The sequence below is a fragment of the Cottoperca gobio genome, chromosome 17 (assembly GCF_900634415.1).
Source record: "Cottoperca gobio chromosome 17, fCotGob3.1, whole genome shotgun sequence".
Classification (NCBI taxonomy): Eukaryota; Metazoa; Chordata; class Actinopteri; order Perciformes; family Bovichtidae; genus Cottoperca; species Cottoperca gobio.
The window spans coordinates 4538415-4662518 of record NC_041371.1 but is presented as its reverse complement, the minus strand read 5'-3'; the positions used below and the strand labels follow the sequence as shown (position 1 = coordinate 4662518).

Genomic DNA, 124104 nt, shown 5'->3' with positions numbered 1-124104 from the left:
TGTCCTTAGACCCTTTGTCCTTAGACCCTCTGTCTTTAGACCCTTTGTCCTCAGACCCTCTGTCCTTAGACCCTCTGTCCTCAGACCCTCTGTCCTTAGACCCTTTGTTTTTCGACCCTCTGTCCTCAGACCCTCTGTCCTTAGACCCTCTGTCCTCAGACCCTCTGTCCTCAGACCCTCTGTCCTTAGACCCTCTGTCCTCAGACCCTCTGTCCTCAGACCCTCTGTCCTTAGACCCTCTGTCCTTAGACCCTCTGTCCTCAGACCCTCTGTCCTCAGACCCTTTGTGAGGAGGGATCCCTCTCCCAGGACGGACAGATTGTAATAGATGTCGTGTGTACAGGATAAACAACATAGTACAAACTCTTAAATGTGGCGAGGGTGTCTGCCTCCTGAACACAAACTGGAAGCTGGTTCCACTGGAGAGGAGCTTGATAGCTGAAGGCTCTGGCTCCCATTGTACAACAAACTACAGTACGAGGGCATACAGTCTGCCTTTCTAGGTATATTGGCAATAAGTGGGTTTCTGAGCAGTTTCCAGAACCGAAGTGCTCCCCATCCAATCGTCGAAAAAAGCAAAACTTAATATTCACAGCATGAATTGTTCTTTGAGGTTCCTCTTGGTGTCTTAATGTATTATTATGGAGGGATGTTTGACCATTTTCATCAATTCTCTGTGTGCAAATGTGGCACCAAACACCAAACATAAAAAGTGTTGAAACTTATGAGACATAATAGAGCACGGCAGTGGTCATCACATACTTCCATCATAATGTTGTAAACTCTTATACACTTTCAGAATTTATCTTAATTAATTAATTTATGATTAATCTTCAGGCTCCCAGCTTTCACATGATGTACACCACTTCCATGTTCACTTTGTATCCTCCCCTGAACATCTAAAGAAAGGAAGAGAACAAACCATGATTCTGTTCACCACTGTAATGTGCTTATTTAAAAGTATATTGTGTAATTAATACGATAAAAAGTGTGAATATGCTGGAAAACAGAAACAGCTATTCGTCATAACTTGAAAAAGAAAGAAGGGGGCCGTCAGGTTCAACGCAATGAAGGATTTGTTCTCTCATCAGTGAAGAATGAATGTGAAATGTGCACAGTGGAGACGTTTCAGTACAGTTCAGTACTATTGTCTATAAATATTGGACACCACGCTGTGAAGCGGCGCTCTGATTTCACTTTCAGAGCACTCGGGTCCATTTGCTTGATGAGAATGGTCATCGTTGGTCTGGTTCCCAGGCTTTAGTCCAGTGAGCTCAGTAAGAAGATGCCCGAGTGATGATGAAGCCTGAAACTCTCCTCCTGTGCTGACAGATGCACACAAAGAGCCCGGTGGAGGTTCCCAGCTGATGGAGACAAGTCGCTCTACACAGTCTGTCAGTGTGGAGGAGGTCCGGGGCTGAAGACAAAGAGTCGTCTGCTCACTACTTCCAAATGCATTTCACTAAAACCTTTAAAACTCCTGCAAAAAAACGCTTTTTGCAGGCGCACTCGTCTGTTTGAGTACCGTTTCTGTTGAAGTGTTTTAAATACTAAAAAAGCTTTTAGCTAAGGATGCACTTCAACCGTTGACCTGCAGACTTTTACGTATAACTTCATGTAATAATTGTCGAACTGTACTTGAGTGAATGAAATGTTAATGATTTGAACAAACGAGTAGGTGTTGAGTGTGTGAAATATGACACACACACACTATATCTTTTACTGATGTGTGTATATACCAACGGGAAACAAAGATGATCAAATTATCTTCAGTAATCCACAAATGATTTGACTTTAACGGTTTTTATTTGCAGTTTTTAATGAATCATGTAACATTTAGTAATAATCGAATAGGTACTTTCCAGAATAGGTAGTGTCTCGCTGGGGCTTGAATAAAGTGCAACTCAAGCAGCACTTTTACACAAGTGGAGCATTTCAGACTTCCACTGTGCAGAGGATGTACTCGCACATCAGATTGCCTCCAGCTACAGAAACAGAGGATAAGCTGCTGTCCCATGTTCCAAGAAGGCTTACCAGGATGAATCATCTCGACTCAATGTGACAGATGTGTCTCTCCTGCCACTGAAAAGAAGCATGAATTGAAATCTAATTACCACATGTCCCTTTTGCACGCTGTGTCATTTTGTTAATGTGTTTCATCTTAAAACACAAGCTTCATTTATCTTCATATTGTTGCTTTATTTTTCCCTTAAGTAGCTTTAAGGTCATTTTGTTGTGTCACTCACAGTAACAACAAACGTCTGATAACTGTCAGCGTCAGCACGTGCTGTTACCGTGCAGCAGTGCAGCACGTGTGCTTTATAACGTGCACTATGCTCAGTTCTGACTTCTGAGTGGATTATTATAGAAGAAACATTTGTTGTGACAAAAAAGACACAATTATATGTTTGCAATGTAATTTAAATAGTTATATTATATTATATTTTATTTATTCTATATCATTATTATATGTTGTGGTGTCTTGTAGGTCCATGTGTCCACTTCTACTCCACATTTCAGAGAGAAATAATCTATAATAATAACTATCTATCTGACAGATTCAGTTTAAAGAATATTAATATTAAGTAGTTAAAAGCTCTACCATGACATTATAATGCTGCTTACATAAAGGCATCAATAATGATATTGCAATAATATATATGGAATACTGTGGAGTCATTTTGACACACACACACACACACACACACACACACACACACACTCACACACACAGACACACACACACTCACACACACAGACACACACACACACACTCACACACACAGACACACACAGAGGTCATGTTGACACACACACACACACACACACACACACACACACACAGGGGCAATTTGACACACACACAGACTGGGGTCATTTTGACACACACACACTCACACACACAGACACACACACAGGGGCAATTTGACACACACACACACAGATTGGGGTCATTTTGACACACATACAGACACACTGGGGTCATGTTGACACACATACACACACACACATGGGGTCAATTTGACACACATACACACACACAGGGGCAATTTGACACACACACACAGACTTGGGTCAATTTTGACACACACACACAGACTTGGGTCATTTTGACACACACACACAGACACACACAGATTTTGAATGCAGGACTTTTACTTCATTCTGTATTATTACTTCTTCCACCGCCGTGTTAATGTCATTTTCTGTGAATTTCCTCATTTATAACTTTGTAACTTAAATCACAAACAGAATTATAGAAAACGGGAAAGAAAAGATTTAAGTTGAACCCGAGTCATCCTGGACAAGAAGTCCTTAAAACAAAGACGTGACAACTGAGCAATTCATCTGCCAAAGATCATGTGACCCAAAGCTACTAAAAGCACCTTGAGGAGCGTTTTGTCAGCGCAACAATGAACTTCACATTTCAGCATGAAATCTGTTTCAATAATAAAAATAGATCTTGTTTGTTGCCCTTGAACAGCGCTGCCTAAGAGGAGCTGTTCAAACAACAGGCTGAAAAACAATGGCTGATAAATGAATAAAACATAACTCCGTGCCGTGAACACAGAGTGGATTTCACTGTACGTTCTCCGGGAGTGAATATTATTCTATTTCGAGCTCTTGACAGCCCAGTGAGAGAACAAGTTCGATTTTTAGTGTAGGCTGATCACAATTTCCAGCAGCAGTAAAACAATGCTTTTGCTCTTGATTTATAATCAATGATGACACTCAATTTAAAGATAATCATCGCGTTGTCAGGAGAGGATTCTTCACGATCAGAATCTTCAGATTCCTTCATAAATCTATAGGTGAAAAACAACGGCCGTTTGATTTAAAGCATCTATAAACCATCATTTTATTATAGCAATGTATCAAGACAATGTGAAAACAATGTGACAAAGTGAACGGGGTCGATCGTAGTGACGTAAATCTTTACAGAGTTTCAGATCATTGCTTCGCTGTCAGAACTGAACTGTTTTGGTTTATTTTTACTGCTCTCCTAGCGTCGTTTTGGGTCGCAGCAGGCAGCCGCTTTCACTGAAAGAACTATAAACAAGAACATTGTACACTACCTGCTCAGCACCAAACATTAGACACAGTTCTTAACTAGCTGGTGAACATAGTGGAGCATATAGTAGCTAAAGAGTCAGAAAATTGGACTTGCATTCACCTGGTGGTCACAAACACGATATCTGAGCTTAGCTTAGCATAAAGACTGGAAGCAGAGGGGAAACCGCTAATCTGACTGTGTCTGAAAGCAAAGCACATTAAACATCTGCAAGCACCTCTAAATCTCACTAATTAGCAGTTTAAATCTTGTTTGTTTGATCCGTACTAAAACAAAACATTGTGATTTTACCCGGAGCTGTGACTTTATGGAGTCTCCATTGTTTGCCAACTTTACATTACAACAAGACTTACTTCATTAATGAGCTTTAGAGGCACTGGTAGGCGGGTTGTGTGACCTTTGGGAACAAGGGGAAACAAGCTAGCCTGGCGCTCTTCAGTCTTTATGCTAAGCTAAGCTAAGCTAAGCTAAGCTAAGCTAAGCTAAGCTAAGCAGCTGCTAGCTATGGTTTAATATTTGCCATACAGACATGAGAGTGGCATCTTTCTTCTTATCCAATTTACTGCAAAATAATTTCTTCCCAAAAGTAGAGCTGTATAACTGGTTCAGTACTGAGATTTTAGACATCAGTGCATGTGTGTGTGTGTGTGTGTGTGTGTGTGTGTGCGTGCGTGCGTGTGTGCAATAACTGCTCTGTCAACAGAAACTGTAGTAACTTGACGGGTGAAAAACTCCACAGTGACACAAAGTAAATTAGGAATTCAGTGGAAACAAACTTCCTCCAAACAAAAGTTTCAGCTCATGCCAGAGAGTTGAGCTGTACAATCAGACTTCCCCAGAGCTAGTGAGGGCAAACAAGTTCAACATGTCATGTGTATGTCTACGACTGGGTGAAAAGTTTAACACAAATCTCTTGTGGAGACGTTTTAAAAAGCGTTTTCATTTCCCACCAAACTTGTGAGTAATCTCTTGCATTCACACATAACACTGCGGCGGTTTAATTAAACATTTATTAAGCGATTGTCTGCTGTGCCTGTGGTTCAGCAGCATTTGGCTGCAGCCCCTGTGGACTGCACTAATCCTCAGTATTTTGTGCTGAGAGATAACAAGAGGGTGACAGGACTGAGAAGAGAGGGAGGAGAAATGGGTTGCGGCTTTCCTTGCAAACAAACAGGACTGAGGTGAAAGCTGTGATCCGTCCATCTGTCTCTCTTCTTCTGCTTCCCTCGCTCTAGTTGTTCTGCCTCTATCTCTCATTCACACCTTTCTTTTTCCTTCTCTCCCACCTTCTGTCTTCTCTTAATCTCTCTCTTCCTCACTAATGAAAGCCGGTGGGGTTTCCCACCAGCATGTTTGTCTCTGCCCAGACACCAGGGGGGCCACAGATTACCACCCCCCATCGCCTAAATAAATAAAAATAAATATAAAACTCACAGGACTGCCAGTTATTCTTTATATTGTTTGCAGTTCCATAATGCACTGAGAATATCACTCAATGAAACATGCATGTACCCCCCCTCCCCCACCCCCAGGAATCTGAACGACCCTCTGACTATTACACAATGACCACAAAGAGACACAAAAACAACCAAAATGTCTACGACAAGAAGCGAAACGATCACATAGATGCAAAACAACTACGATGTAATTAACCCACAAGAGATGCAGGCAGCAAGGGAGTCGTTCAAATCAGAGCCGCACCCCCCCCCCCCCCAACTACAACTACAACTTGATCATTAGTCTGACATTTGAAGTATTATTTATTACATGAAAGCTATTGTTTGAAACGGTTGAGGGAGGTCAAGTGAAATGTTTCTCATCAGGCTGTACATCGTTATCTTTAGTACATGGAAGAAAACATGTAGGAGAGAATTACCTCTAATTGAATGCATCAATCTTTACGCTCCATTATTACAATCTGCCCCTGCTATGAAACATAATGTCTCATACAGTATCTGTGGTGCCAGCATCGTTACTACAGCCTCACTATGGATGTGAAGTAGGATGTAAAATGCATGAGGAAATGTAAAAGTTTAACTAAGTAACTGACAGTTTCCATAGAGCTTTACTTTGTACATTTCACTGTATTGTCTTTATATAAGAGACATTGATTTCAGAGATTTAAACCTGTGATGCAATCACATCACAAACAACCCATCATCTGAATATTCAGGATCACACACACATGTGACGTTAGTGTGAGCATCATACAAGACTGCCATCTAGTGGCATCTACAGTTTGTAGAAAGATCCCTACATTCACGATTCAGGATATGTATTGTCATATGCAGTTAACAGAGTTATACTGTACAATGAAAAACTTATTTTGCAAATCTGCCGACAGCAGAAAGATAAAAAGATCAAATTAGAACTAAGTAAAAGAGATATACACAATATAAAAATAAATATGAGGTCAGAAGTATAGCACATGTCACAGTACAGTGTTAGTACTGTGACATATGAAATATTGCACAAAATAAAATAAGGCAGACAACAGACCTCTCTTCAGTAAGCTGCCTCAGCCCCACCTACACACACACACACACACACACACACACACACACACACACACACACACACACACACACACACACACACACACACACACACACACACACACACACACACACACGACTTCCCTGACAAGCTAGCAGCTAACAGCTAACGCTAACCGCTTGACGTAAAATCTATTTTTTTTATCAGACGTTTGATTTATATATATTTGCTTTAATTTAGTTTAAGTTCAGGTTTTTCTCCAAAAAGCAGACTTTTAAATATGTTCTGTAGAAGATAAATCACATCGTGACCTCAGTTACTAAAAGAAATACTAACGTCCGTCTAGTGACTATGAGCCAATCACGACAACACTTCTGGTCAAACAGCCAATCAAATTGCAGCGGGGCAACAGCCAATCAGCTTTGAGCATGCGTATTGTTGTTTTCCCGGCACCATGAGCACTTGGCATTGCCAGCTGGGAAGATAATTAAAACACCATTTAAAACTATTCAGCCACTGTTTGTTAATGATGAATAACAGTAAGGGTTTTAATATCACGCAATAAAACAGAAGTATATCATTTTAAAGAAATACTGGAAAACAGTTCAGACTAAGATTTGTTGGAGTGAAGGTGCCTCACTAACTAAATATGTGTGTAATACTAGGTATATACCCAAATAACTTGGTTTGTTCTAAACAGTTATCTTTAAATGAATCTTGTATTGTAATAGAGAATACTGACTTACAGAAGAAGGGCAAATTGTTGAGTCATTTTTGTTTTCGTTATTGGTTTTCTTCCTCTTGTGATGTTTTTATTTCATTTCTTTGTTAAATATGTGAAATGCATGTTTAAAAAAATGTTTATCCAATGTGTCCGTGATCCCAGTGAGTGATATCCAGTGGCAAATATTAACTGTTAGATAAATATCTCATTCTTCTTCACTAAATACCATTTCACAAATATACTGAGGCACGGCACAGTTGAGGGGGAAATACTACATTTATTGCCATCCAAAAGAACAAATAAGTTACATGAATATACACACATACAGTTGTGCAACAGTAAGCAGCTTTTTGGATTAGAGCTGCCCCCACAACACAAAGATGAGAACTAGTAGATCAACAAGTTGTTTGTTAAACGTTTTTTAATCATCTTTAAGTATCACAATTCCTGGATAACTGTGCTTTAAACCCGATAATCACATTATATGCTTTTGTTTGAGTAATGACTTTACAATGTCAATTCATTAATCATCAGTAATTAGTCACTTAAATTGGGGGCAAACTGAGAACTAATAGATGCAACAGGTGATTTATTTACCCTCTGTAACGGTCACTGAACAGTTATCTAACAACAGATAACATTTGCATTCAGTAAGACAAGAGTGCAGCAAAACAAAGATTAGGTATTTCTGAAAGGGAAAAAAGAGTTTTAACCAAATTAAGTAAGAAGTCGCTTGAGAATCATCAAAACTTAAGAAATATTTCATGTTTTTACAGTTTGGGGGCAAATCTAAACCCTCTGCTGCATAACAAAGCTGAGTAACATGGATTTAAATAGTGTCGCTGGGACGGTGGATAAGACGTCAAATATACTTGGCAAGAGACGAAGACGCTGCCGTGTGTTTTACCTCTGGGTGTCACAAACAAAACACTGCCCCTTCCTCGAATTCCTGCAAAAAAAAACATTTTCTGTTTGCACTGTAAACTTTGTTTGCAACACGTCATGTGCTGCATCTCCAGCTGTGAAGCCCGTCAGCACAGGGGTCGTACGACTGCTCGAGTGTAAACAGGACGAGCATAGTTTTGGCTTCACATGCTCTCACTTCTTCAAAGATATTGTATTTGAAACAGTAAGTGCATGAACATGTTGTGGTGTTAAACCAGTCAAGTGTCTCTTCTGTTGCACACATAATCTGTTTCAAATGCACAAATCTGTCAAAGAATATTCCCTTTATCATTCAGGTAATGCACGTGAGAAAGCAGAGCCAATCGGAGCCTTTGTCTCTGGCCAAGAATTAAGTACAGAAAAAAACTTCTTGACAAGCAAGTTTGTTAAAAGTCAAATGTTTTGCCCTCAAACAATCTGACATGGTGAGTAAGTCAAAAAGCTAAGGAATGTTTGTTAATGTTTGTTAATCTCTTTCCCAAACCGTTCTCTTGCAGTAAAACCAACAAAAGTGACTTGACAACACAAAGAGTCGCTGAGGGTGTGACGACAGACTCAGACTCTTTTTGTCCTTAGTGAGCGGAGACCGAAACCTGCATGTAAAATGTGTCTGTAGACACGGGTTCTCTCTCTGCTCCCGACATCCACCGTGGTATTTGGGGTGTTCAGCAGGGCAGCTGTGTGTGAGTGTGTGTGTGTGTGTGGTGGGATGATGGCGTCAGAGAGCTAGCTGAGGAGGTCAGGCTGCAGGTCGATCCTCTGCAGGACGTCCTCAGGCATGCACAGAACAGGATTCACGGGCTTGATCTGTTCGTCTCCGAGAAGGGAGAGACCTGCGATTCCAAACAGAGTGTGGAAAGGATCCACCTGCAGAGAAGACGAGAGCAATACACTTACAAATTAAAGGAAGATACAAAAACTTGCACGTCCTACCTACCTATTCAGCCAGGTGTTTAACTACATTTAGTTTATAGACATTATTTTTATTTTATTATATTTAAGTCGTATTGTTATTTTGATAATCACTTATTTTATTTCAGTATTATTTTTATTGTCTTCTCACACGTATTATTTTGGGCCCGTCAGTCATCTGTGCAGCACTCTGAACGGCACTAACCTGTATAAAATGTTCTCCTCCACTATCATCTGGAGTTGTAACGACACTCAGAACATCTGAGCACGGCTTTAAGCGATGCAAAAGAGGGTGAGATTCATAGAGTAGTCCATGAACGAGGAGTGTCTGTGGTTCGTTCACACGTCTGTAATAACAGCAGAGCAGTGTCTGTTCTCTAAACTGCTTCAATCATTTGAAGGAGTGAAGCGAAGATAACGTCGTCAGTGGCCTAATCTCATCTAAAAACCTTCCAGTACTGAAGAAGTTCTCCGTGTATCTACTGCAAGATAACGGTTATCTCGTACCTTTTCACTGAAGAAATATATATGAGACAGAGAGACAAAGGATGGGGTCACGGCGGTGCAGACGGGCTTAGAAAAGAAGAAACAGGAGACAGGGTTTTGGGGAAAGACGGATCTAATTCATTTCCCCCTTTCCGTTGCAGCCTGCAGGAGTTAGTTGTGCTCACCATGTCTCCCGGTCTGTCGGCAAAACCTCCGGTCTCCTCGTCTTGACAGGCGAGAATAAACGACTGCAGCTTGGCCTTGTCGATCCAGTGGATCCTACCAATGATTTTCAGCGACGCCAAAACCCACCAGGAGTAGCACACATCTGGAAGCTGAATGAGACAAAGAAAACCAGAGCTGGGTGAGAACTACAGGTTCATCTAATGAGTACAAGAGTCAATATATGTTATACTAACGTCTTGTGATCATGCAGTCAGATCAGTTCATCAAGACATGATGACGGTTAATAATGTTTCGTTTTATAGAAATATAAACGCACAATAATGCAACGGCAGTAATCGAGATGATTGATGTGAACCAACAGCTCGTCAAAATGAATTCCCAATAGTGAAGCAGTGCCGGAGCAGCAGATCTACTTCAGGAATCTCTCTGTCCTGATTTGTTAAAAGTTTAACGGCGACAAAGAGGCCGTTTGATTTCCCGGTACGGCGTCTGGAGAGCACAAACCTTCTCCGGTCGTCCATTGAGGCCTCCGGACGGCAGCTGCCTCTCGCAGAGCCACCAGCCCAGCAGGTCAGAGTTCACCTGGTGCAGCTGACCGGTGAGCGACAGGAAGCCAGAGCAGCAGTAAATCTGACACACAGCCGGGAAAAGACCAGAGATTATATGTGGGAAGGGTTTTAACACGTCCCTGCTTGAAGAGGGGTGTGAATGTAACACTGTGTCTGGGATGGACAATCTTCCCACAGGACCAGCCTGCAGCCTCACACGTGTGATGCGTGTGAGGCTGTCTGAATTCAAGTGCCTTGCTAAATTAATGCAATTTCACAATACATATCTTTTAAAGGGTTTTATTTTTCTCATTTGAGCCAGAAAGCTCCAGCAGCTCCTACATCCACCAAACCTTCCAGTTTCATTCCTCTCTATATTCTGAAGGCTTCTACAGAGGGGTTAGTTCATACATCTTCCATAGCCTGATTTATGGAGCATTTTATTACTAAAAACAGGGGAAATGTATTTTCTTATGGCTGCTGACAGTCATTTCTGATTTACGGAGCGATACAAAAAGATATCCATTATTCCCTGAGTAAGAAACTTTGACTTCAATATGTCAACTAAAAGAAACCTGGATTTATCCAATGTTCAGATTCCTGCAACATAATCTGAAATGTATGCAAGTGAGCACATATTTAATAATAATATTAATGCCACATTTGCATATTTAAAACAATAAAAAGATCTATTTTCCCCCCTCTATTCACCTGCAGTGTCTCCCGTTAAAAAGATTTGAAGGGTGAACCTCCCACAGCGACTGGACTCACCTGACCAGCATGAGACTCTGAACCAGGTCTGCAGCCAAAACCTCCGTCAAAGTTCATACAGGACAAGACAAACTCCACGGCTTTGTCAACATTTATGGCGTCCATCTTGCCCTTGGAAAGAGGAGAGGACATCTTCAGATTATAAAGTGTTACAGTGTTGATTAAACATTTTTTTAAACTGCCCATGATATACGTACCAGTAACGCAAGTGTAGCAACTGCACAGAAGGAAAATCTCGTGTCTATTTCTCCTGTAAAGTAACAACATTGTAGTATTTTAATATATTTAAAACGAAATGAATCAGAACCACTAAATTGTTACGTGATTATGACAACATTTGTTTAAGTACGTACGAGGGCTGCAAGTTATGATTATATTCATAATTGATTATTCTGCTAATTACTTTCTTCGATTGTTTCGTCTAAAATAGTGAAAAATGTCAGAGGTTTGTGCTGTCAGTCCAACCAAGATATTCAGTTTAATATGATATAAAGTAGAAAACAAATGGAAATTCCCATATTTGAGGCCATTTTTTTTATTAAAAATTACTTTAATGCTTAATTGATTATTAAATATTTGGTGTTTATTTTTTCATTTGAGGAGCAACGGTTTCTTGAAACAACCGTCAGAGTAAATCTCGTTCACCCCATTTGTCTCCTGCAAATGAGCCGTCGTCCTGCTGCAGCCCTTTGATGTATTCCACCACTTTGTCCACGTCCAGCGCATTCACGCTGTCGTACAAGCACAGGATCTGAACGCAGAAATAATACAGAAATCAAACCAACACATACATAAAGAAATCAAGCTCATTTACAAAACCTAAAAGCTACCAGACAAATTAAGAAGCTTTGCTGGGAGTTTAAAAGAAATACCACTTTAAATCATAAAGATCCTTCAGAAGATAAATATCTTAAAAACCAGATACTGAAGCAGAAAGTGAAATAAATAAATATAAATCAACTGGCACCATATATATTTTATAGTCCCGTGTGTCATGCATTCTTATAGAGGATGACATCTCATCAACCTTAAATCCCAGCAAAGTATCGTCTCTACAGTAACAACATTTCCAACCTCTCAGCATAAAAATTGCATGTTGACTGTCTTAGAAGTCACCTGGACGGCGCTGAGGGTGTAGAGCAGGTGGGGGTCGTGTCCGATGCTGGCGCTTATGCCTCCACACTCGTGCTGACAGTCTTTGATGAAGTCGATGATCTCCTGCCGGTTCATCCGGGGCAGCTGGCCCATCAGGTCCATCACAGTCAGCCCCCAGTAGATGCCGCTCATCCGTAGGTACTCGGACAGCGTGTACTCCTGGACAAACACAAACAGGGCAGGAACAGAGAGAAATGAGTGTTAAACACTGGAGTCTGGTGATAAAGCCTGACTCTCAGTCGCTGTTCCAGTTCAAAGCTGAAATGTTTAGTCTATTAATCGATTGGTAGATCAGCAGAAAAAGTATTGGCAACTATTTTGATAATCAATTAATCGTTTCACTCCTTTTACAAGCAGAAATGGTGAAACAAATCCAATATTCTTGCATTTCAAATAGCAAGAAAACGAATGGAGATGGTGTTTGAAATGCAGTTTGAATGGTAAAAATCTGTTTCACCGCTGTGGAGATGTCGATGTCCAAAGGGTAGAAAAGAATTGTGTGATTGCAAATGTGAAGGAGTTTGTTTCCAAGAGTAGTAGAAGATCAGATAGCTATAAGCTGTCAGTTGGTGATTTCAACATATTGACCTTGAAAAACTGCCTTTTACTCACATAGTCATCCTTTTTGGAGCCGTAGGCAGCGATGTAGTCTGCATGTTTGTCCAGCAGCAGTGAGCTAGGAGCGTCAGGCTTAATGATGACATCTTTCACTTGGGTACCCTGACATTAGAAACATCATCAAAACACTTAGAACATGCCACACATTCTCATTGACATTGTTTGAATGTGATAACACCTTCATGTCAAACCTGAAACTGAGTAAACTCATATTATGTGAGTAAATGAGTGAATATAAAAACAGGAAAGGAGCTGTTGACAGGTTGTAGTATCGACGAGCTACATGCTAACTCTGATGCTAGCTACTTTACTTTAGTTAGCTGATTTCATCAGGTTAGCGGTCAATGTGACGCTAAAATTGGACAGAATGGAGACAAGTGGACATGTCCATCCACTTCGGCTTGACTGTTATCTAAAACTAGGCTGACTAAATGTAAGATTTACAACATGACACCGGTTACCATTCTGAAAATGTTCGCATGATCAGGCTTCTTCTGCTTCTTCTTCTTCTTGAGTTTATTGACGGTTGTCAAACCAGTTAAGAGGCGCGTTACCGCCACCTAGTGGATCTGTGTGGAAACACGGATTATGCAGGGAGAAAAAACTAGATTATTTTAGTTAACTCTAATAAAACATTGGGCTGGGTTTGGTTGGATCATTTTAAATCTTATGCTTACTCTGGCTGGCGTCTCCAATGTTACCCACCCTAGATTTAACTAAATTACAACAACAACAATAATAATAATAATGTAAGCAATACATTTATAAAAGGTATTTGTGATGGGGACACATCCCTTGTGTTCAGTCTCCAAGGTCGAAAGTTCACCACGGTTCACCCTTGATTAAAACAAAAGATCAAAACAGGAGCATTTCACTTTTGTACTGAAGCCCTGCATTTTGATTTTGTTCTTTCCATTTCCGCTGGTTCAAGAAAGCTGGGAAGACAAAGCAGAGAGGACTGCTGGCTCTCTGTACATGGTGACAAAAACACAAAATACTCAATTAAAAACAAAAATAAACTGGAAGAGGAAGAGGAATATATAAATGTTTATGTGTTGGTTGTTTTGTATGGTCTGTACAAGTTTCTGCTTTTTCCTGTTCTGATTATTTTCGTTCAGCCTGTAAATGTGATATTAACTAATTTTCAAACCCCTTTTTAGAAACGTGTATGCTGTTGGAAGACAGTTTACAGATTTCAACCACAAGAGAATCTTTGTTGGATGTTCCCAATCAGGAGCTGCTGGTGTTAGAATATCTTTTTCTGTTGACTTTTAGGTCAACATTCTTACTGTTTGATAAATACACTGTGTTACAGTTGGCTTGTGGTAATTTGATTAAATATGCACCACTGAAAAAAAACATCAACACAAAAGATAGGGAGCCTCATTCATTGTTACCAACCTGGTCCACCAAATATATGGTGCATATTACCAAATAAATGTGTGTTAATATAAACAAATACTTTTAAATGACTTTAAAAAAAGTTTTGAATCTGTCTTTTAACTCCCACATAAAACAAATCTCAAGGACTGCCTTCTTTCATCTACGTAACATTGCAAAAATAACATCCTGTCTCAAAATGATGCAGAAAAACTAGTCCATGCATTTGTCCTCAGTCTCTCCCTGAGGTTTCTTCCATTGTTCCCCCTTTAATTATGGGGTTTCTTTTAGGAAGTTTTTCCTTGTGCGATGCGAGGGTGTAAGGACAGAGGGTGTAAGGACAGAGGGTGTAAGGACAGAGGGTGTAAGGACAGAGGGTCTGAGGACAGAGGGTGTAAGGACAGAGGGTGTAAGGACAGAGGGTCTAAGGACAGAGGGTCTGAGGACAGAGGGGTGTAAGGACAGAGGGTGTAAGGACAGAGGGTCTGAGGACAGAGGGTGTAAGGACAGAGGGTCTAAGGACAGAGGGTCTGAGGACAGAGGGTCTGAGGACAGAGGGTCTAAGGACAGAGGGTGTAAGGACAGAGGGTCTGAGGACAGAGGGTGTAAGGACAGAGGGTCTAAGGACAGAGGGTCTAAAGACAGAGGGTCTAGGACGAGGTGTAAGGACAGAGGTCTGAGGAGGGTGTAAGGACAGAGGGTCTGAGGACAGAGGGTGTAAGGACAGGTAGGAAGGGTGTAAGGACAGAGGGTCTGAGGACAGAGGGTGTAAGGACAGAGGGTTGTAAGGACAGAGGGTGTAAGGACAGAGGGTCTAAGGACAGAGGGTCTGAGGACAGAGGGTGTAAGGACAGAGGGTGTGTATCCTGTACAGTCTGTAAAGCTCACTGAGACAAATGTATAATTTGTGATATTGGGCTATACAAATACATTTGATTTGATTTGTTTGATTTAAAGTTTCATGAGGGTTAGGGTTAGTTGTGATTATCCTCGAGGTGAGGTCAAGTTTTAACAAATGATCTCACAATCAAAATGGGGATAATTGTCGGAATCTTCTAAAATGTGGTTTCCCCCATCTTGCGCCATCCTCGGGTCAAATGTTTTCTTTATGACCTGCAAAACTATTTGTATTTCCATCAGCCTCAGCTGCACTTTGTGTTCAGTGCTAATTAACACATGTTATAATGCTAACATGCTAACCTGAGATGGAGAGCACAGTAAGCTTTTTACCTGATGCACATCTGCACGCTAGCATTTAGTTTAAAGCGCTGCTGTGCAGAACCACGAGCGTGGTATTTAATATGTATTCCTTAAGTGTGCAGACGACACTGATTTGATCAAACAAAAGAGCGAATGACGCTGCCTCCCCGTGTAGGCAAAAGATGGCCTATGGAATAATAACTTGTGCAGCCTCCCGTCTCGTGCGCTCAACGATAACTGGACAGACTGCGTGATGGTGTCTTCATTAATCAGAAAGAATAGATACGTCTGGTCCTGCATGCATGTTTAAAATAATTACATTATTGGTTGCATTTCGGGAACATGAGATTATGTTAGATGAACTCAGAATAATTGTATTAATCCCACGGGGGAGTGGTAGAAACTAATCATTAGTGCTAACTGGCAACACACTGAAGTTCCTCGTGTAGTCTTTTACTCTTCCAGGTGTTTATAATCTTTATATATCTTTAATACTTTATATAGGTTGAGTTCGACGATGAGCTGGTCCGAGCACGTGAGGAGGGAATGGCCGTTTATTTCTATTATCGATGTCCACAAAAACCATGAGTTCTAGATTAAATGGAATTATACAGATTTAAAGTTTCATCTGAATATAATATAGTCAAAACGTGATAACTGTTAGTGACCACTGAACCACTGCGTCCTGTACATCCACACTTCTGCAGAGGTTCTATGATCAAGTGTAAATCTGATTATTATTTTGGATGTTGACAGAAACCCAGTTTCAGACAACATGCATTTTTACAGTTACAAGTATTATTAGACATATTCCTGTTTCTGAAACCCTCTGGTGAGAAACAGATTAAGATTAAATTGGTTCTGCCGTTCTGTGTCAGTCTGGGTAGGATGTCAGAAGCAGAAGGCATGCACTGGACATTTAGATAGAAAAATAATCTTCTTGATTTGACACGCTTTCACAGCTGTTCAAAAAGAACAAAATCAACACCATATTAAAGATTTAGCCACAAACGTTTGCTCTGTACTTATAAAGTCAACCATGTCCTAGTTTATTTACTGTAAGCTCTAATCTTCTTGGGGTCCATAAAAGGAAAATGCATAATAAAACATGCCGTCAACAGTCTGATACGTTTAATATCAGTACAAACAATATACATTATAATCTGAGCATTACATTCCTGGCTTCTTTCAAGGAGGAGTGGAGGGATGTCATTCACATCGTATACATTAGTTTGTGTGAGCAGTGATGCGTTTGTGCCTGGCTGCCAGTATGTACAACCCACAGAGGCTGGAGCCTGACAGGACAGTCATGTGATATTTCACCTGAATGCAGTGATTTGCAAGAAAAAACAAATATATATAAGGCAATAATTCTGGGCTGCATTTAGAAAAATACTATAGAAAGTTCTGATGTTCACATTAGAAAGGTTGACTGCAATGTGGGAAGTGAAGTGCCGTTAAGGCAAACAACATTTTGCAACTGTATCCTGATTGTAAAGAAGCAGATCTAACTCCAGGAACACACGTGTAGAATAGTTACAACATTAGTACATTTGAGCGAGGGCAAGTCAGCTGTGCAGAGTTCAGTTCTTGAATCTTCCCAGGTGTTCTCGGGCAATAATCATCCTTTGGATTTGAGCGGTGCCCTCGTAGATCTACAAAGAAAAACAGGTTTTGCCAATTACCTCCGTTAGCAGTGGTCAGGTGCACAACATGCAGAATCTTTCAAAACACACAGCCATTACATCATCACCCACCTGGTAGATCTTGGCGTCTCTCATCAGCTTCTCCACCGGGTAATCGCTGTTGAAGCCGTTGCCTCCAAATACCTGAACAGCGTCAGAGGCCACCTGGTTGGCGATGTCTCCAGCGAAGGCTTTGGCGATGGAGGCATAGTAAGTGTTTTTGCGGCCCTGGTCCACTTCCCAGGCAGGACCGCTGGTACGCCATCCTCGCCAACTCCACCTTCATCGCCATCTCAGCCAGGATGAAGGACACGGCCTGGTGCTGTGAAACAGGAAAACACAGGGGGGGCCGGTTGATCCTGGACTCAACTCTGAACTTTAAAGCCTGCGATGGAACATGTGGTTTTCTGCTGATGAAGATAATGCAGCAAACAAACCTCAGCAATAACTTTGCCAAAGGTCTTCCTCTCCAGTGCATATTTGGTAGCTTCTTCAAGGGCCCTCTGTGCCAGGCCGGTTGCTCCCGCTGCCACCTGCAAGTTAATTACATTAGTAAACATCAGTTACACGTCTGTGACCATTAAACATTACAAAGGCGTGAAATTGTTTGGTTGTAGCAATGATGCATTTATTATTATGTAAATATAAAGTAATGGGCACTTGCTATTAGTCTGTGGATAAGAAACACTTTTATATTTACAGATTTGACTGAATACCTGGAGCATTTATCAGTTTAAACTCATTTTCGCATGTCCACAAAAAGCCTAAGGTTGCATTTCCTGCTGCAAGAAGACACCGTTGACTAAAGTTCACTGTAACCAAGGTCCTGCTGCGACAAGGCCAGCTCATAAAATTAAAGTTAAAATAAAGAACTGCTGAACATTTTGCAGCTCTGACACGACCCATATACCCAGATCTTTGTACTCCTGATCCAGTTTGTAACACAAGAGACAGTTCTACATGGTGTTACCGATTTCAAATTCAGTTACAGTTAGAAGACTTACTGGTGGCCTCGTGTTGTCAAAGGCACCCATGGCAATTTTGAAGCCAGACCCCTCTGCGATCAGGACGTTCTCCTTCGGTATCCTCACGTCCTCAAATGTGATGCCTCTGGTATCAGAGCACCTCTGGCCCATGTTCAGCTCCTACAAGCACCAAAAATATTTTTCTGAAGTTTGGGATCATCCTGATGTTTCCCCATTATTTATAATCTCATTCTGTCCATTAATAATAATAATGATCCGCTGAAATCAAAGTCTCAGAGTGTTTTTCTATCCCAGCTGTTGGAGCACACATGTAACGTTGCACAATACAATTACATGTATTCCACATATAGATATGAAAAATTATTCAAAAACAATATTTGTTTCTTTAAGGAGCTCTAAGAGATGCACATTGAAGTTTGATCAGTCATAAAAATATTTAAAAATACAAGCTTACTCTTTCATAAACCATTTCCACCTTTGATACAATGTTTCTAACCAAGACAAATACTGATCATCTTATCTCATCATCCTCATCTTACCTTCCGTCCAATTTGAATTCCTGGAGTGTCAGCTTCCACAATGAAGCCAGTAAAAGCCTTGCCGGCAGAACATTTAGGATCTGCGTTAGTGCGGGCCAGGAGGAAGTACCTAGGAATAAGAGAGACGCATTAAAGGTCCAAAAACCTTCAGAGCAACAGATGTTTTTGTAAATCCTCTCGTCATGAAGGTTCAGATTTATTTGAACCAAACGGCACCATAAAGTGGAAACCGAGAATATATTCTTAGTGTACAATAAGAGCAATGGTACACACCAGTTAGCTTTCCCACCATTGGTGATCCACATCTTCTGCCCATTAACAACGTACTCGTCGCCCATCTTCACAGCTCGGGTCTTGATGCTGGCCACATCAGAGCCTGCCCCGGGCTCCGTCACACAGTACGCCTGCCGAGAACACACAACAGTACGTTAACGCCGTCAGATCTGATGCAAGATAGAGTTACCTTTTCTCATTTCTTTCGGCTGGTGTCCGCACAACTTAGTAAAGCAGTACTATGTGACAGTAATATGTCACGGCTTACGGTGCTCCCTTCACAAGAAGCCATTTGTTATAGGCGTTATAGGACAGACGGTGGAGGTGTTGCCTTTAAATGTGTGCACGATGAGTTTCATTTGCATCTCCAACCAAAGTTGCTGTATCTGTTGGATGTTTGCATGAATAAACAGAACAGAAACAGAAAATCCTCACATTTGAGAAACTGGATTGAGCAAATACTGAAATGATTATGTCATCAAGTAAAGAGTCGCCTTAAGCAAAAGTACATTTTCCACTGTGCAAACACATTCCCCCCACTTAAATACTTACACACATGAGTGGCTCCTCCATCATCCTTCCCAGGTATTTACTCTTCTGTGCCTCGCTGCCAGCTATAATAACAGGCATTTGCTGTGTGGGAGAAACAGATTGTTACAGATTATTATTGTTATTAAATCATGAAATATTGATTGTAGAAAATATCCATAATCTTCAGTGGAAACAGCTGATGAAGAACTACTTACTCCCAGAGAGTTTGCTTCGATAGCAGTCTGTACTCCAGTGCAGCCATAAGCCAACTCCTCTGTGATGAGGCAGTTATCAAAGATTGACAAGCCCATTCCACCTGAATACAAACAGGGACAAAGATCACAGGGTTTCTCAGTGTTTTGAAGCAGACTTTAATAAACCATCTCACCATCTGACATAATTAAACATTAACACACGTTAGCGGAGATGCCATGTCACAGCAAACTCATTATATATTTATTAATTGTGGCCATTGTCTACAAACTATATTGATGCGAGATGTGCCAGGATCTGTGTGTCCTCCCACAAAGGGGTCACCCAGGATGATGTTCTGCAAAAAGTTTAAGATATGTCAATAAAGCAAGAAAACAACATACCATATTTCTGTGGAATGTGGCCGTTCATCAAACCCAGCTCCCATGCTTTGGTGATGATGGGAAAAGGATACTGCAAAATGACAGAACATTTAAGAGTTAAGCAAACTTTGTTTCCCACTTTTTAAATCTGGGGGCTGAGACGAAAGCTATATACGGCACATTATAAGAGCTTATGACTTTTCAGGGGACATTAAGGCATTTGCACACAAAGTCACACAGATGCAGACAGACTCCCAAGTAAAGCTACATTTGATCTTGCATATACACGCTAATATGTTGTCTATACTCACTTCACCACTCCTGTCGTAGGCAGCTGCAACAGGGACGATCTCTTCACGGGCAAACCTCCTCGCCAGCTGTTGGAACTCTTTTTGCTGATCCGACAGCTCTGTGGGTCAAAGCAGCAAGAAGACCCATAATCAGCAACTTCAACACTATTGTCAAATCACAATAACTTGACTAATGCATAATGAATTATTTTACTAAACAAGTTGACACCAGCGGACCGTTTTAGCCGAGTTTGAAGCTCTGAGGCATCATATCTGTTTTGGACTATGTATATTTTAAAAAGTTATTCGTCGCTGTACTCATTCCTTCAGTCCATACTGGGTGTAAAGAAATCCCTTCCTAAAGCCATTTTAATGTAAATGATGGGAGATAAAGTCCTCTGTCCCTGTTCTGTGTGAAGATGAAGCCAATATGGTGCTTCAGGAGTCTTAAGTTAGTCAAATACCAACTTTATTTGACTAAGTTACAGACTGTTAGTACACAATTCCCTCAGGGAAAAGAACCGTGTTAAATAAATACAAATAAAGGATTTTACAGAAGACTACTCATCTCTGGAATAGCCTGCCAGAAGAGTGAAGGACATCACAATCTGTAAAATATCACCAAATTAATTAACATATTTTTGGCATTCTCCTAATCTTAATCCACTAAATACTGTATATATTTTTATCTACCCTCTTTTACTTGTTCCATGTTTATTGTATTGTTGTACCTTGTAATGCAACTTTGCATAAAAGGTGCCAGATATTACAACTTGTGAACATATGCTTTGAAATAATGTAAAGGTTTCTTCATCCTACTCACCAAATGAGAAGCCGAGGGATGCAGCGTTGGGAGTTGCAACGCTCGCTGCAGCACTGGAGCCCTGCAGCCGGATCCCAGACCGCACACTGGCTTTGAGAAACTGTGTGAGGAGGGGGACATAACATATGAAGTTAAACAGGACACCTCCATACCTTTTACTGTTTTAAGTAATAAGTCTGTAAAACAATAGTTGCTCCAGTTTGTGCCTTTCATTTACCATTACAGTCAAGTCCCAGAGCTTTCCCCTGAAACATATATACCCTATATTAAATCAATTGTTTAGTTCTGAAGTGAAGGCATTTTAAGACTCTTTAAAGACGCTTCTAACCATCTGGGTAAAAAAAAAAAAGTAAAAGATATTGTGAAGTAAATAAACTCCTGATTGTATTGTGTCACATTTAATGATTATCACATGTACCTCGTCCACCTCAATCAAAATGTATTATTGCACATGTATTTCTGCACAAATGAATAATGAGCACTGTATTAGTTATGAATGTGAAGCACTGTAGGTTCTCTTCAAAGAGTTTCAGGTCTACCTCCATCTCGTCACAACAAGACTGCCCACCAAGGGGCATAACCGTTTTCCAGTGCCAGATGCACCATTCAAAGAGATATGTATTGACTGTACAGACATGGGAGCCGAAAATGTGGTAAGAGGGTACAGATATGTTTTGGTAATGGTCGATCGTTTCACTAAGTGGATTGAAGCAATTCCCTGCAAAAAAAAGATGCCAATTCTGTAATCAAATGGTTAAAAAATGAACTCATACCAAGGTATGGAGTTCCACGTTGCATACGATCAGATAATGAGGACACACTTCACGAGCCATAAGCTTGAAGAAGTAGAAAAGTATTTTGGCATAACACACAAATTTGGGTCAGTATATCATCCGGCATCACAGGGTTTGGTAGAACGAGCTAATCAAACACTCAAAAGAAAACTTGCTAAAGCATGTTATGGTAACAAGTTAAAGTGGGTAGATGCCCTACCTTTGGCACTCATGTCAATGAGATCCTCACAAAGCAGTCAAACACATTTGTCTCCACATGAACTGTTAACCGGTAGACCAATACCTGGCCCTCCACGCGAAGGAGGGCACGGTCCTGTATTAGATCTATGGCAGATTGAGGCAGATGAATATGTCAAGGCTTTGGCTAAAATCATCGAAGTTTTGTCTACACAGGTGGAAGCAGCAGCAGAAAAACCTGACGAACTACCAGAGACTCCTGTTGGACCAGGTGATTGGGTAAGGGTCAAGGTCCATAAAAGAAAGTGGTCTGAACCTAGGTGGACTGGACCGTGGGAGGTGACAGAACGTACTTCACACGCGCTCCGGGTAAAAGGTAAAACAGGAGCTAATTGGCACCACCTCACACATTGTGTACCTGCACTGGCGCCTTCTCGCTGTTTAGCAGAAGTTAGACAAGATTTGAACCGGCTGGAACAAAACAGTACTGACTAATTGATTTGTGAATCTAGAATCAGCACCAGAGGATAAATTATCCTTAGATTAATCTAAGTTTCACTTGTCACAATTATTTGTTTGTCCGTCTAAGTGAGCAGATAAAACCAGTTAAAAATGCCACCAATAAAAGACAAAAAAGCGAAGGTAATAGTGTACCAGAAAATCTCTCTGTGGGGAGACCCTCGGATGATAGCTGGGTTAGCACTGCTCACAATTGTTATAGTGCTCCCCTTGACACTGAGCGTAGGAAGTAAGGAACCAAGCAATAGAGTAGCTAATCTTTGCCCAAATGAAGCTTACTACACACCAGACAATCTGACAACTAAACAAATCCAAGATGTGACTGAACGATTCCCTAATGAGACTGCACCCCCTAACACCATACTAACGCGACGAGTGAGACGCATGAGAAACAACGAAGCCGTAGATATTAAGGAAGGTGGGATTACCGTTACAGTAGAGAGAGACAAGATCACCTCGTTTGAATTTGATGTAAACACCATGATGTCTGCTAATGGCTTCAAATGGAACACACATTGCGATTCCAACAAAGCCAAGTATCTGTGTAGGCCTCCCTGTCATTATCCCGATGTGTTTGCACACTCAAACGGGGGATGGATTAATCTAGACCACCCCTTGGTTGAAAAATGGAGAATCATTAAACGAAGCCCATGTAAATGCAGTGAAAGTGAACCACCTAATCCTAATCCTGATCCAAGAACTCTGCCCGGTAATGGGCATCCGACAAATTGTAACCCTGTGGTCATCACAGTTTTCCACCCTGAACTCTCTGATTCTGGCCTGTACTATTTAGGGATATCAAAGAATCCCAAAGACCCACTGTTCATGTTTTGGTTGAAGGTAATAGAGCCAAGCTTAATCCCTCTTGAGAAAAAGACCCAGAAAACGTACACCGGACTAGCAAGGAAGAAAATGAGTGTGACTTATCTGAACATCACTAATCTTAAAGAAACAATGGCAGTGGAGACAGGATATCAGGACAGAAATGCATGGATGGATTGGGTGAGATACTCCGTTGAACAGAGTAGTCAAGCAAACTGTGTTGCATGCGCCGCTGCTAGACCTAGTTTAGCTACTATTCCATTTCCATTGAATCTGAGTAATGACCCAGCAGGTCTCCAGTGTATGTATGCTTTGTACACTCTTGTCAGTCCAGCAGGATGCACCTCTCTGGCCCTGTTGTATCCAGTGACCAGAATTGACTTCATTCCACCTCATTTTTCGGCCTATGAAGGCGATTATGAGTGTATCACCAAGACCAGTGGCGCAGGCACTCAGGTAGGGACATTTGAAATGGTGTAATTCCACTCTAAGGGTTTCCCACGGAGGGATGTTGTTTGGAGCAAAGATGTCTGTCATGGAATTTGCCAGAGCTGACGTATGGTGGTACTGTGGTACAAACACTTTGTATCCAGCCCTACCGCCAGACTGGGTAGGTACCTGTGCATTGGTACAGTTGGTAATGCCTTTCTACATCCTGCCAATCTCTGCTGAAGAACTTTCCGGTCTGTCTAGTGGGAATGAGCTCCTGAGTCGAGCTAAACGTTCTATTCCCAGTGGAAGTTTCAGCTCCTCAATTTACATGGACTCCATGGGAGTACCACGTGGTGTCCCTGACGAATTCAAAGCTAGAAATGAAATTGCAGTGGATTTTGAGTCCATTTTCGTTCGAGTGACTGTCAACAAAAATGTAGCTTGGATTAATTACCTTTATTACGACCAGCAGAGATTCGTAAACAACACCGTAGATGCTTTCACTGGAGTGCATGAGCAATTAGGGATGACTAGCCTGATGTCATATCAGAACAGAATTGCATTAGACATGTTGTTGGCTGAAAAAGGGGGTGTCTGCAAATTGTTTGGATCTATGTGTTGTACTTTCATCCCAAATAACACAGTCCCTGATGGATCCATTACCAGAGCCTTGGAAGGACTCAGCGCACTCAGCAAAGAGCTAGCCTCAAACAGTGGGGTAGAGAATTACTTCACAAGCTCCATGGAGCGTTGGTTTGGTCAGTATAAGATGATGGTGTTGAGCAGTTCTGTTGATCAGTACCGATAACTGATAGGTATACTAATCCTGTGTGGATGTTGCTGCATCCCATGCATCCGCACCCTAACCACTAAACTGATCACCACCGCCCTGACCAAAGAGAGAGCTGAAGCAGGTCAGTTTTTGATGCACGGAGAAGGCGAGTTCCTCTTAGATCATCTCACAGAGGAGGAACTACAAAGCCTGCAGGTAGATGCTTTCGTGTGAATAAATTCCACTAAATGATCACTCCTGCCATGCCTCAGCTACTGATTTTACTGTAGTTAGTCTCACACTGTAGGTACAGTCTAATACAGTTACCTCAGTCTTACATAGACATTGCAAGTTACCTATATTTACAGTCTTTTACTGATGTTCCAGGTATACTGAGATTTACTGTTTTTCTATTGTTTTTTATTGATGTCATAAGTGTACTGAAATTTACAGTCTTATACCAAAAGTGTTTTTATAAAAAGTGAAGCTAAAAGGGATTTTTATACTGGAATAAAAAGTAAAACTAAAGGTATTTTTTATTAAAGACAAAGCTATTACTAAAGGTATTTTTTATTAAAGACAAAGCCACATTACCGAAGGTATTTTTATTCTTATTTTTATAAGTCATTGTGCTCTAATTCAGGTACGTCTTTGATTGAAATAAAAACCAAACAACTAAGAATGTATTCTTTCATACCATATGCTGTATTCTTGCACCAATTGGTGCTTTATATTTACTGAATGATATACACCATAATGGTGTGTACGGAGGGAATTTGTGACGTAAATAAACTCCTGATTGTATTGTGTCACATTTAATGATTATCACATGTACTCGTCCACCTCAATCAAAATGTATTATTGCACATGTATTTCTGCACAAATGAATAATGAGCACTATATTAGTTATGAATGTGAAGCACTGTAGGTTCTCTTCAAAGAGTTTCAGGTCTACCTCCATCTCGTCACAACAAGACGGCCCACCAAGGGGCATCACATGGACCAATGAGGGACAACGACACCATAATATAGCAAAATGTTAATGTTTTTGTACCACTTTTACCAACAGACAGCTAACTGGCTCTTTATTGATTCGGACTGTGGACTTGGTGTGTGAAAGTGTCCTCGGCTGAGGGTATTTTTGAAATGCTGTCATCATCACTTTAAATAAATAAGTATCTTGATCAACTCGAAGTTTACTGGATTCATTTGAAAGGCAATCACAGCGCCCTTAGGGCTTCAAAACCCAACACTATGAATACAATAAAAAGACAAACTAAAACTGTATTTCCTATCCAGCCATTAGGAAATGACAAACACGCACCCTTGCTCTTTTGACAACAATTAAGTACCGGTAACATTTGTATAGACAAACATAACTTGAGGAATCATTTTAGATCCACAGCTCAAATTTGATAAACAAGCAAAGAAAGTTTCAAAAAGTGTAAACCAGATTGTGATTTCCCTTCAGTAAGTTTGCTGAACGACCTTCATTGTTCTTCAAAGATAACCAGGTAGCTGATTATTATTACAATAAGACGTGTTTAGCTCGATACACCTAGCTTCATGCTAAGTGTTAGCTGGTGGTAGTACCCGAGAGGACAGACGTAGCTGTGTAATAACGGCGGTTTGAAATGTGTTATAACCGTTGACGCTGTAAGCTAACGTTAGCCAGTGACGTGGTTTAACGCTTACATTTGATTAAAGCGTAACATTAACACATTACAACAAGCTGCGTCGAAACATCTTCAGTTAACAAACGATATGCTGATGGATTAAAGGTCATTGAAAGACACGTACCTTGTTGAGCAGCATTGTAGTGTCGCTATTGCACAATTCGCATCACCATACTGGGCTCTAACGCAACCTTTGTCCTATATATATGCATGTGCAGCCAATCATAGCAGAGGGATTGATCACGTGTCGAATTCTCGGCACGCGGAAAATGACTTTTACCCCAGTTTGTTACCTACTTACATATAGTGTTCAGGTACTATGATATAAACTGTTTGCCCGTGCCAATTTGTCATGACTGTCTCATAGTACATTTTCTAAATGTTTTGTCCCTTTTGATAGAAAATAGCATTGGTGTGCTATCACTCCATCATTACAATTTCCCCATGTTTTACAAATAGAGCCAGTATTAAAGAGTGAAAGTCATATATTATTGTAAATATTGTCATTTTTATGACACTGAGGAAAACAGAAGTTGACCTTTGACACTGCAATAGGGTCAATTCTGGAAGCCTTTGCAGATGCCCTTATAACCAACTTCATATTTATCTGATGTGTGTATGGATAGTTCCATCATAAAGAGCTTTAAAATTATATATTAAATAAATAACATTCATTTAAAAACACAGAATAGCAGCCTGATCAGATTTCAGTTACAGCTAGTTAGGCTGTAGGAGCCAAGATCAAACAAATAATGCAATAGAGTTTACCATCAGCACTACACTGAGAAAGTAAAGAAGACAGTGGTCAGTTGTGGGGCGTTTGGATTTTATTGACATATCAAAGAGCTGTACATCCATTTGCCTTTCTTGGCCTTGATCTTCCTCAGGTAGAACTCGAGCTCCTTGCCTTCCAGGATGTAGCCGTCTGCTCTGCCGCACTGGCCGGGTATGGATGCGATGCAAGCTGCAGAAGGGAAGAGAGGAAACATGATCAGCTGAGGTGGCAGTTGTGCTCAAGTCAAATAACCATTTTTATTTTAAATAGAATATTATCCCTGTAGCTTTAACCTTTTTCTACATGCACGTCGTCTTTAAAAATAAGAATTTGTAGGTTAACACCATTGAAAATGTCATTTATAAGAGAGACACTTTCCATTATTGCTCTTCAGCGATACAAATCCACACTGAGGCATTCCAGTAGAAAAACAGTCTTCTGTCACCACTAAACAGCCAGGTTCCTTACTTGAGGCAACGCACGAGGCATGAAAGGCATAATATTTGACTTCCTTTCCTAGATGTTATCCCCCTGACTGAATTAAGACTGCAGCAGATGTCTGTAGGCAACAGGTCTTTCTCAGAGTCACTGTTATCGTCACTTTCATTCAGTAGCAGAACTGGACAAAGTTATCTTCATGGAAAGATCAGACATCACTTTATAATACAGCAGTCATCAAAAGAAGATCTTTTAATGGTGTCATCTTGTGACCTTGTTGTACCTGAAGACTATTTTGTATTCAAACAAAGTGCATTAATTATTTAGGTACTTCTACAGCCGAACTTTACAAACGGCATGTGGTCTGACGCACTCAAGTCTTCATAAGTAAAGATTTCAGGACAGCTACTAACGTAGAACAGATATGTTGACACTCACCAAGAAGTTTTCCCTGCTGGAACTGCTCCTCCAAGAGGGTGCTGATCTTTGCCGTCTTTTTACGCTCATCGTACTTTTTCTGGGTCCTCTTTGACCTCTTTTTGTTCAGGACCTCTTCCTCCTCAGGAGTCTAAGACGGGGGAATAGATCTCATTACATCATAATACAGGGGTGCCATTAAAATATTGTGATATAATGGGATACCGTGAGCAAGGATATATAAATTATTTTGAATCTAATTCAGGAAAACTCATTATAAAACACACCTCCATATACAGTTTAGCTGCTGAGCAACACTGTGGTTTAATTTAACACTGCAGTGTAGGTGGCACATCTTTCTCAGAGTCACTGTTATCGTCACTTTCATTCAGTAGCAGAACTGGACAAAGTTATCTTCATGGAAAGACATGCACCTGGTCTGACAGCAATGTATGAATGGCTTCTTTTTGTAGATCAGACAAAACCAAAAGATGCACCAAGTTAGCTTCTACCCACCTGATAGCAGCCCCACTGAGTTTATACAAACAATGCCAAGACAAAAGTATTTCGCCAAACTGAATAAAAACAGGTGTAAAGACATTTGCTTTCTTCCACATACCAGCTTGGCTCCCTTCTTGCGTCCCAGAGGAGTGGCAAAGTGGGCCTCATACCACTGCCTGTAGGGAAGGCTGTCGACGAGGACGATGCAGTTCTTCACCAGGGTCTTGGTTCTGACCAGCTCGTTGTTGGAGGCATTGTAGACCACATTAATGATGCTGGTCTTACGTGTGCAGCCTGTGTAGACAATGTCAAGATCTGTTAGTAAAAGCAATAAACAATAGTATTGCAAGTTATTTTTTCCTAGGACTCAGGTTGTGTGTATAAAAACTGCATTCTGATGTACTGAAGCATGTCAGAGTAACTATGACAAAGTCCTGGCATTGGTAAGTCAAAAACTTTGATCCAAAACGGCTCAAAATTGACAAACCTAAGGTCACTTTTTCATCACCCATGCTTCGTCACATCAAGTTGGTTTAAAGGCAGGGGTTCACTGATTTGACTTACTTTTGTGTTTGCAGGAGGGCGACCAAGCTCATACTTCCTTTTCTTGTGGTAGGGCTTTGCGTTTACCGCCGGTTTTGCGGCGTTTATGCCAGTTATCCCTCGAGATACCTGAATGACAAAAATATGGGAGAACGAACCAGGAGTTAGTGACAACTCACAGGACATTAACAACACAAGATGTTCTATGCTTGAGCAATCAGTTCTCCAAGGTAGGGGTTGTCCACAATTTGAAATTTGGTTTCCGCTTAAAGAGTTTCATCATCTTGCTCAAGTCAAAGTTCTCTTGTTGGCTGAACAGTTTTTTTCCAAACTGATTTACATTATTGAAGAGTAAGTTTAAATGACTTCAAGAAATAAAATAATGGTACTTGCTCATCTAGCTTTTGTGAAAGGAATAGTTCTTGGATTTGCCTCAACTTTACCACAATGCTAACAAATCCTAGTTATGTCAGCAACAACCCTGCACTAATGACTAGCTTTAATAAAGTGTGCTTTAATGCATCTTGTTGCATCCAGTTTACCTTTTACCTCACCATTCTAATCTATTACCTTTCAAAGACCATGGGGAAATGGATTTAGGGCGTTTAAGAGCTCTAATTTACTACAGAAATGTGTCATCTTAAGGAAATAAGAGGCCATATAATGACACCACCATAGCATAACGGCAAGCTCATTTTTAGATGTTAATCCTGCTAACGCTAACATGCTACACTTAACTCACCTCGTGCAGTTAAAACCTCGCAAATTACTCCTGAACGGCTGACATGTAGAGTATAAATCGCTGAATGTTTAAATAATATAAAGTCCCTACAAGCAGTTTTTTAGCACACTTCAGCACTAGAAGCTAACGAGCGCAGCCATCTTGGAGCACTTCAGACATCCTTTTCAAAAACACGTGTAAAAGTCCAACTCGGGACAAGAGTTGAAAGTTAGCTATGAACTCTGCAGCAAATCAGTTTCATGCTCTGTGTTGGAACTATGTTAAACTGCATCGTACCCATCAAATAAAAATAAACTAATTCAAAATATGGTCACTGTTTAGTGTTAATTATGCACCAATACTCAAAAGCAAATTCCTTGCATGTAAAACAAACTCTTGATCGTAAGCCAGATTGGGATTTCCCTTCAGTAAGTTTGCTGAACGACCTTCATTGTTTTGCAAAGATAACCAGGTAGCTGATTATTATTACAAAAAGACGTGTTTAGCTCGATACACCTAGCTTCATGCTAAGTGTTAGCTGGTGGTAGTACCCGAGAGGACAGACGTAGCTGTGAAATAGACGGCGGTTTGAATTGTTATAACCGTTGACGCTGTAAGCTAACGTTAGCCAGTGACGTGGTTTAACGCTTTCATTTGATTTAATCGTAAAACTATAAATATATGTTGGTGAATCAAAGGCCATTAAAAGATACGTACCTTGTTGAGCAGCATTGTTATGCGTCGCTAGAGCTCAATCCGCTTAAACAGACCTGGTAACGGCACAGCCTTTCATTTTATATTTATATGCGCAGCCAATCATAGCCGAGGGATTGATCACGTGTCGAATTCTCGGCACGCGGAAATGACAAGGTCCCATGATGTCTCAGAGGATTTTCTAAATGTTTTTGCTCCTTTTGATGGAAAATAATAGCACTGGTGTGCTATCACTCCCTTTTCCATCTCTCCATCGTTACAATTTCCCCATGTTTTACAAATAGAGCCAGTATTAAAGAGTGAAAGTCATATATTATTGTAAAGATTTGACTTTAATCCACCAGACACATTTTTATGACACTGAGGAAAACAGAAGTTCACCTTTGACCTCTAACGCTGCAATAGGGTCAATTCTGGAAGCCTCTGCAGATGCCCTTATAACTAACTTCATATTGATCTGATGTGCGTATGGATAGTTCCACCATAAAGAGCTTTACAATTAATTATATACTAAATTAATAACAACAATGACAACATATTTATCAAAATAAACCTAATTATTTGCATTTTGTTTCTAATAGAATATTCCGAATATTTCATTTTCTGTTATTGTCGTATTGCTGGATGTCCCTCAAGTTACATGGAGAGTGGATTTCACTAATTCTACAACAGGTTTAAAGATTGTCTTTAAAGCAGGTGGTTGTTATTTACAAAGTTGATGTTGTGGTTATTACATTGTTTAATCAGCCACTTTGCTTAGTTCTGATTAGTATCCACCGCTGAAGGGCAGTTGAAAGGATTTCAATGACTTGTATCCAGTGGTGGATTATTTGAGTAGAACTACTTTATTACTTGACTTAAGTACTATTATTGATTATTTGGACATTAATTGATTGCTTGCTACAAACTAATGGATCACACAGTATTCCTCCCTGACTATACCACTACAAAAATGTAATTTAATTTTGGTGTCTAAGTCATAATTAGGTTTGTACTTTTACTTTTCGTAATTAAGTATTTTCAAGAGGAAATACTTAGACACAATACAGGTGCCAGCATAACACCAGGCCAAGGGCAACAACACCAAAGAATGGCAGGGCGTCCAAAAATACAGATTTCCTGCAAAACTTAAAGGTTCAATGTGTAAGATATGCCAGAATTTAAACTTAAAACATTAAAACATTTAATTAACATTATCAACAAAACGTTAAGAGGTAACAGTGTTGACGTCATGTCAAAGATATATCTACTGAAATTAGCATGCTAACTGACTAGTGCCGCTCCGTCCAGTATGTAATACCACTTGTTCCTCTAGAGGTGATAGTGAGTCACTGTAGCGCCAGTCTGACCTCAGTACAGAGGGAGAAGAAGCACAGCTGCCTGACCATGGATGTATAGATCGTGTGCATGTGACATCACGCTTATTTCCCAACCATTCAGCCATCTTGGTTGTATATACACAACAAAGACGGCGCCCGTTCACGTGTGAGTTGCTGCAACGCTTCGTAATTTTCTTTGTATTTAAACGTCTAAGATTGAAAGAAAATGCCCATCGTGTGCGCAGTGCATAATTGTGGTAATAACGCTACTCGTGACCCAGAGAAACGGTTCTTTAGATTTCCTAAAATCGTCAAAAACAACGATCCACAAAAGAGGGATGAATTACTGTCTACTGAACGCCGTAAACTGTGGTTTAGCAAAACATAACTCAATTCAAAAAAGCACAATTCACCCGTGTGTGTGGCGTCCACTTTATATCTGGTAAGAGCTCATGCTAAAGCTATGTTTTCAATGTTTATGTTAAACATTTGTGCTTATGATATACCCGAACACTGTAAGACCTTACTTCTCGTCACTAGGAGAAGCGGCAAAGCTTTATGACAGCAGCCATTTGCTCTTTTCTTCTGTGCATGTTTGTGTTTGGCTTATTCTTGAGACTACTTCACTTGTGAAAAGCAAAGCACCAATGTGAGAACATGCTTCGCTTAATCCAGCCATACAATCACAGTGTGCGAGGATAACATCGCCGCTCTTCTCACTCACAAACCACGGCTTGAGCGGTGTATCTCCAGCTCTTTGAGAGTGATTTACACGGGCATGGACGAGCACCCTGTCATCTTTCACTGGTTTGGTAAGAAGACTACCAACCCAGCCAGAAACAAAGACATTAGAAGCATCTAAGATCTCGTATGCCTTCGTTTGTGCGTTGGTCGCCCACGACGTTTGTAGCACAAGGTAGTTCACAATATCCGGATATTCAATCGGCGGTAATGAATCTAAATCCTCAATATAATCCAACGGCTTCAGCGTGTACGGGTCACGGCCGCACATTTGGACTTTTCCTCTGAATCTTGCCTTTGCAGAGGATCCAGAGAGTCACAATACTTTGAAGAAGTCGGAGTTGTATTGTTGTTGTTGTTGTTCGCTTTAGACGCCATTGTTGATTTGTTTTCCAACCAACATGGCGTCGCACGCATACGTCACACAGTTTTGTCTCGTGTTTGCACACTACCTATTGTGCCTGACTCGCTTGTAAATATTACAGCCATGTTCTGTGTCTGTTTTATAGTTTGTTTATTGGATTACATTCAAAGTGGCAGAAACGAGAAAACCACCTGCACCACCTCGCTTCGTCCTCACAGCCGGGGAAGTGCAGACTCCCTGTTGCTGCTGTTACACAGGTCCACCAGCCCGCTGTGACTGCAGTGCTGAGGCTTGTTCTGGCTCTTCGGCCACTGACTGGGGCTCTGTCTGACTCTCTCTGCCGACCTCTCTCCTCCCCTGGCGGGCTGCTCTCCAGGCTGCGCCGCTACCGGGAAGACGACACAAATATGCGGGTCGTTTTCTCGTTTCTGCCACTTTGGATTTAGTCCATTAAACAGACTAACGTAACGTTACAGGGACTACAGCCCCGGTTAACATTAGTGCCCAGTGAACACAGATGGATCAGCCCCACATGAAGATTATAAAACAGCAGTGTTTTTTGACCAGCACTCAGAATTTCAGCAGTTTGGTCGCATTATACAGGAGTAAATGCAATACACAATATAAAGAATACATTAGAAGTGACATACTGGCCCTTATTTATTTGGAGCAGGTGGCTCAGAATTACACATTGAACCTTTTAAATTACTCTAGCCCAGGGGTGCCCAAAAGGTCGATCCGGTAGATCGCGAGTGTAGTGCGGACAGATCGCGCTCCGTTCAAAAGATAATATAAACAGTTTTTAGATGATAGCCTATCATCTACCCCCCTCTATTAGGGGGAAAGTCCTGCAGAGATTTCGAGAGCTCTGTCTGGAGGTAAGGGAGTTTCTCCTTGTCAATAAAATGCAATTTATGCCCTCAAAGCCCCCCTTTGCTTTACTCGAGCCAATTGCTACATGTATGTGCTACCCATGTAGGGAAGATATTGAAGTTGATTCTCCTGCATCAAAAATGGCCTCCCTGTTTCACCTGAACTCATCTGCAGTGGAGGATGAGATGCTGACACGACAGGCTGACATTCACCTGAAGTTAGTCCCACAATGGGGAAATAACAAGAAAGTAAAGTAGCATGTACACAATAATTAAATAGAATAAAATAGAGTAACAGTAGTATAAGTACAGAGTCGTTGATAAAAAGCTGTTCAGGTGATAATTGCACAATAGTCCAGGGCTCATGGACAGTTTTGGAACTTACTCACAGAGGAAAAGTACCCAAACATGAGGACATGTGCTCCCTCCTTGACTGCATTATTTGGCTCTACTTGTTTAAGCGAGTCAGCCTTCTCTCATCATCAGAGTAAGCCCTCAATATTTGGGGAATTGAGGGAGAGAGGAAGAGGAGAGCTGCGCAGTACCGCAGTACCACAGAAGAAGCAGAAAGGGCTTCAAGATGGCTGTTGCTCAAAAGAGGGGAGCCACAGAGTCAATATTAGCTAGACATCTGGACACAAGCCGGGTCTGACTGGGTCACCTGGAGGAGGGTGTATGATAGAGACCTGAAACACCTGATGATGTCCAGATGCATCAGTACATCTCAATAAATTAGAATATCGTGGAAAAGTTCATTTATTTCACTAATTCAATTCAAAAAGTGAAACTCATATATTATATGGATCATTACACACAAAGTGAAATATTTCAAGCCTTTATTTGTTTTAATCTTCATGATTAGGATTCACAGCTAATGAAAACCCAAAAATCAGTATCTCAGAAAATTTGATTACATAAGACCAATAAAAAAAAGAAAAAGGATTTCTAATACAGAAATGTCGGCCTTCTGAAAAGTAAGTTCATGTGTCTGCACTCAGTACTTGGTTGGGCCTCCTTTTGCATGAATTACTGCATCAATGCGGCGTGGCATGGACGTGATCAGCCCGTGGCGCTGCTGAGGGGTTATGGAAGCCCAGGTTGCTTTGATAGCGGCCTTCAGCTCGTCTGCATTGTTGGGTCTCGTGCCTTCCTCTTGACATTACCCCAGAGACTATAGCGTTCAGGTCAGGTGAGTTTGCAGGACAATCACAGTAATTCCATGATCATTTAACCAGGCATTAGTACTTCTGGCAGTGTGGGCAGGTGCCAAGTCCTGCTGGAAAATGAAATCAGCATCTCCATGAAGCGTGTCAGAAGGAAGCATGAAGTCTAAAACGTCCTGGTAGACGGCTGCGTTGACTTTGGTCTTGAGAAAACCCAGTGGACCAACACCAGCAGAGGACATGGCTCCCTAACCATTACTGACTGGAAACGTGGACACTGGACTTCAAGCTACTTGGATTCTGTCTCTCCACTTCCTCCAGACTCTGGGATCTTGATTTCCAAACGAAATGCAAAATTTACTTTAATCTGAAAAGGACGTTGGACCACTGAACAGTAGACCGGTTCTTTTTCTCCTTAGCCCAGGTAAGATGCTTCCGACGTGGTCTCTGGTTCAGGAGTGGCTTTGACAGTTGCAGCCCATGTCATGGATACATCTGTGCGTGGTGGCTCTTCACTGACTCCAGCCTCAGTCTTTGTGAAGCTCCCCCAAATGTTTGAATGGGCTTTGCTTGACAATCCTCTCATGGCTGCAGTTATCCCTGTTGGATGTTTGGATACAGCACTCTGAACAGCCAGATTCTTTAGCAATGACCTTTTGAGGCTTCCCCTCCTTGTCGAGGGTCTTCTGGACAACTGTCAGGTCAGCAGTCTCCCCTGTGATTGTGACGCCTGCTGGTTACAGGTGCTCAGTGTGACCGTGAGTCTACGGTACTGAATTTTCTGAGTGATTTCTGGGTTTTCATTAGCTGTAAGCCGTAATCTAGATATAAATATTTCACTTTGCGTGTAATGAATCCATATAATATATGAAATAAACTAACTTCCACGATACTGAAATTTATTGAGATGTACCTGTATATACACACACACACACGTATTTCCATTTTCTGCTTCTTTAAACATTAGAGGAACACATTGTAACCATTACAGGCTAATGTTACATTATATACAAATATATTAAACTTGAGATGAGCAGTTTGATCCTTACTAACCATGTATATGATTAAACCTTCACTGATCTTTATCTTTGAATCTTTTCCTAATGCACAACAAACTCCCCAGGGATAATAAAGTTCTATCTTCTATGACCCATTAAATATTTACCCATCAGTGACGTGTCCTCAAACCCGGCTTATTAGTTTAAAAACACAGAATAGCAGCCTGATCAGATTTCAGTTACAGCTCGTTAGGCTGTAGGAGCCAAGATCAAACAATGCAATAGTTTACCATCAGCACTACACTGAGAAAGTAAAGACGACAGTGGACAGTTGTGGGGCGTTTGGATTTTATTGACGTATCAAAGAGCTGTACATCTATTTGCCTTTCTTGGCCTTGATCTTCCTCAGGTAGAACTCGAGCTCCTTGCCTTCCAGGATGTAGCCGTCTGCTCTGCCGCACTGGCCGGGTCTGGATGCGATGCAAGCTGCAGAAGGGAAGAGAGGAAACATGATCAGCTGAGGTGGCAGTTGTGCTCAAGTCAAATAACCATTTTTATTTTAAATAGAGATATTATCCCTGTAGCTTTATCCTTTCCTAGATGTTATCCCCCTGACTGAATTAAGACTGCAGCAGATGTCTGTAGGCAACAGGTCTTTCTCAGAGTCACTGTTATCGTCACTTTCATTCAGTAGCAGAACTGGACAAAGTTATCTTCATGGAAAGATCAGACATCACTTTATAATACAGCAGTCATCAAAAGAAGATCTTTTAATGGTGTCATCTTGTGACCTTGTTGTACCTGAAGACTATTTTGTGTTCAAACAAAGTGCATTAATTATTTAGGTACTTCTACAGCCGAACTTTACAAACGGCATGTGGTCTGACGCACTCAAGTCTTCATAAGTAAAGATTTCAGGACAGCTACTAACGTAGAACAGATATGTTGACACTCACCAAGAAGTTTTCCCTGCTGGAACTGCTCCTCCAAGAGGGTGCTGATCTTTGCCGTCTTTTTACGCTCATCGTACTTTTTCTGGGTCCTCTTTGACCTCTTTTTGTTCAGGACCTCTTCCTCCTCAGGAGTCTAAGACGGGGGAATAGATCTCATTACATCATAATACAGGGGTGCCATTAAAACATTGTGATATAATGGGATACCGTGAGCAAGGCTATATAAATTATTTTAAATCCAATTCAGGAAAACTCATTATAAAACACACCTCCATATACAGTTTAGCTGCTGAGCAACACTGTGGTGTAATTTAACACTGCAGTGTAGGTGGCACATCTTTCTCAGAGTCACTGTTATCGTCACTTTCATTCAGTAGCAGAACTGGACAAAGTTATCTTCATGGAAAGACATGCACCTGGTCTGACAGCAATGTATGAATGGCTTCTTTTTGTAGATCAGACAAAACCAAAAGATGCACCAAGTTAGCTTCTACCCACCTGATAGCAGCCCCACTGAGTTTATACAAACAATGCCAAGACAAAAGTATTTTGCCAAACTGAATATCAATGTGTACAAGACATTAGTTTTTTTCCACATACCAGCTTGGCTCCCTTCTTGCGTCCCAGAGGAGTGGCAAAGTGGGCCTCATACCACTGCCTGTAGGGAAGGCTGTCGACGAGGACGATGCAGTTCTTCACCAGGGTCTTGGTTCTGACCAGCTCGTTGTTGGAGGCATTGTAGACCACATCTATAATCCTGGTCTTGCGTGTGCAGCCTGTGTAGACAATTTCAAAAGCTGTTAGTAAAAGCAAATGCTCCCTCCCATTTAATTTGTCAATATTGACTAGATAAAACTTAATATCAATGCATAGGGAACATGTCTCATGTTTCTTTGCCATCACCACTTGCATTCAGTAGCAGAACTGGACAAAGTTATCATCAAAGAGAGGAGAGTCTTGTTAAAGAGGGCAAAAGTGACATTTAAAATAAACTTACACTCAGAGCCCCATGAGAAGTTACCAACATCCAGTCTCAGAGCACGGTACTTCTTGTTCCCACCTCGCACCCTCACTGTGTGGATACGACGAGGTCCAATCTAAAGAAATAAACAAATATTATAGTATTGAGCATGTATAAAAACTGCATTCTGATGTACTGAAGCATGTCAGAGTAACTATGACAAAGTCCTGGCATTGGTAAGTCAAAAACTTTGATCCAAAACGGCTCAAAATTGACAAACCTAAGGTCACTTTTTCATCACCCATGCTTCGTCACATCAAGTTGGTTTAAAGGCAGGGGTTCACTGATTTGACTTACTTTTGTGTTTGCAGGAGGGCGACCAAGCTCATACTTCCTTTTCTTGTGGTAGGGCTTGCGTTTACCGCCGGTCTTGCGGCGTTTATGCCAGTTATCCCTTGAGATACCTGAATGACAAAAATATGGGAGAAAGAACCAGGAGTTAGTGACAACTCACAGGACATTAACAACACAAGATGTTCTATGCTTGAGCAATCAGTTCTCCAAGGTAGGGGTTGTCCACAATTTGAAATTTGGTTTCCGCTTAAAGAGTTTCATCATCTTGCTCAAGTCAAAGTTCTCTTGTTGGCTGAACAGTTTTTTTCCAAACTGATTTACATGATTGAAAAGTGAGTTTAAGTGACTTAAAGAAATAAAATAATGGTACTTGAGCTCATCTAATGCATTTGAAAAGAATACAGTTCTTAAATTTACCTCAAACTTGACAACACAGCTACCAAATCCTGGTTAAGCCAGCAACAACCTTGCACTAATGACTAGCTTTAATAAGGTGTTTAATGCATCTCATTGCATACAGTTTACCTTTTTACTTCACCATTATAATCTTTTACCTTTCAAAGGCCACGGGCAACTGGATTTAGGGCCATTTAACAGCTCTAACTACTGAAATGTGCCGTCTTACGGGAATGAACAGACCATATAATGCATATGTTGCTTCCAACCCCTTACACACGTGAAAGCTACAATAGCATAAGGGCAAGCTAATTCTGGTAGCAATTGTGGCCTTTCAAGAACAAGCACGCACCTCGTGGGTCTTAGATACACCTTCATTGACATACAAACATAACTTTAACGTAAACCATGTTAAATGCACACAACTACAATCTCAAACACGTATTATTCCCTCAAGTGTTTCAGTGAAGCAGCGTGACACGTTCACGTCAATCCTGCTAACCTAGCTAATGCTAACTGCTAACATGCTATACTTTACTTGCCATTCGTAGTCCAAACCTCTTAAACTACTACTGGACGGTTGACATGTTTAGTACAAAACGCTCAACGCTATTAAAATCATATATAGCCCTACAAACCGTGCCGTTTTTAAGCACTTCAGCACTAGAAGCTATCTACACGGACAACGAGCGCAGCCATCTTGGAGCACTTCAGACATCCTTTTCAGATTACTTTAAAAAATACACAACAAATTCGACTACAGACAGCAAAGATATAGCGACATCTGTTCAGATAACATTTAGCTTCAATATAGCAAACCATTATAGAAAGAATTCTTCGTTAAAACATCAGATGGACAAAGATTCTCTCTCCGACCCGAGCATGAAAACACGTACCCATTCTCAGGCGCCGGCTAGAAAGAGAAATCGCAAAGGCTCATGGGGAGGTTTGAAGCCACTTGATCTCGCGAGAAGTCGCGGTATTTTCTTCTTCGAGTGAGGTTTTGTTGTTCGCAGAGAAGTATCATCGCAGTGTCATATTATTAATTATTAATCATTAATAACAGTGAGTAAAATAATCAACACTATAATGTAGCAATACTTTGTTACAAATAAAAGCAATGGATTCAAAATTATACGTGAGTAAAAGTATTATTATATATATTATATTATAATATTAGCATCCAAATATACTTAAAGTACCAAAAAGTAAACGTACTCGTTATGCAGCTGCGGAATGGCAAATATGCAATAATACATATTATATAGATGGATTCTAATTAGTGGTTCATTAATGTGTGCATAATTTTAATGTTGCAGCTGGTAAATGTGGAGCTGATTTGAATTACTTTATTTAAAGTTGATCTAAGTCATATATTGTGTAGCCTATTACAATACATCATAATGTATTTGTTGATAATATTTTGCTATTATTAATATGAATCTGAAAAGTAATCACAGTATCGTACAGTACTGAAGTAAATGTACTTTCCACCACTGATCTGTAGTATAATGTGTGTGCCCCCCAAGATCATTTAGAATGATTTACTCTCCCCCATGCAGACAGCTTCAGCTAATCAATTCATTTTAGTGCCATGGTAGCAATCTACACTGGGACTTGGCACATTAATGTAATACATTTTTGCTTATTAATTGTGTTTAGAGCACTTAAATGTATGACAAGTTTAAGTTCACATCCCAGTGCTATAAAAATACAAGATATACTGCTTAATCTACGATATTACATCATAATGTAAACTATTAATCTGAATCCACAAAGTTACTAAAGTTATCAAATAAATGTAGTGCAGTAAAAAGTACAATATCTCCCTCTTATTTGGGAGAATACGGCACTTGAGTAAATGCATTTGGTTACTTTACACTGATTAATAATGATATCATTTTATCATTCAAATACTTAAACACATTATTATGCTTTTGATTTTATCTGTGAAAAGCTAGTAAGAGGCCATCAGTTAAGATTATTTTGTCAAATTACTATTTCCAAGGTCATGAATGAAGATTTAGGGTCAACTTTATTATCAGTTTATTATTTAATATGATAGCTGATTTAAAGTTCTGTTTGTAACACTTTTAAATCATCTTATGTCAAAGTTGTACGTGATAAGTGCAGTTACCTGACTCCCATCTCCTGTTCATTTAATACAAATACCGTACAGTGTTAATCAGCTTTTATTATCAGCGCTAAACTTTCTCATGATATGCTGCTTCCCGTTTTATTCGTAGAACTTTACTCATAAAGATCTTCATGCTTCAAGTCTGCCACAACTTCTAAAAGCAAAGTTAAACACGAATAAAAACCCCAAAGTCATTTCCATGTTTCCATAGAGTTCTTTATTATATACAGCTAGGATTAATTGGCAGTTGTGTAGATATGGGGGTACACATGGCAAGATTTCTCTCCATTCAACAGTGATTTGTAAAGTGTTTGTTCAGTGAAGCAGCAGAGCGATAGATCACTCTTCCCAGGGACTCATGTCGGTGTCGATGGCCACACAGTTGTACGCAGCGTAACGCAGCTTCTCCTCACAAACCTTTGCACTGCAAGAGGAAAGGAAAAGGACGGGAGGCAATACATGTAACATTAATGTCAATAAAAATAATGAAGTGTAGGATTCTGAAAGGATTTAAGACCAACATGGGTAGAAAACTCTTCAGTGAACATTTGAAGGAAACTCCTCAAGAGAAGACTTAAAGGGGTTTTGTGCAACCAAACAAATGCACACAGTACATCTCAAACACAAGTGTGTCGCAACAGATTGTGCATGAACAAAGCACAGAACATCAGTATACCTTGGGTAGTTGGGTAAATAAAGAGTGCTGGAACATGTGGAGGACTGTGGAAGTGCATCGGTCGTTTCAGAGCTGAATCAGGACACAGAGAAATGAATAGCATCGTGCTCTATAAATACTAAATGAGCAAAACAGCATTTCTTCTGTAGTATCTTTTTTAGGTAAGCACTTGCACTCACCCTTGTTTGTCTGGAAAGACGTAGATAGGCGCAGGAAGACGACTTCTACCAGTTACAAACCTCAGAAACCTGCTGCGATCCTCTTAAAAAAAACAAAATTCAAAATCGTCGTCAGTCATTGAGTGATCAAAATAAACGTATTTTCAGCAGAACAAACAAACTGCATCGTTTCTGTGACAAGATGTTTACTACAGTAGACATGCTCTGTAAAATGTTGACAATTAAACAGCAAACTGACCATTGGTGAAGCTCGTCAGTGCTTCCCATAAGTATTGTACTCTAACGTCACTTTGTTCCAGGTCCTCATAGCGTGCTGGTGGGGAGATAGAAACAACATTCAAGCATTAAAATGAGTCCTTATTTCCAAAGTATTGCAGCTGTTATACCAAATATCAACCTCATGGTGGCGCTAAAGGAAAAGTTAAAGGATCACAAAGTCATCAGGAGTCATGATCTGGCCTCATTGGATATCAGTACAAAGTTTTATGACAATCCATCCTGTCGTTGTCGAGTTGTTTCAGGAAGGAGCAAAGTTGTGGACTCCTAGCAAGCACAGAAAATGTGTGTTTTTTTTGTCAGAGCAACTGAGATAACTTCTCAGCTGGACACTCACTGAGGCGTTTCAGGGCTTCCACACTGATCTCAGGGTCTCCACACACTTTCTTCTCCACTTCCTGCCACGTGAGCAGGTCCAGCACCGCCTGAGGCACCACCTTCAGCAGCCCCGCCTGCATGGCTGCGATCTGTAACACACATACAGACAATCAGGCACATGCAACATGCAACGATTTAGCAACTCTATACACACACAATATAATTAGTGGATGAGTTTATACTGAAGAATAAAAGGTTGCACTCCCACCTGCTGCTTGCTCTCCTCTAGCCGAGCCTTCTGCACCAGGCGGACGAACTCGCTGCGGTCCTCGTACCGTACGGCTACATTACTGCCGCCGGGGATGAGCTCCACCATCTGACCGTCGCTCAGCAGGGTGGTGTACACCAGCTCCTCACCAAACCTGAACTCATACGTCTCCTGGTCCATGTTGTCCATGGCCTCCAGCAGGTTCACCTGAACACACATCCACATTTCACTTGAGACAGTGTCTAGGAAAATAAGGATTAATGGCGACGTGAGACAGTTGGAGATAAAAGAGTGTGTAGCATGTAGTAGCATGTTCAGCAGGTGCAATCATTTGATTGTCCTCACCAGCACCGAGTCTACAGCGGGGAAATCTTTATTCCAGCAGACAGACTCCCCAGTCAGCTGCTTCCACACCAGCCCGGGCAGAGCCAAGACCTGCAGGGTCGGACACAGAAGAAGCCGGAAAGTCAAGTCTCTACATCCACCCGTTCTGACGTTATAGAGATGTTAACGACCTACAATCGGCAGAGAGCGAGAATCACTCACCAAGAAGTCTTTTCCTCTGAGAGCAGCTCCCATGAGCTGACCGATCCACTCGTACTTGTGGAACTCTTTACAGGACGGGTTGGGGACGTAGTAATCTTTGGCCTCTAAGGAGCCCTGAGGGAGCAGCAGAGACAGGAAAACACAACCAATTAGAGTTCATTTAGTTTGGTCTCATGTGTCAAATGTACATATTAGTTTGTATCATATTTACCTGATACATCACGTTTTATTTAGCTAAAAGTCCGGTCAGTCTTATCTTAGTCTTTTTATAAACTAGATTTTAGTTTCGTCTTCTTTCCGTGCACAGTACTGCATGCTGCTATCGCCACAGTTAGTGTTAAGTCTCGTCTTAGTCGTGGGAAGAACGCTGTCAGGCAGTGAGTGATTACCTGGTTGGACGTACGGCTGAAGAACGGCAGAGGCATGGGACACTCCGCTGAGCTGGGGCAAAGCTCCTCAGACATGTCAGCCAGGCTGTCCCGAAATCCGCCTCCCTGGTCAATGATTCCCTCTGCAATGAACTTACATTCCCACCACTGGTCATACCGAGCAGGCCATCTGACAAACCAAGAGGATTTAGATTTTAATGCACTTGAGTTTCAGTCATATTCAGATATGTAAGCCTAAAAATACACACCTATAATCCAAAGTCTTCTCAAATTTGTCAGATGGTTTGAGGCCTTCGTACACCTGCAAGGAGAAACATTTAAATCATAAAGCAACAGTAACAGTACCCACAATGCATCACAGTCAGACAAACCAGAGTCAAAGTACTCAATATGCAGAATATCCCATTTCAGAATAATATACAGTATATTGGATTATAATTATGGCATGCTTTCTGGCTATTCTGACCCACAATCCTTTGCGAGGCAAGATGCATGATCAAGAGGGTCAAAGTTCAAGGCCCCATTACAGGTCAGGTCATTTAGGTCATGTTAGGACGAAGTAGTATGTCCCAAAAGGATGCATGCTGCATGCAACAGTACATACGTGGTAAGAGCAGCTGCAGTATGCACTACAAGTCTAAATAAAGATAGTGTGATTTGGAACACAGCCTATGAGCCTAGTTTGACAGTGAGGAAGTGATGACTCGGTGTTTTCTTACCTGACTGAACACAGCGTTCTTGCAGCTGGTGTCCAGAGAGGTGTTGTCTCTGTGCTCCATGGCCAGACGTCTGTTGATGTAGAGTCGGGGCATGAAGTTCGGTTTACTCGTCTCCGAGTCCTTCAGGCACTGTGTGATGAGGGCCGAGCGGCGTTTGGACAGCAGCAGGAACTGCTTTATGCTCTAGAGGGCGCCAGAGAAAATCATTTTGGAGGCTTTTAACGTTTGTGTGTCAAGTTTGCAAATCTGGTAAGAACTGCTCCTTGGGGCTTATTGCTTAATTGTTATTCAGTGTCTGTCTTGCATATTTCAAAAGCTTCCCGATGACTCACTTTGATGTGGTTGAAGGTACCCAGACTGTAATCCCAGGCCGGTATCAAGTGTGGGAGCACGCTGTCCAGCAGACAGATGAACCTGCAGAAAACAACACAAACAAGGACGAGTCAGAGCCTTGCACCGGACTTGTGTTTCTTAGATTTAGTGTTTCATGACATTTCTAAATCAAATGTATTCAACACAAAACCCACAATTAGGTGATAAATATTCACCTGCATGATATTTCCAGAGACTGTAAGCAGCAGTAACCATGGTTTCCAACAGATTAATGTTTTTAAAGAGTACAATTCAAGCACTTTTCAGCTACTTAAACTAAAACCAGCTGTTCTTATCAACTTTAATCATCGTTATTTATTTTATTTAAAATATCAAAATATTTATGATTACATGTGTGATTGTGTAGATGATATTATGTTTAAACGATATCGTATATTTCAAGACTTTGCACGGCCTCTGAGTCACATGAGCGTTACCTCTGGATGACCAGCGCTCTGCGGTACAGGACGTCGGGCGTGTTGCCTTGGAGACGGGGGTAGCGCACCAGGTTAGTGGACTGGAAGACGTCGGCGTTCAGACCCAGGTCTCTTTCACATGACGACTTGATCTTCAAGCCTCGGATCCGGACGTCTATCCCCTCATCTGTAGAGCCAAAACACATTTTAAGGTTCATGACACTATAGAAGCTTTTTATACTTTTATTATTATTAAAGCCTCACCTCTACATTCTTCAATCCGAACCTCGATCACAGGCAGGTGAGACAACATATCCATCAGCACACACACTTCTCCAATCAGGTTGCTGGAAGCAAAAAAGAGCAGCGGTGGTTCAAGGCAACAGAATTCAAACAGTATTCCTGCAGATTAAATGGCTCGATGTGGCCGAGCATACATGCTTCAAAATAACAAATGACACTAAAAATGGCCGAATCTTTTTATTTTTCTGTTTTCAATAGGAAATAGATCTGATTCTTCACGTTATTAACGGAGCGAGAACACATCAGGTAGGTGTATTAATAGAGATGTTACTACTTGAATCTTATTATCCTGATTAATTTAATGCACTAAATAATATCAAAGGAAGTTCGTTATCATATGACACGCAGACGGCAGACAATGTGTGGCTCATCCTGCCTTAGGAATATTAAATACTGACACAAAACACATCTTTAACACAGAACTAGTGGCATTAGCTTTTCTTCTAAAGCTTCTGAACTGCAATCAGTGTTTCAATCTTTTTGAAAAGGCTCACTCGTCTATGGTGATGTCGCTCAGCTTCTTCAGGTTGTCTCCTTCTCCTCCGAACAATGTGACTCGTTTGGGCATGTAGTTGTCGTCCGTAGAGTCCACCGTCAATATCAGCTTACTAGAGAGCGAAGAGACGTTATGTACAATAAGGACACGTCAATACGGACTTCATATGAGCATGAAATTCGTCATGGATTGTTCCCATTTGAATACTTCATAATTTGGGTGTTGTGTCACGTAGTCAGTTTGATTAACGTTGCTCAGCGGCTTCCTTACTTAACCACAGAGCCTCTCCTCATGTGCAAGCGGATCCAGTGTTGTCCCTGCATGCCGTCGCTCTCCCAGTAAGTTTCAGTGTCGCCGTCCGTCAGACAGCTCACCCCTCCGCTGGGATCCTCCTGTCAGCAAATATCAAAGTGATTCCATGTGAAAAAAAACATTTCTCCTGCAGCTTCGTCTGCACAGCTGCAGATTTCAAATCTCCAATGATCGAGTGATTGATTCAATATCATAAGATTAAAACCCTTAAAGTAAATCCCTGTTTTTCTGAGGTTTAGACTCTTTTAGGGGGAAAAACCAAGAAGATATGAAAACCTGAGCACGTGTGACTCACCGAACATGAAGAAACATCGATGCTGGTCACGCACTGCTTCACGCTCCCCAGGTTCTCATCCTCTTTCCCTATGTGGTCGTGGAAGTAGTGCACCAAGTCCTCGTCACATTCATATGCCCAGGTGGGAGGAACATACCTTAAAGATTTGAAGGGGAACAACAGCAGAATGTTAAAATCTGCTGCGATCTAAACTCAAAAAGTCTTGACTCTGTAATCTGACTCAACACACCTTAGCTTCTGGACGGCAGCGACATCACACTCAGCGATTTTGGGTTTGGAGCCGATGTAAAGCGCGTTCTCCACACTCACCACCTGCTCCCACCTGTTGCAGGGCTTGTGGTCGTAGCCAAAGAGCTGCTGTTGTCTGCTGATGGTCTCCGGTGACTCGACCGGCACCAGCCTGTCGCCTCCCTCCGTGTGTTTACACACCAGGATCCAGCCTTCCTCCAACTCCTGGCCCGGACGGTGCTCCTCCAGCTGCTCCTGGACACAGACATGTCAACGTGAGTTCTTTCCAGCCACATTTAAAGTCATCGAAACTGAAGTAACAGGTAAAGAAACTACAACCTAGTGTAAGAGGGACAAGTAGAGTCGTCCTTGAGGAAGGCACTGAACCTTTGATTCAGATGTTTCTTTTGGAGGTTTTCACATTAACATAACCCACATGTCTTGACTGTGGAATGAAACCAGGAAACGTGGGAAGAAACCCGTGCAGAAAATGCAAACTCGACACAGAAATACTCAAGCTGGTCAGTTCCGCTGGATTCAAACCCAGGACCTTCTTGCTGTGAGATAAATTATTATTTCAAATATAGAAAAGCACCATAGCATTTACTACAATTAAAAAATAGTCATACCAAAGCATGTTTCTAGCTAAATACTCAAAAATAAAATACAAATACATGTTCCATAACTATAACCTGGGAACGCTGGTTGTTGAAATCTATTCTGACATTTTTGCACAATACCACTTTTAAACTGCTCTCCCACTTTTAATTCACATATACTGTTTACTTCTGTTCCTTGTGCACATTTTTTATTTCAGAATATTTATTTTTTTCCTCAATATTTGCTCTCATTTTTCCATTTTAATTTGTTTATGTACGCACCAATACACCAAAGAAAATTCTTTGTACAACAACAACAACAACAACAACAACAACAACAACAACATGATATGGTTACAAAGATGAACATGATGTATATCAGGACATATTAAAGTCATATGAATGTAATGTAGTAAGAGTAGCTGTGGAAGCTCTTGCAGCAGCATTAGATTAGTTGCAGTAGTTTCATGGATGGTTCAGTGACTGTAACCTGGCAGGGAGACAGAAGCTTACCTTATTGATTTTCACCCACAGGCCCTGGCTGTTGCAGTACTCCTCCCCTGTTGTCCGGATACACGTCCCTTTCTTTGGCTCGATGTTGTACTTGCATGATTTCTTAATGTGTGGAGTCTGATGTGGACTCTCAAAGACGGGGACGAGCGTTTTCCCGACGGTGCAGCCTCCGGTGGATGCTCCTGTCGAGGCGGAAGAGGTGGACGATGAGTCCTTGCAGATCTTGTAGCACACCTCTTTGGAGACATAACACAGACACTCCGGCACCGACTCGCTCCTCTTGAAACACTCAATGCACCGGTTGAGGAAGCGGATCCTGCCGAGCAGCAGGTGAGGGTTGTCGCCCAGAGACATGATGATGCTGATGATGATGATGATGATGATGGAGGTGACAGTCAGCAGCTCGGCAGCAGCAGCAGGGGGCCAGCAGCTGACATTACACCGCTTTTGTTTTGCTGCCTGGTTGAGCTTCTGTCAAAACAAAGCAAACAAAACCGAATGTTCTCGAGAAACAGATCATTCAATAAACAGCAGCCAAATCGTGGGTTTTAATGTGCTTTTCATCTCTCTTTCACCAGAGTATAAAAGGATAAACGATCCGCTGATCAGCGACCAAAGTCCGCTGACAGTTAGAAAAGTATCAGCTCCTTCTAAGAGCTAACATTAGCATGCTAGCTAGGTAAAGGAGTGTATCGTGAGGCATTTACGACAGCTGTTTCCGAAAAACACGTAATTTGAATCACAAGTTAATGAGAGATACAATGTTTAATAAGCTGAAAAGCCATGGTGATGTCTAAAATCAATATTGACGTACCGCTTAGTTTATTTTTATATGTGAAACTCTTCTATCGGTGTGGACTTCATTGGATTTCTGACAACGCGGAAGAATCGCATAAGAGACTTTTGACCCTCTGTGACTTCCGTCGTTTGTATTTCAAAATAAAAGTTTCAACCGTCTCGCCACCGAGGGTCTTTCATCCTTCTTTCTACATATTTAAAACAGTATATTGTTGTATTATCTGACATTCTTATACACAACTGTGCTGTGCTTTGTTGCTGAATGGCACCCAGTAGAAAACCCATGTTATCTGAGTGTAAAGAATGAACTACTGCTTTTATTTTATGCTTTTTTTTATGTTGTGACCACGTGGAGACAAGTAAAAGCATACCACCCGTACACACTGCAGACTGCACCCAGAAGATTCTGTCTTGTTTTCTTGTTTTGAAATGTAGGCCTTTGTGCTTGGACTAATTTTATTTTTGGTAAAGATAGCTATTTGTTTTTTTATTTGTTTCAATGTGTCATTTTACTTTGAAAAGTAACAATAAATATGGTTGAAATGTTCTTTGTTGATATTATTTGATAGATGTAGTAGGGGGAGGCTATTGGACACAATTTAGATTAAAGAGTAATGGACTTTTCCAACATATTCTTGGATTATCATTACTGATGCATTAATCAAATTGCATTTTATTATTGTGCAGCAGCTGGTTGAGGTTGAGTGTACAAAATACACTTAAAGTATCTTTTTTGTATTTTGTAGAAACAAGTTTTGTGTTTTTGCAAGACTTATATTGTAATGTAGTATTTCTACATTGTGACATTACCCCCCTAATTTTACTAAAACAAAACATTTTGAATATAACCCTAACCCACCCTTGCCTTCAGACTACAGGCTATATAATACATGTTGTATATAATATAAGAAGACATCTGTGTGTTTATGACATGTGCTTGGCTAAATTAAAATCATGAAAAAACTAATGTGAAAAGAATCCTTTTAAAGCACATGAATTATTAATTAAACATACGTTTAGTAAATATGTTCTTATACATGCAAAGTGAAAGCACTGAATAATTACATTCACTTTTTAAACATACAACAAGAATGAGACTCAATATGTTTTATTTCACAAATGGGTTGAAAAACATCCTCGTTTTCACTAATTTAGTTTCACTGCAACTTTAATCAATGCATATCTTGCTCTTTGTGGTTGAGGTTGTTGATGTCTTCCTCAGGGTCAGCATCATCTTCCTCATGTGGGTGTGACGACACATCCAGCAGAGAAGGGAGGCTGCCACCTCGCAGGATCCCTTTGCCCCTCTGCAGAAGACTGTCGAGTCCGTCCCCCAGAGAGCCCTTCAGAGGTAAATACTGCTTTTTCCCAGGAGTGTCTTCAGGCTGGTGAATCTCAAGATCCTCCGCACTCATCCTGCAAATATGGCAAACATTTTAGTTGTGATTTTTTTACTGGACTGTGCAGCATCAACAAAAGGCCCTGAAACATGAAAGGTCCAATGAGTTGACCTCATGTCGAAGGTGGAGCCTTTGAAGGCCGGTTTGAGCGTCTCTGCTGCTGTGGACAGAGTGTAAGGGATGGAGAAATGTCTCTGCTCCCAGTGCTTGTCCTTCTCAATCGGAGCCAGGTTCTGGTACATGTCATCTACAGCCAGCATCGACACCTACAGGGGAGGGAGTAAACGCTTAGCACTCATTTCAGATGTTTAGGCTGGTTGTATTGGAGACGACCTTGAGGGCATCGGTGGATTATGAGACGAAGGGCCCCTGGGAACAGACATGAGGCCCCTCCACCTCTCCTACAGACAGTATGAGCAAGACACACAGAGATTATAGTAGTTTAGTCATTTTTTGTTGTTGTTTTGTGTCTCTTTTTAGTAATTGTGATACTTTTTGTAGTCAAGTTGTGTCTCTTTGTAGCAATTTTATGTCTTTGAAGTTGTTTTCTGTCACTTTGTATTAATTTTGTGTCTCTTTGCAGTCAGTTTTGGCCCGTTCACTTATCCATCCATGCTTGAGGAGACAACCTGAATGTTTCTGTCAATCAGCTGGTTGGTTTCAAAGTCGTCATCGTCCTCGCCGAATGGGTTGATGATCAGCTCTCCCACCTACACAGCGGAAACACGCCATAAAATCGCCCTTTTGTGTCAAAATCAAAAACAAAAAAGAGAAACATGAATGTGTCACGTTACCTTGAGCCAGCCAGCATAGAAGAAGAACTGCACCAGGGTGAAAACAGGGACGTACATGTCCAGTTTGTGATCCTTGTATCCTTTCTCAGGGTTCAGAAATTGTCGGCCAACCACACAGAAGGCAAAAAAGGAGTAAACTGCTAAAGTAACCACCTGCACAGATGGGAAAAACAAACAAACAAAACAAAGCAGTGATCAAAAGTGCAAAAATAAGTACTTTTACTTGATATTGCTACTTTAAAAGTAACCAAGTATAAGTCCTGCATTTCATTTTCAAGTGAAAAGTACAAAAAGATAAGATAAGAACTTTATTGACACCGAGGGAAATTTACTTGTTACAACAACTCAAGAGTGAGAAAAGCAAACGAAGAAAGTGAAACAATATAAAAACAATATATATATATATATATATATACACACACTTATCACTTATACAGATATTAGTACGATATAAGGATTAGCATTAAAGTACCAAAAGTACAAGTGTTCATTATGCAGAATAATTTGAGTAAATTTACTTTCCACTGCTAGTGATACATTTAGTATGACTTTATTTAATTATTATTTAACAAAAACTAAAGATAAAGAAGGACAATAGGCATCAAATGAAGTAAAAATACATTTAGTTGATGAAGTTTTTAGTTAAGCTCCTACCTGAGTGTAGACCAGAGGGATGCTTATCCAATCATAGTGGAACAGGAGGCTGCACTTGCCTCTGTACTTATTCAGCTCCTGCAGTCATCAATACATATCATACTTTTATAATTACATCTAGTTAGTTGCACTTCATGTGTACACACATTATTCCCACACTGTATGTATTACGGTGGCCCTGAAGGTCAAAACACAACAGCATTTCAAAACATGTGTTTTGAGCCTCAGGGCCACCGTACTACAGCCGATAAAAAGTTGTTTTGTCAATTTGCAGGAGAAAAAGCAACAAACTCTCACATCCATCAGCAGTCTCAGAGCGATGTCGTCCCTCACTCGACCCTCCTCTCTCGCTCTGGACGCCAGGTTCGAGAACCAAGTCAAAGGCATCCAGTACTTGTTGAAATCAGAGTGCAGAGACTCGAACTTCTGCAGCTCGTGTGTGGTCATAAATCCTGCACAGAGATGAGACCGTTAAACAGTACAAATATCCTAATGGAGTCATTCATGCTAAAAACACTTTAAGAGGGAGGGGAGCGTAAACTGGAGCCCTCTATTTTATTAACTTAAATGTTACAAAGCCAAAACTTCAGGTGTTCAGGAGGTAAAGAGCAATATATTAATTTGTGGTACTAGATATTAGAGTAAATGTAACGTATTCCTCCACACTGTAGTTCTTACCCGCCTCCACTATGTGCTCCAAAGTTGGGAAACGCTTGTGAACTCTTGTGCTGATGGAGCGGAGGATGAGGACTGAAGATAAGTTGGCGTATCTCATGAGTGTCCGTCTCAGGAGACGTCCCCTCTCGTCGGCCCCGTGGACGTTCCCAGACACCACCATCATGAGGTTATCAGGCAGAGGGAAGCTGGTGTACTGACCCCACCATCGGTTAAAGGCCAGGGACACATAGAAACCTGGGACAAACAGTCTTATGCATTAAATCTGGATGTTTTCCTCTATCATTTTAATGAGATGTGACATAAATTCGAGGTATTTTATTCATGAATGATCGAAAGCTTTCGAAATCTTGAGACCAACATTTGTAGTTTTTACTGTTTTCCACCAGATTGAGCGTTTTTCTTATCTCTGAGCAAAAACATGCTATTTCCCTGGTTTCCACTGGAGGCTGCTGTATTATGTGTTTGATGTAATGCATCACAATCTATGTTGTTGTGAATCATTGACATATCTAACATTTAGTATGTAGTTTTTTGACATGGACATATTTGAGGACACTTTATTTTAGAATGAAGCACGAGGATTAAGTCTGTGATTTATCTTCAGATTAAGATGCTGACAGACAGTTTGATCAGACTCACCCAGGACAAACAACACGGGGATGAAGTTGGTGTTGGTGAAGTGGTCGCAGTAAAGGGCGATACGCTCAAACAGATCCTGCTGCTTTGGTGTGAGGAGGAACCTGTGAGGAGAACAACTTCACTAAACCACAAACACTCCATCAAACTGCAGCAAACAGCAGAATTAAAAGAAGAAATCAACGCATTTACCTGTAAAACAGACTGAAAAACAGATAAACCGCACAGAACACCAGGAAGTCTTTGTAAAGCAGCCTGTAGATGCTTCCCTTCCACCTGAACAGGAGCTTGGTGAAGCCACCAAATCGTGCATCGGCCACTTGAAGGGTGTAAGAAACTGTCATGTCGGGGTTCACTCTGTGTTGTAACAGCTGGAAAATCCTGTGACATATCAATATATGAGACATGAATCATGATATATACATTTTATTACAACCATTTCCTATTAAGAAGCAATAGAAAGATGTGTCTTACCTGTGAATGCAGGTCGAGCACCTGGTCCTGCTGTCCTGGGAAGAAAAGTTCTTCCTCTGGGTCTCAATTTAAAGCTCTGTTGTGCCGTCATAAATTAACATTTCTAATTTATTACCTGGGAACCTGAAGCCCACAGATACACACCTACAGTTACTGCCGGTCTTTCCTCAAACGGTAATGTTAGGGACTTCTTTTGGAGGATCAGCTGTTATTATATCTTTGCTATAATCTATAAGGATCACAGCAAATTCCCCGTTAAAAAAAAGAAAATAGGGATTATTGTTCATTTAAATACTTTAGTGTTGATAAACGTTGATTAGAGACTTTGTGTGTTCTCACAGAGCTGACATCTGTAAATGTCCAAAATGATTAATTTAGTAATTTAGACCTGATTTTGTGGCTTTTCATTAATGATTCATCTGCAGATTATTTTCATAAATGAATCAATAAATAGTTTGCATTACAAAATGTCTCAAACAAGTAACTTTAACAATTAATTAATAGTAATTTAAATAATAATAATGATAATTACTATTATATAATAATATTTAAATAATAATAAACAATATACAAAATAAAATAATAACAATAATAGTAATTCTTTCTTTACAAGAAATAAGAAACAGAAATAATAAAAACATACATGTTACATATACATTTCGAACACACACACACACACACACACACACACACACACACACACACACACACACACACATGTTCTGTTGATTCACTATTAACTGTTATTATTTCAGCCCTGAGCAGATTTCTATTCTCTCGGCTCCTGAAATAACAGTAACAGGAATGCATTTACGTATAACACACTCTGATGTTTTTATTACCATAATAAAATAATTGTATGTTGATCTCCACTGAGAAATAACAATCAGGAACTTACTCCTCACTTTCTGATCGTTTCCCTTTGAAAGATGGATTAAATTATGTAATAATTTAAATACATGATTATATGACTTTGTATGTTTTATCTGTAATCTTGATTATTCTCTTTATAATTGATATAATTCATTGTAAGTTCTTCATGTTAGGATGCGTTGTATGTTGTGCTCAGAGATGTTTCCCCCCCCCCCATAATGTTTTTAATAATATTTAAAAAATAAATAACAACAACAAAGAAGCAAATGTGTTCTCATCCAGTATGAGGAAGAATATAACAACATATTATATAGAGTATAACATTAAAATGAGGCTTTCTTTTACATGTTTAAATAATAAAACAAGTATTACAAAAATCAAGAAACATAAATAGAATATAGAAGAAAATAACAAAACTAATATGAAATATGTTAAACATATCTGAATTAAAATGAAAGAGTTTGTAGAGGTGGTAGTTTTGTGCAGAAAATGTGCAACACTTTCTAAGGAAGGTGACATGTACACAAGTCGAGAAAGAATATGTGGTAAAGAAATATAATCCCAAAGATCAGAATCAGAAATCCTTTATTAGTCCCACGACGGGGACATTTACCTTGTTACAGCAAAAGAACAAGAAACTAAACTAACAATTAAATATAATAAAATACAGTAACAATAGTGTACGTACAAAGTGGTTGATAAAAAATGGTAAGAGTGATCATTGCACTGTTCAGCCTCTTCCTGTCAGCTGACCACTCCATAGAAACCAGCTGATGCCGCCACAGAGCGTTAATGTGACACATAAAGACAGATGTGAACATGTTGTCAAAGTTCACACGGGACAGAATGTTAAAGAGATTTTTAATTATTCATTTTAATTATATTTAAAAAGTATAAAAACAATATTTTGATATTAACAAGTCTTTTCCAGATGCTCCAGAGATGAAGAAACGCTGGACCTGTTATCTCAGTGAATGCGTTGCCATAGAAACACACACAGAGGCTGTGACAGTGTTATTTACTGTTCTGCTCAGGGACTGTGATAAAAACATTTACAGTGTCCGGTGGGCCCGTCCCACACGTCTCTCAGCCTTTTGTCATTGGCTGCTGCGCCCTGCTCACTTGTTTGTGTTTCACATCGTTACAGCGGTGTGTTGTAAATCAGTCTGCTTTATCTTCTGACTCTGTTTGCTCTCCTGACTGGATGTTTACGAGGCCATCTATCCTCCATCAGAGCCTGGACAAGTGATCTCTGTGACTTCCCTTTATTATTCAGCTGCAGCAAAGACTCACGGGCCTCACAGCGTCTGCATCTTTAACTTATTGCATTTATAACCAATGCATTCGTGCATTAATCACAATAAAGTACTCTCAACGTGGCTGTGGATGTTTATGGCTGATAAATTTAAAAAAGTGTTAATTCCTGTCACTAGGTGGCGCTCTTGTGGTGTGCAGCAGGGCTCTCAGTATGTGTCTGTATGTATCTCATAAACAAAGACACCTAAAGGATCTCGTATTGACAGAAAACAGTAAAAGAACATCCGACACATTTAATGACATGTTCATTTATAATGTTAATCTGTGAAAGTAGCTGTAAACTGTTTGTACTGCACACTTTTTATAATATTATTCTTGTTCTTCTGTTGCTTTTATGAAGACTAGTTTTCTGTGAAGCACATTATAACAATTCCCTTTAATATTTATTCTTATTTATTAAGTGAAATATGATGCCGAGGAAAATAACTAAGCAATCTTTGGCAGTATTCTTAATTTTATGCTACGCCATTACATTTTGGAAGCCAATATTTTTCATATTTACATTTATTTGACATTAATTACTCTGCTGATTCAGATTATTGATACAAAATATTAATCTAATAATAAATGATGACGCATTAAACCACCCAGTAGTATATACAATCAATTAATAATTATAATCTTATAATTTAATACATAATAATCTGTACTTAAATAAGATTCTAAGATTCTTCTACCTCTGTAAATGTGGCACAACAATATATTTTCACAAGGACTTTCCACTTCTACGTCTCCATCGTGTGTAAATGTAGAGTCAAAGGTTGCTCTGTGATCTTGGTCCATAGATGAAATAAACTCCCAGATTAGCGTCCATAGATACTCCAACAAGTGTTTCCTGCTCTCGCCTGCTGGATCCACTGGTCGTGGGCTCAGACCTCTGAGAACCGGACGGACTGATCTGTAACCCAACGCGCCAATTACAACTTCCCACGGTGAGTGAAACTAGAGCTCAAATGAAAAGTGGGATTTCAGGTAGCTGAGTCATTGTCGGGGCAGAAAGAGCCGAGGGGGGCCACGGGAAAAAAAAAAAAAAGCTAGAGTGAAAAGATCTGGAGCAAAGTAACGACAGTTTGTTTTTCTTTCCTCTCGTTTGTTTTTCATCATCAGTCCTGAGGCAGACATTTATTTAAATGTATTCATTTTACATACAAAAAACAATCAAGATAGTGCATCTGCTAGAATAAACATGTTGAAAATCAGTGCTTTTATTACGTATCATACAAGTAAACCCATTTAGTTTAAACAGAAAAAGGATTATTAATGCTATTATTATTTATTAGCCGTTACTGCAGCAGTTTTACCATCAACAATACTGAGGTCATAGGTCTCATCACCCGAAAACAAGGTCTCTTGTTCAGCTGCCAATTTTATTTCCAATCATGAAGGTCTGAATGCCGTTCAAAGCATTTTTCTATACTATTAGGAATTAAATCCATAAATCTATCTGCATCCAAATGATGAACTTGTTATTTTCACATAATTTAGTGAGATAAAAGTAGTCAAATTTAAATATATCGGAGTCTAAAAGGACTATTTTTAATTGGCTGTTCACTAAACCCGTCCCATCAATCATAACGGCACAGCAGGCCTGTCAAATGTTGATATACACGACGCTTTAGCGCGAACAATCCTCGTAATCTAAAGGCATTTTCTTTTTTCTTTTACCTTTTCAAAACCAAAAACACAAGAGCAAAAGTAAAGTGTTAATCTGCTGCAACGTAACGTTAGCATGCACAGTAGTAGCCTAGCGTTACTTCCAAGGCCAAGGAGTGCGTTATTAACTACTATTAGTAAACTATTAACTAACTACATTAGTTTGTAGGGTTACAAGTAACATAAAACAAAGGCCCCAATGTGAAGTAGTATTGTAGGTTTTACGGCAAAAGTGAAAACATACAGTAAAATATAAAGAAGCTAAGCTAACGTTAGCTTTTCTAGTATTAGCCTCAATTGGGTTTGCATTGTATCATGTACGTAGCTAAGTGTATTTACACTTTACAATTTACAATTTACACAATTCTCCTTTTATTATAAAACAAGTCTGCTGGAAACATTTAAAAATAGTGTTTACAACCAATTAATGGAGCTATTGTTAGCTAGCCTACGCAGTCAGCTACATCTGAAAGAAACAGTCAGTGACGTCATTCTAGAGGAAACAAGGAGCTTTTGTCAACCCAATTATTGCAAAAATCTAATTATATTGATAAAGATCAATCAACAATAATTAGAATTAGAACATTTTGCAAAGAACAAAGAATACTGAGGATACGACCTCGGTGACGTGGAGACGCAGTTCTTTATATTATCACATTTATGTTATTTCTCTGTACAAAATCACAAAATGCAACATCCACTCATTTTTGTTCTTGTCTTTCGACCGAAGGGCTTCTGGCAGTAAAACTTAAAATGTTTATAAATAAAGCTTTGATGGAAAAACTGGAAAATACACCTCCATTGTTTTAAATTCCAGGAAGCTCCACACCCTTCTAGCTGCACCCTCTCGCTCCGTCTGTCTCACTGAACATGAATTAGCATTCTTGTGAGACGGCTGTGTGTTTTGACCTCCTGCACGATGAACTTAATGTGCAGGATGTCTATTGTGTCTCCAGTAGCACCACTGCACACAAATGCATCTCAGCTTCCTGAATCGGCACTACAACATATATGCACATTTTATTATGTGACGTAAAACACGAGCAAGCCTTTTATCCTTGACAATGACATATATACATTTAGACTTCTCATCTCAGCTTTACATTCCACATTTCACAATGAATTAACTGTGAGCGTCGCACTGGGATTAGTCAGTGTTCATTTCTGGATGTGCAGCTTAAGGTGATCCAGAACATCCTTTACGCAGAATGTAACAAGTCAAACTGGAACGCATATAACAATTACACTTGGGTGAGGTAAAGGAGAGGACACACAAAAGCTTGCTAGACTTACAGTAAGCACTAACAACATGTCCTGTTCTTTGTAATACAGGTGAAAAACAACACATTTTTATATTTGCATGGAGCGCAACATAATATAGAATAAAGAATCTTAGTTTAGTGAAAAAAGTGGGCCTCCCGTTCAAACCGTCACTGCGTTCCTCAGGTCCCACAGGAAAAGCTCCGGATTAAATCACTTCCTCTTACATTGTGATACCACAGTGGTGCGACCACTCTCTCTCTCTTTCTCTCTCTTTCTCTCTCTCTCTCTCTGAGTCAATAGATGACACACGCACACACACACGCACACACACACACACACACGCACACACACACACTTTTTAGGATTAGATGAGAAGATAGATGCAGCTTGTCAGAGACAGGATTACTTTAGCCTAACTTAGCTTGTCCTGTGTTCGCAGGGCACTATGTTCTTGATATAAACTAACATTGTAAGAGATTGGTAAGAGTTATTTCCGCAGTTCAAATTGCAAACAAATGACGGGAGATGGTTGTTTCAAATGCAGTATGAATGGAAAAGATCCCTCCAGCCAACGTGAAGACATCAGTAAAAACAACAGTATAGCTTTGATGTAGCAGCTATTACATCAGGCTGTCTGTGAGGGATTTCAACATCTGATCTAGAGGAACAGACATTACTGAGAACATAAATTCCTTGGAAAGTTCTTGTTGTTGTGTCATATTATGAGGACATTAAGCTGAGGAACACAGGAATATAAACTCCTCTGTGTCTATCCAATGTTAAAAATCAGCCCACAAACACCTCTAAAGGATAATTCATTTTAATGGAATTGCTTCAGTTCAGTTTGGTCCAAAATGGAGGAAGCTATCCTAGCTAGTAGCACTTTTATTTGAGTTCTGAGACAAGACTCGATGGTACACATATATTACGACGAGCTTGTACGACACTTAGCAAGCTTTTTAATTACTCTTTTTATTAAAAGGAAATAATGAAGAGGACAACATGCCAGGCAGAAGTAAACAACACAGAGCAAATAGAAAGCAGCTTGGCTCGCAGTCATAGGGACTAGCGGTTTTTCTTGTTAGCGGTTAGCTCACATGGTACAGTAGCGTTCCAATTAGCCCTGCAGGTAGTCACTACGTCACAAAGCCGCGCTATGTTGTAAAGAGTGTGCAGGTAAACTTTGCTTTGCCAAATGTTTGATCTAATTAGTTTAATCCATACACAAACAGTGGAAGTAAATTGACATTTATAGGTGTTGGCAGGCCTATCTTTGTACTTTGGACAGTCAGGCTAGCTGTTTCCCCCTGCTTCCAGTCATTATGCTAAGCTAAGCTAACTGCCCCCCAGCTCTGTACTTTAAGCCCTTGGTTAAAGTACAAACAAAAACTTGGTTTCAAAACTAAAGTATCTCTATACCATTAAATATTCATGAGTAAATAAGCACAAGTTTAAGTTTAAGTAAAATAACTTCCGTATATTATTCACATCTTCTCATCTAATTCACGTCAAGAATCTTTTTTCTTTGAACTATTCCTTTAACATGGTGTCACGAGAGGTTGACGTTTTCATACTCGCCGTGGTCCGAGTCCTCCAGCTCGATACCCGGCACCAGGCTGTAGTATTCAGTGGACTGTGTGAGGTAAGCCTTCTCCCTGTCAGCCGAGTCTTTCATCACCTCTGTCACGCTCACTGTGTCCAGGTCTGTCTTGCTGGCCCCGTCGGGCCCCGGGGGGCCCTGCTTCTCATCTGTGGAGCTCGAAACGTGCGAGGAGACTTGAGGAAGAGAGTCCACAGAGCCCAGCTTAATCTCCACCTCCTCATAGATGTCTCTGGTGCTGCCCAGGAGGGTGGACGCCGGGCGTAGCAGCAGCTCGTTCTTCAGGATGCCCTCTTTGCCACAGTGTCCAGCTTTATTCAGCTCCGTGGCTACAGGTTTCTGCTTGCTGCGATGCTTCTGGCCGTTGCTGGAGTTGGAAGCTCTCCTTTTTGAGGTGCTTAATGTTGGTTCTTTCTTCTTCCTCTTCCTCCCACAGCACCAGCAGAGCAGCAAGGCCGGAGAGGATGAGAAGAGGGAGCACGATGAAGAGTGCGGTGAGGGCAGCTGGGCGGCATACGTCCCTGAGCGTCACAGACAACACAGTCCTGCCAGCCAGGAACCGTGGAGAGACGCAGGTCAGGTTCCCCACCAGATCCTCCAGCTCAGCGGTCCTGTTGACCTTCCTGCCTTCCTCCAGACCTTCCAGTAACAAACAGGAGCAGTCCCAGGGGTTCCCATCCAACTCCAGCGTTTGCAGACTGGGCTTCTGCAGCACAGAGCCTGGGAGGAGGCGTAGCTGGTTTCCATACAGATTCAGCTTCTGGAGGCCGTCTGAGGCCTGAAGAAAACCCTCAGGAAGCTCCTGAATCAGGTTCCCGCTCAGATCCAGCTCCGTCAGGTTCGGCTGGCCGGCCAGAAACTCCCTTGGCAACACTGTTAGTCTGTTGTGACCTAAGTAAACCTTCTGCAATGAAGAGACGTCTTTGTCACTCGTATGTAGAGAACTGATATTACAGAAAGAGAGATCCAGCGTCACTATGTTTGTCTCATTGGTAAACACAGACCAGTGCACATGGCTAAAAGCGGAGCCGGAGTAGTTCAAGCAACAGACGTCAGCGGGAACCTCAGAGGGAAACTGGGACAAAATGGTGGCTGCTGGACACACACACCCACACACAAGTCCCATGTTCACCACAAACATTAAAATCAGCAGGGCACCACGCTGACAAACCATCTCTGAAACAGAAAACACAGACTGTAACTTCATCATGGCTGCTAAAGTCTCTCTCTCTCTCTCTCTCTCTCTCTCTCTCTCTCTCTCTCTCTCTCTCTCTCTCTCTCTCTCTCTCTCTCTCTCTCTCTCTCTCTCTCTCTCTCTCTCTCTCTCTCTCTCTCTCTCTCTCTCTCTCTCTCTCTCTCTCTCTCTCTCTCACCTGCCTCCTGGTCTCTCTCTCCCAGCAGCAGAGGGGATCCACTTTATGAAGGCTCACAGTTGTAAACCTAGCAACTTCTCCGAGGACACCTGGTTGCTGTGAGGATCGTGGGAGTTGGCATGGTGACACGGGTCACTCGGGATCAGAAGTCCAGTGTTTGGCTGTCGGAGAGGAAACAGATGCTGAAATGAGTTTCACGTTAATTGGCGGATAGAAGTTGTACAAACATTACCTGGAGGTAAAGCTGGAGGCTAAAGTAGTTAAACAAGCAGGTTATTGAGTTTAATTAGACTTATTTTATGTCTTAGGCTCCTTCTGATTGGAATAAATGTCTTGTAAATATGTGTTAGATATATAATATAAAATATATAAATATAAAACACAGTAGCTTTTTTTTTTCTGTTTTAATTGCTGGTTGCACTTGGATGTTTTTCAACTCTTCTATACGTGTTGTTTACAAAAGCACAGAGAGCCCTTTTCGACGGGGAACTGAAGCCATCATATCCATCTATGGTTTCTTCAAAGCCACCAGACTCCATTGACAAAAACAGTAATTTTACCTCTCAGGACACAGGAGTTGCTGGTCTACCGCTGCCTCGATCGGTTAGTCTGTTTGTGTTATTGCGTGACTTTGGTGTTTTAAAAGGGTTATTTCAGATTCACCAAAGTCACACAATAACACAAACAGACTAACCGATCACAGCAGCGGTAGACCAGCAACTCCTGTAAAATTACTGTTTTTGTCAAAGGAGTTTGGTTGCTATAAAGAGAGCAGAGACAACGGCTTCAGTACCCCGTCGGAAACATAGACTGGAACTTCTAGGTAATAGGTAACGGTGATCATACTCTAAATACAGCGTGCATTTCTCCTGTGCCAGTACTCCTGTCTGTTTCTCCAAAACTTAGGGTGTACTGACCGCCATCTACTGTAGACCGCTCTGACTGTGGATAAGTGCCTCAAACAACCTCACTTCAAAACATCCAAACTATCCCTTTAAGATGAAAAGGAACACATCACATTAGTACAGTAGAAAACAGCATAAATGACCTTTAGGAGGTTTGAGAAGGTCCTTAAAGTAACGTGAAACTGCTTAATTTCACTGTAATTTCATGTAGTATAAACTACGACTATTTTAAACTCAGGTTTAATTCCTGCCGTGTGTCTAATTGGGACACGAGCCTGCTATTGAAGACATAAAAAAACTAATTGCTGGTGACGCGACCTGAACATAAAAGCACATGCGGTCGACGTAAACAAGACTTGTGTTGTCTGAAAGACTTTACATGTGACGCAGGAAGAGAGGGAGTGTGTTTGGTCGTGTCATTAGACTTCCTCACACACACACACACCACAATGGAGCTGAAAGCTGCTCCACAGTTCGGAGGCAGGAATGTGCGAACTCCCCAAACAACAGGGCCAATTCATGAGCAGTGCGGGGGTTAAGCAGGACCCCCTGCTGTCAGCTGTGATCATCTCTTTACCTGCTGATGAAAGTACACTCTTTGGAGCAACCACAGGTACAGGTAAACGGACTTCAGGGTCGAGATCGGCTGCAGGAAATCTAATGTAATGAATCATAACAATGAAACAGGTGTCGTCAGAGAATGTACTCTGTGCAACTATTTCGATAATTTATTGACTTTTTAAGCAAAGATCTTCTTAAATGTGAATATTTGCTGGTCATTCATTACAGGAAACAGAATTTTGAGTTTTGGACTGTTGGTTTGGACAAAATGAGACGATTAAATATGTCACCTAGACCAAAAGATGAATCGACAAATGTAGATAATCATTATGTGCAGCTATAAAAACAACAGTGAAATACCTGAAGAGGTGCGGCTACAAGTCGGAGACACTCTGGGATGTTAGAGTGATATCTATCCATCGACCTTTTTATTAACTCTCTACGCTACATGTCCCGCAAAACACAAGAATGGACCCGATCATGAAGTGGTTCCTCTTTAAGAAAACCACAAGTGGATTTTCAGCCTGGACTTCAGCAGAGCAGCAGAAGTCTGTAACAAACGCAGGAAGTGGAAAGAAACCGCGTGTGTGTCCTGTAGAGATGATGTAATGAATCCAACCTGTGAGTGTTTGACAGAGGACGTGGGAGGACGAGATATTGCAGGTATGAAGAGAGTTGTTTATGTTTCCCAGATTTATTCCTACTGCCTGGTGACAACGTAGTACAACATGGAGATACAGTTCTGAGGTACTTCTAGGATTTCTATTTTACGCTACTTTATTACATCTCCACTACATTTATTCGAGTAAGATTCCAGTATTAGTGTTATTGCTAAGTTTATTTAAACATTTCTTCCACCACTGCTGATGCCAAGAAGTGTTTCACGAGGTACTTTGTTCTTCTCGGGGGTCACAGGAGGTGATGCTGTTTCCTGCAGCAGACGGACGGAGAGCAGGTTGTTTGGAATAAATATAAGAAGAGCTGGTGGTGAGCAACGACAGACACAGCTGAACTCAGAGCAGAGAAGCAACAAGAGGAATATTAGTAATATTAAAACCTCCTGCTGAATGATGTGGGTCTGCTTCAGTGTTCTGCACCTCGTGAAGTTAAAAACCTTTAGACGTAAAGCGTTATAATGTCTGTTAAAGGCACTCAACACTCAGGTTAAGGTTAAGGCAATCAGTGATTTTGTTTGGCCACATGGGGGCAGCAGAAACAAGCTGCGAATACAACATTGATATATTATCACCTTCTAAGTTGCATGTATTGGTTTAAACGACACAGATCAACTTTAGCTTCACTTGAAGTCTAATCTAAGTCCAATGTTGTTTCTTCTTCTCGCTCTTTAAATGTTCCTCTTTGTTCAGCTGCTAGTCGCTGACTTTGTCCGTCTGCTGTTTGATGCTTTCTGTGCGCCGTGAAACCAAAACTAATAGTTCTGAACTGCAGAGTCGGGTGATAATTCCCCACGAGCAACCTCTTTCACATACAAGCAACCGTGTGATACAATGTTAACACAAACATCTCCATTAAAGCGCCTTCAAACATGTGACTTCACTTGTTCTGTGATGTTTTGTTGATGAAACTTCATTGTTCTTCAGTGCGGTCGAGTTTTATAAAGAACCTTTAAAAAGGAGATTAATAAATCACTATAGTTGAATGTCTGATAACAACAACAAAGAATGTTTCAGATAAGCTTGTGTTTGCTTTTAATCTCAAAACGTTGCCGTGTGCACGGAGCCTCCTGTTGATTCACATTTCACATCCTCTAACTGCAATATTTGCATGTTGGCTGCTCTGTGAAAAGCTTTTGTCCTCACTGATATCGATCAACGCACGATATATTTAAAGCTCGATCGCTCTGAAGAGGAAAGGTTTGTGCACGGAGTTAGATTTGGATGTTTTGGGCGAAGACTTTTGTATATGTATGTGTAGAGAACTGTCCCATCTCAGCCTGATAACAGAAAGAGTCTAAAGGTTAGAGTCGACTCACATGTTTCACAATCTGACAGCTCGGGGAGATCTGCACATTTGTGTCGAGCAAGCACTCTTCAATATTGACAGATGAGTTGATCTTTGGATTTAGAAGTGACACACAACACAGGAGACATTTGTTGACCTTCACGGAGCTGCGAGTGTGAAGCGTCTTCATCACAAACAGGGTGTGAAGAGTGGCCACAGCCAGAGAGCTTTCTGGAGAACATGGGTGATCTCACTCGCTAACAATGTGAGCGGCTACATCCTCTCTGGCAGCAGAGCTTCCTCTGAAATCACGCTGTCCATTCTCCTTTCATACAGATTTTCATCATAAGATATGTGTATGTTAACACCAGGGCTGCAGCAGCACCGAGCACACAGAGGGATATGTTCTGGGGTTTTTAATGCTGATTGTCTCATTTCTTATACTTAATATCACTCAAATGTACTAATTTAAGGTAAAGAAAATAGAAATAATTCAGGATTTAGTATTTTACCAGTGTGGAGAGGTATTTTAAACAGCAACACACTTTACAAATCATAATCGAACAGTTGACTGAATCAATAAAATGTAGAAAAACACAATTAATTAGATAATTTAAGGTACTTTTTTGGTGTCTGGTCACATTTTCTGAAGGGGGTGCGGTTGCATTTGTGAGGACATGGACTCATGCCCTCATTATTTCTCATTAACTGACTGCAGCTCTGCACAAAACACACCATACGATCATTTCAAGTTACAACCCATCATAATAGCAACTGCAGCTCTTATAAATATGCAAAAACAGACACTCGAAACATGGATTCACACACGTGCTTTCTTACCTGTGAGTGTCATGTCTGCTGCTCTCCTGTTGCTCTCTGTCAGAAGCTCACGAGGGATGAAACTTGAGGATCCAAACTTCACGAGGACGTTCAGCAGCGTGTTTCTCCCCTCTGCATCCCATCAACTGTCCCGACTCAAGCTCTCCTCCTCCGGATCAGAGGGTGTGTCTCCCTCCGAGCGGAATGTGGAAATACAGCTTCCAGTGCGTGCGTGCGTGCGTGTGCGTGTGTGTGTGCGTGTGTGTAAACCATGTTCACACACAGTGCTCAGTTAATGTGCGTTCATCTGCGACTGAAGCCGGCAGATCTGATCTTCAGTGAAGTGTTGAAGTGACCGCAGAGCGCCCCCTGCTGTCTGAACACAGCAATGACACTTTTATTCGTGAGTTTAATATTCTATTTTAGTTAGTTTCTTTTTAAATTGTATTTAAATGTCATTTTATAATGTGTTTCTTTTGCACTATGTCTTAATGCTTTTAATGTTCTTGTAAAGTACTTATAATTAATTAATCATAAATAAAGTTGCGTTAGTGGCTGAACTAACTTTATCACCAAACTCTGTACAAAGTCATTTATAGAGTATATATATGTACACATTTAAATAAATTAAAGAGTAACATTAAACATCTTTAGCAGTCAAATGCAACATCCACATTAATGGAGCAGTAATAAAAATCCAAAAATATCATATTTAATAGTAAGAATATGACATTTTACTGCACAATCAATAACTTTTTATACTTTAATACTTACATACTTTTACCTAAGTAAGATTTGAAATGCAGGACTTGTACTGTAGTGGAGTATTAGTACTTTTACCCCACTGACGCTGGATTCAAGTATTACTTGAACCAAGAAACCAGTTTTTATTATGAAACATTTATATTATATTGTTGGATTATAATTAATGATGCATTAAGTACAGTAGAAGCTGATTTTATCTATTTGATCAACTTGTAAACTCCCCCAGGGATCAATAAAGTTTTATCTTAATCTATAATATTAATATCATTTATTATATTTTGTATTAATAACGGAGTAAAAGTACTTAATAACGGTACACTTAAGTGCAGTACTTGAGTAAATGCATTTACTTTCCACCACTGAAGTATAATTTGGAGTTAATTAGGATACACAGCTGATGGAGATTTGCTAATTAGACTTTACACTCTTCACATAGATTTAAACACTTTCCAACAACACAAGCTGAAATAATAAACTGAATAATCCATAAAGTCATTGAAGGAGAATTATTCTGCTGCTTTGTGGATAATGAAAGTTAGCGTTGGTTAAAGCACTAAAACTAACAAACACAAACAAATGGATTTATTTAGATATAAAAGGCAGGTGCATTTTTTTATTTTTTTATACAGCCTATATACACTGTTCAATGACAATAATAAGAAAATCTCTCGCTACAAAATCAGTGTAAACATTTGTTCTGGTTGGTCGTTTTCTTAAAGTCTCGGTGGCGAGACAGAAAAGAGTGCAGAGAACTTATTGTAAACAATGCACAGCTCCCTCTCACTGGATATAACACTGATACAACACACATGTAAAGCAACAGAATATAAAACAAAAGGAGATTATGCTACGGTCTTCATCGTTGTTAGATTACACACAGTGAAACGTATTTGTTGGCACCTCTCAGTCCATGGCAGACGGATCACAGACGACAGAACGCACTGATCTGCATGTAAAGTATATGTAGATACAGTCAGACACACGGGGGCAGCACTGCCACACGTTCTCCTCTTGTGCAGCTGAATGGAAATTGACAAGCAGTTGGAGGTTTGGTTGAACGCTACAACCTTAAAGGAATATTCTGACATTTGGGGAAATACACTTATTATCGTTCTGGCCGAGAGTTAGAGAAGAGCGAAACTATTCCAGCAGCCGCAGACGTGTCCCGTCACTTTTAGCCTCTCTGCACTGGTTACCGGTTACTTTTAAGATCCATGTTATAATCCTCCTCGTTACTTCAATCAGTGAACTTTTAACTCTTTATTGTCTGCCGTCACTGTTTAAACCCCGTCTTCATATTTATTTGCATAACACATCTCTGTTGTGTTAATGCTAGATAATATTTTAATTGTTATATATTGTTAACCGTAAATGTATCCGTCTTCGGTGTTGTTGGTTGTTTTTATATTTGTGTATCATTGTCTTCATGTCTGTACGGTAAATATGAAGCTACAGCCAGTAAGTGTATCTTGGTGCAAAGACTGGAAACATCCAGCCTGCCAGCATCTCTAAAGATCAACACACCACAGTGTATAAATGATGAAGATACAACGTGTTGATGGAGCTTTAAAATGTTATCTTTCCCCCCCCCCCCCCGTGTCCAGTCTTTGTGCTAAGCTAAGCTAACGTCACTTGCACAGACATGACAGTGGCATCGCCTCTCTCCTCGAACTCCCAGCAAGAAAACATGTCAGCACATCTCCCGAAATGTTGAATTATTATTTGCTCTTTTGCAAATCATCATCCGTGATAACGTAAAAGGTTCCCAACCGAGCTTGTGCCACATTAAAATAGATCTACACATTCTGCGCTCTTCTAACCTCCCAGGTTGTTTCATTTGACCAAAAGACAGAAATGTGTGTAATTTGTGCAGAACTGCGTCGTCGTATGTTATCCCAAGAGATGCATTTACTCGACCTAAGGTTGGGAACCGCTACATTATAAGATCACATGTTGGTGTTTCAACAGAGAGCCAGCGACCTCACTATCCACCTAATAAAAGCTCTTCCTCATCCAGATCACAAATGCTGTGGTCATCTCTGAATAAAGAATTCACTGCTATTCCCGCCGCACTGACATAGAACCAGAACAATTCTGCCAACTTCCGCCTTGAACCAACTGCACGTTGTTGTTGCGATTGTCTGCCGCCACACATCATACATGCTGCATTTTGTCCTCAGGAAGACAAATTCATCGCCGATTCAGTTTTCTTGGTTCTGGGAGGCCCATCATGAGTCCAGGTAGATGGAGTAAATCTGGTTGAGGCAGCGGTCGACGCCTCCTGCCTGGAAGAGGAAGCTGTCGTCTGAGCAGGGAGACATGGAGTAACAGCCCCCCGCCTGACCCTGCAGGTCCTGCAACAAGTCGAACCCTGAGGGGAGGAAGATGTATATCTGGATTTACTTTCTTTTCATGTGAAGGAGTCGGCCTGCAGCTAGTTTAAGAATTAACCGCTAATCTTTATGTTGAGAGCTCACTTCCAGTTCACGACCTTCATTTTAGCGATTGCACTCAGGTGTTTTATGGGCACATTGAAAATGCGTATAAAAAACAGGGTGATGGGGGCCCCTGCCCTGAGAGAGGGGCACGCCTTGCGGTTCTATAACTTTAAATAAAGTCATAAAATGCATCAAGAACTGTCGGATGGAGACGCACCAAGAGAGAGAAGTTCAAAGCCAGCGTTTACTCGTACCTGCAGAGTGAGGGGCGGAGGGGTTTGCGAAGTAACCGGCGGGTTCGAAGCCTCCATTGCTGCCTGGTTGAAGCGCCTTTCCTTCTCCGTACAGACATCCTTGGAGAACCACAGAGGAAACGTTAAAAACGACACTAAACACACACACACACACACACACACACACACACACACACACACAGACACATGCTCTGTGGGCTCCGTCAGTACCTTGCTGCTGTGTGAATGCTTGTTGGTGGTTGTAGGTTTTGTGGTAACCCTGCAGCTGGACGTCCACTCTGTCTGACGAGGAGCTCGCCGGGCTGACGTCAGCGGACATAAACAGCGCTGAGGGTCTGTTCCTGTTGGCAACACAACACCAGGGAACTGAATTTCGCGGTGTCGCTGCGTGAACATAACATTCGTGCGAGTGCAGGGACGAGCGCAGACATTTTGAGCGGCTGTTGCTCCAACCAGACAAAAAGGGCACCCCCACAGGTGAACCATTGATCTCATAATAAAATCTAAACTAAGCAACAGCTTTGACATTGTTGATCGAGCGCACGTATAGATTTAAAACTACGTCTCTGGAGTATTGTGCAGTCATGTGTACTGATACCCATCATCAGGGGGTGTTGCTGTGCTATCAGACACGGACACGTAAATACTTAAAACTGTTGAACTAACAGTGCAGTTTATACAAAGAAGCGTTTCCACCTCGATGGGGGGGGGGGTAATGTGTGGCGGGCTTTGTGTGGAGCCGTATCCATCGCTACGCTGCAGGAATGTGCTGACTGTGCACAAACACTCTGACTCAACATGGAAACGAGTGAGTCAGTGAAGCCAAGTCCACAAGAAGAAAGAATATCTCTCCAAGGAGATATGCAGCTGAAAACCCCCCCAATATGGTATTTGAACCCCCCGCTGCTCCTTCAAAGAGCTCGTTCTCAGCATTTCATGTGGCCTGAGACTCTCCTGGATGATGGACTGCAGTGTATTCGTCCCCTGAGAGACAAATGGCCTTGGATTCTGCAGGAGAGGTTTTAGTGGGCTTCATAAACAAGCCAGGCCTCGTCAGAGGAGCGGACGGCTGCGGGTCCAAAGCACCTTCCACATTCACTGACCAGCTATTTAAAAAGAGGAAATGTTTGGAGGTTTCTTTACGTATCTATCATTTATCATCCCCTGGTCTCTTTATTACCCATTTCCCATGTCAAATGCGATTACGTTTAATTGAACAGTCTCGGTGGAGAAACGCAATAAAAGCCAAAATTAAATCAGAAGGACTTTTTGAAACTCAAACTGATATAAGTTACAGATGTCTGCGGCTTCCCAAGGTAATAAAGAGCAGGCTTTGCATAGGATTATGTAAACAAAGTGGGCTTTGATATAGTACGACTGTTGAAATGAATGTGCCGCGATGACTGCGAGCCCAAAGAATTCAACACTTCTCTGGATCCCCCCCCCCCCCTCGGTGGCCCCAGAACCATCAGAGCTGACCTTAACTATAAACAACCGCGGCTGTTCCCCGGCTTACATTCTTACGACGCTGCAACAACATAGCTGGGATGTCTGAGCCGTGCCGTGCGTGGCCCTGCTGGGTCGATCTGTCGTTTTGTGGCCGGTGTACCCAAAACCCTTCAGATGCACGAGCTGGACAGGAGCCCACGCCTGAGGGGGGGCGGCTGGCAGCACAACCTCAGGAAACCGTTTCTTTGATCATGTTTTCTTTTTCTTTTCTTTACATCTAACCGCAGCTCGCTGCCCTCCTCATATCTGGAATGAGAAGAATCCTGCCTGCAGAATTTAAGCTCTTATGTTATTTGCACATTAAACTGTATTCAACGCTGTTTTAACAGCAGCACTCTTGGACTGGATCAGAGGAGGGGATGAGTAGGTTTAGTGAAAGGTGCCAGCTTGCGCACGCTACACTGATCCGTTTTCAGTTTTGGCAGAGGAAAGATGCTGCAACATAGATCTGCTGGATAACAGAAGATCATGTTGAATGTATGTAACGCAGATGGAGATTTAATGTGATCTAAGCGCTACCAATCAAGCACTTAAGAGAAACTAGAGTACACTTACTGCATGTTAGAGATACAGTAAATACAAAAATGTGTGGACACGTCAAAACATTTCAGTTAAATCGGCTGTTTGGATCTGATATCAGTCGGAGCTTCTGCAAAGTAAACTTCATTACTTCTCTTTCCTTCAAATTGTATAATAGTGTTTCTGTGCGAGAGCCATCCCAGTTAGTGCGCCTGTATCTGATGGAGACGCTGCTCCAAAAAACCAATCCAGCTCTCCCCGACCGCAAAACACACAAACACTGCACATCACAAATACTCGCCGATGGACAAGCCTTAGGCCTCCGAATCCCTCCAGCATTAAATAATTAAAAGAAGTCGAAATGGCTCGTCTCAGCCAGAGTAAACACGCGCCTGGCTATGAGGTCAGAGCTCGATGCCGTGGAGCACAGATAATTTACTTTCACGTGTTTAACGTCTCGCTAAGTCATTTGGGGGGAAAACAAGTGCTTGTCTGGTATTGGCTTTGGCAGGCCGTGGTGTACTGCGGGCACCAGTGGGATTCTATGACATCCTCAGTGTCTATAAAGAGACGTCAATGGACAGATTGTGAAGCTCTGGCTGCAAACTTGGGAGGACATGGAAGCTGAGAGATGTTGCATTAAGGCGAGTACAGTTACTGTATACGTCCTAAAAACACAAACACACCGACACCCAAACTCTAACCTGAACATCAAACTAAGAGGACTTAAGTTTTTACTGAAACGTGGCTTTGTTTGGTGAACTCCGAGAACTTTAGATTGTTTAGTTTGACACCTAAACGTGAACTCCTCCTGCTCCAGGTGACACATTACATTACATATACATTAAAACTACAATATAATGCAGCTTTCTTTACTTAAAGAACATTTTACTTTTGTGTCAAGGCAGATTTACAGGAATCAGTTTTTTCTACATCATTTTAAAATGTCAAGTTCCTTTTCAAGCATGTTTGAGCGCCGCACATATTTATCACATGTGCCGTTTCATTCGTCACAACATCCTTTTTCAATTAAACATTAATATTCAGCACACGGCCCACGAGATGTGGATGAACGTTTTGAATATCTTCCAGTAAGTGGACTTGGCACAAAGCATTTTTTTGTCAAACTGTTGTTTCCAAGGTCAACAATAAACCTTCAGGCTCAAGATTATTTATAGCTTTGAATTTGTGCTCGGAGAACAACTTATCTCAGCTCCTCGGCCAAGACCTAAATACGCTTCGCAGAAATACTGTGTGCATCATATGTGAAGATTTTATATCACTTATTAAACCACAGAAATGTTATTTTGGCCTTTATCAACTCTCTTTTATTTGATAGACTGCCTTTGTTGTTGCTGTGGTGCCAATAAATGTCAGTTTATGGGCGAGTCTTCAATGATTTTAGGCCATATTGTGCAGAAACTGCTGCCTGGAGGCCTTCAGCTGTATCTTTGTAGTCTCACTTCTACTTCTAGACAAAAAGTGTCTCAGTTTACAGAACATAGAAGTTCAATCAGTGCAACCACAAAGCCATAACTCCATCTCTGGTGATAATGTCTCTGGTTTATTCAAGAATGCACAAGCTCACATCACGCTGGGCTCCAGACAAGAGAGGCGAAGAAATCGGGGTTTTGATGGCGTCCATGTATTCGAGGTTTGACACTTGGACGGGCTGAGTACGGGATTCGTCAAACGAATAGAGATTTTGGGGCGAACAACCAGAAAATGTACAGAGCAGAAAGCTGTGGTCACTTTTCACTATTTTTATCTTTTTTGGGGTTTTTTAAACTGCCAAATGCAAACAAAATCCCATTCAGCTCCATTGTATCGTGTTGGCAGCACGAGTCCGGCAGCAGAGAACTCAAACCCTTGCCAGACAGCAGCAGCAGCAGGGAAAACATGTCCCTGTGTTTGTGACGTGGATGAACTGAGCATTTCAGTTTCCCTCTGGGAGCATCATTAGTACAAGTTTCAAAGAATTAAAAGCAATTTCATTTTAAAAGGCATGTCAGTGAGAACAGGAGTTTATTGTCTAACAGCTGCATCTCATGATATGAAAGGTCATTTTTCTTAATCACTCTATGAAGCAATACAACAGAAAGAACAACAACAACGCTCTCCGGTAACAACTGGTGTGGAGCTGCCCATGAGCAGAACATCTAAACCCCAGTACCTGTTTCTAAGTGCAGCTGAAGAAGCCCAGGTGCTTGCTGTTTATTACCTCCACACAGGAGGTCATGTTTTTGGTTTGTCAGCAGGATTGTAGAAAGACTACTGGGCCGACGTTCATGAAACTCGGTGGAAGAGTGTAGCAGGGATTACATTTGGTGGAGGTCTGTACTCTCCGAGTGCCCGCCTATTTTTACTAAACGACTAAACGACTTTCAGGCTGCAACACGTTGAACGTCATTGATCTTCCACTCACCCTTCTCTCATGCTCCCTGCGCTGGTGAGTGAAGATATTGGGCTGTTGGCATCAAAGTTTCCCTCCAAGCCTCGATACCTGGAGCAGGTGTCTGCTGACGGAGGGAGGAACTCAGAATGTGCCCTGTTGTGGACGGAGCTGCTGTTTGCGTACACACCTGAGAGAGAGACAAAGATGTATTAAAGGATCATGTCACTGAATTTGTTTTTACAGTACCAACACTAGGTTTGGAAAAGGTTTGATCCTCTGTGGAGGTTTGTGCAGCGACAGATGCAACGTGCAATAAAACCAAGATACAAACTTCTCAGAGACACATTTCAAACCTACAGGAAGTGAGTGTTTGATAATAAAAACATTTTCGGTGGCGTTCTCTTAAAGCTGATGATTGTCACCATAAATCCAGCAAACATACAGTAATATATGTTTATATATATTATTATATAGATAATGTACAACAGTTACACTGATAAGGAGAAAGTCCTCTTGGGACGTTTTCAAAATGAAACACTGACATGCTTGTTTCACTCTGAATAAACATAGCTGGTAGTGTGCCGTTTGAGGCTTTTCCCTCAAAGTCTTCTGGGTAAAGCTGCAAGTAGTCTGAAGTAATAGACATGGACAGCTCTCCTGGACACTCTCCCCTCTCTTTTGCCAACTGAGCCTCAGTGTACCTGACAGCTTCTTGATCCCGGTTCAGCCATTGAAAGGGAAAGAAAAAGAGCTTGGCTGGAAAACCGGTTTGGAGAAGCTGAGGGACGGGCGGGGAGAGGGCCAACTTGCCCGCAGTCAGTGCCCGGTAATTGGACAAGGTAAACACTGGCATGATGAGCCATCATCGAAGGAATGGGAGAGGAGGGAGAGGAAAAGGAGCAAATGAGGCCATGGGAGAAAATGAAAGAGACAGTTTAACGGCCCAGGTGTTTGGGCAATTCCCCCTTTCTTTGTTTTCTCTGCTTTCCAGAGAGGTGTCGGAGACTAAACGCAGAGTTTTGCTTTTGCTACCGTTTCACCTGTGCGTACCTGTGAAGTCATCTAAGCTGCGTAAAGGTGAGCCGCTTCCTTGGTGGAGATGCTGCCTCGCCAGACAATCGCTCAAAATGTCCGATTCCAGCATTGTGTGCACCTGAACCTGAAACAGACGTTCACGCAGATGATCAGTGGTAGAGGAAGTATTTAGATCCTTAACTTAATATTTAACACCACACAAGTCCTGCATTGCTACTTAAGTGTAGAAACATTATAGATTATATCATTAGGTGATTATTACTTGTGCATTCATTTAAAATCAGGATTTTATTGTTGTAGTTGGTTGAGGTCGAGCACATTTAGGACTTTAATCTTAAAATAGTGAGAAGATGCCGTCACGTGTCACCGTCACCATGTTTGTTTGTGCAACCAACAGTCCAAAATAAAGTTTAATAATTCAAAGTAAAAGCAGAAAATCTTCACATTTGTGAGACTGGAATGCTTAAAAAATAACAAACAATATTACTAAAAACTTATTTTAGTAATTGTCTGTCAACTGTTTAATCAGTTAATCGACTAGTTGTTTCAGCTGTATGTATGTATGTATATATATATATATATATATAGATAGAACGAAGATAGAGATGATAGAGATAGAGAGTAGTAGGGTAGAGAGAGAACGAAGAGATAGAGATAGAACGAAGAGATAGAGATAGAGAGAGAGAGAGAGAGAGGAGGGAGATAGAGAGGAGTGAGAGATCTATTAGATATTATATATCTATATATATAATATCTCTATATATCTATAATATTTATATCTATATATATCTACATAATATCATATAACTAATAATATAATATATATAGTTACTTACTATAATATCTTCTATCATCTCTCTCTATCCTATCTATCTTGTTTATATCTCTCTCTATAGATCTCTCTATCCATCTCTCTCTCTCATTGCTTGTATCTCTCTCTCTCTTCTCTATCTTCTCTATCTTCTCTCAAGATATATCTACGCCTCCTCCCTCCGCTCTCTCCTTACTCTCTCCCTACTATCTCTCTCTATATCTCTCTTGTTCTCTGGATCTATCGCTCTATCCTATATATCCTCTCGATATTCTATCCTCTAGTTCTCTCTCCTCCGATATATCCTGTCTATTGTTCGTTCTCTATCTCTATCTCGATCTCTCTTCGTTCATCTCTCCTCTCTCTTATTCTGGTTCTTCTCTCTCTAAATATATAATCTATTCTACTCTAATATATATATATATATATATGAGTGATATAGATATATATATATATATTAGTTATATATATATATATATATATTTATTAGTTATATATATATATATATATATATATATATATATATAACGTCACGTGTTCACGCTGGTGAGCATGTGCGGATGCCTGCCTGTATGTCGGGATGAGAGTAATTATGTTTAAGCTGCAGCTTAGTTTTTCTTCCAGTTGTGTTTTTGCTGTTGGGCAACACAGCTCCCATGGAGCTAAACATTGAACTGATTCATTTTGATTACATACAGTAGATAAATTGAAAACACAGTGCGATTTCCTCGGGCGGTTTTCTACTGTTCATTTTTCAAAGACATGATGCTTGAACCAGATGCCTGGTTCTCGTTTCGTCTCGCGATCCAGCTTCTCGAAATCTTGTGAGGCAATCTTATTCCAAGATGTTCTAACAAAGTTAAGACAAGACAATTTACTTTATTATCCCGCGTTAACAGAGGATCCCCAAGGACTTTCCAAAACAATTTATGGACAGCTCCGGGACTCTCCGAGAAGCTCGCGAAGGACACCCAGGAACCACAAAAGAAGAATGAATAATCTGCGAAAAATGTGCGCCCAAACCAGTGTTTATGAAGATACAAACTTCAATAGCTGTGACGCATCAGCTCGAGGAAGAGTATAACCGTGAGGAGTTTACGAAGTGCATGTTTAATATTTCAAAGTCCTCTTTAGCCCCACAGGGTTTACTGCAGCGGAGGGCGTGTTAGCCATGTCACAACTTACAAGCACACGTGTTTCTGTTTAAACCAAACAAGGCATGGGAATACACACAAAGCCCCAGTGTCACTCACGGTCCATAGAAAACAAACAAGGCCCAGATAACGCCGAACAATAGGCTCCCTATTCTGACTTCCAGGGAGTGTGTGTAATACTTTGTTTTGTTGTATTTCATCCTACTGAATCATAAACATGCTTACTCTCTCCTCATGTAGCTCCACAACACGAGCTTTCTTCATGTAGAGACAGAGCGCTACGCTGACCTCTGATGAACCTAAAGGATCTCTTTATGGGTAAACTTCAATCTAAAAAGGTGGAACAAACTTCCACAGCGTCCTAATATGTATATAATGTCGTCGCTGCGATGCATCGCAATACAACAAATGCAATTCACAATTATCCCGATAATGGAAATTCCCCACGATCAACTTATTGGTTTATCGTTATAAAATCCTTTATCATCCCGTCCCCAACTATACGACTAAATTAAGAAGCAATACAAAAGTAAATCCTGTTAATAAACACTTTTCCTCCGCTCCTTCACTTCCTTTGCACACAGTGTTCAGCACGTCACTCAGAAATGCTGCTGCTGCACTTTTAATATCAGTTTGTGAAATTGAGACCGAAGGTTTCTGTGGTTTTTATGTTGAATGTTATTCCTATCATGGCAGAAAAGCTTCTGAAGCAGTATTTACATCCTCCTAAAACTCAACATCAGTAAAGATTAGGGTTAACCACTGGATGCAAATGGATCTTACGTTCGTAGAAAATCTAATTTTAAAGAAACTTTACTGTATTTTTGAGCATCGGAGGTCGAGGAGCAGGATAAAAATGACCGTCAAGTAATAAATGAATACTTTATGGAGGTTTTGCGGTGCCCTAGCGGTTTAAGATATTTAACATGTAACCGCAATGCCACTAAAAGTAATAATTACTACTTTAAAACATATATATAGCCTTGCTTTTCCACTAAATCTAATGTAATATAATCTAATACATCGTGAGAAACACAGGAAGGCTTTATTATACATGCTGGTGATCAGAGAAGTAGTCAGTATTCTGCTAAACGTGCAACATGTAAGAACATAACTGCTGCCGTTACCTTGACCTCCCTCTCCTGGAGGCCTTTGGCTGAATGAGCCTTGACGTGCTTTCGTAAGGAGCTGGGGTCGGTGTAGCGTTTGGTGCATCCTGGAATCTGACAGGCGTACGGCTTCTGTGAACGAACCACGACAAGGAGAGAGAAACAAGTGATGTGATGATCCAAACACATACTCTGACAGATAACATGACACTTTCTGTGGCCACCAAACAAAGAGATAGATCCTGAAGCACACAGCACATCCATAATGTTTATTACATTTAAATGAGTGTTTTTAGTATTTTAGGTTCATAGTTGACTAAATCAGTTGTGGTAGAAGTACTCCGATCTTCTACTTAAGTCAAAGTACCAATAACAAGATGTGTAAGTACTCCATTACAAGTACAAGTTATTATATATAATATAATATATACATGATGATACGTGCACAAATAAAATATGAAGTATTCTTCCAAAGGGTCACAAAAGAGATTCATTATACAAAGTTGTAGTACAAAGTACCACCCCTGGACAAAATGGTACAGTCTGAACCCGCTGTACTGTAGAGGGTTCAGACTGTACCATTACTACTGTATTGTAGGGTCCACGGTATTATATACTTACACTTTCTAACAGACTCACACACATTCAGGGATTTGTAAATCAGGTCACAACATTCACCACATGATCTGGTTTATGAATATGACGTCAAAAACTAAATATATTTGTGTTTACAACAAGTACAAGTGTAGTTGAGTCACAGTGCAGATTGTTTACAGGTGTGTACAGTAGTCCTGTGTATCACACACACACACACACACACACACACACACACACACGTGCAGTATAAATATGGTTACTCTGCGTGATGTCTGTACTAACAGAGGAAGGAAGAAAGTGAAGATTATGTCAACATTTTACACAACACACTCCTCAACTGAGAATATTTACCTTTCGTCTGCAGGCTTCAGGAGGAGAAGAGAGAGAAGAGTTAAGAGCGGATATATAACTTATCCTGCTCAGCTATAAATCAACTCACTCATGAGGTAAACTTTAGATTATCATCCTGCAATCAGTAAGTGAACGCCACTTATTTCAGCAGGTGGTTTCTAAATGGACTAAACCTTTCAAAGTAAAGGTTCAAAAGTAATTTCAAAATAAAAGACTTCAAGGAACATGGGCTTGTTTGTGAACAATGAGGGATCGTACAGCTTTTTAAGAGGAACATTCAAGCACTTTCAAGGTACCTAAACCAACAATTTACAGACTCTTGAAGCCTTTATCATCACATCTAACATGTTACTATAAATGCAAGTATTTGTAGAATTATTTTATACCCACAGATGTATATCGACACTGTTTATTTTACCAGCTGTTCATCTTTGATTGTATGTTTTGATTATAATTGTTTAATGCCTAGCTAGTCTTTAATGCCAAGATTTAACGTCTAGTGTGAGACGAATATGTTAATTTAAAATAGTAAAATATTTTTGGTTTACATGAACGATTGTGTAGATGAAACACCAGATTATGTTGGAAATCAAGCAATTTTCAGGAGGTTTTTTGAATTCAAGAATATTTCTAACCTTGAAAACTCAACGGTTAAAATGAAGTATTTTACAAACGTTCAAGACTTGATATGAACCGTGTATAATGTTGGGAAGTTCTTACATATCAGATGTTTTTACAGCACTTGAAACTGTTTCTGCTCTTGTAATGCGTCGTCTGTCTTTCACAATCCAACCAAAGTTGTACGTTTGGATGAGTAAATGAGCTCATTTCCATGAATCTAATTCCTTACAGGTTTCTTTCCCTCTTTGTCATCACAGAGTGTTTCACCAGGTGGAGTGAATTACATTTTTTTATGAAAACGTATTATAGTTGAATCTTGTTGTTTTATGAACCAGAATCTGAACATAACAAGTAAAAAATAATGACCTACATAGTGGTACCAAGTAGAACAAACTAACCCTCTGTTTATTACATTCAGGGCTTTAAAATTCAGAAGCTTTGAAGGTTTTTAAAAATGCACAAATCGTTAAAAAACTACCGAAGTCGGTGAGTGTCATTTGTGAAGAATATGCATGTTAGAAAAACAAAGGACTAATGTAAAAAAAAAATATATATATATATATTTTTTTTGTTAAAGGGTTGAATTGTTGATGTTAGGAGCTATAATTGTTTAGCGTTTCTTAAAGGTTTTAAAAAACATTTAAAGATCATGTACACATGTATCATTTAAGTTTGTTTGCCTTTTGTTGTCGTTTGTTTTTTTTAAATCCTAAAATGTTTGTTTGTAAGTATCTAAAAATAAAGGCATAAATAAATATATTTCAGTTGTGCAATTACTCTGACGTTGATCTGACATCAGAGTAGCACAGAGTAGTACAGAGTAGCACAGAGTAGTACAGAGTAGTACAGAGTAGTACAGTAGTACAGAGTAGCACAGAGTAGTACATAGTAGTATAGAGTAGCACAGAGTAGTACAGAGTAGTATAGAGTAGCACAGAGTAGTACAGAGTAGTATAGAGTAGCACAGAGTAGCACAGAGTAGTACAGAGTAGCACAGAGTAGTACAGTAGCACAGAGTAGTACAGAGTAGTACATAGTACAGAGTAGTATAGAGTAGCACAGAGTAGCACATAGTAGTACAGAGTAGTATAGAGTAGTACAGAGTAGTACAGAGTAGTACAGAGTAGTATAGAGTAGTACAGAGTAGTATAGAGTAGCACAGAGTAGTATATAGTACAGAGTAGTACAGAGTAGTATAGAGTAGTACAGAGTAGTATAGAGTAGTACAGAGTAGTACAGAGTAGTATATAGTACAGAGTAGTACAGAGTAGTACAGAGTAGTATAGAGTAGCACAGAGTAGCACAGAGTAGTACAGAGTAGTATATAGTACAGAGTAGTACAGAGTAGTATAGAGTAGTACAGAGTAGTACAGAGTAGTATATAGTACAGAGTAGTACAGAGTAGTACAGAGTAGTACTACTTAATAGTGCCTGATGTTACATGAGGGAATAAATTAGGCAATATTTGTGTTTCTGAACAATATTCCCCGGGAGGCGAAAAGAAGAAGTGTTAAACTCTACTGTGTATGCTTAGTGATTGCATGCATAGTGGTTATGTCAGCTGCTAAACATTTGGGCATAAATTGATGAATATACATGTCAGAGTTCAATTACGCATCAAAATCATACAAATATTGAAATACATAAATCGACAGGAAAGTTTAAACAAAGCTTTTCTGTGTAATGTAGAAATTCAAGATGTTATGACTGAAATGCTTTAACTAAGCAAAGTGAACAGAAAACAACAAAATGCAGAGTTTCATGTGCGGTTTTGATCGGTCCTGTTGCTCTCAACATTTGCTGATTTATCTTTATCTAGAAAATAGATCCAGTTTTAAAGGTAACAAATCATGCAGGAACTATATGTGGACGTTTATTCCCATTTAAAAAATACAAAAACGAGCTGCAAATTTTGAGACTGACCTCATTTTTGACCAAATCTTTCATAACACAGACACACACACACTTATTTCTAACATTAGTAACACAATACAAGATATTAATTCAAACTTCAATTACTTGTATTGACACCAGTCTTTTCTTGGCCGGTTGTTAGATTATATTCAGCAATTATTTACATTCAGACAGTTCTGGGACACATCTGGAGATCTGAGATGGCGCCAGATGTGTCTGATCCTTGATTTGTGACGCAACTGCGTAGCCGCTATTAGCCAGCGTGAAACCACAAAAAGGAGAAAATAACTTTCTCTTCTTGTTGTAATAACACTGGAGTGCAACGTACGGCTCCATCCCACCCGTGTAATAAGAGATCTGATTTGCTGGATTACTGTTAAGTCCTCATCGCTTGTCAGCAGGAGTAAAAATAACTGTGGTTAGTAGAATAAATCCACAGCAGGTATGTAGTTTCACGATCCGAAAGAATGTTCTGTACTGTTTGCAGAAAGAGGAGGAAAGAGGGGAGCAGTGGCACTTTAAGTTAACGTGAACCCTGTATTATCAACAAATATTGTATCATAAAGAAGTCTGTGTGTATAAAGCCGAACAAGTGACAGCTTTTTGCCATTCAGACTTTTACGTAGATTTTCCTAATACACGAAAGGTGTTGGAAGACCCTTCACTTGAAAGAGTACTCCACTGCTAAGTATCTAAATTGAAGCAACAGAACCAGAGATAATGTCTTTTTTATTCCACACATTCCTCGTCAAAACCTGGCTCCCACATTACTCACAATGCAACTCGACCACCGACAGTAAATCTTCAAAATGGCTCATTTACTTCGGCTGTCAGATAAATGCGGTGGAGAAAAATGTTCTAAATTTGCGTCGGAAAGTAGAAGAGAAGTACAGAGCAGAATGTAAAATACAAGTGCCTACAAATTGTACTTGAATAAATGTACTCGGTTACACGGAAAGAGCCACAATACTGGCACGATATTTGGCACCCGGTGCGTGAAAGGGAGCATTGGCGAGTTTAAAAGTTTGGATTTCGAGGAAGAAGAGTGTTCTCTGTTTTCTGTGAAGTTGCAACAGTGGTGGATTTCATAACTTCTTTTGCCGCAGAAGCTTTAATTTATGATCGTCGCCCCCGCTTCTCCTGTTCCCCTGATAAATGCCCCCGTCAGTTTCATCATCTACGGTTATTAGATGGTGAGTTCTGCTGCCTGTTGCGACAGTGCAAAGCTGAGACGCTCAATTTAATGGCTTAAAATGTTTACGTGCTGCATGTAAAGCGCTTTGATTTTGATCTTCGCTGAATTGTGCAGTCGGCATGAATCACAGCTGCAGTCGTCACTGAAAGCGATGGTTCTGAATGAAAAGAGAGTCGTGTGAGTTGTGTACAGATCCCAAGATGTTATTTCCCTTTTTAATCCCACCCTGTTTAACCTCATGTTTGTAATGAAACAGTTTTCGGCTGTTTGATGTTTCTGTTTAAACTCTTTTCCAAAATATGCAAAGAGAAATGACTTGAAATTGGCTCATTTGCGGTATTTCATGGTTTATTGAGTTTCTTTTCATTTCTTTGTGCATTAAAAGATGCCAATTAAGTGATACATTTATTACAGCGGTCTTAACCATTTAATCTCTCTCTCTCTGCACGTTTCAATTTCACTAAGCATGTTGTGTGCCGTTTGAGGAAATCTGGAAACCTTTTATTACAGTCCTTAGAAATGCAAGGATCAGAGATACCCTCAGGCAACAATCTCATTGTTTTCCTAAAAAATTATGTACATTAGTATCACCTCTGAGGCAGGTAGATAGGTACAGGTAAAGAGCGTTTGGTGCATCTGGAGTTGATTCTCTTATTTGTTTTCTAAACAGAAAATTAAGAGAACATTTAAGAAACCTTTAAGAGAAGGTTGCTGCATGAGACCGGTTGTTTGTCCTTGTCATTTATAAAGGAAAACTAATAAACATTGCAACACTATGATACTGATCGAACACACTGTCCACCGGTTTCATATCATCCATACACTTGCGTGTGAGAATAAGGTTATTTTTAAACGTTAAGTGTAATCGTGTGTGGGTGGCTGTGTATTACTGACCGTGTCCAGATGTGTGCGCTGGTGTTTGGCCCGGTCGCTGGAGTTGCTGAAGGCCTTGAGGCAGCCGGGGTGCTGGCAGATGTACGGCTTCTCTCCTGTGTGGCTCCTCAGGTGGATCTTCAGGTTCTCCAGACGTGAGAACGCCTTCGAGCAGCCTTCAAACTGACGAGGAAAACATAAACGAACAGTCTTACTGCAGCCTGGAACAGCCAACGTTTAAAGAGAGTGACATTTACTATTATTTATGAGGTTTTCTCGGGTGAGAGTAGGAGTTAAGCAGCTTAAAGGTAAGTCAGGTCAGGACGTGGGGTCTCATGTAGATTTATGGCCCCACTGCAGAGGTCAAAACATCATCTAATATGAATACTGGGCTTCACCCAACTTTTAGCACATTTTTACTTTATATTGATATAAAATAACAATACAAAATGCAAGACAGTTTGACTGTTTCAATGGACCTTTGAGTATTTTATATTCATATATACATCCTAGTTTCACATTGCTTCTGGTAACCAAAAGGAATTAAAACATCAGCACTTTCTATCTACTTATACAAATTCCTTCTGCACCTTTTAAAAAGTATGTTGGCCTGTAACTAACACATAATAAAAATCATATTTTCATATTACAGATGAGTGATGTTGAAGTCTGTTCCAACAGAAATAACAAGTAAAGAGGCAATAACTCCGTTTCAATTCATACATTTCAGGTTATTGAATCATAAACTTCAGGTAATGGCCTTTCCCCAACACACACACACACACACGCACACAAAGACAGACACACACACACACACACACACACACACACACACACACACACACACACACACACACACAGACTTACAAGGACAGAGACACAGAGACACACACACACACAGACTTACAAGGACAGAGACACAGAGACACACACACACACACAGACTTACAAGGACAGAGACACAAACAGACAGACAGACACACACACACACACACACACACACAGACTTACAAGGACAGAGACACAGACACACACACACACAGGCTTACAAGGACAGAGACACAGACAGACAGACAGACAGACACACACACACACACACAGACTTACAAGGACAGAGACACAGACAGACAGACACAGACACACACACACACAGGCTTACAAGGACAGAGACACAGACAGACAGACAGACAGACACACACACACACACAGACTTACAAGGACAGAGACACACACACACAGACTTACAAGGACAGAGACAGACAGACACACACACACACAGACTTACAAGGACAGAGACACAGACACACACACACACACACACACAGACTTACAAGGACAGAAACACAGACACACACACACACACACACAGACTTACAAGGACAGAAACACAGACACACACACACACACAGACAGACAGACAGACAGACACACGAGGACAGACAGACAGACACACACACACATATCAGAGTCTGCAGGCTACACACTGCAGGCCGTAAACTAAAGCTTTATAACTTTAAAGAAACTGTATCACATTCAATCTCAAATCTCAGACTGAAAATGTTTTCATTTCTGGCGTGTAAGTCAAAGTTTAAATGGAAATACTTCTCAAGGTTTGATTTAAACCTCCTGGAGCTCTAACGGAGAGTGGGAAAACATTTAGACGATCACAGGAGAGAATTTTTAACATTTTTCCACGATTCAAAACTTTCTGAACTTACCTTATGTGGTAACTGCAACACATTCTGAATGTTACGGCTGCGTGTTCAACGCTTTTATGTGTCATTTAGATGAACACAAGTATCATCTACTAACAAACATAATGATAAAGACACAAAATGAATGCAAATCATTGTGTGTGTTACATTAAATAACTTCCATGCCGCAGCTTTTGTTCCTGAAAAAGATTAATAGCGTTTTGCGGAAGTGTCTTCGACGGAGATCCGGGTCTGGTTCTTAAAGTACAAGAATAAAGCTTTTCATCCTTTGTACACTAATCCACTGGAAAATATGGAAACAGTTTTTCTTCCCATTATTCATTCCAGGGGTTTTATTAGGTCTCGCTAATGAGTCAGTAAATGTCAGTCACCTCGTTTAGTTTAATAAGTGTGTGCATAAAAAAACACTACATCATGGGGATTAATTAATCCAAGACTTGAACTCGCCTTGACAAACAACAACATAACAAAAACAGAAATTAAAAGCAACCTATAAAACAAAACCAGACCAGTGACTGAAATATTTTAATGCTCAAATGCACAATAGTACTTATCTAGATGTTTATTAGCACACATAGGATTATAGATTATGACTCTCCATGTGAGAGACCCTGAGGACAGAACATGGTGAACATGTTGCTGCTTAATGTGTAATGTGAGCGGACAAACTTAAAACAAACAAACAAATAAAAGTCGTTTGAAAGGAGGAAAAACGTTGCATTATTTGAAAAAGAATCAAAGTAATGTGAATCAAACCTAAAGAATGTATATGGCTACTGAAGAGAAACAATACTCAATACTTTCTGACTTCCTGTCCGTGGCTCTGAGCTCAAAGCCGATTGGTTTCAGTTGAAGACGTACATCTTTAAATATGGGTGACAAATATGTAGTTTCCTTTTTTGAAAGAAAGTTCAGTAATATCCTAAAACAGCTGGGCATTGTAGTTTTTACCAAACGCTACTCAAACACGGGTAAATAGTGCATTTGTTGGGGACTATTTTCAGCTGCGGATTAATACACATTTGGTGCTTTAGTGAGCGCCACAAACAGCAGTCTCTACTGTTCAAGGCCAGCATCTTGTTGACCCATCGAACCACACCGACCTTCTTCCTCGACGGACTTTGTCGCTCTTTAACAACGTCACCTGACTTCCTTCTTTGCGCCCATACTACTATGGCTGCTGGAGGGCATAAACATATGTCGTTATGGGGTCTGGGACTGATGCAGTCATTCTTCTTGGGAGGACAGTCTTGGCGATGTATGTGTGACTGACTCATAACAAACTACAGTGCCCATGTTCATTGTAATAAAAGGAAACATGTCACCTAGTGCGCCGCTGTGCCTCGCTGATGTGTTTGCCATGGTATTGTTTCGACAACACTGGCTTCTATGGCACAGAGTAATAAGATATATTATCAGGTTTGGCTACACTTTTGTTTTTGGTCTTTTCATGGAAGTTGTTGACCGAATGGAAGACATAAAATATCACCAGACTTATCCTCTAAATGCATCTACACATGATTGTTAATTCAGCACCTTCTGTTATGACGGATGACTCCACCACGGAGGATTTAAAAACGCTTTAGGAGCTTGTGTTTACAGCCTGAGTAGCACCTGTCTGATCTGAGACTTGACATAACGAGCCGGCAAATGAGGCTGAATTCATTAACACACACACTGACTACATTCATGTGAGAGTCCTTTTTCCATTACTGCACCAGGAATGACTTAATTTACATGTTTTGGCCTGAGCGCTTTATGAAAAATATAATTACGTTATTCACATAGTTCAAGTGTGACTGACTTTTTTTGTGAGGGTTAATGTTGATTTAATTTTATTAATCCGTTTGCAGGCGACTCGCCACAGTAATATATTTACAAGCTGGCAGCAGGTTAGGTCAGCTTAATGAATTTATTCACTTAAGTAGGAAGCGTGTCCCCGAATGAAGATTTCTGAATGAATTATTAATCGGAGACTAAGGTTGACGACAGTGAAGGAGTCGCTGGGGAAGAACTGAGAGAGTTACTGACTCTCAGAGACGAGGAGCCAAACTGAAGGTCATCATGAAACAAATGTGTTCAAGCAGCAAAAGTTGTGTTTCAGAAGATGACCGATGACAGACTTGATGCCCATGAGTCTCCGTCTCTCCTCGTGGTCTGATTTTCTCTTTATCTTAAACAAGCGTCTTGAATGTGATGTATGTCTTTTGTCGTATTTTTGGCATTTTAAGGTTTACAGTCCATCATCCTTATAAACAGCCTGCACGTTTTACGAGACACAAGAAAAGGCAGGAAATGGTCAGAGAGTTTTCTCTGTGGGAACATACAGTTGCTCTGACCTTTTGACACGCAGCCAATGAGATAACAGCTGTATGTGACGTAGCCAGAAGAAGCACAGGCAAGCAAGGGAGGTAACATAGAAAGAAAACAACTTGCCGCCTTCACCGCATGGCTCCGTAAAATACATTTGTGGAATTTAATTAGCATGTGAAAAAGCTGGAACTAGAGAATATTTGTCATTTTTTGCTTGAAAACTTAATGAAACATCGAAAGGTGAATGTCAAGTATCAAAATGGATCAGGTCAATCAACTTCTTTATTAATCGGATCTACATTAAATCAGATTGTGATGGAAAACAACTATTATTGACTGACATCTTGACAGTGCGAGTTTGTTTTGCTGCGCTGTAGACCGAAACACCAGAAGCTCTTCCGTTATATTTCTGACAAAGTAGCTGCTCAACAAGTGTTTGGTGCCCCCGGGAATTCTGGGACTTGTAGTGATTAACCTCACTTGCGGTAACCACAGGTTAAAACCACACCAACCGGGACAGAAGGATTAAAACTTTGTGTGCAGGTTTCAAAAGACGAGGAACTTCAAACGGCAGGAAAGAGTTTTCCCTGTTGGAACATAGTTTCCCATCAGTTTATTACATCACTACTTAACAACTATAAATTAATTGCATTTGTCAGGATAACCACAGGGCAATCAGCAGGTTGTTGGATGCTCAGAGCTACAGACGCACCCTCTATTCATTCAACACTGCATGTTTCGTCCTCTGGCATGCATGAGTAAAGGAAACCTGCCGTGGGGAGAGGAAACTGTTGGATCATCTTTCTGTCTAACAGACTGGTGATCAACGGCTGCACAGTGAAGTCGAGACGTACTGTAAGCAGGTTAATGCCTTTCAATCCCACTTAAACCTCTAAAAGGCCAATTTGAACGCTACATAAAGTTGGACAGGATGAGGTTTGCTTTGACTGACTGAAAATGGTGGGTTGCAGAGGTTGGCAGTTTTATTACATTGCTCTTCAGCACCTTTAGTGGTCAGGTGTGTACGGCTGAGCCCTGGGAGGACAGCTGTATTCCTCCTTATCACTTCCCATTCATTACTCCGGGAGTGGACATTATTTAGCTCTTCAAGCCTCAGCCCACACACCCAACAAATACCTTTAAACTATCTTAACTCTCTCACTGATCCTCTGTCTGTAACATCTGTTTATTTGGTCTGCCTTGATTTATGTTCATTTATATTCTCTCTCTGATCCTATTACAATTTTTTTAACCTGTTTTCTGAGGTATTGCTACTGCAAAACTACTGCAAGTATATTGCACACATAACACAGCATTTATAGCATAAGCTGGTTTGCAGTTCCCTTCCCTAAATGGGATAAATGAACAAGTTGTGTTTTTCTTCTCTGGTTCGGTAGTAATCAAAAATCCGTTTCATGTGATCCATCAGTCATAAGAAAACCTACTCACCATGCATTTATTGGGTTTTTCTCCAGAGTGGACCCTCATGTGGATGAGCAGCTTGTAGCGAGCGTTGAAGGGTTTGTGGCGTCGAACGCAGCTGGCCCAGAAACAGGAAAACTCTTCCCCTTTGCGCTGGTCGATGTGCACCTTCTCGATGTGCCTCACCAGCTCCTCCTGGCTGCTGTAAGTGGCACTGCAGTCGATCCAGTGACACAGCTGGTCCTGTTGGTCCACTGTGGGGTCCTGGCCTATGGCTCCGTTAAGCCTCTGGAAATGAAGCGGGGTGCTGTCCTGACCTCGGAGGGGCTGGCTCACATGGAACAGCTCCCCCTGCTGGTTGTTGATTTGAAACGCTTCCCTCTTACATGGCGAGAAATCATCTGACGGTTCTTGTTTTATTGGGTGATACTCTTCTTGTATCTTTTGTTGTAGGTGAGGAGTCTTGTTACCACCAGGTGCATCAGAAAGAGGTAAGGAAGAGGGGAAAAATAAAGATGAGGAGGAGGAGGAAGAGGAAAGAGAGGAGGGTGGAGAGCCAAAAGGAGGAGATGTGGCACAGCTGGTGAGCATATATGATAAAGGGAGGGAGGGCTGGGGGTAACAACTGAACCTCTGGGTGTTGTTTTTAGGATCGGTGTGCCCTGTGGTGGCAAAGTCCTCCATTGTCTTTTCTATGTGGGATCCAGCTGTCTTACAGCTGAGCAGGGAGGTGAGGTCCCGGCCCAGCGAGGACAGGGACAGGGAAGTCCTTGGGAGACAGCACACGCCCAGACCACCTGAATGTATCGAGGACTGACAGAAGCCACCAGTAGACAGTGGCGCCTGAAGGTCCTCGGCATCCTCAAACACACTTCCAAAACCAGGAAGAGTCAGCTGGACATCTGGAGGCCCGAGGTCAGGGGGCCACATCCTGGCCCCCCGCTCGCTGACTTCCACCAAGAGATCCTTTAAGTAAAATCACTGCTGCTGATTCTGCTGGAGCAACTTTAGGAACCCATTGGAGGTAAAACCATCTACAGCATCTTTCAGTTCTCAAATGTAATCAAATTAGGGTCATTTTCTAGTGCTGGCATCTTCTCATCTAAAACCCAGCATGTGTAATCTTCTGTCATTTGTTCCAAACTGCTGCATGGTCAGTCATCTCTTGTGCTGCACTGCGGGAGACAGAAACCAAACCCAGATGAGTCATCTTAAAAAAAGACAAACAATACAAAAACAAAACACTCTCAGAAACGTATCACTTAGCAGCTTTGAGAACCAGCTTAATGCTTATTTTAGGGGGTTAAAATATAGACAATTACTTAAATGAAACCATGCGAGAAAACATATGAAGTTATACGATAGCATAACATGTTTTGTATGTAAAATATATTTAACTACCCTACAGTATATAAAATACTTCAATCAGCTCCACCTTCACCAACAGTACAAATATTAAATAGACATGAGTAATATAATACAATAATACGATAGTAAAACACTCTTTTCTTTTCCTGATAACACTTACACACGTGTACCTAAGTAATATTTTCAACGCAGGACTTTTAATGGAGTGTTTTCACAGTGTGGTGCTACTTTAACTTCTAGATACTTCTTCTAGTCCTGCCTCTGTAGCCACAAAAGATGTTATACAACCTTTCTTCACACATCCATTTATACTTCGCCACACCTGTTTGATGTGTAAAATTCCCCTTTAAGTAAAGTACTCGAGTAAATGTACATTACACATTCCTCCACTGTGATCTCAGCTAAACTCACTCAGGAGTTTGTGATGTTGCTGGACTTGCCACGCCATTTGAAGGCTTGAAACATAAAACCCAAAATGTGTCACACTCTGAAAGTTATTCCCTCGTTTTCCAGCCGCCGGCAACTCTGCCTTCAATCACTTACAACAAATGGACCAAGGTGACTGGCAGAGAAGGTCCCAGATGAAGTAAAACCAAAACAAACAGCGTGCCCGCCCGACCTTGTCAGCAGGCTTCAATCAAACAGCTCTGAGTGCGTCGCTGCAGCGAGTCAGTGTATATTTGGTTTCCTTTGAGCTGCTGTAACAGTCGGGGCTGATTCATTACTGCAGGCATTAAGGCCACCCTCGCAGCAAACAGCCAGTCGTTGTGTGGCAGCCGGTGGCCTGGAACCTGGTCCAGATGCTTTTAACAGAGGACGAGGTAATGGACCACATCTCAAGTCCTGCAGGACCGGGAGGCTGGAAAATAGTGGGTCAAATAGAAGTCCCCCCCCCACCCTTGTCACATATACAGGAGCTCTACTGTGCAACAGTCCTTGAGTGTTTATTAGAAAAGACTTCATTTCCGCTGTTTACCGCCATCTGCCAGATATTGATGATCTACTTCACAACAGGATCCCCGCCACATGTAATTAGTCATCGGAAAGATTCAATAGGACGGTTATTTTACGAGCCCACAGCTAAGATGATGAGTAAGTTCACTTCTGTAGTTATATTAGCCGACGAAGGAGTCACTAAGTGTAGGTTCATGCCCATAGTTTCCTGGTATAGTCTGGTTTATAGTTTTACGATTCTTCCCGTAAATAGCCGGGGTTCCCCCCCCCCCCCCCCACCAGAGTCATGTAGCAGAGCAGTCATGGGAACTGTGGTTGGATCTTAATTAGAGAGGTTGCGATGTGTCAACAAGTTGAACTGGATTAATGATCCTTGTGTAGCAGAAGTGGTTCGGTATGTTTGAAACATCATAATTGCCACCTCGTACCTGCTGGCTTTGAGAGTCAAAACCAATGTTAAGAGTTTTGAGGGCAAACTCTGGGATTTCAGCTGTAAACAAAACAACAATACATCTGATAAATAATCGTATCAATAGTCTTTATGGTGGAGTGGATGTTTACACGAGTTCTGGTTTGAAATCCAGCAGCAAATATAGCAAAAAAGGGGGATTTTATTTTAGCAGTGTCTGTTCTCAAACCACTTTGGTGCTAATCCAGAAAGAAGAGTCAGACAGTAAAACTAAGAAAAGTGTCCCACAAAGCCTCAACTGAGCCAGCAAACTTTATAAAATAGCAGGCTCATCTCATGTGGTGTCTTTTAAAGACTCACTTGCTGAGGTTAGCTAAACACAGCTGTGGCATTTCAGGACGAGCAAATGTGTACTTGTCTCAACAATAAGCACTTTGCTTGTTGAATTACAAACCTTTTTTGTGCTTTTCGGTTCAAGTGAAACATGGGAAAAAAGATCCTTATTGAAGTGAGAGATGTGAACACACAGAGTGAACACAATCCAGTCTCCTACTGCTCTCCTTCCTAAATAATGCTCCTCGCATCAATACAGGCAGAAACGTCACTAATATGTATTTACATCAACTTATTCTGACGCTTGTTTTAAGCAGAATCTCATTGTTTGAGCAAAACAGAGAATTATCAGTTCATCACTTATCTGGGAAAATCTGAATTTTCTATTGATTTAATTAGTTTCCCTTCTTATAACTAAAAGTCTGAAACCTTTTTATGGTCAGTCTGACCACAGAACGTCACCTCTGCTACGCCGTGCTTTTTAAACAGCGCTAATCACATGTTGATATAAACAATGGATCAAAATGACTATGTGTAATGTGCAAGGTGTTGCTCGTAGTTGTGTTTAGAGCCTGGTCCACTGCAAAACAACAACAATAATGCAGCTTTACAGTAACGCCACAAAATGTTATAATTAAGAAATGTTCAGGAACATTTAGCAAAATAGTAGATTTGTGTATTTTGTTTTGAGTGAGTAAGATGCATGTAGGAGTGCATGTCCATGTTGTTTGGTCATTTCTTTTGAGCAGGGACTTACTATCATATATCACGACCAATAAACGGATCACTGAGACATACGGAATTAACATCATGTGTTTCCAGGTACTGATTTGTAATCCTGTCGCTGCTCTTTTATTATTTTCTATATAAATCATATGATATTTTATGCGTTTCAGAGGGTTGTAAATCATTAGTTCTTGGATTAAAACAAATACATAGGGACAACTTTTGTGGGTAGAAATACCCACAGGTGTAGTATATTTCTGGTTAGGACAATATGTTTGCAAGAGAACACACTCTCATAAATGTGGCTGGCTGACCATTAAAGAAAACATGTGAATTACGTAACTAGTTTCACAACTGTCTCTCTTGTTTTTATAAACGACATGGTGTCCCAGTAACAGAGAAAGTTGGCTGGGGGGTGAGAGTTTACACTTCTCTAAATAAATTGTGCCTTAGGGCCTCCCTTTTCAAAAATAGGTTAATCCTGTGAAACCAATTTTGTGGCCTATGAATCTGGTAATAAATTGTAATTTGCTTTCGAGTCATTAACCTTTATTGATTCCAGGGAAATTCAGTGAGCGCAGTCCGTCTACGGAACCAGAATGTTTTTTTCTGGCCAATTTCTGTTTATTACAGATATGTTAGTATTGGCAAACATTTTGCCTTTAAGTAACAAGAAATGCCAAATATTAAAAAAAAAAAACAGTGTTATTCTAACATACTTTGTACGCCTGAAGGACACTCACAAGTTTATTTGTTCCCAATTGTTAAATGTCCCCTTTGTTAGATAATCTTGGTCACCATTTTAAATAACCCGATTTAAGAGGTCCCTATCAGCATGTATATATATGTACTGGCCCTAAAGTCCATTGGGATGTTTTCCAGAGGCTCAAGCTTTTCTCCATCTCCTCATAAGACAGAAACTCACATCCGATGGCTCTAATAGTTCTGCTGATGTTCTCACTCACGACAGGAACAGCTTTTTTTTTATAGCAACTGGTAGGAAACCACTGCACATATTGATCACTATGCGGTTTAGTTCACCCGGAAGACACAGCGCAAATACATACATCGTACTAATATTACACCACTTGAAAGGAACGTTTTCATAATTAAAAATAAATAGTCTCTTCGGATCAAACACATTGCTGAGTTGGGAGCACAATCCTGCCCGCTGTGGGACGAACAGCTGGACTTTCTGTTTGAACTAGGGGGGTCAATTTAGGTCTGACTATTATAGGATATGCAGAGGAGTTCGTTCTTTCAAAAACATGCCGACTTTGTATTTAATATGCATAACAGCTGAGCAAATGTTCTGTTTTTGTTGTGTCTTCTTTGAGCATTAGAAAACCTTCACAGCAACACGAGCTGTCAAACAGCTTCGGCTGAGAAACTTAAACAAGAGGCTCATGAGGTGGAGCCTCCTGAAACATTTGTTTATACTGAGGGAAGAGGCCCAACCTGGAGCTGCTGACCTGACACGGAAAGCTGCAGAGCTGCACAAAGACTGTTGATTAGAGGTGAACGATACCTTTCAAAGTAATTTGTGTGAATTATGATGAGAACTGACTCAAAGATTACACATTAATATGACGCATGTATCAATCGAACTCCTGTCTGTAATAACAAAACTCACAGGCGAATTCATAGCATTGCAATGCCTCATGTGATCTTTGGGCCAAGAACACAGGAGGCATAACAATGGCAGAGAGAAAAAGAAAAATTAAATGCATGTCCGACTGACGAGGAGCAGAGGCATTACTCAAAACTTCAGTCAAAGGAACGTGACAAAGAGAAACCGTATTTAGGATTTAATATCTCAGTCTGTCAGTATAAATGTGCTTCAAATACCACCAACTCTCTGAAGATGCTAATATTTTCACTGTAACTGTTTGTGGCTCTTAGTGCTGATCTTTATGAAATGAACTGTTTGTGCAATGAGGCTCATTTGGCACAGAAAGGGGCCAATTCTGCGCTAAATATATGCGCTTACCTAACTTAAAGAAGTGCAAATAGCACAGGAACACCAAGATGCTATTTGCTTGACAGCGCACTTCAGCGTGCATTTCACCCTTACGGATGCTCTGAGAGATTACAAGGTTTCTTTATGTCTTCTTTGAGCAGGTTTAGCAGCGGCAAAGCCCTCGCAATCTTTAAGTGAATTCTCCCCTCAGTGCCTAAGGTGCACAAGTGGCTATACGTCACACATTCTACATTAAGTTATTTTAAATTAATTAAATTGCCAAGAACAACATTTGTTTAGGCTCAAAGGGACACAGGCCCTCTAGCAGCCAAATAATTAATACTCTATGCTATCGGGAGCAAAGGAGGAAAAAAGTGTGACGTTGTTACAGAATGACAAAGTCCACAGGGAGGAGGTCGGGGGGGGTTAACGTCAGACTTTGACATGGGAGTCAACTGTTCACTTCCCGTCAGTGTTGGTTTCTTTTAACCATGACCACAATCATTCCCAAACCTCAACCAAGTTTTTTTGTGCCTAAAGCTAACCAAAATGTTTTATTTCACATTATGACCCTTTGCCCCTCTTCCCGCCCTTTCATATCTCATGCTACACTATCAATAAAGGCACCAAAACCCCCAAAAATAATCAGCGTCAGATCAAAAAACGCCTCTTAGTGTCTGCTCACCAGAATGCATCATATGTTTCAGCATGAAGACCGAAAGACCTTTCACCAAAAAAGGTCCACTGTGAAAATGAAGAGCATTTACTTAACGTTGACCTTGAGTGCCAACAGGAAATCAAACACATATGGACAGCTGGGTGTAAAGTCTAAAGACGTTAACGTCACTGATGAGTGACACGTGGCTGCAAGTTGCCACCTCATTTCTGAACATGCCGGCTCAGTGTGCCAGTCTGACTCCTGCAGCCAAGTCTACAGAAAGAGGTGCTGATGACAATTCTTCCAGAGTGATCAGAAGCTGCGGCAATACTGTGACAAAATCCAATGCTGATGCCAATGCCACTAAGTCATGTCTACATTTTGAGGCTTTGCTCAAAGTCTAGGTGACAAACCCACTGATGACTGTGGAAACAGAGCTAGAGAATGAAGTGAGGAATGTAAAACACACACAAGACCCCAACAGAGGATGTGATTACTCTTCCATCCCTGGTCATATTGATACTCCAGCTGGAAGAGGCAGACATGATGCAGGAGGGAAAGGGCAAAATGGTATTTTCTTCTGGAGTTATAAGCTACAAATCAAGACATGGCAAATAATGTTAACCAGAAGAACAAAGAGACAAATTGAGACAATCCAAACCTAAACCTAAATAGAAGACGGCAATCCTCCACCGATACAAAACAAGTGTCACATCCACAAAACAGTTTAGCCCCGAGGAAGCAATAACTGTCCTGGATGGTCCTCTATTCACCAAATGTTTCCAAGGATTGAAGACAAGATCAGATCTAAATCATACAGTATCATTAACAGTGCTGATATGTGCGTGTACAGAATGCACTCATTCACACTTCCCCTCACCTGGATACTTGCAAAGTCTATAATACGGTCTCCCAACAGCTTGTTCTTGTTTAAAGTATCAACAAGTGTCAATAAGATCGATACCTAGAAAGATCACATTCAGTGCATATAAACACTCTTCAGTGTCTTTTCTCATTAGGAATAAATATTTAATACATTCCTGTACCGCAAGTTTACTTTATTTATGTGTATATATATATATATATATATATATATATATATATATATATATATATATATATATATATATATATATATATATATATATATATATATATATATATATATATATATATTCGAGTCCTATGTTTTAACTTGCACTCTCTGCTTCTCTGCTAATCCACACAATAAACATACTGTATTTGTTATTTACCATAGTCTTGTGTTTTAACAAGTTAATACCCAATGTGTTATACTCAGAGGTTATAAGTCATGTATGTGATCAATGTGGCAGCACAGTGCTGAAGACTTAAACTCTCACCAAGTCCATAATACTGCAGGCCACTTTGTTTTGTTCGATCGTAGCCAGTCTTGGCACTTTCCAGATTTTGAGAGGCAGTTTGGGTCAAAGTAAACTCAGTGGGAGCAGGTGAATAACTCCGTCTCGTGTTGCACAAAATAAGAAAGTGTTATTGGATCAGAATTCATGCATGTCATCTCAGCAAGCGGCTTGAATTGCTGTTAACTTTAGACACAGTGATCTACCCGGGGCTCTTCTTCTATGGTGAGACAGTTAAAACTTCAAATAGCGCTTTTAGACATGTGAAATCTACTGTAACTCTGAGCTAACAGCAGAGTTCTTTCTCATTGTTTATTTTTACTGGATGTTCTTTCTAAAAATGTTCACATATCTGCATTTTTCATTTTCTATAAACTAGTTAGGATCTTTCATAGAAACCTCTTCACTTTAAGTGTGAGTGTTGACACATAAGCAGAGAGGCAGGAAGTACATTTACTCAGATGTAATGTTGAAATACTTTACTAAAGCATTTCCCTTTTATGGTACTTTATACTTCTACTACTTTCAGAGGGACATGTTGTACTTTTTACTCACATTTATATGAAAGTTGTAGTTACTGTTGCTGATTAACACTTAACAACTTATGAAATATGATGCATTGTTTTAAACAACTCAAAAGTATATAAAGGGGTTACGACAGCTGCGTACACATTAATGCATAAGAAATAATAATCCAATAATGTTTTTTTAAAGCAAATAGTCAGAGGAGCCATTTTCCGTGTAATGAGTAATGTTATTTTAAAATGTCTACTTTTACTTTAAACATTTAAGTACTATGGAGCCACCGAAAGGGTCATGATGGACATTTTGCGTTGCCTTGCAATACATTTTGCTGAACCAGAAACAGTCGAAGGAGAGATGTTTATTATTATATATAATAATTATGCATTTACTGCTCATTGCTGGTTTGAAAAGGCCGAGCTCCGACAGTATAACTCCACCAGGCTGTGAGCACAGCTGCTCTGTCTGTCTGTGCTGTTGAAGCTGCGGCTACAGTAGATGTGGTCGTTGCTCGGACTGTGGCTGCAGTTGTGGTTATATCTATGGTGGCTACGGTAGCTGTATTGTGACTACACTTTGCTGCTCCTATTAACATCAGTCAAGAAAGAATCTTTAAAATAAACCGCTTTCCTTCTACCGTATCACCGCGCAGAAGGAAGCGTGCAGAAGGAAGCGTGCATCTACTCATGAAGGCGCTGTAGTGTTAGCTAGCTCAGAAGAACTCAGGAGAGCCTCTCGTCCATGAATAGACGCACGCTTCCCAACACAGTTTTGTAGAAAGAAAATAGTTCCTACATGAAACTTATCTTGCGTAACCGGGTCATGATTTCTGAAAAGAGAAATTGCTGTTGAGTTTTACGAATGTATTTTTGGGGCTTTGAGCACCACAAGCCAAGTGCCATCTAGAAGAAGCTGTGCAGTTAGTTTTAGACCAAATATAAACTAATGTGCCATAATCATAAGAACCAAAGCTCAGCCACAATCACAGCGACAGCCAAAGCTATTTCCTCCCATGGCTGAAGTCAGAATCACAGCTACAGTTAGTCAGAATCAGCCACTTATACACAGAGTGCTCAGTGCTGGTAGGTGTTGTTACCTTGTTCTCCGTTTCCAGTTTCAATGCTAAGCTAAGATAACCAGCGACTGTAGCTTCAATACCGCACAGACGTGAGAGTGGTATCGATCTTCCCATCTAACTCTCAAAAAAGCAAATAAACTTATCTATCATCGATAAATCAATCAATTGAATGGTCTATAAAATGTCAGAAAATAGTAAAAACATAACCATAAAAGGTTCTCCAAGTAGAAGGTGACGTCTTAAAGTGTCGTGTTTGTGAGACCTAAACCCAAAGATATTCAGTTCGATGTGATATAAAACAGAAAAATAGGAAATCTTCATATTTGAGAGGCTGAAAACCTACACCACTGTTAAGTAGTAAATATAACCATGAAAGTGAAATTACAGGAAATAACTTCTAAGTGTCAGAAATGTGAATACGTTTCAGTTATTTTCTGATGTGAACGTCTCATCGTTCCGTCTCTGCAGCAGTGATGTCGCCAAACAAAATCACATTCCCTCAACAAACAAGTGAGTTTTAGTTTCTTTATTTCTAAAGTGGAGCCAAAAGGCGGGTGTGGATCTCTCCCTCTTGCTCCATCAGTGCTCACCTATCCCTCCGTGCTCTCCTCTTGGCAGAACTAAACATTTACAAGCAGGTGTGGATCTGTGAGAAACTTTGACTGAGCGCAGATGGCAGGAAATTCCAGCGAAATGACAGTGAATCGGTCCAAACCACAAGACAGTGTGAGCAGAGCCCGTGAACCAGATACAGCGCGGCCAGCAGAAGCAGCAAGCAGCGCCTATGGACTCGACTTGGACTCTCCAGCCTGCCAGCGTCTTGAAATAGGAGCGGCTTCAAAAGGCGTCTGTTAAAACTCTTCTGCGATGGACTGAGTCTGGTGTGGTACTACTGACTGACTCCAACGTGTCTTTCAAAACAAATTTTGGGTGGTATTTGGTCCGTGAAACCTTGTGAAAATAGATTATGTTTTGCATCTAGCGGTTTTTATAGAGCTACGTTTGGTGAAACATCAGCATTTCTGCCAATAGATCAGGCAGGACTATATCAAGCAATACTTTCCAGCTCTGCATGCAGCACTCCTTCATATGATGTCATGGGAGAATTAATTTTACACAACTAGCAGACAGGGCTAAGTACCTAAAAGACTGGAATCAAAGTTTGTTTTCATCATTGAATATTAGCATGATAAGTAAACTACTGCTGTTGTCTGAGTACAGAGACTAAGAGCTTCTCCCTCCCCTCCTCTAAAGGTGAGTCTTGAGGTGAACTTTGAAGCGATCATGTCATTGGAAAGGTAGCAGCAAAAGAAGTCAAATCAGGCTACCAAAAGAGAAAAGATAGAGAGAAGTGAGACAGAAAACAGTAAGAGGAAAAGCTGCTTTTGACGTATTAAAAGGGGGAGGAGCCCCCACCGAGATATATATATATAATGTATAATGAATAATATGGTATTACCATTTATTGGGCTATTTTAGATTCATACATTATTATTATATACATATAGAATAATTTATTTAAAAACAAATGAAATGAAGCATTTGAATACTGTTTCGAAGCTTGGAAGCGTTCGGGTCCGCCCTGATATGAGACGCTGCTTTACAATAGCTTTGTAAAAAAAAAAGGACAGTGAAAGTTTTAGAGTCATATTCCAACTACATATGGGACTAGAAGGGAGGGAATGAAGCTGAGAGTGCAGTAAGGGGAAGAAAACGCATATTAAATTACTCAAAAATAAATAAATGCTGTAAACATACACTTGTTCCAGGTTAGGATTGTAACTTTTGCTAACAATTTTCTGTCTGAGCATCACTGAAAACTCACATTTTAGCTCCTATTTAACATTTCTCCCTGTGTTTCCAGCAGGGCCTCTGAATCCTTTGAAACACTCCTCTTTTATTTTTTTGTACTAAAACTTTGAAGTGTAAATTCAGATTTCCTCTGGGAGCAGATGAAACGAGGAAAACTATGTGAACTGTGCGTCTGCTTAGCAGATTCAGCGAGGAGTCATTAATCTTGACAGATCTCTTTAATTGAACTGCTCTATTTGTTATGCTTGTATGTTAGTTTTAGGTGGCTCCCAGGAATAATATTTAAACTTTATTGCAACTCCCCCCTCTACATGGTCCTCTCTTAAGTGTACACGTCCCAAAACTAACTCATGCAAAAACAGAACATTATGTTGCTACTGACTGGGACTACATTCACTTCAAATTTGACATAATAATATTATGATGCTTTAAGACTATTCCTCTTTGTTGCTGAGTTTCTATTTACCAATGTGCATGCTGTAGAACAGTTTGCTGCTGTTACACTGATTTAATCAAACTCTCTGCTCTCTTGCTGTTGCGCTGCTGCAACTCTGACCTCCCACCGAAGACCTCATGGGAAATAAACTAATTAGCTTTATTGTGTTATCCTTTACAAAAGCCTTGTGTATTCATCTACAAACTGTAAACAAAAAGACAACACAGCTTTACAAAGTAGGATGACTAGGCTGTCAAACTATCTTAGGAAGTGCAACTCTTCTTAAAGTTATGTTTCATATTTAAATTAAATTAAATGTGCACTACCAGCTCAGCCCCAAACAGCTGACAGACACAGTTAGTGACTGGCTGGTGAACATAGAGGAGCATTTAGCAGCTAAAGAGACAAATATTTCCCTCAAGAGTTGGTGGAAACCAGACCAGAATTAAAAAAATATATAATAAATATATATATATAATATATATATATATATATATATATATATATATATATATATATATATATATATAATATATAATATATATATAATATATAAATGATATTATAATATATAAAATGATATATATAATATATAATATGATATATCTAATATATAATATGATATATATAATATATAATATGATATATATATATATATAAAATATGATATATAATATATATACTATTATATATATATATATATATATATATTATATATATATATATATATATATATATATATATATTAATATAATATATATATATATATATATATATATATATATATTATATATATATATCTATCTATATATATATATATATATACGATAATATATATATATATATCCTAATATAATATATATCTATATATATAATATTATATATATATATTATATTATATAATATATATATATATGCGTTTGGGTGGAAAAGAGGGTAGCAAAACAATTACTTTGCACACATACAAAATCAGAAAAGTACACAATTGTACAATTTGACATTATGCGCTATGTCGCATTTCCCCAACAGTTTAAACACCTGTTTTGGTAGCTATACTTATCCAATGTTACCTTATTATCCTGCTGCTGTGGTGTTAGGTAATCCTCTCAAAGAGACATTTGGGATGCTGACAGTCTGTTCTTGACCAGGTAACGTTACCATCTCGTCCGCAAACACACGGGAAAGGTTAAAAGTCTCCTCTGACAAGCTAGCAGTTAGCCATTTAATCATAATTCATGTTGGTTAAATCTGAATTTTTTTTTTTACCAACGATTTGTTTTATAACACTATTCCGCGGCTGGTGAGCACCGGAGGGTTTAATCGCAAACTTTTCTTTAAAAAAGCAAACTTTTAAACGCGTACTGTGGAATATAATGCACATTGTCATGGTGACCGCAGTTACTTTCCAACTACGAACACGTGACTACAATGGTACGTCAACTAGCCAATAAGAATGCAGCGGGGGACAATTAGCGCTGGGCATGCGCAGTGTTCTCCCACACTAAAGGCACTTGACGTTGTGCGACATTTCGAGCCAAGCCCGTTTAAAAACAGTATTATATATTTTTTTATTTATCCTAGCAAAATGTCGCATTCATAAAAGTTAATTATATAGCAATTTATTTTTTCATAAATGCATCAATACATACAAATTATTCAGCACTCTACTAAGCCTTAAACACAATTGATAGGCTATATGCAAATTATGTTTTTCATGATTTAATTGATTTACCCCTTAACCCCTGGTACATTGTTTACTGTATATATCTATTGTTTGTTATTACAAAACCATAAAACAATTTGTAACTATTAGTCACAACCTTAAATTGTAGAATAATGATAAATAACAGCAGCAATTGAGGATTTTTTTATATGCCGTGCAATAATCCAGAACTACATTAATTTCTATGTTACTCGGTGCCATTAAAACTACATTTATTTTCAGCTGCCAGTAGGTTGCATTTGCCCCAAATTTCCTGTAGCTTCTCTCTACATACAGTATGTATAAACACACACACACATTAAGATATTGTAGTTTTATCTAAATAATATTTATGCAGTGGCTGTTTTTACGGTTTAATTTACACTAAAGGTTAAACTGTGCAACTGTTGCTGAACATAATGGATACCTTTATATTTCATACTAACATTTTGCTGCTAATACTTGTAAATGCAGGACTTTAACTTGTAATGTAATCATTTTACAATGTGGTATTGCTACTTTAATAAAAGATTGGAATATTTCTTTCACCACTGTCCAACGAATCATTCAAACGGGAAGATAATAAGTAGTTGCCTGCAACTACATATGGAATTGAAACTAAACCAAACAGATTATATTCATACACGCACATCTCTTTAATACATTTGTTTTCTATTCAAGTATTGGGGAATGACGCCAAGCTAGAATCTGGACTTTATAATCATCCTGTAGAGATAAAGTATGTATTAACTGGAACTTTTATAATCCTGCTAATTGACTGGACTGTGGTAAGAGGAAAAGCTCTAGGACTTTAAATAATTTCCTAAGTAAACATGATTTAAAAAGACATTGGCCTGCAGTTAATACACACCAGAAACAATGTTGAAACAGTTACCTCTGATACTCGCAGCGGGTCCTATTACCCAGCTGTGTCACCCTTGGGTGTTGCAAAAGAGCACGCACCTCTAAGCCAGGAATAATATTTCTGAAGCAAACCAAAATGAGCTCTGCTTGTAGGGCAATCACTGTTAATGTCCGTGAAAGGTATATAGGGACCGGGCAGCTGAGAAAAACAAGTGACGAATCATTTCATCAGCATACTATGAACACAGGCAGCAGCAGTTCAAACTCGCAGGTCGGATGTGACACATTTCAGACTGGAGGCTGTTTTTTTTCATGGTAACAAATATTTATGTAAGAGAAAGCAAATTTGTTTCTTGCCTAAAACTAATAACTCCCATACGATCGGACTTGTCTCTCAGTGACTTTGAACTCTTAATGAAATACATTAGGTCATCTTTGTAAACATGAGTATTAAAGAGGTATTAGTAAGTAAACTGGGACTTTAAATGACCTCTAATGGCTACCAGAGGGGATTGGAGTAATAAATAGCTTTCTTCCAAATATTGCTCAAATCTTAATCCAATTTACTCAAAGTAAACAAATGTTTTTTTGTCTCAACAGGTGTTTCCATCAGTTGGTTTTATGCAAGTAGTAAAAAGAGGCTGTAAAACAATTACATGATTAAAACAGCTTCAGTAACTCCCACTTTTCCCCAAGTGCTAAATTTGTTTCTTCTACATGTGGTGTTTCTAATTTACCGCCGTTTGTGTTTTTTAGTGTGGGGATTTCCTGGTGAAAGGAACAGTTTGGTAATAATTGTCTTTCCTGCCTTGAGTTAAATGAGAGGATTGATACCACTCGGATCTTTGTTCACTTAGTATTGCGCACCTCCTATAGGAGGGGATTAGCTTAGTTTAGCATAAAGACTATAAACAGTGCAAAACTGTTAGCTAACATGGCCGCAGTTAAAAGAAATATGCCTAGCAAGAGCTTTAAAGCTTATCTATTAACACTTTTGTATCTTCTTTGTTTAATACACTGAAATACAGTGTTGCAAGACGTAATCAGATCCTATATTCAAAATGTTACTTAAGTGAAACTACAGATGTATTATCAGCAAAATGTACTTAAAAGTATCAAAAGTAAAATAACTCATTATACAGAACGGCTCCTTTCAAAGTGTTGAATATTATATATCTCAGTTTTTATTACTAATGGATACATGTGAGAGCATTTTAATGTTGTAGTTCATCAATGTTGAGCCACTTTTAGATACTTTGTGTACTACTGGGTAGATTAATAGTATAGTATCATACCATGTGTTTTCTCATATAAGAAGTAACTAACTGTCAAATAAATGTAGTGGAGTAAAAAGTACAATATTTTCCCCTGAGATACATGGAGAAGAAATATAAAGTAGCATAAAATGGAAATACTCAAGTAAAGCACACACGTACTTTTCTGTAACAATTTCTTTAAGAGCAAAAGTTCCCAAAGTTCTCAAATTGTAATATTTACATTTCTGTTGGTGGACATCAGATTAAACAAACAAGATACAGTTGCTTCAAACAGAGGCAGGTTTCCCCCGTTCAAGTCTCCGTAGTACGAAGTGTGAACTGGAACCTGGAGAGGTGCCACTGCGCCTCCTGGGCACTGCCGAGGTGTCCTTGAGCAAGGCACTGGACCCCCACACTGCTCCCCAGGCGCTGTATAGTATCTCCCACTGCTCCTAATACTAGGATGGGTTAAATGCAGAGTCGAAATGTCCCTGTGTGTGCTGTTCTGTGTACATGTGTGACGATATAAAGTTGATTCGATTCAAATCTTCCCTTTCCATTAAGTACTAATATAAATGTCTTTGCCACATTCACACATGCAGTGGCAACTGGACAACATTAATTTAGTCGCTGAATGAATGATAAGTAATAACCTCACAACTTGTAGAATCAATGGATTCTGTTTTAAGGTTCATACTTTCACTTGTAATCTGAAGAAATATTTTGAAACGCTTGTTTACATTTTGAAAAGTCAGCATCCACTAAAATTGAAAAGCTTTTGTTATTTCATTCCTTGGTGTGAAATCCAGACGAACATACACTGCCAGGGCAAACAAATATTTTTGGGGCGAAACAAATCTTGGCTCGCTGCTGTCTCTCGCTCGTATAGCACCACGCTCCATCGGAGCACTTGAACAAACAATCTGAGCATCTGGTGAAACAATCATTGAGTATTGATCAACAACCTGATCAACCCCCCAAAAGGCATATTAAGGGGATTTTGTGCATTACGGAATAGTCCAACTCTTGTTTATTACCCTTTAATTGCCACATATATAAGAATAAATCAGGTAAATGATGAAATTAACAGTGATTCAGCACTTAGACACCTCTGTGCAATGGGAGCACTGGCAGAGAGGCCTGTGAGTATAAACCAGCACAAGCTCCATGTCAGTGATACCATGAGACTAATGATTAAAACAAGCCTCCTCATCTGTTTGGCTTCCAGAAAGCCAGATTTCCACCCCCTGCGCAGCACTTTTCATTCCAGCAACATTACATAAATCAATGCACTGCAGAGCAGTGGAAACGAAGAGTCCCACAAGTAATAAGAGGGAAAAAATATCCCATTTGGGTAAGAGTTCACTACAGTATAGAGCAGCATATCTATTAATTGTCTTCCTCAAATCCTTGTTGCACAATCAAAACAAGTTATTGTGTAATCCACGATACAATTAGACCTGATAATGACATTTCTTAGCAGCACTGTAGAATATGTTCCTCTATTTAGGGAAGTTTTTCCTCATGTATCATAACCTTTTGACATGTTAGTGGTTGTAAAGCTATTGCAAATCCACCAAACAATGGTTCATGTGCCAGCTGGAGTGACTTTGAATGTTTATAGGCAGCTGCCAACATTTACAGTGATGTAGCCTTTACTTCTTAATGCTTCTTAAATGTTTCCATTGTGCTCATTGTCAAAAGAGAACAAGTATATTTTGAGGTGATCTGACTGAACAGTAAAAACACATCTGCATTAAAACGTTTTCTAAAAACGTTTACATCTATACACAACATAAATCATGTATAACGTCTTCACTGACACTTCAAGTCTCCATGACAACACAGTTTCTAAAACTTTATACATTTAAAACACTTTATAAAGTACAGTTATGTAACATTTCTGATCTTACCGTTTTGCGTCCAGTCATAGTTCACACAGCTTGTTAGTAGGTCTTTGCCTCGCGCTGGCTGCACGCGGATTGTGCTTCCCACTGTCACAGCAGCGCTCTCTGCACCGCGAGCTCACTGTCTGCATCTGATTTGCTGCGCGCGCAAACGCACGCACGCACGCACGCACAGGCAAACCTTTTTTTGCGTGTGTCTTAAATAATAACAGAAGATGTATTGCAGCTAAATAAATTCACTTAATGAAAGTCTCTGTTTTTTTTTAACTAAAGTTTTTGCCTCCAAAATGTAGTGAAGTAAAACTATGAGAAAATGCACATAATCAAGTAAAGTCCGAAGCTTCAGTAAATGCACTTAATTCATTTTCACCACTAATAAACACAACTTCTGGGTTGCCAGGTTGTGTCTGATATTTATCCTCCTCCTGTGTCTTTACTTCCTCTGACCTTCTGGAAAGCAGCAACAGGGCATCACAATCTGTTTATTAACAATTTACTCACATTCACAACCACAGATTAGGAGTATTTAATCTTTTATTAATGATTTATTAACATTAATATTATATATATAATATTATAGATGACTTGCTAACGTTCAATGTTGGCTCTTTTTTTTGCGTTTTTCACTAAACCTTAATAACATTTATAACTGCAGTTTGAATGGTTTATTACCTTATAATAATAACTAACAACCTTTATAATTGCAAATGTTATGTCTTTAAAAAGAAACCTCTAAGGAGGAAGTAGCCCAACCTTGCAAAGGTTCTTGTTAATAATTACTTATAAGTGCTTTATAAAGCATTAGCCTAAATTATTTATTAAAGTCCCTCAATCCTGTTTTAAGATATATAAGAAGTTCAATTACTCCGTTTAAAATCCCATAACAATGAATGGGACTCATGCTCAATAGTTAGTTAGTTCTATTGTAATTTACAATACTATTAAGGACCTCACTGAGCAAAGTCCCAAATAGAAAGAGTTCATATGGTAAAAGACAGCCAGAGATGTATTTTAGGCATAGGCCATGGAGATATTCATAAACAAGCTCTATAAGCTTTATTCTCTGACATGAGACCTCAGGACTCGTGTGATGTGTTTAGTTTCTTCTGCCTTCATTCGCAGACCTGAGAAAAGACGGTTACAGTCATCTAACCTGCTGGGAATGAAAGCATGGATTAGTTCCTCAAATCCTGCCTGGACATGAATCCTCTGATTGTTGCTATGTTTCTAAAATGGTAGGATGTAGAGATGCAAAGGTTTCCAGAGCGTTAACTTACAGTCCTACTTCTTGAGCGCCAAACACATTTATTTTCTTCATTTTGTCTCCATTTATCTGGAGGAGTTTGGTCACTTTGAATGATTTTGTCGTGACCTAGGGGCTCCTCAGAGTTACTGCAGGGGGTCGCCAAATTATTGTTTGATAGTGTTTCTTTTAAATATTTAAATTTGTTTTAAACATGACTAAAAATACACATTACAGTAACTTGATTCTAACATATTATTAGCAAAGATAAATCGGCCTGATAGTGGATATTGAGCAAGACAGTAAACCTCATATTGCTCCAAATGTATGCGAAAAGATTGTAAGTGGCTTTAGACTAATGCATCTGCAAATCCCCAATAACATTGTGGATTGTAATTATTATTTCCAGTATCCCTGTGATTTTGCACACAGTGTGTTTGTGGTGCCGTATACTGACCGTATTCTGATTGTTGGCTGGCAGCATTTCCTATAGTATCTCTGTCAGCTAAGTATAATGCACACTGAGGTCAAAAATAAATGATTAATATTACCCTCATCACATTCATAAGCTGAAGCTCTATGATGTATGACAGCCTGTCAAACATCTGGCCCTCGGTTAAGATTGACATGAATACACACACACTTTTATCTGTTTATCTGATTACACATTGAAACTGCAAGTCAGACTTTGTATTTCTGATTCCCGAGATGATGCATAGATCTGTAAACAAGTCCTCTGGGACGGCGCTCCAAACAGAACCAGATGGGGCGAAAACAATTCACAAAAGAAAATATTCTCCATGAAAAATTGGGACATTGTCATCTCCTAACTATATGCAGAAAACAGCTGGTTTTAGTTGTGCAATCATTTCTCTTTCTGTCTCTCTCAATGAAGGCGTTCAGAAATATTAATACACCTTTTTTTACAGCAGACATTTTGACTTTTCATAGCAGGAAAAGCACAGGTGCTGCTTCCAGCATTAATAATGGCTCTGTTCTATTGAAGTGTTACAGTAAGCCCCGACAGCAAGCACAATACCAGGACTCTGGAACTGATCAATGGAGTTCAACCGTCATTCATTTTATTCTTTACACCTGTGCTTTTCCTCCTGTAACACGTCAACATGTCTACCATTTAAAAAAGGGAACACTATCATAACAGGGACAGCACAGGATTTAATTAATAACAGAAATAATGGCTGCATTACAGTAAGGTATGCCATAAGGTTTCAGGACCCTAGTTGGTGTTATGCATGCTGAATTAAAGGAACACTTCATGCAACTAAGTCACCATTTTATTACTTATAAATAAGTTGAAATGTGTGCTGTGAAAAAGGTGTGTTGTACAACACCTGTACACTAGATGTCCTCATCGAGTTTCCAGCCTCTCTTTGTATTTAGCCACCTGTCTGCACACATGTTGCTTATTTGCTCATTATTTCCTGCTGTGTGTTCACACAGCGGAGAGTTTTACTGCTGCCTCACCTTTTATGTTAAAATGTGTTACTTTTGTGTTTTCAGATAAGTTCATTTTGACAGGTCAACAAGAAAGAGAGGTGTTTGTGAGAGATAAGGTGACAACTTATCTGACAGAACTAGCATTTTATTCAAAGGTCCTGCACACCCACACAGGTGTTTTCAATGATCCTGGCTGATTAGAGGTCTCATGTTTAAATGAGATAATCAGACTCAATGCACTAATAATGATAAAGGTGTAAGTTGTCCCACTTTAAAACATCAGTGTGAGTGTACTGTGACGGTGTAAAAGCTTATTAAACTTAATTTTTCTGAAACTTCTTATCAGATGAGGACATTCACTGTCCCACTTGCTAGTAAACCAAAATCACACTGCACTGAGGACATACAAGAATAATCCGTATGAGTTTAAACTAAATGTCCTTTATTCTGACTGAGGTCTTCTTGTCACCACCATTCATCCGTTAAGTTCTTGTTTTGTAACCGTGAAGTTCATCAAACTATCTCCAGTGTCACACATACTTTATTTTGATAACAGCAGCGCCACCTGCTGACTGTCTGTGGTAACAGTAACAGTGATTTGTTGCTTTGCCAATCAATCACCATGAATCACCATGTTTATGGCTGGCACTGAAACTTTACACACGTGTGTGTGTGTGTTGTAAAATATTATATATTCTTATTTCTTTAAACCACTATCTTAAACGAGTTTTGTGACATTGATAATACTTAAATGGATATCATTTGTAAAAGTGTGTTAAATAATAAATACACTGTAATCAGACTTATACCTTTATGAAATGCAATTGTTTGTAGTAAAATATTATTGTGTTAAATATAAACCTGTGTTTAAATGTAATGCTGTAATCATTATTAGTGAATAGTGTATAGTAGTAGGCTATATTTACTATATAATCATTTACTGTATCGTACTATATAACACAATTACAGCACCATACTTCAAAACATATTTACAGTATCATACTATAAACACAGTTACAGTAGAGCTGTTTACTGTAAAGCATCATTACAGTAAAGATACTGTAAACAGTACAATATTTTTGCTTTTGTTGTAATCCACGGTGTATTATCCTTTATACTCTGGAATTAAACTTGTGTTAAAATAGAGACTGGCAGCAAAGAGTGAATTTTCAAAGCAACAATAAGTGCATCATTCAAAATAACCGGAAACAAATATTTTCTCTTATTATTGTACATAATTTAAAGGTCCTAGATGCAGGTGCCATATATAATCATCATCATCCGCTAGCTTATTATTGTTTATTATTACTGCCAAGAGAACTAAAACCAAGAAATAAAAATAAATTTTGACATCATTTGCCATAATTACTAATATTTGCAAACATTTGCTTGTTTTAAAAACAAAGGTAGAAGAACATTTAAAGATAAATAAAGGCAAAACAATTTAGGAGGCTTTGGTTTGGAGGCAGGACGGACTGATTTTCAAAGACAACAGGTGAGTATGTTTTAACTACCAGGCCACACCGGGGTGGGCAGTGGTGTTTAAAAGATAGCTCAGTTATAGACCCCGCCCCACCGCCGGACTGTTCTATGATCCAAATCCAGCAGCTCTCTCCTTTACTGCGCCATCGCCATCATAGCTCGGTAGTAAGAAGAAAGCTAACCCGCAGCTCAGAGCTTGTGTTCATAAAGGACGACCTAAAGTAACATATTTCACCGATTTTACCGAAAGCAAGACATTTTACCCGTAAAGGTCGTGGTGAGTATTTTGTTCACAGAATTTTTTTTTCCTTCCTTTTTGGATTTTTTGCAACGATGCTTTTTCTATTTTGCGAGTGGACAGAACGTAATGTGCTGCTAGCGAGGTAGCTAGCTAGGCTAACTCGGACACTCACCCCTCTCCCTCTCGTAAAACACGAACCCTGGTTGTGGTTTTTAAGAAACACGACGCTTTGGATGCATCTTAGCTACCGTTGCGTCCATTTTTCGCAAGTGTGTGTAGCTTTGCTTTCGTAGCGTTTATTGTGAAGACTTTTCTTTGACGGGACTGATTTGTTTTTGGCACGCTTCTCCAACGGCTAAGTTAGCACTGCTAGCTAAGTTAGCATTGCTAGCTAAGTTAGCACTGCTAGCTAACAGCGTCAGAGGCTCCTTTTTTTTTTGGTTTTATAGTCGCGGTTCATCCTGATCAATGATTTGATTACAGATTTTATCAGAATTTTGCAGGTTTTGTTTTTTGCAAGCAGAGGAACTGGTCTGATGTCTTTGTATTTTTTAATGCTTTGCGATTTGTGGTTGGCTAGCCGGCCTTGAGCTCCCGAAGCTAGCGCAGGGTGTCCCGGTGAAGCCTGGTGGTGGCGCTGTCGGGCTCCAGGCGGTGTGTTGTGGATTGTTTTTACTTTTCAGACTCAGTTTGGTTTTTTTTTGGAGTAGATTTTCCCCCTCGTGCTTTTTCCCTCTTTTTGATGAGATGGTGATTTTTCTGCTTTTTGGAAGTGGACTTCCAGTGACCTCAGTTTTGTTGCATAACGTTACAAATACACATTTTATTAATTAAACGTTTGTTGATCTGAATGAGTATTATGGCTGTTTATGTTCACATTCACCCCTAGGCCGCAGGTACACTCATACACCCCCATAGCCTTCTCATTAGAGACATAAACCAATGAATAAATTAGTGTTTACATTTGGTGGAAAATACTAATAATAGATTAAAAACACATGGTGGTCATATTCTGCATCCCATGATCACATTACTGAGTGCTGATAATAAGATCTATTTGCTACTTTCTAAATATATTCTACTTGTATTCTATACTTGTTGAAGCTCAACTCTTGTGTGTTAATAATAATTACTCATGTTTACCGTGTCATATGTATAGTTTTGATATGTTCCTGTTATTGGAAGTTAATTCCCAACTTGTTTAATATAATTAGTGAAACTAATATCCCTTCATGTTAAAGGAGTATGACATAAATGGGTCAGCCCATGTTTTAGTATTATAAATAGATAAAACTCCATTGAATGAGGTTGTTTACCGTAATGCTTGTCAAGCCACCGCAGTTGTTTTATTAGACTCGACACTTCGGTGATGTTTTGTCTAAACATGAAAATGCCTTTGATAAATTCAGATTAGATCCTAAGAGAGGACATTAAGATTTTTAAGGTCTATTTATACACAAGTGGGTCCTCTTCTGACACTAAAAGGGCTTCACCTACACCGCTTTATATAGTAAAAAGTGCTGCTCTCGAATGCAATCATACATGTATGTAGGGCCGACCTGATGAACATTTAGCTTCATGGTTTTGTGAGGTTCAGATTTGTTTCTCTTTTGGATGTGTACTGTACACAGCCTTTGCTTGATGGTGTTGGATATCACACTTAAATATGCACCAGGGGGTTTGGGGTGAGGTCCCAAAGTGGCTAGCTGTAATGGGATTTTCTTGGAGACTCGTACGTCCATTTTTTTGTTTGTTTTTTAAGTGTGTTTGCCTCGTCACTTTCTCATGTACACACTCCAACCAGGTAAGACTTGGCACGAGATAACTGCTAAGCCTGACTGAGGTGTGTTTTCTGTCACCTCAGTAAATATCGTGAGGGGCGAAGGTCGAGACACCAGCCCAAACTGACCCCAGCCCACAGTGTCAAACCTCAGACGACAGCCCTGCACACAGACGCTATGGAGTGAGTGATGAACGTTCGACCCCCCTGTCAGCCCGGGGTGGGGGAGGGTTACTGTTGATGCCTCTACTGTTTTCATGTTTGCTGCATCAGGACTCTTTCCATCTATGAATTCACACAAGGCTGTGGGCGTCATTGAGTACTCGCGTCCTCCCTTGTGTCTATTTGAATAATAGAAACTCGCCCTGTTATGCAGATAATGAGAGCAGGTGACTGCACCTGAAGCGAACAAATTAGACCCCAGTGACTATAAACAAGTTCAGTATCGTTTACAAATGGGGATCTTTTTGTTCTGTGGGAAATCATTACAAAGAGCACGATGTCAGATGTCTTGGTGGTGTAAATGCTGCCCTCTACTGGACATGATGGTGCATTACAGCTGAGTGAACATGTTCCTGCTGAGGGAAATAAAGTAGTTGTCTGCTTCCTACTTCACATCATGTTCACCTGACTAATACCAGAAACAAAATCACCCCCCCCCCCCCTCCTAATTTAATACTGTATAAAAGCACTAGCAGACTTTAAAGCGTTCAAACACTACCACCCACCTCTAAACCTCAAACTCTAAAAGTATGTTTACTTCACAGCTTTGGAAATTTCGACTGGCTGGCACATGTAACTTTGACGAGCCCCAAGTACCGCCGTAAGCCCTCTTTTAATATGTGTAAACCTGTTTCTGTCTCTCGGGTGGAGGATGATTAGCAAACTCAGATGTTGAAGCAATGAGAAGTGTCGTTCCTTACAAAAACACTTGTGCTTTAAACATGCGGTCCTTGGAAATCCTTGAAGGTTTGCAGATTTGGGGAGTAAAACTTTATCAATATTCTTAACTTTTCTCCTTCCTCTGCGCAACACATGGCTGCCTATTGTCATATGTTGCTCCAAGTCTGACATGAACCAGCCAAGCTCTCTTAAAATACCTTGACTCTAACGTCCAGTAGCTGGAACAAAGCTTTTCAATCATGCTAATGTTTAACAGCTCAATTACTTTGTGACTTAAAGGTTTGTATGCTACTGTTAGCGTTTAGTTCTTGGTAAATGCAGCAGTGTACCTTTTCTTTTGTTGAGGACTAAAATTCATTGAGCAAACGTCCTGATTCACGGTCACACAGCTGGGGGGCTCTGCAGTATTTGCCCCCGGGACAGCAGGAGCAGTTCAGAGGAGTCACTGTGTCTCATTCTGCCTCTAACTCTGGGCCTCGTGTGTGTCTGTGTGTCTTCCTGCTTAGTCGTTCACCCACCACCGCCGCCAGCCTCTTGGCCAGCAGCAACGTCACCAACAAGACCGACCAGCGCTCCCTCAACTCACGGGTCTTCATCGGAAACCTCAACACCCTGCTGGTCACCAAGGCCGACGTGGAGGCCATCTTCTCCAAATACGGGAAGGTCGTAGGCTGCTCTGTCCACAAGGGATACGCCTTCGTCCAGTTCGTCAACGAGAGGACTGCTCGATCTGCCGTCGACGGGGAGGACGGCAGGATGATTGTTGGGCAAGTACTTGGTAAGGAAATGAGGGATGGACGCTTGACTTCTTGTGTATCTCTCAGGTCTGCAGCTATGAACTCCTGTGGGGTTAAAGATCCAGACAAGTTATTAGACTAAACAATTCTGCTTTGAATCCAATTACCCAGTAAATTCTTAAAATGTCATCTCTCACACTTAATAATACAGAATCTAGGAATGAGTCTTCACAAGCTAAAGATGTCTCCTACAGTGCTTCACTGAACTTCCCTTACACGTGGGTCATTTGAACTAGATGTAACGTGACGATACTCTTAAACTCAGATTTAAAGTGAGCACAAACTCCTTCAGCAGATGATGTTGAGTGTAAACCTCTGCACATGCATCATTCTGCTCAAGAGGAAATAACAATAAGCACAATACAAACATATTCTCAGTAACTTGTGACAGTTATAGGGAGCGGCTCTGAAGTCGTCTGCATCTTTCACATCGTCTGTTTCTTTGTTTGTTTCGCAGACATCAACCTGGCCGGAGAACCCAAACCACACAGGTCAAAAACCACCAAACGCTCAGCTGGAGACATGTACAGGTCTTTCACAATGATGCTTATACCAACAACGTTACAGCTGTTGCGTTGGGATTTTCTAGGGAAGATGCCACATGTGAAGTTAGCTGTAAAGACTAAAAGTATTTGAGATGAATGTAAAAGCTCAGATTTGAAAGCTGACCTGAGAAGACAAAACTCCACCGTCATGTTTCCTCACACGGACTTTTGTTTTTCCTCCTGAACAGCAGTTCCTCGTTTGAACTCGACTACGACTTCCAGAGGGATTATTACGACAGGTGAGTCAAAATGTTTCCAGTTCGGACAGAAACGGAATGAAAGATCTGCACCAGACGGTTAATTTGTCTTAAATCTTGTGTTTGATACCAGAATGTACTCGTATCCATCCCGCGTCCCCGCTCCCCCGCCCCCCTTGTCGCGAGCCGTGATCCCGTCCAAGCGCCCGCGGGTCAGCCTGAGCGGCGGAAGCAGCCGGCGAACCAAGAGCAGCTTCTCCTCCTCCAAGAGCAGCCAGAGGACTTCCTCGTCCAAAACAAGTAAGATTACCTGGAGCTTTCTTCTTCAGCGGTGTTCACTTCCTGACTTCTAAAGATGACGACTCAAAAACTGATCAACAAATAGTGAAAATAAACTTTACTTGACGTCCTAGTTTTTACTAATTTGTAACAGTCCCACCTGGACGTCTTTCTCCCGCCGTTTTCTCTGCAGTGAAAGTTGACGAGCTGCAGACCATCAAGCGGGAGTTAACTCAAATCAAAAGCAAAGTGGACAACCTGCTGGACAGTCTGGACTGCATGGAGAAGGACCACGGCAAGAAGTCTGGTAGGCGGGGAAACTGTTTTAATAACGAGCGCCTGACTCCTTCGATCGATACGTTTCTGTTGGTTCCACGATTTCACTCTGATTTCTGAATTTCCTGGCAGCAGCTAAGAGTTTAAAAACGGAGCCAGGCGAGGTGACGTCACCGCCGCACCCAAGCAACAAGAAGGACGACGGGCTAAAGAGAGAGCGAGAGATCCAGGAGATGAACGACTCAGACGAGGAGGATGACGAGGAAGAGGAGGAGGAGGGAGACCTGCTGGAGGAGGATGAGGTGCCAGTGTTTTATTTAGTTTTTTTTGACGCCATTGTGGAAGTGCCTTAAACCTGCATTCTCTCTAATGTCCAGCAGGGGGCGACGCCACGGGATAAACATGTTCCTGATGAGTTTAGTCTCAATCTCTAGTTTCAAGTCTTCTTCAAGCTGTTCATTTAGTAAATGATGTTCCCATCTACAGTAAATGAAACAATAAAGCAGCGTATGCTTTAGGGCGGGGCTACGTTGTGATTGACAGGTCGCTCTCACAGTGGCCTGATGCAGAGGCTGCAGCGATCAATAAAAGTTCTCCGGCATTACCTCGATCTGTTTTCAAACTATGCCGCGTTGTTTGTTCTCTTTTACTGACTGACTTTTTAAAAGTTGATAAAGATAATAAGTAATTATATTTGTTTTTCTTCTAAATTGTAGTTAAAATAAATAGTTTGTTGTTCAGTAAAGAGATAAATGGGACTTTATGCATAAATTAGTGCTTTTTGTCAGGGATAAAATAATGTAAATGTTTTAATCGGGCTATATTAAGTTAGTTAGTCGCAGCTCTAGTATAATTGCATAATCCTAAATGTAAACACTATTTTTAAAACGTTGACCTTGGATGTTAAGCTCAACATATTCCTGTAATCACATCTCATCCCTAACGTCCTCTTCCAACCTGCAGGTGAAGAGTCAAGAGAGGGAGGACGAAGACGATGACGAGGAGGAGGAAGGAGAGCACGTGGAAGGTGACGATGATGCCGACAGTATCAACGGTGAAGAGGACTCGTAGGCACGGACCGCACCGACGCATGCAGCGTACACACAGCTTCCAGTAGGAACTCGGACTCCTGTTTTAACACGTGTTGTAGATACGAAAAGCAAACGGGTGCACACACACACACACACACACACTCTCACACACACACACACGAGCATGGTGCACACACTCTGTTGTCCCTTAAGTCGACTTTTGTTTTTGTTTATTTTGTCCAGTGTTGCTGTAACAGGAATAACTAGCTGTCAGATTCAGTTTGTGTGTTTACTGCGTCGGTACTTGAAGAAGGAAACACGGACTGATGTTCTCAGAGACGACAGCTCGACGGACATGTCTTAATGCGAGGACAACAATTCAGCTACGAAAGATTGTTTTTAAGTTCAATGTGTTTGGTTTCCTCATCGGCGAGTTTGTTCCACCTTGCGTGTCTGTATGTTAATGTCAGTTTTTTATACTATTCAGTTTCAGTTTAACTGTAAAGGAATAAATTGCAATAAAATATTAAAATGGAAAGAGCTTCTGACTTTGTGTTTCTCGCCCCACAGAAAGTTTACAGGGATCCTTTTTAAACTTAATGCCTAAAGTCCCAAACGCCTCGAGCTGGTTTAATATTTGTTTTAATATTTCTCTCCAACTGTCATTTGTAAGCGTTGTTTGCAGACACTTAGTCCACAGTACTCGCACGTACAGCAATGAGCGGATCTTTTTATTTTGTCGATGTGAATTAGACGAAGGTATTAAACACACTTCATGATTAGAATATGGTACGGAGTCTTTGTTGGTGGGAGTTCTGTTTGTGAGCGTGTCAGGGAAGCGTAGGTATGTGTGAGGAGACATTAATGAATGGGTGAATAGTTGGTACACATAAAAAGTTTAATACATAAAGAAACAAGACAATGCATTGAGCTAGTTATTGCCTTCATTTCAGGCGTGTTCACTTTCAGTTTGACCTCCAAACTAATGAGTAGATACTACAATCATCCGGCTGCGTAATAAGTAAGTTAAATAAATATAAAGGTCGGACTGTGCCATGAAACAAAACCGAAGAGCGTGCGTTCTGCATCCTTTTAGGTCACAGCGACTCGCTGAGAATAACAATCCCTTTCCAACCATACATTCCCTATTTCACGATTTAAATTGTGACGCTTCAGCTGATTCTTTTTGTCTTAAGAGGAATCGTGAAGTGTTTGAGTTTTATTTTAAATTCAGTAAGTGAATTAATTGTTAGTTGCAGCCCTAAAGTCAAGTTAAAAAAAGGTATTTAAAGAAAATATATTATTTCATTCATTTCCAGCTGGAGTTTCAGGTAAAAACAGTGCAAAATTAACGTCAAACAGTAAAAATATTTTATACAAAGCTTCAGTTTCCTTCGTCTTCACTGTATCCATCTTCCTCCTCTCAGGCTCTCAGCATGACGCACAGTGCGAGGACACTCAGCAGCAGCACAGCTGGAAACAGACGAGTGCAGTTTGAAATAAAACATGTGACAAAACTAAACAAGGACGATGTTGATGAAGATTTTAAAACTCATTTTTGCAATATTTTGAGACCCACAGAGGAAATTCAATTAATATCCATAATGAGTACCAAATAAAAGAAAAGGATATTATAGGACATGTAATAAAGTGTTGATCCCCGACTGGAGCTTCTGGAAACTTGAAACTAAAGTGCAAAATATAAAACAGCAGTGTGTGGTTTACCGTGAGGCTGGACAGCTCCACTGTCGTTGGGCGTGGTTGTGCCCATAGTGGTTGCCGTGGTGTTTGCTGCCATAGTGGTGTTTGCTGCCGTGGTGGGTGCTGCCGTGGTGGGTGCTGCCGTGGTGGGTGCTGCCGTGGTGGGTGCTGCCGTGGTGGGGACGTTGCTGACCGGTTGGGTGAGGTTCAGAAGACCGCTGTTCCGGTTGTCGAAGGCACCGAAAACACCTGAACAATCACACGAGGGGGACAGAGCAGTGGGGGGTTAGACAGAAAACACAGTAAAATGCATTAAATACTTAATTTACAGTTGAAATTTAATGTGAATCAGTATCAGTTCAAAGACGAAGCCGTAAATCTGTCCTTAAAAGTGTCTAAGCTTAAAAATCTGTAATGATAATATATATATATTTTTATTAATGCCAACAGGGTGAAAACTAATTTTCTTGGTGTTTATTTGATAATTTCTTGTCCTCTCATACCACTCTTTTTGTTAGTACATTAAATGTATATATTATGTAATACCATCCTCATACTTTACTTAAGCAAAAGTACTAATACCACACTGTAAAACATAATCTATTACAAGTACAAGTTACACGTCCTAAATAGATAAATGTACTTTATTAATCCCAAATTAAGAAATGTTTGTGTTACAGCAGCAGTAAAAAAAACATCACTGTAAATACTTAATATTTTATATATATATATATATATATATAAATATATGTATATAAATATATATGTATATAAATATGTAAATATATATAAATATATATATGTATATAAATATAAATATGTAAATATATATAAATATATATATATGTATATAAATATATATAAATATATTTGTAAATATATATATATATATATATTTATATATATATTTACATATATATATTTTATATATATGTATCACTTACTTCCATTCAAACTTCCGACCCCGAGGAGCACGGAGAGGGTGGTGTCGGTCACGTTTGGGATGTCGAACTCACACTTGATCACACTTCCGTTCACCACGCCACGGATTTCTCTCACTATCTGGAAAATGTAAAGTAAAAGTAAAAGATTAAAAATACAAATTAAATCTTTAAGATCAACATCTAATATATTTACACACAGAAATCATTTTCAATAAACAAATGTTTGGTGACTGCTCTGTCTCTGAGGACGTAAAGGATCATTTCGTAGCTTTTTATACTTTTAATTAAAGTACATTGAACGCATCTCACCCTCTCAGTGGGGGTGAGCTCATTGTCGGTGTTGTTGTTCTGCCTGGTCCGGAACAAGAACGACCCGTTGTTTTGAGCGCAGATGAAAAGCATGGTGGTGCCCTGAGGAAAGCAAGTGTAGTAAAGAGTTAGCTTCCTTAAAGTAAAGACAATGACATAAGTCATACATCATCTTTGTTAAGCCTGGAAATACACAGAGAAAGTTTCCTGCTCGTCTTGTTTTGTCTTTAAAGTGAGGGATTAAAAAGTGTCATTTTAAACGTGCACACTTATCCATGATAAACGTTTATCTTTTATCTTTCGGGGGACGAATGCAAGTTCATTACCAAATGTTCAAATACCATTGTACAACCACAAGTTGTAGTTTAAATGTAAGAAACATTACATGTTGAGTTTCAGCAGGTGAAACATGGAAGAATGATTATTAATATAAATCATTGCACTATCCAGTAATAAGACGGCAGTTTAGTACAATAGAAACACTGCCCCTGAGTATTCAGGGAGTTCTTATCAACTAAATAAATATTGAATCAAGTCGATAAGTGTCACATGGTGTTATTTAACAGGATTTGGCGAGGCGCTCATGAGTTCACGGTGAACTATATCAGTAGAAAGTATAAATAAAGGAGCTTGAACAAGGATGTTGCATCACAATAGCTGTCGGACAACTTATTTACATTGTGTTGGCTGTTAGAGGAAAAGGTTTTGACTTCTCTATGAAACTAAACTCATGCGGGGAAGATAATACGACTCTCTTCTGGAAACCAGAGTCCATTTCCAGGCGCTTACTTGTTTCGTTGTTTGTATAAAGTCTCATATTTGGAAGACTTTCCTGTGACATGAGATACAATGTTTGTGTCCTGCCCAGTTTGGTTTTGTGTGTGTTACCTCTGTGGCATTCAGAGTGAGTCCCAGTGCGATGTATCCCGTGGAGTTTCCTCTCAGTTCGACGGACAGTTCAGTGCCGCTGGGAGCCTGGGAGCTGGTCGTCACAGATGTAAACAGACAGTTGGTGTTTCCAGCAGGATCACAGCCATCTGGTGTCGCCACACACAGTTTAGTGTCTCCGCACCCGTCACGAGTGATGTTCACCTGGCAGACACACACAGATAAACACATTTTAGGGTTTAAATGATGTGCACCTGCTCTCAGTGGACTCAATTCAGCCAGGAGGAGAAGTTTTGTAATAAAACTAAAGCTGATAAACTGGAAATCTGCACTTTTTCTGCCATCTAAAGCAGTGAGAGGTCATTTAAACAGTCACTACTTCTTGCTGATTCTGCATTGTGTTTGTTTGTAAGGCTGCTTCTTGGAAAAGTCCAAAAGCGTCCAGCGTGCCAGAGGATACCACACTATACAGATCCGATTGGAAATGTAAAGAAAATTGGTCCTTAAACAAACACAATAGTTATGTTTCAAGTACAAAGCAGGTGTTGAGATGATCTGACACTGAGAGTGAAAGAAATCCAAACCTCTGTATTATTGGAAAATGACAAATGAGCCGTTCCCTGGACGTCCGGCGACACATAAACCACCAGCGCAGCGACCAACAGGATCAACCCTCGAGACATGTTCTATCAGGAAAGACACATAAAGGGACAAAGAGTTAGAAATGTTCATTCAAAAGTCTGATTTGAGAGCCGGCGAGTTTAAATCTTAATAAATCCTAGAAGTATTACAAGTACAAGTACAAATGTTTACTCATGATTATATGATTGTAATTCTGAGAAAACACATTTTGTTCAGTGAAAAGGTGGTGAATTATACAAATACAGATAATAAGATTATAATCTATAGTATGAATAAATTAATGGAGTTATGCATAGAGCTATTATATTCGCATATATTAAAGTCGATAAAGTAGTAATGGAAATGAATATTAGTTTTCCTAAGAGACTTACCTGAGCTGTAAAAGTCAAAGTTGAGTAACAGGAAAGTTTCTGCTCCTCTGTGTGTGTTTGCTCTCTGCAGGAAGGATTTAAACGAGCGGCGCTGATGCTTACTGGAGGTGATGCAGGAGGAGAGGCTTTTCTGCAGCATCCTGGGGAGGGCGTGGCCCTCAGCTGACTGCATGGAAGGTGTGCGATCCAGGAAGCAAACAAGCCTCATCATTGTTGAGAGGAAATACATTTCTGGTTTGCCGAGCAGTGTCTGACTCATGCTGGAGTTTATTGTATGTCAACAAACCTACAACTTACAACTCCTGACATCCTTATTTATAAAGCTTTTCTTGGTGCTCTGCCACAATACCTAAGGATCTACATTAGTCGGAAATGTAGTGGACCGTATCGGCTTCGCTCCGAGGACTTGTTTCTTTTAACTGTCCCAGAAGTCCACTCTATAAACCTGCATTGTTATGCGGATGATACCCAATTATATCTATCAATTAAACCAGACGAAACCAATCAATTGGCTAAACTTCAAGCATGCCTTAAGGACATAAAAACGTGGATGTCCTGCAACTTCTTGATGTTAAACACAGACACAACTGAAGTTATTATACTTGGCCCTAAACGCCTCCAAAACGCATTTTCTAATGACATAGAAGCTCTGGATGGCATTAACTTGGCCTCCAGCACCACTGTAAGGAATCTTGGCGTCATCTTTGATCAGGATCTGTCGTTTAACTCCCACATAAAACAAATCTCAAGGACTGCCTTCTGTCATCTACGTAACATTTCAAAAATAAGACACATCCTGTCTCAAAATGATGCAGAAACACTAGTCCATGCATTTGTTACTTCAAGGCTGGATTACTGCAACTCATTGTTATCAGGTTGTCCCAAAAGGTCGCTTAAGACTCTTCAGTTGATCCAAAATGCAGCGGCACGTGTATTGACTAGAACAAGGAAACGGGATCATATTACTCCTGTATTAGCTGCTCTGCACTGGCTCCCGGTAAAATACAGAATAGAATTCAAAATCCTTCTCCTGACTTACAAATCAATTAATGTTCAGGCTCCAGCATATCTTAAAGATCTCATAGTACCTTATAAACCAACTAGAGCATTGCGCTCCCAGACTGCAGGGTTACTTGTGGTTCCTAGAGTCTCTAAGAGTACAATGGGAGCCAGAGCCTTCAGCTATCAAGCTCCTCTCCAGTGGAACCAGCTTCCAGTTTGTGTTCGGGAGGCAGACACACTCTCCACATTTAAGAGTAGGTTAAAGACTTTCCTTTTTGATAAAGCTTATAGTTAGGGCTGGCTCAGGTTTGCCCTGGATCAGCCCGTAGTTATGCTGCTATAGGCTTAGACTGCCGGGGGACACCTCCCTGCTCTCCTCCTTCTCTTCCTCTCTCCTCCCCTCCCTCTCTTCTTCTCCCTCTCTATCTGTATGATTTTATGTAAATGTATGTTACTAACTCACCATCCGGGGTATCATCCCCGGAGTGTCTGTCTCTCATGTGGCAGGTTGCCACTGATAAAGTTTACGTCAGGATCAGGAATCGTGGCTGCGCCTGCTGCGCCTGCTGCGCCTGCTGCGCCTGCTGCGCCTGCTGCGCCCGCTGCGCCCGCTGCGCCCGCTGCGCCCGCTGCGCACGCTACGCCTGCTGCGCCTGCTGCCCTGGTCCTGCTGGACACCGGGAAGCCTTTTTGACATTTTCCTGGATTTATCCAAACTTTCTCTTTTTCAACACAACATCATTTCTGTCAAATGTTGTATTTGTACTATGTTGTTTATCCTGTACACACGACATCTATTACAATCTGTCCGTCCTGGGAGAGGGATCCCTCCTCAGTCTCTCCCTGAGGTTTATAACATTTTTCCCCCTTTAATTATGGGGTTTCTTTTAGGAAGTTTTTCCTTGTGCGATGCGAGGGTGTAAGGACAGAGGGTCTGAGGACAGAGGGTCTAAGGACAGAGGGTCTAAGAACAGAGGGTGTAAGGACAGAGGGTCTGAGGACAGAGGGTCTAAGGACAGAGGGTCTAAGGACAGAGGGTCTGAGGACAGAGGGTCTAAGAACAGAGGGTCTAAGGACAGAGGGTCTGAGGACAGAGGGTCTAAGGACAGAGGGTCTGAGGACAGAGGGTCTAAGGACAGAGGGTCTGAGGACAGAGGGTCTGAGGACAGAGGGTCTAAGGACAGAGGATCTAAGGACAGAGGGTCTGAGGACAGAGGGTCTAAGGACAGAGGGTCTGAGGACAGAGGGTCTGAGGACAGAGGGTGTAAGGACAGAGGGTCTGAGGACAGAGGGTCTAAGGACAGAGGGTCTAAGAACAGAGGGTGTAAGGACAGAGGGTCTGAGGACAGAGGGTCTAAGGACAGAGGGTCTAAGGACAGAGGGTCTGAGGACAGAGGGTCTAAGAACAGAGGGTCTAAGGACAGAGGGTCTGAGGACAGAGGGTCTAAGGACAGAGGGTCTGAGGACAGAGGGTCTAAGGACAGAGGGTCTGAGGACAGAGGGTCTGAGGACAGAGGGTCTAAGGACAGAGGATCTAAGGACAGAGGGTCTGAGGACAGAGGGTCTAAGGACAGAGGGTCTGAGGACAGAGGGTCTGAGGACAGAGGGTCTAAGGACAGAGGGTCTGAGGACAGAGGGTCTAAGGACAGAGGGTCTGAGGACAGAGGGTCTAAGGACAGAGGGTCTAAGGACAGAGGGTCTGAGGACAGAGGGTCTGAGGACAGAGGGTCTAAGGACAGAGGGTCTGAGGACAGAGGGTCTGAGGACAGAGGGTCTAAGGACAGAGGGTCTGAGGAGTTACTTGCTGTTTCTAAACATGTTTTCTCAACAGTTTACTGGATTATCTGCACACTTTGAGTATAAAGTCAGTGATTTTAGGTGCTTTTCTTTTTTAGGTGTATAAAGGTAAAGTTTATTTGTATAGACGATGAAACAGAGACAATTTAAAGTGCTTTTCATTAAAGAAATGAGATAAAATGAAATAGGATACAAAAATAGACATTAAATAAAGCGATGGTGCAGTTACAGTGAGAGAGTGAGAGCAGAATTAAAAAGTAGAGAATGCAGGATTATAGTTTGCAGTATTTCACAATAACTCTCCTTCAACTTAAATCCGGTTTTTGAGCACTTTGTTCACATTCATTTGTTTATTGTAGCTCAAACTGAAATAGGAACCGTCGTTGCACAACAGAAGAAAGTGTCTTTGACGTCATGTCACTGTTTACGAGAAGACAGAAACACG

General features: G+C 40.4%; 10 protein-coding genes and 7 non-coding genes across 30 annotated transcripts; 1 reads left to right on the top strand and 16 right to left on the bottom strand.

The window, feature by feature from the left end:
- Positions 1 to 7549: 7549 nt before the first annotated feature.
- On the bottom strand, positions 7550 to 13489 carry rabggtb (Rab geranylgeranyltransferase subunit beta). The gene is made up of 9 exons (XM_029454241.1): positions 13375 to 13489; positions 12908 to 13015; positions 12257 to 12454; positions 11786 to 11891; positions 11338 to 11390; positions 11141 to 11251; positions 10326 to 10451; positions 9821 to 9970; positions 7550 to 9104 (listed from the first exon to the last, which is right to left on the bottom strand). Exons 1-9 carry the CDS (start codon positions 13375 to 13377, stop codon positions 8964 to 8966), a joined length of 996 nt encoding a protein of 331 aa, XP_029310101.1. The 5' UTR covers positions 13378 to 13489; the 3' UTR covers positions 7550 to 8963.
- Positions 13490 to 16609: 3120 nt separating this feature from the next.
- Positions 16610 to 30515, bottom strand: acadm (acyl-CoA dehydrogenase medium chain). Its single transcript, XM_029453022.1, is given in 13 exon segments — positions 16610 to 17148; positions 17251 to 17424; positions 17426 to 17500; positions 17616 to 17711; positions 18183 to 18323; positions 18704 to 18812; positions 18977 to 19107; positions 19529 to 19609; positions 19723 to 19823; positions 20104 to 20173; positions 20394 to 20491; positions 21196 to 21295; positions 30500 to 30515. Coding segments are annotated over 13 exon segments (1263 nt in total). The 5' UTR covers position 30515; the 3' UTR covers positions 16610 to 17076.
- Positions 27197 to 29030, bottom strand: LOC115022023 (40S ribosomal protein S8-like). Its single transcript, XM_029452805.1, has 4 exons — positions 29006 to 29030; positions 28637 to 28812; positions 28039 to 28168; positions 27197 to 27351 (listed from the first exon to the last, which is right to left on the bottom strand). The coding sequence occupies exons 1-4, from the start codon at positions 29028 to 29030 to the stop codon at positions 27215 to 27217; spliced, it is 468 nt and encodes a 155-aa protein (XP_029308665.1). The 3' UTR covers positions 27197 to 27214.
- LOC115023186 (small nucleolar RNA SNORD38) lies at positions 27738 to 27806 on the bottom strand. Its single transcript, XR_003833999.1, has one exon. It is a non-coding gene; the product is annotated as a small nucleolar RNA SNORD38 (small nucleolar RNA).
- On the bottom strand, positions 28374 to 28442 carry LOC115023185 (small nucleolar RNA SNORD38). Its single transcript, XR_003833998.1, has one exon. It is a non-coding gene; the product is annotated as a small nucleolar RNA SNORD38 (small nucleolar RNA).
- Positions 28925 to 29033, bottom strand: LOC115023190 (small nucleolar RNA SNORD46). Its single transcript, XR_003834003.1, has one exon. It is a non-coding gene; the product is annotated as a small nucleolar RNA SNORD46 (small nucleolar RNA).
- A 5769-nt stretch (positions 30516 to 36284) lies between the features above and the next one.
- On the bottom strand, positions 36285 to 39552 carry LOC115022134 (40S ribosomal protein S8). Its single transcript, XM_029453023.1, has 6 exons — positions 39514 to 39552; positions 38225 to 38331; positions 37904 to 38003; positions 37507 to 37682; positions 36910 to 37039; positions 36285 to 36439 (listed from the first exon to the last, which is right to left on the bottom strand). Exons 1-6 carry the CDS (start codon positions 39515 to 39517, stop codon positions 36330 to 36332), a joined length of 627 nt encoding a protein of 208 aa, XP_029308883.1. The 5' UTR covers positions 39518 to 39552; the 3' UTR covers positions 36285 to 36329.
- Positions 36609 to 36677, bottom strand: LOC115023184 (small nucleolar RNA SNORD38). The gene has a single exon (XR_003833997.1). It is a non-coding gene; the product is annotated as a small nucleolar RNA SNORD38 (small nucleolar RNA).
- Positions 37245 to 37313, bottom strand: LOC115023183 (small nucleolar RNA SNORD38). Its single transcript, XR_003833996.1, has one exon. It is a non-coding gene; the product is annotated as a small nucleolar RNA SNORD38 (small nucleolar RNA).
- LOC115023188 (small nucleolar RNA SNORD38) lies at positions 37788 to 37855 on the bottom strand. Its single transcript, XR_003834001.1, has one exon. It is a non-coding gene; the product is annotated as a small nucleolar RNA SNORD38 (small nucleolar RNA).
- Positions 38067 to 38175, bottom strand: LOC115023189 (small nucleolar RNA SNORD46). The gene has a single exon (XR_003834002.1). It is a non-coding gene; the product is annotated as a small nucleolar RNA SNORD46 (small nucleolar RNA).
- A 1400-nt stretch (positions 39553 to 40952) lies between the features above and the next one.
- hectd3 (HECT domain containing 3) lies at positions 40953 to 48558 on the bottom strand. The gene is made up of 20 exons (XM_029452683.1): positions 48474 to 48558; positions 47660 to 48130; positions 46549 to 46802; positions 46320 to 46455; positions 45983 to 46104; positions 45711 to 45824; positions 45178 to 45260; positions 44935 to 45100; positions 44458 to 44539; positions 44126 to 44308; positions 43655 to 43707; positions 43407 to 43575; positions 43018 to 43131; positions 42817 to 42906; positions 42472 to 42678; positions 42223 to 42352; positions 41848 to 41922; positions 41610 to 41691; positions 41431 to 41502; positions 40953 to 41178 (listed from the first exon to the last, which is right to left on the bottom strand). Exons 2-20 carry the CDS (start codon positions 48011 to 48013, stop codon positions 41094 to 41096), a joined length of 2571 nt encoding a protein of 856 aa, XP_029308543.1. The 5' UTR covers positions 48014 to 48130; positions 48474 to 48558; the 3' UTR covers positions 40953 to 41093.
- Positions 48559 to 49740: 1182 nt separating this feature from the next.
- Positions 49741 to 53016, bottom strand: best4 (bestrophin 4). Its single transcript, XM_029453888.1, has 8 exons — positions 52812 to 53016; positions 52623 to 52723; positions 51984 to 52217; positions 51603 to 51757; positions 51306 to 51383; positions 50652 to 50804; positions 50487 to 50567; positions 49741 to 50123 (listed from the first exon to the last, which is right to left on the bottom strand). Exons 1-8 carry the CDS (start codon positions 52961 to 52963, stop codon positions 49869 to 49871), a joined length of 1209 nt encoding a protein of 402 aa, XP_029309748.1. The 5' UTR covers positions 52964 to 53016; the 3' UTR covers positions 49741 to 49868.
- Positions 53017 to 59069: 6053 nt separating this feature from the next.
- On the bottom strand, positions 59070 to 65712 carry LOC115023139 (chondroadherin-like protein). Of its 4 annotated transcripts, none has more exons than XM_029454308.1 (4): positions 65441 to 65710; positions 62655 to 62734; positions 61173 to 61333; positions 59070 to 60975 (listed from the first exon to the last, which is right to left on the bottom strand). In XM_029454308.1, the coding sequence occupies exon 4, from the start codon at positions 60971 to 60973 to the stop codon at positions 60113 to 60115; it is 861 nt and encodes a 286-aa protein (XP_029310168.1). In that variant the 5' UTR covers positions 60974 to 60975; positions 61173 to 61333; positions 62655 to 62734; positions 65441 to 65710; the 3' UTR covers positions 59070 to 60112. The 4 variants fall into 4 exon arrangements, with proteins under 4 accessions (XP_029310168.1, XP_029310169.1, XP_029310167.1 ...); XM_029454309.1 differs by lacking the exon at positions 65441 to 65710 and adding an exon at positions 62999 to 63056; XM_029454307.1 differs by lacking the exon at positions 62655 to 62734 and having other exon boundaries at positions 61177 to 61333; positions 65441 to 65712.
- A 2358-nt stretch (positions 65713 to 68070) lies between these two features.
- glis1a (GLIS family zinc finger 1a) lies at positions 68071 to 105892 on the bottom strand. 3 transcript variants are annotated; one of them, XM_029453184.1, is made up of 9 exons: positions 105780 to 105892; positions 88437 to 89584; positions 82981 to 83142; positions 77427 to 77540; positions 74350 to 74458; positions 73330 to 73486; positions 69087 to 69217; positions 68877 to 68975; positions 68071 to 68555 (listed from the first exon to the last, which is right to left on the bottom strand). In XM_029453184.1, the coding sequence occupies exons 2-9, from the start codon at positions 89337 to 89339 to the stop codon at positions 68413 to 68415; spliced, it is 1818 nt and encodes a 605-aa protein (XP_029309044.1). In that variant the 5' UTR covers positions 89340 to 89584; positions 105780 to 105892; the 3' UTR covers positions 68071 to 68412. The 3 variants fall into 3 exon arrangements, with proteins under 3 accessions (XP_029309044.1, XP_029309045.1, XP_029309043.1); XM_029453185.1 differs by having other exon boundaries at positions 88437 to 89579; positions 105780 to 105826; XM_029453183.1 differs by lacking the exon at positions 105780 to 105892 and adding an exon at positions 101115 to 101440.
- A 4154-nt stretch (positions 105893 to 110046) lies between these two features.
- Positions 110047 to 116543, top strand: LOC115022234 (heterogeneous nuclear ribonucleoprotein C). 9 transcript variants are annotated; one of them, XM_029453194.1, is made up of 9 exons: positions 110047 to 110233; positions 112062 to 112160; positions 113387 to 113658; positions 114135 to 114168; positions 114414 to 114461; positions 114553 to 114719; positions 114853 to 115005; positions 115107 to 115276; positions 115938 to 116543. In XM_029453194.1, the coding sequence occupies exons 2-9, from the start codon at positions 112156 to 112158 to the stop codon at positions 116043 to 116045; spliced, it is 957 nt and encodes a 318-aa protein (XP_029309054.1). In that variant the 5' UTR covers positions 110047 to 110233; positions 112062 to 112155; the 3' UTR covers positions 116046 to 116543. The 9 variants fall into 9 exon arrangements, with proteins under 9 accessions (XP_029309054.1, XP_029309049.1, XP_029309048.1 ...); XM_029453189.1 differs by having other exon boundaries at positions 114135 to 114201; positions 114411 to 114461; XM_029453188.1 differs by having other exon boundaries at positions 114135 to 114207.
- Positions 116544 to 116941: 398 nt separating this feature from the next.
- LOC115022915 (uncharacterized) lies at positions 116942 to 121201 on the bottom strand. Its single transcript, XM_029454026.1, has 7 exons — positions 120861 to 121201; positions 120432 to 120533; positions 119848 to 120051; positions 118960 to 119061; positions 118651 to 118768; positions 117731 to 117955; positions 116942 to 117478 (listed from the first exon to the last, which is right to left on the bottom strand). The coding sequence occupies exons 2-7, from the start codon at positions 120528 to 120530 to the stop codon at positions 117429 to 117431; spliced, it is 798 nt and encodes a 265-aa protein (XP_029309886.1). The 5' UTR covers positions 120531 to 120533; positions 120861 to 121201; the 3' UTR covers positions 116942 to 117428.
- Positions 121202 to 124104: the final 2903 nt, after the last annotated feature.

Bases quoted from the DNA above. Each gene is read 5' to 3' on its own strand.
- rabggtb (XM_029454241.1), bottom strand. The intron at 11,892-12,256 runs GTGACTTCTAAG...TTCTGCGTTCAG, and splicing joins ACACCCTCAGCGCCGTCCAG to ATCCTGTGCTTGTACGACAG. The intron at 11,391-11,785 runs GTGAACGAGATT...GTTACTTTACAG, and splicing joins ATTTGCAGGAGACAAATGGG to GAGAAATAGACACGAGATTT.
- LOC115022023 (XM_029452805.1), bottom strand. From the start codon at position 29,030: ATGGGTGATGAAAAAGTGACCTTAG. The intron at 28,169-28,636 runs GTATGTGGAAGA...CCCCCGTCTTAG, and splicing joins GCAAGAAGGGAGCCAAGCTG to ACTCCTGAGGAGGAAGAGGT. The intron at 27,352-28,038 runs GTGAGTGTCAAC...TCCCTTCTGCAG, and splicing joins CCAGCAGGGAAAACTTCTTG to CTTGCATCGCATCCATACCC.
- LOC115022134 (XM_029453023.1), bottom strand. The intron at 37,683-37,903 runs GTAAGTTTATTT...TTGTCTACACAG, and splicing joins CTTCTCATGGGGCTCTGAGT to GCTGCACACGCAAGACCAGG. The intron at 37,040-37,506 runs GTATGTGGAAAA...CCCCCGTCTTAG, and splicing joins GCAAGAAGGGAGCCAAGCTG to ACTCCTGAGGAGGAAGAGGT.
- hectd3 (XM_029452683.1), bottom strand. From the start codon at position 48,013: ATGTCTCTGGGCGACAACCCTCACCTGCTGCTCGGCAGGATCCGCTTC. The intron at 46,105-46,319 runs GTGAGTCACACG...ATTTGCTGACAG, and splicing joins TCGATGTTTCTTCATGTTCG to GAGGATCCCAGCGGAGGGGT. The intron at 41,503-41,609 runs GTGAGTGCAAGT...GTCCTGATTCAG, and splicing joins GTCTTTCCAGACAAACAAGG to CTCTGAAACGACCGATGCAC.
- best4 (XM_029453888.1), bottom strand. From the start codon at position 52,963: ATGACAGTTTCTTACACCCTTCAAGTGGCCGATGCACGATTTGGTGGC. The intron at 51,758-51,983 runs GTAAGAACTACA...ATCTCTGTGCAG, and splicing joins GGAGCACATAGTGGAGGCGG to GATTTATGACCACACACGAG. The intron at 50,124-50,486 runs GTTGTCTCCTCA...CCTCCCCTGTAG, and splicing joins TGATTGACAGAAACATTCAG to GTGTCGATGCTGGCTGTAGA.
- LOC115023139 (XM_029454307.1), bottom strand. From the start codon at position 60,973: ATGGTTTGTCAGCGTGGTGCCCTGCTGATTTTAATGTTTGTGGTGAAC.
- glis1a (XM_029453184.1), bottom strand. From the start codon at position 89,339: ATGTGGCCCCCTGACCTCGGGCCTCCAGATGTCCAGCTGACTCTTCCT. The intron at 83,143-88,436 runs GTGAGTAGGTTT...TTTCCTCGTCAG, and splicing joins AAAAACCCAATAAATGCATG to TTTGAAGGCTGCTCGAAGGC. The intron at 74,459-77,426 runs GTAACGGCAGCA...CGTCTGTTTCAG, and splicing joins TCCAGGAGAGGGAGGTCAAG to GTTCAGGTGCACACAATGCT.
- LOC115022234 (XM_029453186.1), top strand. The intron at 115,006-115,106 runs GTAGGCGGGGAA...ATTTCCTGGCAG, and splicing joins GGACCACGGCAAGAAGTCTG to CAGCTAAGAGTTTAAAAACG. The intron at 115,277-115,937 runs GTGCCAGTGTTT...TCCAACCTGCAG, and splicing joins ACCTGCTGGAGGAGGATGAG to GTGAAGAGTCAAGAGAGGGA.
- LOC115022915 (XM_029454026.1), bottom strand. From the start codon at position 120,530: ATGTCTCGAGGGTTGATCCTGTTGGTCGCTGCGCTGGTGGTTTATGTG. The intron at 119,062-119,847 runs GTAACACACACA...TGCTTTCCTCAG, and splicing joins TCACTCTGAATGCCACAGAG to GGCACCACCATGCTTTTCAT. The intron at 117,956-118,650 runs GTAAGTGATACA...GTGATTGTTCAG, and splicing joins GGTCGGAAGTTTGAATGGAA to GTGTTTTCGGTGCCTTCGAC.